Here is a 123,501-nt window from a genome sequence, read left to right on the forward strand (position 1 = left end):
GTATAGATTATCTGGCCTGGCCCAGGGCTCCAGGTGAACAAAGATGTCTTATCTGGCAGGACATTCCAAGGGTAAAGACCAGATCTCTGTTTGGGTAAGTTTAATCCTTAGATGCATGGACTAGAAAAATCCCCAGGACTAAAGAGAAAAACAGGGCTCAGATAGAAGGGTATAAAATAAGGGAAACTCACTCATAGGCCCATCCTGGTGCAATATCAGTGCCACAGGGATGACAAGAAAGCCTGTCTGCCCATTACACATAACGAAGGTCTCCAAACTGTTGAGGAATATGGTTTTGTCTTTTGTTTTTTTGTGTGTTTTTTTTTCTATAAGATTTTATGTATTTATTGGATAGAGAGAGTGAGCACAAGTGGGAGAGCAGCACAGAGAGAGGCAGAGGCATGCTGTCCACCGAGCAGGAAGCCTGAGGCTGGTATCAGGACCTGAGCCTAAGGCACGTGCGTAACCCACTGAGCCCCCCAGCCCCCCAGGAGTATGATTTTTGAACTGGTAATTCTGACCTAAAAACTATCATCTAGTCCAGTGCGAACGTGGAAAAAATTATTTCAAATATGCAAAGATTCAAGCACCCTTTCTGAGAAAGGTACTTAGGGAGAGACTTCAGCCAACCTAGGATGGAATTCCAGCAAGAGTCGGTTCATCAAGAGGAGGAACAGTGTGAAGGAGAGCAATGTGAAGACAGGATGAGAGGATGGCCCCTCCGCAGCCCAGAAAATAGCTCACGGGTCTATAGCTGACTATTCAGTAAAGAGAATGCCGGGGGCGGGGAGAGGGAGAGAGAATAGGAGCAAAGAGCTGGATGGTCTTGATCACATGGTCAGCTAGGCATTGGTGGGTCATATCTGGCATTTGTGGTGAGAAACCAGTCTAGGGAAAACTAAAAGCTTCATATGGTAAAATAAAACTCTGAATATGAGAAGACTAGGCATCTGCTTGGCTCAGTCAGAAGAGCATGCAACTCTTAATCTCAGGGTCGTGAGTTCAAGCCCCATATTGGGCATGGAGTCTACATAAACAAACAAATAAATAAAAATAAGTATGAGGGACACCTGGGTGGCTCAGTCAGTTAAGCCACTGCCTTTGGCTCAGGTCATGATCCTAGGGTCCTGGGATCGAGTCCCTCATCAGGCTCCTTGCTCAGCAGGGAGCCTGCTTCTCTCTCTGCCTCTGCCTGCCACTCTGCCTGCTTGTGCGTGCACTCTCTGACAAATAAATACATAAAATCTTTAAAAAATAAAAAGGAAAAAAAAAAGAAAAAATATATAACAAATAACTATGAAAAGACTAAAAATGTGACAAGACACGTAGCAATGTTTAGAGCCACCGATTAATGTTACTGCTTCAGAATGCAGAAACAAAATTACATCTACATTATGGGTTTCCAGTGATTAGTATTTACATAACCTTAATTATATACATGCCCTATATTTTCATTTTCAGACTCAGTCTGTGGACCAAGCACTGAAGACTTATTTTTTTTTTTAAGATTTTATTTATTTATTTGACAGAGAGAGATGACAAGCAGGCAGAGAGGCAGGCAGAGAGAGAGGAGGAAGCAGGTTCCCCGCTGAGCAAAGAGCCCGATGCGGGGCTCGATCCCAGGACCCTGAGATCATGACCTGAGCTGAAGGCAGCGGCTTAACCCACTGAGCCACCCAGGCGCCCCAAGACTTATTTTAACCTTAGAAAGACACTATGGCGGGACACCTCGGTGGCTCAGTCAGTTAAGCGGCTTGCTTTTGACCTAGGTGGTGGTGATCTTGGAGTCCTGGGATCGAGCGCCAGGATGGGCTCCTGGCTCGATGGGCAGTCTGCTTCTTTTTCTCCCTCTGTGCTCACACTCTCTCTCTCTCAAATAAAGATAGACAGACAGACACGGTGGCAATGTAACAGTAATAGTATGGGAGACTGACCATAGAAGGGGGGAGATTGGGGGTCAGGGTAGGGCAGTTAATATACTTATGGGTACACTTGGCGGGAAGTTCAGGCAATAGGCATATTATCTACAGTGACAAAGATTACCCATAAACAATAAAAAAAAAGTAGCTTAAATTTAACTCACTTGTGAAAGTTGAGAGTGGGGGAAGGAGAGGATACAGAATTGGTGATAAAGTCACGTAAGGGGTGGGTCAGAGCAGAACAATCAAAACAATATTTTTTTAAAAATTCAACTTAGTAAATCAAGAAATGGAGGTATAAGCTTGTTATTTGGCATCGTGGTGATAAGCTGGAAGGAATCAATGCAGAAAGGAACAAAAGTGGTGGGAGTGGGAGGAGGACTGAAGCTGGAGGTAGGAAGGTGGGCTTGGGTTTTTCAGTCTAGCCCCTTGAGTGTGGTCTAAATCATTCCCCCCACGTGCATGTGTTACTCTTCTACCTAAAAGGAAGGAAAGGCAATCATGTCAGGCTGGTTGCGGTGGCAGGGGAGAAGAAGAAGACGTTTTCCGTAAGTTCCTTCCTTAATGAGCCCGAGGACCCGTATTTTCTCGGTCAGCAACTACTTGTCTGTGGATGATATTAATGATTCCTGGATTGACTCGGGTTTCAGCATCTATGTTGTGCTTATGTTGTGTTTATGGACGATGACCATGCTCCCAGCCCTTATTCACCTGAATAAGTGATGAGGTAAAGAAGTTAGCACAGCCCAAACCCCCGCTGCGGACACGGGTCTAGAGATTGCGAGTGTCAGCGCCACCTTCAGGGGAGGAGGGGAGGAGCCTGGTGGGCCCTCGAGCGCGCTGGGGAAGGAGCTGAAGCAGCAAGTTTTACACCTGCCGGTGATCTGTGACCCCCCACCCCGACCCCCGAGGTGCGGCCCCCACTCAGGACCTCCCCTACAGAGCAGCAATTTTCATGCCTGGCTGCTCGCCAGAATCTTCTAGACGCTTTCAAAAGATGCCCTCCGGGCCACCCCGGGCCAGATGACGGCCTCCGCCCCCAAGCCGGTCCTCTTGAAGGCGCCTACTCCCTAACGCCGGCGATTCTGGCTGCCGTGTGCCCATTGCTCCGGCCTGGACACCGAGGCGTCGAGGGGCGGGGATTGTCGCGGCTCCCGCGCCAAAGATCCCTTACCCCTCTTCCTCCGCAGTGTACCACTGGGCGGAGATGCGCACCAAGATGCGCCTCATGGGCTTCAGTATGCAAGCCGTCAAGCCGCTGAACGAGAACGCGGCCGCGGAGCTGGGCGCCGAGCTGCTGGGCGAGGCCACCATCTTCATGGTGGCCTGCGGCTGCCTGGTGCTGGAGTACTGGCGCCACCAGGCGCAGCAGCGGCGTAAGGAGACGGACCGGCACGCCGCCTGGAGCACGATGCGGGACGAGGTGGACCACCTGGCGCTAGCGCTGGAGGCCCTGCAGGATCGCGTGCAGGCGACGCCGCTGCAGAGCGCCGTGGACGAGCTGCGGGCGCAGATGCAGGAGGTGCGCGCCCAGCTCTGCACCCGGGACCCCCCGGCCGCGCCCGAGGCACCGCCCAAGGAATAGGGTCCGCGTGCGGGACCTTGGTCTTCGATGTGGCTGTGATGTCTCCGACCTGACCCCTTCCTGTCCACACTGTCCCTTCCTGAACCGGCCCAGCTAATACCACCCAGTCCTTTTAGGGGCATAAGGGAGGCTGGAGGGGGGCTGGGGCCACCGGGCTTTTTGGTCACGTCCCGACTAACCTGCTCGGTAGTACTTTCCACAGGGACTTCACCCACTAGTGGGTGTAAAGTTCCAGCAGTACCCCTGCCTTCCCAGTCCACTGATTCAGCACTGTGTCATGAAAAGACATTGTCTTCCACTGGATCCCACCCACCCACTACTAGATGGGCCAGCAGGACACATGGACCTAGCTAACTCATTCTGTCACTCATACTTCCACTCATGTGAGTGGCTTCCCGCCCCCCATCCATTACACCAGAACACCCTCTCCCCCTTCTTCATTGGCAAAGACCATTGTAAGGAAAATGCAAACTCCCAAGCGACTTGCAGACCCCTTCATTTTCCATCTACCTCACTTGGAGGGGGCAGACAAGGATCCATCTTGGGACTGTCTTAGGTTGAGTCCCCCCTATGGACTGTACCACCATCCATTGGTACCTCAAGTGGTCATCCCAACAGATACCCCCTCCCTTTAGTCTGTGCCATAACACACGGAGCTGTGCAGGACCCCCCTCCACCCCCATTCCCACCTCAACCTTCTGTGGTCTGTCCCACTGGAGTTGGTCCTCTGGGGTAGAAAAATTGGTGGTGCCTAGGGATGAACCATTCTGTGTTTTGGTCTTAGCTTTGTTTACCGGTCTCAAGTTCTGGACCTACTGTTGTCCTTGTCCACTGTCCTCTGCTGGCCCCTCATAGGAATCCCCCACCTGTTCCCATACCTCATGGGGCACCTGTCACACCCCATCTCCCATCCAAACCTGCTCTTGAGTACTCAGGGATTCCTTCTTCCTTCTTGCCTTCAGACCGATCGCCCAGCTCACCCTCACCTTCCTTCCTACAAAGGCTTCCTCCAGTGGGACAACCTGCCCCACAGTCCTGAAGTTCCCCACCCCCATCCAAATGGAAAATTCCAACCAGGCAAGGTTAGCTACCCAACCTATGACCTGCCAACCCACTGAACCACCAAAGGGGGTGTGTATGAGCGCTGTCATTTCTGAATTCTGATTTTTTAAAACTGTAAGTTTCACAATTAAAGGCACTCTGGGGAAAAGAAGTCATCTGTAAGAATGTGTCTGAGAAGCATGGCGTAGATCTGCAAAATGGGTACAAGGCTCACTGGTTTCAGCAGAGAGGCTGGGAGGATTCCCAGAGGGAACTGGGCAGAGTCATCCTATAAGCTGTTTCCCAGATGAGGAAACTGAGGCCTAGGGGTAGCAAAAGGACTTGCCCAATGCCACACAGCGAGGGACTGTCCTTAGCTTTCTCAGGGTGGTAGATCTGGGAACTGGAACAGGTACAGGGTGGGAAGGAGGAAAAGGAGGGGAAGGTGGATTACTGTGGGAGGGGCAGCCCCCATCCTCATCAGAGCAGCCCTTTGAATCAATCCAGCAATCTTCACATTTATAAAAAACTGGCAGATTTATTCCGTTGGGGTCCATTTTCAAGAAGCTAAAGGTGGGAGAGGAGAAGTTTCCTCCCCTTTTCCTTTCTCCCTCATCTTATTTTCCCCAGGGGGTAAAAATGGCCTGGACCCCAAAACCTACCCAAATAAAAAACCAAAAAACTGAGGTTCCAAAAAGTTATAGCATCTTAATTCCTCATAGAAAAGGGGAAGGAGCCAAAGGGAAGGGAGCTCCCTGGGGTGAGGGTAGGGGAGGTGCCCCCAGCCTGGTAGGACATCCCCCCACTTATATATCTGCCCCAAATGGGACAAGCCTGGGGTATAGCATTTAAAAAAAAATTCCCCACACCCCAATTTTATCAAAACCAAAGAGAAACAAATTTTCCCTTCCCCCCAACCTAAATATATATATATATACTTTTTTTTCTTAAAAAAACAAAAATTCGAAGGCATTAAGCGTTAAAGTGAATCTAGAACAAGGGAATGTGAAATTCCCTCTTTCCTTCCCCCTTACTGTGGGGTTAATTGGTACATCCCCAACAGAGGAACCAGCCCCAAGGGGATGGCGGAGGGGAAGGACCAAAGGGAGCAAAGGGCGGGGGCCTCCCCAGCCAATCAGCAGCCAGTATGGGTGTGGGCATGGGGGGGAAACCAAGGAAGCCACACCCCTTTGGAATTTTCCAAGTAGGAAGGGGAGTGGGGAAGATGCGTTCCTTTGTAGTCTTCAGCCAATTCCAAGTCAAGTTGAGGCAGGGAAAGCGGGGTAACAGGCCGGTGTGCAGAAAGGAGATATGGGATCTTCTGGGGCCCTGTGGTCAGGGAGATCCCCGCTTCCTCAGCTCCTGGACAAACGCTGGAAGGAAACAAGGGCCAGAGATCAGGGGCAGAGCCTCTTCCTTCTTCCCTTCCAACACTGGGCCCTTCCAGGAGGCGCAATGCCTCCAAAATATATGCTTAAAATAAAAAACAACCTCACCTTCAATGATTTCCTCTTTTACTTTCTGTAGTTCCTTCCTCACCTCTTCCAGAAGCTCCTGGAAATAATGGGGTATAACCAATCAGAAAGGGCTCCTGGACTGCAGAAATGAAGCTGTCCCGTCTTAATGACCAAAGGGCCAGAGGTAGAAGGTTCAAGATCCCCCCCCCACACACACACACCAAACACAAACAGTGACATCACTGAGAAGGCCACAGAGTAACTAGAAAATTCTAGGGGGAAATTCTGGATCCTTGAAGCCAGTTGAAAAGGACTGGAGAGCATCCAGTACCAGGGCTGGGAAATACAATCCAGTCTCCTGCCAGTTCCAGTTGGTGCTGGCTGTCTGGGTCTAGTGTGCTGGAAAGGACTCTGGGTGCTCATCCGGAATGAGTGCAGTAGTAGATCAGTAAGGTCTGTCCCCAGCACAGGAAAAGGAGTTATGGTCTGTGAGTCCTCCCTGCTCTGATTCAATCTCTCCCTTTCTCAGGTGGGAAAACTCAGGTTTCTGAGGCCTTTTCATAGAATCCCAGGGCAGGTTGGTGTTAAGAGTTTGGACCCAGATCTCCTTTCTTCCTATGGCTCCTTTCTGGCCCCCAAACTTCACCTCGGGGCCCCTCCCCAAGCTACCTGTTTCACTCTCTCCAGGTCTGACTCATCACTGGAGCTGGGTGTAGAGGGATGGGCCTCAGAAGCGGTCACAGAAGAAGAGGACTTCATCCTAGGAGAGTCGGTGTGATTTGGAACAAAAATGAGATTAGAGAGAGGGGTCAGGATCTCCTGCTTCCCGGTCCGGGGGTCCCATTGTGCTCCTTCCTACAAGGAAAGGTACACAAATTTTGCAAATCCCTCCTATTTATAGGGGGGTGGGGCCCCAGCATGGATGGCCCACCTCGGCAAGGTTGTGCTGTTCTTCTCCCAAGGTCTCCGCACAGGTTCTGGGGGAAAGGCGACGAATCAGGAAGATCAGGGACAAGGAATGCCCCGCCTGCATCTTTCCCCCCAGCCCCATCAGTCCCTATTCCAAGAACCTTCTTAGGAGACTCGAATTCCCATCGCTGTTTGCACAGACTCCCCCCATCAGGGGGCATTCCCTGTGAGAATAGGGCACCCTGAGACTCATAGTTTCTGCAGGGGTAGACTGGCTCACTCACCGCTCTGGGCTGGGACTCTGGCCTCTGGCTCCTCCTGCTGGTGGGAAATAAAACTGTCATGAGACGGAGGGCTCATTCTCCTCCTCCTGCTTCAAACCCCGCCCATTCCTAGCGCACCCCCGGCCCTCCCCAGTCGCCCTGCCCAAATGGTATGGCCTAAGGTGCGGATGGCAGGAAGAGCCCCTAACTCACATTAGCGGATTCATCCTTGGGGGGTTTCTCCCCAACTTGTGTGGCTTTCCTTCTGCAGGAGGGACAGGCAAAAACAGATGACTTCAGCCCTCCCTCAGCCACTCAGTAATTCTTACCAGGGTTCTAGAAAGGTGGAGTCTAAGGTGTAGAGTTCTGGAATTCTCCAAGGCTAAGGAAACTGGAGTTTTAGAAGTCACCGAAGAGTGCCGCTCTCCAACTAGGGTTTACGATTCTTGCATTTAGGAATCACAGATTTCTAAGGGTGGAAGTCTCTGTCTCAGGCAGCTGGGATTCTGGGGTTCGGAGTTTCCAAGATTCTGAGGCAGGCTCTCCTAAGGGGAGACCTCCTGAGGTCCTAGAATTCTGGGTTTCAGAACATTCTGGAGGCAATCCTGGAGGAACTCGGTGGTTCCAAACCTCAGCCATCTCAGGAGAATGGAATCTCCAGCATTACACCCAAATCTGCCTGTCAAAGAGGGAACTTTCACCCAAAGAAACAGACCAAGCCGGAATCTGAGCCCTCCCCCGACCTCGCCCTACTGAACTGGAATCTCCAGGTGCTAACTGCGGGTCTGAGGGGTTTCTCTCCATAGCTTTCCAAGGCACTGATGGCTCCAGGCTCAGGCTCACCTCCGGGCCAGCATGGCGTTCATCTCTTCCATGAGCCCCCCACCCGTGCTCCGAGTGCTCTCTGTTTTGGGGGCTGAGGGCCCCCCTGAGGCCTCCTCCTGCTGGAGAAATTACAAAGAGGAGGGGACTTTATGGGTGGGCTTCTTGGCCCCCTCCAGCCCTCCTGTGATGTACCCCATCCCCAGCAACTCTGGCCTCATCCCATTATTCCATCAGAGCCGTCACCCCACATCCTGCCCGGCGTGGCCCCCTCACCTTGCTGACTTTCCTGAGTTTGGCTCCAGCGATGGCTGCCGCAAGGCCGGGGGCCCCTGTTCCCCCACCACTGGGGCCTTGTGCTGTGGGGAGAGGGGGTGCAGGAGGCGGGCCTCCCCCTGCTCCATGCCCTGGGGCCGAGACCCCTGAGGGGGCACCAGGGGGTGGGGGGGGACCAGGAGGAGGAGGAGGTCCTGGCGGTGGGGGTGGTCCCCCAGCTGGAGGAGCAGGTGGGCCTCCTGGAAGAAACACAGAAAAGGAGGATGTTAAGAAAGGAGCCTTACTCCTCATTATCCAGCTGGCGCACCCCTCCTCAGGGAGCCCCCCCAACCCCGGGTCCCCGTCCCCTCCCCATCCCCCTCCATCCCCCCCAAGGCCACTGAGCAATCATCACCTGCATTGGAGACTCGGCGCTCCATGTGCTCTGGTGGGCCCGGCTGCTGCCTGAGAAGGGGTGACGGAACAGCCATCACTCAAGGCTCCAAGGATAACCAGCAACCTCCCAGCTTCTCTCCCAGGTCTCCAGGGAGGCGGACTGCCAATCCCCTCCCTTGCCTTCCTCCCCCAGGGTCCCAGGAAAGAGATGGGGGGAAGGGCAGGGACAGGGTGGAACCCAGATGTGACCATTCCAGTCATTAGACGGTCAGGAACATGGGAATTACAAAATGCCCCAGATCTTTTAAACAACCAACTTTTGGACTCGGGGTATGTGGGAAACCAGGGCTTGAGGGGGTCAGAAGGCTCTGCAACTCTGAGTAGGGGAGTTTCTCAGACTCCTGGAGGTGGGGTTTTCTGAAAGCCCTTCATTTCTAGCTCCCCAGGGAGCAGTAGGAACATTGTGGAAAGTGAACGCTGGAGCGTTCTCCACTCTGGGAGCCGGGGGTTCTGGAATATCCTAGAACGCGGGTGCTGGTACGGTTCTCCACCCAGGGGCCGGCCCCACCTTTTCTGCTGCTCCACCTCCTCTGGGGTGGGACCGTTCTGGACAGACCAGGTGGAAGGTGCCGCAGGTGGTGGGGGTGGCGGGGGCCCCCCTCCTGGAAGGCAAGAGTAGAAAAGCATGGTGAGTCAACCCCAGAACGCTGCCTCACCCTGTGACACTGTCCCTCAGCTCTCCCAGGAATCCCTCCCAGAGGCGCTCGCTTCCTCCTTCCTCCAGGACCCTGACCCTGGGGCTGCAGTGTGGGACACAGGTCAGGCCTGGGTGTGGGATGAAGGAGGGCACTAACCTCCCTTGTCTGTGCAGAAATGAGGCTGGTGCTGTGATGACTCCCAGCAGAAGCCCACAGTCACCCGCCGCACGCCTTGCAGACCAGAGCTTGCATGAACAAGACCAATTCAGGCTGATCTCTAGCATCAGGGGTCTTAAGCACTGTCTCCACCACTCAGACCCCAGCCCAAGAATGCTCGAAAGGTTGGGAGTGTCTTCCTCCCCCCACAACCTGAACCACCCACCCTACCCTTCCGTACTCCCAGCTGAGCAAGCCCTTCCCCACTGGCGAGGAGCTTGCCCCAAAAAGCAAATGACTCTGCCATTGGGGGGATGAGAAGTCGGACAGCAGCCCCCCTCCAAGACCCTGGATGCCCCACGGTCTCCTAAAGCCTCGCCCTTCGGAGTCTGGACGGACAGCCTTATGACCAGGGCCCGGGTTACAGATGCAGAGGCTTGGGCCGCACCTGGGGCCCAACCGAACCAGAATGCCTATGCGTGCTCACATTTAAGAAATCCCAACACTGATGATCTCTTTCTCAAGAGTGAGGCCAGAAAACTAACCCATGACCCATCACTACAACAGCGACCTAGTGAAAGGGCGCAGGGGCCTTCCGGGAGCTGGAAGGATCTGGATTCAGATCTGGATTGGGGAGGTGGGCCCCTGGGAGTGTGTGTGTGTGTGTGTGTGTGTGTGTGTGTGTGTGTGTGTGTGTAGACACATCCCTTCAGGAATCGTGCATTTTATGCCGGGTGCACGAGGGGCACACAGGAGCCTTGACAAAGTTCTCACTGGATTTCTCCAGGGGAGCAGTGCAGAAGCAATTAAAGAGAACAAGGGGTGATTTGGGGGTGGTAAAGTGGCAGCCCCCAGGCAGGGCTCTGGAGCTCCCCCCCACTCACCTTCCAATGCCTCTAGGGCACTGGCCATGGCTGCCGCGAACTGTGCTGCATCCTCCTTGCTCCCGAAGTTGAGGCCCCAGACCTGGCGGGCGTCACGCCACTGGTGGAAGCTGGGGGTGGCCTGGTTATACTTGATACCCCGGACGATGGCACAGTTGATGACCACCTTGGCAGGAGGGGAAAGATGGGTGAGGATGCAGGGTTGCAGGGGTGGGGGCCGGGGGCCACAGAGGGAGAGGGAGAGGGAGAGGGGGGCAGAGTCTTCACCTGCTGTTCCGGCTGCATCTTCCAGCCAACCACCCGGAAGGAATTGGCTGTGGGGTTGTGGTAGATCTGGACGCGGCTGAAAGCCTGGGGGCCCGTGCCTGCCGGCAGCCATCGCTTGTTGCTGTCATCGTAAAGCATGACAGTGGCCCAGCTGGAGCAGATAACCGTCTCACTGAGGGGAGAGGAGCAGGGCCAAGGTCAGGTTAGCAGAGGGGAGCACGGCCCCCACCCTCCAAGGGGCTCATCACCTGCATCTGGGTCTCCCAGGGACACTCAGGGCTTCCCGGCATGTGAGGGGGGAGACAGGCACCCTGAGAGGGGAGAAGGTCAGAGACAGGCGGATGGGGAGACCAAGCAGAACCTGGGAGAGAGAAGCTGACAGGTCGGACAGGGGCAGACTGGAAGGGAGACAGAGACACAAGCGAACTGGGAACATGAGGGAGAGGAAGCGTCAGACAGACAGACGGGAAGAGACAAACATATGAACAAATGGATGTGGGGAGAGAGGGGAGAAGGGACAGACAGAGACAGACAGACAGACCGGGAACAAATCGGAAAGGCAGGGCCTGGAGAGACTGACAAGCACGGAAGGGAGTCAGACAGACAGACAGATGGAGGAAGACAGAGTGGGGAGATGGACAGACGGATGCAGAGGAGCACAGGTGAGCTAGCTGGATGAGGGGACTCAGAAGTGGGACAGTGGGGACCCAGCAGGAGCTCAGGGCAGCACTGGGGACTCGCCTGGTGCTCTCAGACTCGGTTTCCCTGTCTCTGCCAGGGTGCTTGACCCGTTCCCAGCCCCCACTCCCTGCTCAGGTCAGAAGAGGAAGCCAAGGCTCCGGGAGGGGAAGGGTGAGGTCTGCAGGACGCTGGGCATGGATGCTAGATCCCAGGCTCTTCCGCCCCATCCATCCGGCTCCCCCCGGGGCACCAGCGGCCATCAGCAGACACTCCCTGCTCTGTCAAGCCGAGGTCTTGGGCAATGATCCAGACAGCCCCGGCCCCGCCCTCCAGGGCAGGAGACGCTCCTGTCCCCAGATGGTGCCAACCCAAGGCCAGGGCTGGGGTGCCCAGAAGGAGCACCTGCCCTGGCCTGGGGTCAGGGAGGCCTTCCTGGAGAAAGCGTCATCTGACTCAGGCTTGGCGGGGAAGGGTCAGGAAACTGGTTCAGAGTTTAGGATCTCACATCGACAGACCTGGGTTCAAATCCTCACTGAGAGGCCTACTCCATGTGACTCAGGGAATCCACCCTCCCACCCAGGTAACTCTTCTTCCCGGCCAGCAAAGTGGGGGTCTTCCAGCCGATTCGCAGGGCAGTGGGAGGGAAAAGTGGAGTCTGGGTACAGAAAGCTCTTGGCACAGTGCCTGGCACGTACCGAGTGCTTAGTAACTGTCAGCATCCCTTTCAGGGCACCCAGAACACAACCCGCCGGGGAGCCCCCACCAGTCCTTCTGGGCTGGTTCCAAGCCCCCTCCCCCAATGAGGAAACTCAGGCTTCCAGATGGGAAGTGACTTGCCCAAGGTCACACACAGACCAGGGGGAAGCACTAGTCCCCACCCCACCCCACCCCCCGCAGACTTTTTCCTGAAAAGAGGAAGTTGGTGGTCAGGGGTTTCCGGGGAGATAAATTATACCCGGCACAGGCAGTGGCTCTGTCTCCACCGGCGCTGGGGGCTGGGGTGTGACGCTAGCCTTGTTAAAGGCAGGACAGGAAAAGCCCCTTGGCAGACCCAGCTCCTGGTTCCTAGGCCAGGAAGCTGAGCACCGCCCCCCGCTCCCGCCCCCCCCCCCCCGCCCTGTTTCTCCCCCTAAGTTTATACAATTGATGCACCTCCCTCTTACTGGGCTAGTCAGGCGGCGCTCTAAGTCCTTTCCAGAGACACTCATTTTATTCTCACTGCAGGCCTCCAAGCTGGGCCCTATTTCATCTTTGTTTTGCAAGTGAGGACTGTAACTGGAGGCCCAGAGAGGTCAAGTGACTTGGCCAGGATCACACAGCTGGTAAGCAGCAGAGTGAGCATTTGAACCCGGGCCACCTGGCTCTCAGGTCCCCAGTCTTAACCGCCAGAGACTGCGCGGGCCCTACCCCAATTTCAGGTGCTGTTTCCAGACAAGTGTAGCCGCAGGGACTGTTTCTGGCTCCCAGTGCCCCTGGCAGGGCAAGGTTAGGACCTCACCCACACCTGCCACCCACACCCAGGGCAGACTCTGGCCAGGAGCCCGGGGCTGGAGTTGCTACCCCACCCTGGCTGCACTTTGCTCTCCCAAGCACACTTGCCCTGCTGAGTGTCTGGCCTGGCTGGAGAACTGGGCGTCTGCTGAGTGACCCCAGGCTAGTCCTGCCCCTCTCCAGGCCACAGTGTCCCCATTACAGTACAAGGAGCCTGTTAGAACACAAGTCAGACCGTGTCCCTCCTCTTCTCGGAAAGCTCCCGTGGCTCCCCGCAGAATAAAAGCCAAGTTCTCTCTGTGGTCTGCGTGAGCTGTGTGATCTCTGATCTCATCCCTTCCCTCCCTCAAGCTTGCTGTTCCAGCCCCACAGTCCTCTCTGTTCCAGCCCCACTGGCCTCCATGCTACTTCTTCAGCACTGCCAGACAGATTACCCCCTCAGGCCTGTGCATTTTTCTTCCTCAACCTGTATTCTCACCTCCTTCAGGTCTCCACTTACATGCTACCTCTTCTGAGAAGCCCTCCCTGACTACTCTATCTGGAAAAACCCCTCCTTCTGGTCCTGGTCCATAAGTCACAGGAGGGATCCTGCCCATCGGATCCCTGTTTCCCCTACCAAACTGTCAGGGCAGAGACTGCTTTTCTTTCTGTTCCCAGCTATGTCCCCACAAACCAGAAGGCTGCCCGGCACACAGCAGATACGCCTTCGCCACTTAGTTGTTCATGGTTAAAAGGAAAAACTCTCCACGAAGGCGCTGACGTTTATGGGTTAGCTTTGCGTCCCAGACACTGCTTTAGGCTCCGGGCCCCCCTCTGCCCGTGACCTCACGGCGTGGGCTCTGATGCTCACCCTTTTCACAGAGGAGCAGCCGTGGGCACAGAGAGGTGAAGACGCTTGTCCCATGTCATCCAGCAAGAATGAAGAGGGGCTCAAATCTGAACCCTGGTCTACCCAAGTTCTTAACCTCATTTAAAGATGAGGGAACAGGGGCGCCTGGGTGGCTCAGTGGGTTAAGCCTCTGCCTTCGGCTCAGGTCATGATCTCAGGGTCTTGGGATTGAGTCCCGAATCGGGCTCTCTGCTAGGCAGGGAGCCTGCTTCCTCCCCTCTCTCTCTCTCTGCCTATTTGTGATCTCTCTCTCTCTCTCTCTCTCTCTCTGTCAAATAAATAAATAAATAATCTTAAAAAAAAAAAAAAGATGCGGGAACAGCTAAGCTGAATTTTTTAAGAGGCGAGGTAGAAACTGGTGTGGATAAGAGGTTTAAAAAAAAAGGTGAGGGGATATAAATACATCTGCACGCAGGTGGGGGGTTGTTGGGGGAGGTGAGGTGACTTAGGCAGAGGTTGCTTCTCAGGAGGCTACCCGCTGCTGCCTCAGAGGAGGGCCCCCGCCCACCACTGGGCTGCCTGAGAAAGGAGGGAGGAAATGGATGTTTTGTGCTGTTTACCCTTTTGAATTGCTTATTTCTTTTCTCTTTTTCAACCAAGGGGCAGGTATTACCTAGAAAACACTAATTCATTACTTAGGTTCAAAAATACAACTCTAAACCAGGCAAAAGCTTGAATGGAAAAATCCCACAGCCCAGGAAGCAGGGAGCGGGTCCGAACCAGGGGTACGCCTGATTCCCATGGGCTCCCCTCGATTTGACAGGAGAGAGCCGTCACTCCCAGCCAACCCAGGACCCACACCTCCCCCAGAAGTCCCTACGTTCTGGAAAACTCGCAAACATGTGGCGGATGACAAAGGGCGCAAGTTACTCCCTTGCTACGTGGCTTCACGTCTCTGAGCTGCAGTTTCCAGCCCTGGAAACCAAAACTCACTGGGTTTGCTGTAAGGATATAGAGCGATAAGAAAAACCCCAAGCTCAGAACCTGGAACTTGGCACAGACTCTGCTCTGGCGGCTAACCGTCAAAACAGGAGGAAGAGGGTTTCTCATCACTGGAGGCAATCAAGCCTAGTCACTCTGGTTTACTCAAGCCTTCCAGATTAGAGGCTTGCCCTTCCCTCACCCTTTCATTCCCCCTCCTCGGGATTTAGCCCACAGCCTCTTTAGCCTATCAAACTTGTAATTCACCCCACAACTCCAACCCTTCCAGACTGCAAGTCTTTGCAACAAGCCTAGGTAAGGAACCAGATCTAGGGTATTTGGTTTTCTGTGGCTTCACTCTTGTCCCTCCTCCAGAATAAGCCTCAGTTTCCCACAAACGAACAGGAAGCTAAAGGGTTCTTTTTGCTTATCTGCAGTATCTTAAGTGTTCATATAGAGAAAACCATGTTACATGTAGTTTTATTTTCCTTTTTCTGTCACAGCATAATAGTCTGGAGACTGCCCTAAATTCAAATCCAGAGTTGCCTACTTCCAAACTGAGTTTAATAGGTGATTTACTTAATTTCTCTGTGCCTCAGTTGTCCCATGCGCGGGTGGGGTGTGGGGACACAGTCATAATAATACAGTGCCTGGCACAGAGTATATGTTTGATCAAATGGTCTCTTATTGTTCTTAAAAAAAAAAAATTTAAGGTAACAATAATTACCAATACTGGAAGAGGAAAGAAATGGACCCAAATACTTCCTGAGTCCCTTCTACTCTGAGACTCTCAGACCTCTGCCCCCTTTCTCAGCCTTCCCAGAATCCCAGCTGAGTCCCGCACACAGCAGACACTCAACAAATATTTGTCAAACTGGGAGAAAAAGAACGATATCTTGTAATTTTCCATTTTAACATCCTGTCTTCCAACTGCCCCCAAGGCTGTCCCTGGCCAAACCCGACAGAAATCAGAGGATCCCAGTCCCCTCCCCTCCCTCAAAACTGCCTGTGAACTGCTGAGGGATCCTGGGCAGACCTTTCTCTCTTTGAGACTCAGTTTCCCCAGGTGTCCTCATACAGGGGCATGGGTCTTTTGAATCCTAGCTGTCCTGGAAGAGGGGGCACAGCCCAGCAAGTTGGGTGTGGCCATCGGCGGGGAAGACCCCTCCAGGAGGTGAAAGTAACCCCCTGGTGGGATTCCTGCCCACCCTCCAGGAGGTGGGAGGTTTGGCCTCATCCAGCAGTAGGGGGGCCCTGTGGGAGGGCCAAGGCCTCCGGGACTGGGGGAGGGGGGGGCGGGAGGCCGGCCCAGACACTGCTCCTGCCCTTTTACGGTCTCACAGTGAGTGAGGCAGCACTAACTCGGACATCCGCCATCCGCCTTCCACGGTGCCTGGGACCGGAAACGCGAGGGGGGGGGGCGAGGGGCGGGGCTGGGGAGCAGTGGGAGAGGAGAGTCCCCTGGGAAGAGGGTGAGGGAAGTGAGCCTCGCTCCCGAAAAATGCCCCCTCTCCAGGGCAGGCCTTGAAGAGATGTTGCTATAATGGGGATAGGCAGGAGACCTTGAGGGTGTCTGTGGCTGCCTCCTGGCTCCAGATTTTCCAACACTTTCACATCAGGAGGAACGCATGAGGAGGGGACTGTTTAATGGTCATAAAAAGCAGTGCCACTCTTGATGTCAGAGGGCAGAGGCATGAGAACGAAAGGGGAAAGAGGGAGAACGTGGTCACCAGGGGGTTAACCCCAGTCCTCCTCGGGGGCCTCCCCCTCAAGCTGGGGGCTTTGGGGGCAGGAAGTCCCCGAGAGAGTGGAGGAAGGGAGATAGTATTGTCAGGCTCAGTCCCCGGGGGAGAGATTATGGGGGGGGCTGGGGGAGGGGAGAATGGGGGAGGGTATACTCCAGCCCCCCAGCCCACAATGGCCCCGCCCTCAGGTAAGCCCAGGAGTTCCGAGGGAGGAAGGGGTAAGACAAAACCCCTTTGGGCTCCCCACCCCCAGGATTAAATTCCTGGGAAGATAGCTGGAACTGTCTTGGAAGCCTGAGTCCCAGGGGGAGAGGGCTATGACCTTGAAGCTTTACAGCGCCTCTCCCAACCCCACAGCTCCCGATGGCCAGGAAGGGGGTTGGTGGTGAGAGGAGGGGGAGGCGCGTGGTGGGGAAAGCAGCCGGCCCACAGCGCTCCTTGCCCGCTCCCCCACACCAGCTGTCTCGACAGGTGAGTCAGGAAGACAAAGGCCCCTCTTCCCCCAGCTGCCGCGCCCCCTCCCTCTCCAGGACCGCGCAGGTGGGGGCGAGGGGCCGCCCTTCTGGCCCCGGGCCGGGGAGCCGCCCACCGCGCTGAGCGCAGGAGCTCGGTCCTAGGCACCGCTTGTTTTAAGCAGAATGTAGGTGGGGAGCAGCGGGGGAGGGGAGTACCAACCAGACCCTCTAGGCTGCGTCTGGTTCCGTGGGTCCATCCGCACCAACCACCACAGGAGGACGAGAGCCCCCCCAAATTTAGGGGGTTAAGTACCCGAAGTTAAGAAGCGAGGTCCCACTTGGTAAGGCTTTTTCCAACGCCACGTAAAGGGAGACCCAGCAAACCAAGGTCTATGTCTCAAATCTCTCTTCCAGGTCCCAGGGACCCCCAAACCGATCCCCCCATCCCTCCCAGACCCTAAGTTAAGACTTGGGGGGAGTCTGAGCCCTGAGTAAATCCTGGCTTCTATGCAGGGAGTATCTGCCAACTTGGAGGTTCTCTAAAAAGTCTTTAAGAAATCCGGGAGTCCTCAGAGCGCCCCTAAATTTGTGGGCTCCCAGGAGAACCTCCCAGGCACCACCCCCAGCCTTAGGAGTCATGGCGAGGTGGTCAGTATTTGGAACTGGTCCAAGGGGGCTCGGCCTCAAATCAGAGGCCCCCAGTGTCCTGTCCCCAAATTCCAGCCCGGAGCAAGCTGGGGGAGGGGGGACAAAGGCGGGGCGGGGAGCCCGCGCTGAGAGCGGAAGGGTTTGGAGACAGTTCGAGGCTCACCTCATGGCTGCTCAGCAGGAGAGCGGCGCACCCACGGGTGGGTGCTCCCAGGGCGCCCCTGGCTCAAGGTTCAGGGGTTCGGGGCTGGCTCCAGATTCTGCTCAGTCTCCCCCAGGGTCCCGCCCCATAGAGTCCGGCTTCCTGGGGGGAACGTGGACCGGGCGGGGGCGGGTCCTCAGGCACCTCCTCCCTCTGGAGGTTTGATCCGGGGTCCCTGCGGCAGAAAGGGGGTGCGGCGTCCCGTCCGCGGCGCGCCCCCTCGGCCGGCGGCGGGTACAATGTTACTCTTACTACTGTACTTCTCTTCGCTACATTTCGTTCCAAAATTCCACTCCCCGCACCCACAATGCTCTGCGCCTTAAAGGGGCCGCGGACACCTCAGGACAGTGGCGGGGGGGCGGTGAAGGGCGCTTAAAAGGGCAACGCGGAACCCTAGACTTCCGCTATCTACCTCTACCCCAACATTATTGCATAGGGATGCACGCCGAGGGTCACCCGCAAATTAGGGGGCAAATTTGGTTGAGGGTAAGGGATTCTTCCTGATTCCTCGTTCTCTTCCACGATGGAAATTCTTAGGATGATCTTAATGGGGACACAATTTCTTCCCCCTCTCCCCAACGATTTCTCCACTTCTTCACATTCTATTCAATTTGAAGGGGCGAGGGGGGCGCCAAGAGGATCCTCTGGTGAAGCATAGGTTCTCTCAAATTTTGTCCCTTAAATGCTATCTTCAGACCCGCAACGTCTCTCTTCTGCGCCAATTTATGAAGGGTTATTAAGGGGTGAACCCTCCGTTCCCCAGCACAGGAGGGGGATGGGCGGGGAGGGCCTGATCCTTCTCACCGCCCCCCGCCCGCCAGGGGAAGGTGAGGAGGAAGTGGGCCGAGGGGGCGCGGCCGGCCGCTGACTCACAGCGGAGGGGTGGGGGTGGGGGTGGGGTGCAGCGCTGGACCTGGGTGGGGATGGGACTCCCAGGTTCCCGTGTGAATAAAGCCCCTAGACCTCTCCCCACGCACGCCCCGCCGTGACTCAGTTTCGCCCGCAGAGGATGGCGGGATCATCCAGAAATAGGAGGGCGCGGAGGCAGGGGCACCCACCCCAGTGCTGGCTCCTGGGAACCCCCTCCCCCATGCGGCAGCTTGGGGCTCGGCCCCAGCACCCTCCCAGCCTTCTGCAGCGGGTCCCGCAGGCCCCGCCCCATGTGACGCCGCTAGTGGCCACTCCCCTCCGGTAGAGCGCCACCTGGCCCAGGTCCGGAGCCCGAGGCTTGGCCTGGATGCCTGGGAAATCATCAGTGCAACGTGCCCAAATGGGTAAACTGAGGTCTGTAGGTAAGGAATAAATCTGGGCCGTAGCCCTCTTGCCTGACGGCTCAGAATCACAGTGGTGCCTGGGTGCGAGGCAGGAGTGTAAAACCAACAACAGGGCCCAGTTGACCAGGTAAGGGAATCACATTTCCCACTCCTTATTCAAGCGTAGCCACCTACCTGGGTGCTGTTCTGACCTCCTTCACCTCATCCTTCGAGGCCATGCTCTGACATTAATTTTTCTCTAAAGAACTGAGTAATATCCCCTTCTCTCGCCTGCTCTGGGACATCTTGAACACTAATTCACCTAGGTTATGATTATTTCCCACTGTGTCTCCTCAGCTGTGAGTTCTTTGGGTACAGGGGTAGACGTGATCAGTTTTTATACCTCACTCAATCCAGCAGAATGAGAACCCCAGTTCTGGGTAACCTCGGGCAACTTTTTTCTCCTCTCTGTTGCTCAGCTTTCCCATCTGTGAAATGGGAGAGCTAGTGCTTCCGTGTGCCACCTTGGCACTTTGGGCAGCAAAGTTTCCTTTCTTTTTTCTTTATGATTTTATTTACTTATTTATCAGAGAAAGAGAGCACAAGCAGGGGGAGCAGCAGGCAGAGGGAGAAGCAGGCTCCTTGCAGAGCAAGGAGGCTGATGCAAGGCTGGATGCCAGGATCCTGAGATCATGACCTGAGATGAAAGCAGACGCTTAAATGACTGAGCCCCCCAGGCGTCCCAGCAAAATTTTCTATAAAGGTCCAAATAGTAAGTATTTGGGGCATATCAGACATAGTGTCTTTCACAAATTCCCTTTTCCCCCCCATCCTTTTGTAAAAACCATTCTTAGCTCAGGTGCCATACAAAACAGGTGGCAAGGGACACCTGGGTAGCTCAGTCATTAAGCCTCTGCCTTCCGCTCAGGTCACGATCACGGGATCCTGGTATCGAGTCCCACATTGGGCTCCCTGCTCCGTGGGAAGCCTGCTTTTCCCTCTCTACTCCTGCTGCTTGTGCCCCCCCTCACTGTCTCTCTGTGTCAAATAAACAAATTAAATCTTAAAAAACAAACAAACAAACAGGTGGCAGGACCCCTACCTAGAGAGACTGACCTATGTACACAAGAAGATTGATCAAGGATCAAGCAGCTCCGATGTCAAAGCAAGAAATTGAAAATAGTTTAAATGTCCATCAAAGGTGGCTCAGTCGGTTAAGTGTCTGCCTTTGACCCAGGTCATGATCTTGGGGTCCAGGGATCAAGTTTCATGTGGGGCTCTCTGCTCTACAGGATCGGCTTCTCCCTCTCCTTCTGTCCCTCCCTCCTGTTTATTATCTCTCTCTCTCTCATATAAAGAAATAAAATCTTAAAAAAAAAAAAATGTCCATCGGGGCACCTAGGTGGCTCAGTGGGTTAAGCCTCTGCCTTTGGCTCAGGTCATGATCTCAGGGTCCTGGGATCAAGCCCTGCATCAGGCTCTCTGCTTAGCAGGGAGCCTGCTTCCCCCTCTCTCTGCCTGCCTCTCTGCCTACTTGTGATCTCTCTCTCTGTCAAATAAGTAAATAAAATCTTTTTTTAAAAATGTCCATCAGGGGACGCCTGGGTGGCTCAGTTGGTTAAGCAGCTGCCTTCGGCTCAGGTCATGATCCCAGCGTCCTGGGATAGAGTCCCACATCGGGCTCCTTGCTCCGCAGGGAGCCTGCTTCTCCCTCTGACTCTGCCTGCCACTCTGTCTGCCTGTGCTTGCTCTCTCTCCTTCTCTCTCCCTGACAAATAAATAAATAAAATCTTTAAAAAAAAAAAATGTCCATCAGGGCGCCTGGATGGCTCAGTGGGTTAAGCGTCTGCCTTCGGCTCAGGTCATGATCCCAGGGTCCTGGGATGGAGCCCCACATCAGGATTTCTGCTCAGCAGGGAGCCTGCTTCCCTCCCTCTCTCTCTGCCTGCCTCTGCCTACTTGTGATCTCTGTCAAATAAATAAATAAAATCTTAAAAAAAAAAGTCAATCAAGAAGAGGATGGATAGTGAAAAACATTGTAGATCCCCTTATCTACAGTGCTGGGCAGCAGTGAAGAAAAAAATGAGGTGTTTGTAAATAGCGTGAAACTAGTCTCCAAGGTATCACTGAGGGAAAAAATAAAAATAACTAAAGTGATCTACAGTATGAAAATAATTAAGAAAACACCAAAGTTCCCACATACATGTGTGTACACGCAGAGTAAAAGGTCTGAAAAGAGCCACGCCAAACTCAGTACAGTGGTTACCAATAGGATAGAGAATGGGCATTTGATGGTCATAGACATGTCAAGACATCCCAAGCCTCATCTTGAAAATGCCACGTTCCATCCAGCCTCTAGGCTTTTGCACTGGCTGTGCCTTGGGAATCGCTTCCCTGGGATATTTGCATGGCTGGCCCCTTCTCAGAGAGCTTCCCTGTTTAAAACCCCAGGTGGAAAACTGAGTGGCTGAGGGGTAGGGGGGATAAAGACTTTTCTTTTCTTTTTTAAGATTTTATTTATTTAACAGAGAGAGAGAGAGAGAGAGAGCACAAGCAGGGGGAGCTGCAGAGGGAGAGGGAGAAGCAGGCTCCCCACTGAGCAGGAAGCCAATCTAGACTCAATCCCAGGACCCTGGGATCATGACTTGAGCTGAAGGCAGATGCTTAATCAACTGAGCAACCCGATGCTTCCTTTTTCTTCTTCTTTTTAAGAATTTATTTATGTGAGAGAGAGAGAGCACAAGCAGGCAGAGTGAGAGGGAGAAGCAGGCTCTCCAAACAGACCGATGTGGGGCTCCATCCCAGGATCCTGGGATCATGACCTGAGCAGAAGGCAGATGCTTAACTGACTGAGCCACCCTGGTGCCCCAAGACATCTCTTTTTTTTTTTTTAAGATTTTATTTATTTATTTGTCAGAGACAGAGGGAGAGAGAGCAAGTGAGCACAGGCAGACAGAGGCAGAGGGAGAAGGAGGCTCCCTGCCGAGCAAGGAGCCTGATGTGGGACTTGATCCTAGGACCCTGGGATCATGACCTGAGCTGAAGGCAGCTGCTTAACCAACTGAGCCACCCAGGTGTCCCAAGACATCTCATTTTTGTACACCATTTTGCACTCTGAAATTGGAACCAGGTGAACTTTTCCCCCAATCAAAACAAAAAAACAAAAAAACCAAAACCAACAAAGTAGCCCCCCTAGACATCTTATCACCCTCTCCTGTTTTATTTTCCTTGAGACACTTACCAGTATCTGAGATACTATCAGTTACCTTGTTCAGTGTTTCCCCACAAAGGAGGAGGTGGCCTTTCCCCCAGCCCCCCGCTGTGGGAGGGGAAGGGGCGGGATCTCAGTGGTTCTGTCTGGCTGAGAGCAGCCCCTCCCCCTCCGCACACAGCAGGTGCCTCAGTACGCATCTGCCAAATGACTAGACAATGTCTGGGTTGTTTTTGTTTTCTACAAGAGAAATTTATTTTGAGTTCTATATCATTAAAATTTAATGATCAATACTCTTCTGTAACTCCTCCCAAAACATGAAAAATTGGAAGGAAGAGAAGGTTATTGAACTGGGTGATCATGTAAGGGTCCATTTAGCTCAAAATATTTCAAAAACACTTGATTTGATTTGGGGTGGGTTTTTTTTTTCTTTCTTTCTTTCCTCCTTTTCTTTCTTTCTTTTTTTTTTTCTTTCTTTTTTTTTTTTTTTTTTCTTCAGTTCAGAGGGTGGTTGGAATTTCCCCTCTCTTAAGACTTTCTGTGAGAGGGAAGTAGGAGAAGGGGAAATAAGCATTCTGGGGTTCCTCCCTCCGTTTGTCTTCCTTCCGCTGGTCTGTGTAGCTGGGGAAGGAGAGTTTTCTTCCTTAGTTCCTTTGAGGCCCCAGCTGGGCAGAGGGTCCCCAAAGGGCAACAGCTGTCAAGCCTCCGAGTCCAAGGAGGAGTCCGAAAGGGTGCCAGTGGGCTTTCCTGCCCCATGTGGGCCCTTCTGGAACAAAGAAGGTGGGAAATGGCTACTAAGAATCTCCTCTTCGTTCTCAGTATCTGCTCCCCTCTATTCTGGAATCACCACTCCTATTTTCCTATCTCCCCATCTCCCAATCCATCAGGTTTGGGTGGAGTGGATCTCAGCCCCAAGCGCTACGCGTCCCCATCCGGCCCAGCCTGGCCAGTCAGAGCCGATGGGGTGACTGGTCAGACAGGTGATCCGGGGTGGCCAATGAGAACCAGCTGCAGAACCAGAGCTTCTGCTACTAGGAACCTGGTGAGCTTTCTTCTTCTCTGGGGATGTTGGGCTCCTGGCACTTAGGAGGCTAGAACTGCAACTCTCTGCTACCTCCTGCAGAGATCCTGCCTGCAAATGATGTCAGAGATGAGAAAGTAAAACTAAGAGGTGGTTCCTGATAACATCATCTGACAGCTGGAGTAGTCCTACCTTCGGTCCTTGAAGTCTTCAATTACATGACCCAGTAAGTTCCCTGTTTTGCCTTCCCAGGTGAAATTGGGTTTGTGTTCATTGCAAATCAAACAATCTTGACAAACACCTCCACTGCTGCTGAGGAATTATCATCAATCACTCCCAGGTGGGGGTTATTTACCTGAACTCCTTTTTCTACCTTGCGAAGGACTGGGGGCTTGAGCCCTGGCTCCCTCCCTCCCATTTCCTCCCTGGCTTCCATCCCCTGCCTTAGTTTAGTTTAGTTAGGTAGTGGCTCTACCCACCACCTCTTCCCAAAGCTCCAAGCTCTCTCTGAGCCCAGTTCACCACTTATCTAAGACCCAGACCATCCTCAGAGATGTCCCCGGATGGTCTCTGTAGCACATTCAGGGCTTGAGATTAGTTGTAAACATTCCTGGAATTTTTCTGCCTTATTTATGGACGGAAGCGGTGATGCTTGGGATGATGGGGCTTTACAGAGTAATGCAGGGGACACATTTCTCAAGAAGAGGAGCAGTCTCTTCTCTGCTTCTGCTTTCCTCCCTCCCCTGCCCCCATCATGTCTAGCACAATGCTTTAGGACTAGGAGTGAGAATTTATTAATATATCAGGCAAGTCCCTTGTCTAATCTGGCCTTGAATTTCCCCAATACTAAAGGAAGTAGGAGGGCTGGGTTACAGGCTTCCAAGAGCAATATTCAAGAACATGGGGTCCTTACCTGCCAGCGGCGTCCTGAGGCTTGGTGGAGCTGAGAATAAGCTTCAGCAATGACCGTGGCCCTGGAGAGCAGAGAGAGGCCCTTAGGAGGGGACCCTCCTTCTACCACCTTTCCCCCCATCCCACCTCACAGCCCCCCCCCCCACTCACTTGCAGTACAGCCCTCCCCCAGGAGGTAAGTCTGGGATGTCCTCTGAGGCTAGAGTCCAGAAAACCGTGTTCAGGCTGGGGGGCTCCTGAGCAGACGAACACAGCTCTGAGAGGGAGGCAGGATTACGGGGGTGTCCTTGCCTGCTGCCACCCCTCCCGCTAGGCTCCTGGAGCCTGCTCACCGGCGACCCTGCGGCCCAGGGCTGCGTCCAGCGCTAGCTCCTTCCTGATCGCCTCCTCACAAGGCCTCGGGGCCCCAGGGAAGCAGACCAGGATGCAGGTCATGTTGTCCAGGCTGCCCTGGAGAAAGTGGAGAAAAGGGAGCCTGGTGGGACACAGCTGAATGCCCCAGCACAGGGCTTCCTGTCCTTGGAATTGGAGCTTCCCAACAATCTCAGCGTTCTAGCGCCCTCCTCCCGTCTGATTAGGCCCATTGCTCTCAAGTCTCACCCATCTACCAGTCTAAACCAAGTCCTCGGACCGGAACCAGTCACCTAGACCACGCCCCCCTCACTGTCCTAGCCTCACTCTATCACGGAACCCTGCCCCTCCGCTGAAGCTCCTCCCACTCCGCCACCCTGTTGCTTTTCTTTCTGGCACTAATCATACCTCAGGACCCACTCCTAAAACCCAGGGAAGTCCCGTTCCGAAAGGCCTCGCCCTTTCTGTTAAGTCCCTCCCTCTTACCTATCCAGCACCACAGGGCTCTCCCACCTCGCTTCAAGACAGCCCTCAGTCTCCGCCCCCTCCATATTTTGGCCCTGCCCACTCCGGCAGGCCACGCCCTATGGTGGACCCTTACCCGTCCTCTAGTTTGAGGGACCCTCTTCCTCAAAATCCTTTTTCCCTAGATCCTTTAAACTCTAACCCTCAGTGACTCCATGCCCCGCCCCCAGGACCTTGCACAGACACGTGTCCAATAGCTGCGCGCAGAGAAGCTCCGGGGCCAGGCCTAAGCAGAGGCGCGACGCCACCAGTCCCGCCAGGGCAGCGCCAGACATCGCGTCCCACACACCGTCGGAGGCCAACAGCACGAACTCGTCCTCAGCCTGGCGAGCCAGGGCGGTCACCTCAGGCTCCGCGGAAACGAGCTGCAACTCAGGGGGCCTTCCCGGAGCCTCTTTGTAAGCAAAGTCGCCCAGCGCTCGGGATACTGCCAGAGAGCCTTCTAGACGCCGGCGGCAGATGGTGCCTCCCGCGTTGTGGATGCGCTCCCGTTCCCGGGGCCGGAGGGGCCGATGGTCCTCGGTGCTGAAGGCCATGGCGCCGGCGCGACTCAGCATCGCTCGGGAGTCACCGCAGTGCGCCAGGTACAGAAAACGCGGGGAGACGAGCAACGCCAAGGCGGTGGAGCCCCCCGGCTCGCCCCGAGGCCAGAGCGCACGCAGCCGTTCGTCTGCGCTCAGGAAGGCTTGGCGTAGCGCTCCGCGCACTCCCTCGGGTTCGCCAGGCGCCGGGCCCAGTGCCTGGAGCACGTGGTCCGGCAAGTGGCGCGCGCCGAAGAGGGCAGCTCGCGCCCCGCCGTGGCCGTCGAGGACCGCAAAGAATGCCCAGCCTGGCGGTAGCCCGGGCAGCGCGAGCCAAACGCAGTGCGCATCCTCCATGTGCGCGCGCCAGCCTTGCACAGCGCTCGCCCCGAAGCTCAGGCCGCAAGACGCGGCCGCACCCCCGTGCGGCCGCTGGACGCATCGCGGCGCGTCCAGGAGCGACTGAGGCCCGTGGTGAGTCCTGTGCCCCTCCTCCTCTTCCTCTTCTGACTCCTGTTTTTTAGAGGCTGGCCAGAGGAGACGCTTCAACAGGCGGGCGAAGGCAGCCATCCTTCAGCCCTGGGATCAGGAAGCCTCCACCCTCTGCACCTGGAACCCACCCCCCCACTCCATTAATCCCCTCCACGTTGAGATTTTAAACCACCTAAATCTCCTTCCTGTGCCCTTGACCTGCACTCAAGTCGAGTTACTAGAAGAGACTGGACTCCTGGGTGTCCTCTTGCATCTTCAAAGTGATGTTTGGGATCTGGGTCACAGGAAAATAATAGTAGTAAACAGCACTTACCATGTGCTATCACTATTTACATAATCTCTGATTTAACAAAAAGGAAACTGAGTCGTAAAAGAAACTGTGGCAGAAAAACGAACTCTAGAAATGTTCTCTACACTCTTAGCTTTGGGTCCCAGCTTTGGTCCCTCTAAGATCCTCCTACCTCAGTGGTCCCGCCCCCAGTTTCAAAATCTTTAAGTCCTTTATTTATTCTGTTCGAACCCTGCACTTCTGGGTCTTGCCCCGGGACTTCAGTTGCGTCTGTTCCAGGTCCTACCCATCCATTCAAGCACACAGCCTCAGACGCTACTAATTTCCGCAGTTTTAGCTCCTCTTAACTACAGTCCCCGTCTCCACATTCTGGAGAGCCTGGTCCCCTCTCGGTAGGTTACGTCTACCTTCTGGGCCGCGCCCCCTCCCCAGCCTGTAATTTCTTATTTTTTCTAGGCCCTGCCTCTACCTTCTTGGTCTTTGACATCGCCTAACTACCTGCATAATTCTAAATTAACTTAAGCCCCACTCATATCTGAGCCCCTCCCCTTGTCTCAAACTTTCTGAGTAGTTTCACCTGCCCGCTATCCCACTCACTCTGAGGATCTCAGCTCCGACCGTACCTCGGAGCGGTAGTCTTTACACCCTCTCCTGAATGCCTCCCCTGGCTCCGCCCCAACCCACTCTGAGATCCTCGCTCTTATTCTAGGCACCTTCAACCTTTCTCCCCTGGAGCCCCTTCCCCTGCCCTAGCCTAGGCTCCTCCTCTCTTCCGCTAGGGGCCGCGCCTCCTTCCATCAGGCCCCGCCCTTCAAACCCCCTTCCGCGCCTTTTCCTCCCAGTAGTATAACCTTGCTCCGCCCCTTTCGTAGAAAAGCCACGCCCCCTCCCTTGCCCCTCTGTGTTTACCCGCCCCCCTGCCGCCCTTAGGTTCCGCCCCGCTGGTCCACTGGCCCCGCCCCCGGCCCAGCGCTGCAGTGCTTTCTCAGCCGCGGCCCCGCCCGCCCCCGCCGAGCGGAGTAGAGGGCGGCGGCGGCCGCGGCTGCTGCTGCTGTAGCTGCTGCTGCTGTAGCGGCCCGGGAGGAGGAGGCGGCGAGGATGGCAGCGGCGTCGTGGGCGCGGCGGAGATGAGCGCCGGCGGCCCCAGGCCCAGGGCGGCGTGGCCGGAGTGGGCGGGGGTCCCGATGCAGGCCGAAGGAGGGCCATGGGGCAGGTCCTGCCGGTCTTCGCCCACTGCAGTGAGTAGGGGGAGCCTCAGGCCTGGTGTGGGGCCCAGAGGCCCGGGTGGGCTCCTTCCCAGTAACCCCTCCGTGCAGGGTCGCGGGAGAATTGGGATGGGGGAGGAGGCAAAAGAGACAAAGGAAGCGCTCCCCTCCCCCCCGCAGTCCAGCGCCGATGGGGGCGACTTGACCTGGAGGACCTGAGTGAGTCAAGACGGAGGTGGGGGCACTGAGATAGCTAACGGGGGTCGCGCCCGACTCTGGGATATGGCGCCGGACCCCACCCAGAGATGAGTACGCTCTCCGGGAGCTGTCCCTTCGCCCTGGTGCTAGCCGCAGCCAGCGGGGAGGGGAGTTGAATGGAGGGGTAGAAACAGGATAGAGAAGAGGGATTTAACCACGAGCCTCCATCATCCATCTTCGCATCCCACCTCCGTTTTCTGCCCAGACTCAGGCTGCCCCAACCTCGCCCAAATTGTCCGACATCCTGCCCCTTGGAAACAGCCATCCCTGGGTTGGGGCCAGGACTCCTGGGTCCTTACTGAGCTTTACCACTAGTAGCAATCCTGGAAGACACCCATTCTACTCGGGGCCTCCGATTCCCCAGCTGCCAAAACGAGGTGGGGGGCGGAAAGGGCATCTGATTTCAGTTTCCAAACAGTATTGAGCATCTCATGTAGGAAAAAGCCCCAAGCTAGCTCTGAGGGGCTAAGCTCCACAATTGAAAATACCTTATCTGATCCTCGTGATCTCTGAGACCAGGGCTCTAACAGTCCTCGTCTAACATTTTCTGTCTCACACCCCTGTAGTTCCCGCAGCTAAGAATTTCAGCACTCTCGGGTCTGGCCACTTGCATGTCCTAGGAGTCCAGATGCCAAAATTCTAAGCATTTGTTATTTCAACATTATAGCGTTATCATCCCAACATTCTAAAAATCTTGTCCTTACCTGGGCTTGCAAAGGAAAGCCCTACCTGATCCCTAACACCACCACCTCTGCCCTCCTCTCCCACCCTTCTCCCTCCCAGTCACTCTGTTCCAATCATTTCTTCTCCCCTCTCTGTTGCTCTGATTTGCCAGGGATAGTGCCTGCCTCAGGGCCTTTGCACTAGGCTTTTTTCTCTGCCTGGAAGACTCTTTCCTAGACATCTGTATGGCTCCCTCACTTCATTCAAGGCTCTATTCAAATGTAATCTTACCAAAGAAGTCTTCCTGACCACACTGTCTGAAAATAGCACCCTCTCACTTTCTCTTCCCTCACCGTGCTCTATTTTTCCCCACACACATAGCACCCAGCATCATATATGTGTGTATTGTCTTTCTCCCCAGGAGAACATAAGCCCCAGGAGGGCAGGGATTTTGTCTGTTTTGTTCACATTTGTATTCTCAGTCTAAAACAGTGCTTGGTACAATGTAGGTGTTCAATAAATGGTTTTTGAAAGAGTGAACTAATTGAAACCTCCTAAAATTCCTAATTTGAAAATTCCTGAGATTAAGATTCCTTGATTTGAATTTATAAGGCTGAGCATCTGGTAGCACTATATAAGATTTTACAGTCTGTATGTAGAATGTTCTAAAAGTCCTGTGATTCAAATATTCTAAGATTCCTTAATTCGGACCATCCAAGTTTCCAGGACTGGCACACTTCTGTGATTCCGACAGTCTAAGCTTCTAAGAATCTTCGATTCTTTCCCTCTCGCAGAAGAAGCTCCGTCTACAGCGTCCTCTACCCCTGACTCCACAGAAGGTAGGGGGGGAGGTGAATGTGAGAGCGGGACTTAAAGGGGCTCACAGCTGGGAAGGGGAGTGAAGAGAGTAGGTCGGGGTCCCGCTTAGAGTAGCTCATACCCTCCTTTGCTCACTGCAGGAGGGAATGACGACTCAGATTTTCGGGAGCTTCACACAGCCCGAGAATTCTCAGAGGACGACGAAGAGGAGACCACGTCGCAGGACTGGGGCACCCCCCGGGAGCTGACCTTCTCCTACATCGCCTTCGACGGTGTGGTGGGCTCTGGAGCACGCCGGGATTCATCTGCACGCCGCCCCCGGCCCCAGGGCCGCTCCGTCTCAGAACCGCGAGACGCACTCCCTCAGCCCGGCCTGGGCGACAGCTTGGAGAGCATCCCCAGCCTGAGCCAATCCCCGGAACCTGGGCGCCGCGGTGACCCCGACACTGCCCCTCCAGCCGAACGCCCCCTGGAGGACCTAGGACTCCAGCTGGACCAGCTGGGTTGGGCAGCCCGGGGAGCGGGGTCCGGAGAAGACTCTGCCACCAGTAGCTCTACCCCACTAGAGGACGAGGAGCCTGACAGGCCGGAGGCTGGAGAGGCTGGGAAAGGTGAGATGTCAGAAGGTGCTGGGACCAAAGCCACAAGGGGTGGGTGGTCTCTCCTCAGGGCACCTCCAAGGTGAAAGCTCACAGCCTTCTCTTTCTAACACGCCAGAACTGGACCTAAAACTTGGACTCCCTCAGTCCTCACCGGTGCCTGAAGTCTTGACTCCGCAGCCCAGCCCCGGCTCTGGAACCCCCCAGGCCGGTACCCCGTCCCCACCCCAATCCCGGGATTCGAACTCTTGGCCTGATGAGCCCTCGCTGGACCAGAAGGAGGAAGAGCAGTGGGGGCATCTGGAGCGGGAGCCAATCACGGGGCGGTGCCTCGATAGCATGGACCAATCAGAATTCACATTGGAACCACTCCTTCTAGGTAAAATGCCTGAGTGAAGGTACTCCCTTGGACTATAGTTAAGGTGGGAGGGTTGGAATTTATTTTATTTTATTTTATTTTTTAAAAGATTTTATTTATTTATTTGACAGACAGAAATTACAACTAGGCAATGAGGCAGGCGGAGAGAGAGGAAGGGAAGCAGGCTCCCTGCCGAGCAGAGAGCCCAATCCCAGCACTCCCGGGATCATGACCTGAGCTGAAGGCAGAGGCTTTAACCCACTTGAGCCACCCAGGTGCCCCTGGAGGGTTGGAATTTAAAGGGACCAACCTCATGAAGGAAGTGAGAGTGGAGAAGAGGAGGTATTGCTATTGGCTAGACATAAGCTCCGCCCTTCAAAAAATATTTTCCCGTTTTCTAAGGTTGCCATTGGCTCTTTATGTAGTTCTCCCTCCCACTTGAGCTGTGAGTCCGCCTTTGAGCATTGGGATTGGCGGACGGCTAGAAAAAAAAAATCCCTCTTTTGGAGTGCTCCTCCTAGAGGCTGATTTTGGACAGGACAAATCCCTGAAAAAATAAGGCTGTCTTGTGGTTGTGGCCATGGGACATTTACTTACAAGTAAACTCTATGCCTTTTTAAAACGCTCCTCTTCCCTGACTGCATCCATTGGCCAGCTGCAAATATAGCCCGCCTTCCTCTAAAATACACTTACCCTCCGCGAACAGCCGTTGTGATTGTAGACATCATTGCTTTTGGGTGTTTACAAAGAGAGCCACCCCTTTTTGGAACTGTCCCCACCTCTATGGAGAGCCATTGGCTGGGTACAGAGGGGCCCCGCCCCTTACTCCCTCCCTCCGGGTTCCACTGAAGTGGGCAAAATCCCCGAGAAGTAGCAGTGTCCTGTCTTCAGCCTCTCACTTGGAGCAGAGATGGGGAGTAAAGGTGGGCTTGCGGAGCGGGCGGGTGGGACCCGGGTTGGGGGATGGAGCAAACGGGTCCAGATTTTCTCTCATCTCCCTCAAATCTGCGGGTATGTTTCCTATTGGTCCCCGATTCCCCAGAGCTGCAGGCTGAAGCTGGGGGGTTGTGGGGGTGTCTAGAGAGGGAGTGGAGTGAGCGTGGGGTCCCCTTTCCCCTGAGCCGAGGCTTTGGGGCCCAAGAGCAGGGAGGGCCCCCTCCCCCAGTCTCAGGCCCAGGCGGCGCTGTCACTCAGGACCCGGACAGGCCAGCACAGCTGCGGGCCAGGCACCCCCCCTCCCCCCAGCGTGCCTAAACTTAGCCCCCGCCTCAGGCGACCCGGCCCCTCCCCCTCCCACTGGCACAGGCCTTGGGGAGGCTACTAGAGAAGGCCCTGCGTGGTGGGTAGGGGGAGGCCTGCCCTAGTTAGAGGTGGATGGGATGGTGTGTGTTAGAACAATACAGAAGTGGGGAGATTCAGACCCTGACGAGGACCAGTCAGGACAGGTCAGAATTTGAGCAGAGTGAGGGTGGGGGGGTGTGGAGGGTATGGAAGGATATTGGGCTCCTAGCTCAGAGCTGAGAGGGGATCACATTATTGTCAAGCTGTTACCATTTAGATGGGCAAAATGAAACATTGGAGGGGCACCCAGCTGGCTCAGGGGGTAGAGCCTGCGACTCTTGATCTCTACTCTTGATCCTGGGTCCTGAGTTCAAGCTCCACATTGGGCACAGAGCCCATTTGGGGGGTGGGGGAGAAGAAGAAGAAACATTGGAGTCCAGAGGTCAGGGCTCAGGTTGGGTTTGTGAGGTGAATTTAGCATCTCAGAAAGGGGTCAGAAATTTGAATCAGGATGTTGTTATTAATATATGTAGGACTTAGAAAAGAGCATGTGGTTGGGAGTATCAAGAAGATACCACTTTATACTTGTCAAGTTGGTAAAAAAAAGAAAAAGAACAATAATACCCATTGCTGGGTAGGATGCTGGGAAAAGATCATGCTCAAGTTGCTCATGGAAATGAAGATTGTTAACAGGTTTACCAAACAATCTGATAGTATTTATGATGTTCAGAAACACAGAACTAGTCCACCCAGCCATTTCTCTCTGGGATTCTATCTCTGAAATAGACTCTCTCTGCAGGAAGATAAGAATATCTGTAGAGGGCTGGTTCTTGCAACACTGTTGAGGAATGGGGATTAAGAAACCAAGTGAATGACCCAGCAATAGATAAATGTTGAATGAAATGAAGGATGGCACAGCCACATGACAGAATATTGTGGAACCCTTATAAAGAATGAATCAAGAGCTCTTCCAACTGCCAAGGAGGGACTTCTAGGAGGGAAAAGAGGGGGTTGTGCATGAGGCAGAAAAGTGTATAAATGATTCCATTTTTCATAAGTAATGACCAAAAATTGTATCCACACATGATCTATACGCAGGACTTGCTAGATGGTTAACTTGGGTTTTCTAAGAGAAGACGGAAAGCAGCTGGGAAGAAAACAGGATAATCAGAAATGGGGAAATTGAGTTCAGGGGCAGGCCAGGTGTGTCCAGAGGTCAAGGTTCAGCCCTGAGACAGGAAATGGGAGGTTGAGATCAGCCAGGCCAGGTGCAAAGCCCAGCCTGAGTGCCCAGCTCCCTCTCCTTCCACAGTGGCAGACCTGCTGTACTGGAAGGACACAAGGACGTCAGGAGTGGTCTTCACCGGCCTCATGGTCTCCCTGCTCTGCCTCCTGCACTTTAGCATCGTGTCTGTGACCGCCCACGTGGCCCTGTTGCTGCTCTGTGGCACCATCTCTCTCAGGGTTTACCGAAAAGTGCTGCAGGCTGTGCACCGAGGGGACGGTGCCAACCCCTTCCAGTGAGAACCCCTGGCCCCTGACCTTGACCTCTGTCTAGACCTCTGTGTTGACCAAAGGGGTGGTCTGACCCTTGACCTCCAGTCAGGCACGACTCATGCTGACCCTGACCCTTCCTGTTCTTGTTTCTGTCCAACCTGACTCTGACCCTGACTTTCCAGCCCTAACCTCTGATCCTAACCTCTTAACCTTAATCCTTGATCCCATCTCTTGCCCCTGACCTTGGCCATAGCCCACTACATCTAGCCATCTCCTCAAACCCCTATTTCTTGCCCTTGTCCCAGCCACACCCCTCAGCCTGGGCTGGTCCACAGTTGACGTGTCTGACACCAATTTGTCCTCCCAGGGCCTATCTGGATGTGGACCTGACCCTGACTCGGGAGCAGATGGAACGTTTGTCCCAGCAGATTGCCTCCCGAGTGGTCTCTATGGCCATCCAGCTGCGGCATTTCTTCCTGGTAGAAGACCTCGTGGACTCCCTCAAGGTGCCCCTAAAACCCCAACTCCTTCCTGGGTTCCCGGCATTCACCTTGCTGCACCTGGGGGGTAGGAGGGCCATTGCTGGGAAAGTTCACAGGCCTGGGGAGGGCCCTGTAGACTCTGCTGACCCTGACCCTGACCCTCACCCCCAGCTGGCCCTTCTCTTCTACATCTTGACCTTCGTGGGTGCCGTCTTCAATGGTTTGACTCTTCTCATTCTGGGTGAGCTGGGAAGGCTGTGGGGGGCAGTGTGGGGAGGTGGGTCATTGGGGTTTGGTGGGAGACAGGATTCTAGATGGAACTCTTAATCCTTTGGGAGAACCCTGACACACCCCCTCCCCCCATTTCTGTGCCTACAGGAGTGATCTGTTTATTCACTGTCCCCTTGCTGTATCGGCAACACCAGGTGGGTGTGACAGGCTCTCAGTCGGCAGTGTCCTGGCCAAACACAGGTGGTCTGACTACTCCCTGCTTCCCCACCCCCCAGCCAGTGTCCTGCTGACAGATGTCTGAGCCAAAGACAGGAGGATCAACCAGTATTTCCCCCCCAGGAAGAGTCAGGCTCTGATTGACAGATGTCCCAGTCAGGCACAGGTGTGTCCCAGGTGGTCTGCTGTGGATCTTCCTCAGTGCAGCTAAAGTCTAACGAATATGTCAGCAGCCAGAGAGAAGTGTTTTGATCAGTGTCGCCTGTGCAGAGCCAGGATCCAACTAACATGCCCCAACCCAAGGCAGGTGGTCTAACCGATGCTTTCACCCCGAAACTGCCAAGGACGGTCAACACTGAGTGGAGCGGCTGTTGCCCAGAACACCAAGAGAACCGAGGCCAAGTGACATATATCCCACCCAGAGACTGGCAGATGGACTGACATTCCCTTCCCCCACACATCTGAGACCCAAACAATACACATGCCTACCAGAGAGTACGAACTCCCTCGTGTGCTGGAAGCCCCAAGACTCTCAGAGTTGGTCACACTGTGAATTAAACTCGTGTTTAAGTCAATCCACTCAGGGACTTGACAACAAACACCAATGGCCCACACTCTCACCTGACTCACACACAGACACATGCACGTACAACTCCCTCGAAGATTCATCGTCATGCTCAGGAAACAGAACTTACTGGCAAATTCCTGTGTGTCTGCCTGACGTCATTCCCCACACAGAACTTGGCCCAATGTACTGACACTTCAGCTTGAACTTCTGACTTCCAAGACTATTTTATCAGGCTTAGAGTTGAAGGTGGAGTAATGGATCGCTCTTCCCAATTTCTCATTTAGTGGGGAGGGGGGGGAGGAAGCAGCCTCCTGAATGAATCAGGGAGAAGAACCCCTCCAATCTCTCCTTCTTGGTCTCCCCAGGCCCAGATGGACCAGTATGTGGGATTGGTGAACAATCAGTTGAGCCACATCAAAGCTAAGTAAGGGCATGGGATGGAGATGGATGGGATGGGGACCGGGGAAGTTTAGGAACTTTTTTCCCAGATATTACCTGTCTCTAAATCTCTTGGGGAGGGCAGGGGCTGGGTTTGGCCATTCAGGTCCTCCATCCTGCCCCCTAGACCCCGCCCCCATCCAGATTTCCCCTTAGTTCTCTGATTCCTACGGGTCATTTGCCCTCCTCTGTGACTCCCACTTGTTTCTCCCTCAGGATCCGAGCTAAGATCCCAGGGTCCGGAGCCCTCGCCTCGGCAGCAGCCGCAGTCTCTGGAGCCAAAGCCAAAGCCGAATGAAAGGGGTGTCTCTGCCTTCCGGACACCTGCCCCCATCCCCCCGCAGCCCTCTGCCCAACTCCTTCTCCCTTCTATTCCCACCCTCCCTCTGCCTCCACCCCCGCCCGAGCCATTTCCCTGGCAGGTGTCTGGATCACCCGCACCAGGGAGTTTGTGGAAATTGCCTGAGCGACCAGGACTACATCTCCCAAGAGGCTCTGCTCTAGGAGTCCCGGAAAGGCGAAGCACTTTGGCTGCGGCGCCTGCTGGGACTTGTAGTTGCCTAGATAGGGCACCCGCCCTGCACTTCCGTGACCCCGCCGCTGGAGGCGCCGTGAGAGATTGGTGTCTCCTGGACGCCACTAGCCCCAAAGCCAGGGCTTTGCATGGGGCCCAGGGGAGGCCTGAGCTTGGATTTACACTGTAATAAAGACTCCTGTGGAAAACTCAAGGCCTCCTGTGCTTCCAGCCTCCTCCAGCTTTCACCTTCCTGCACCGACAAGCACCTAAGTGCTATTCAAGGAGGAACCTTACCCATCTATCCAGTAGGAGCTCTCTCATAATCTGTCTATATTATGAAATGATTGAGGGGAAGAGGCCGAGTGACCCTCCGTGCCAGAGCTAGCCAAGCCTTTGACCGCCGTTTTCTGTTCCTGTGCCCAAGTCAGACATCACTAGTCAATCCCCACACTCTGCCCACCCAGCAGCCCTCTCACTGGAGCCCCAGATCTGTGCCCAGGTGCCTTCTGGATGGCTCCCTCCACAAACACATCCAAACCTTTAATTGTCCTATCTCATTTCCAGCTCAGGGATGTCTGCTCTGCCACTTTGTCATCAGGCTAGAGACCTTGGTGTGGCCCTGGATTCCTACTTCCTCAGCCCCAACATCTAGTAAGTCAGGAGACAATGCGTATCCTCTCTCTCAAATGTCTCTCATCCCACCGCTTCTCTCTATCCACTTACCATGGGACGGAATAAAGGGCCTCGTGGCCTTTCTGGGCCTCAGGTTCCAAAACCTAGGAAGAAAGGAGGCAGGAGACTGGGTTCTTTTTTTTTTTTTTTTTTAATATTTTATTTTTATTTATTTGACAGAGATCACAAGTAGGCAGAGAGGAAGGTAAAGAGAGAGGGAGAAGCAGAGTCCCTGCTGAGCACAGGGCCTGTTGCAGGGCTTGACCCTAGGACCCTGAGATCATGACCCAAGTCAAACGCAGAGGCCCTAACCCACTGAGCCACCCAGGCCCCCCCTTTTTTAACACTTTATTTACTTGACAGCACAAGCAGGGGGAGCAGTGGGCAGAGGGAGAGGGAGAAGCAGGCTCCCCACTGAGCAGGGGGTCCAATGAGGGACTCAATCCTAGGACCCTGGGATCATGACCTGAGCAGACGCTCAACCAACTGAGCCACCCAGTCATCCAGGAGCCTGGGTTCTAATGACCCACAGAACTGGATTTGAATCCCGGCTTCACTACCTCTTGGCTGTGTGACTTTGAACAAGTGACTTCACCTCTCAAGGTCTCCGTTTCCTCAAATGGAAAACTGTTACCATAACCGGATAGATGTGGAAAGCCCTTGGCATAGGGCCTGGCATATACTAAATGCCCCGTAAACAGAGCCTGCTTGTGAGCTATGACATGGTTTCCCGAATCTTGGTCATCCCCACACGACCCTCAGGATCTTTCTGACCCTCATTCTGCTTTTCTTCTAATATTTCCCTTTAAATTGGTTAATTAAAAATAAAATAAATGTCTTTTAAAAAGAAATGTTACTTCACCAAGGAAGTCAGTATCACTTGCCAGAAATAGAAGGTAACAGTAAAAATAAACACAAAACTATTAACATTTAAACTGTTTGTTCGTGCATCACCTAAAATCATCACACTTGCCTCTAGCGACGCATGTCACATTTTAGGAGACAGATAATGATGTTGTAGGACTAGTAGTTACAGCCCGTCTTTCTGTGTGTAGGGGTTGCCTAGCAGCAGCTATGTAACAAAAAAGAAAAAAGAAAAAAAAAGCTCTTAAGGGGGCTTCTCTTGGATCTAGATCTGCCAAACAGGGACTATGTTTTCAATTTCCAAATTAAAAAATAGCGAAATTTCCAAAAGATGCTTTTATTCACACTTTCCATAAGATAGTGTTGCTTTGTAACGTAGAATGGAGGGGGACACCTGGCACGCTCAGGGGAGTGTTCCACTCCTCATCTTAGGATTCTGAGTTCGAGCCCCGCACTGGGAGTTGAGATTACATCAAAGTAAAATTAAACAAACAAACAAAAAACTATTTAAAAAAAGAAAAAAGGATGGAGGAAGAGGGACTGGTTGAAATTACAGGGCCAAGAATGGCTAAAGCCCCCAAGTCCGTCCTTGGCTTCTAGTGAGCCCACCCTCCTTAGAAGCTGGAAACAGTCTGGAGTTTGAAACAGCCTTTATTGAGCGCCTCCTCACACTTTTATATCCATCTGCTCACTGAGATTCCTCTAGTGAAATCAGCTGTACGAATCTTGTTTTCCAGATGGGGACCCCGGGGCTCAGAGAAGGATAATGTAATAATCTTATAGTCACCCTACAAACATTTACCAAGCATGTGCTAAGTTCTCAAGCAATCTAGGTGGTAGAGACTCAGAAATAAGCCAAAAACAAAGTCCATAGTTTCATGGAAGTGATAAGTCCAGTGGGAGTGGACAGAGGATAAGCAAACAGACGTGGCAGGTGGTGCCCAGAGGGATGGAGAGAAGCCCATCAGGGAAAGGGGATGGAGTAAGAGGACTTGTTGTTTTATCAGGGAAGACTTCACCAGGTGGTGGTATTTGAGCAGAGGCCAGAGTGAAGGGAGGCAGTGAGTCAGTGAACATGTGAGGGAAAGGAGTTTCAGGCAGGGGGATCAGCAAACACAATGACTCTGAGAAAGAAGCATTCCTGATCCTGGTGTGTGTAGCAGGAGCTCTGTATGCCAGAAGCCAAGTAAATGAGCAAAGCAAACTAGGAGATGGTGTCAGAGGAGGGAAAGAAGCTAGCATACAAGGATTTCTTTAAAAAAAAAAGAAAGATTTTATTTATTTGACAGAGAGGGAGAGAGAGAGCGCGCACAAGCAGGGGGAGCTGCAGGCAGAGGGAGAGAGAGAAGCAGGCTCCCTGCTCAGCAGAGATCCCAGTACTATGGAATCATAAAAAGGCAGACACTTAACCAACTGAGCCACCCAGGTATCCCAGTATACGGATTTTGTAGGGCTATGGTGAGAACTTTGACTTTTATTCTGAGATGGGAGCCCTGGGTAGGTTTCATGTGTTCTGGAACGATAGCGTTGTCAAAGGATCCCTGACTTAGATTATAGAAGGGTCACCTTTTTTCTAATGGCAGGATGGCACAGGTTTTATTCCCCTAGGTGTTTAGGCTGTGTGAACTGGGGTACGGTACGAGCCGTTTCTAAGCGTCGGTTTCCTTGGCTATAAAATATAGGCAGAAACTGATGATCCCTAGTGTCTTAAGCTCAACGGGGACAGAATTTCTGTCATGCCGCTGCCTAGAACAGTGTCTGGGGCTTTAGTAGGCGCTCAAATATTTGAATGAACCTAGGACTCTGGAGGTCGTTGAAGTTCCAAAAAGGAACAGCAGGTGTCGCACCAGCCCCATAACCGCCGACCCAGAATCTCCCGGGCTGGGCTAAATCAAACTTTAGCAGGAACTAGCTCACTCGAACTCGGATTTTTTCAGAGAAGGGGCTTCTGAAAGCCGACTTATGACTTTCTCCTCTTGAAAAACAAGCTTCTCACCTGGAAAAAAACCGGTTTCGGATACTTTTACATCTAGAACCCTAACCCTAACCCTAACCCTAACCCCGTCCTCGAACGCCGCTTCCCAGCATGCGCGGCGCTATGCAAATGAAGGCGGTTTCCAAAGAGAGGATGATTCATGCCCATGCAAGAAAAAGGTAACATTTTGGAAGGATATATGTCGTAGTTGGGGAGAATTTATAGATATCAGAGTCAACAATATTGCACACGCCCAAGATATGTGACCATAACTGAAAAAGATAACACTTTTTGAATTTTATATAGCTGTGTAGGAGGGAGTTTATCTTGCCCGGATGATCCTCAGTGGTCTGGGGTGCAGGCTTCAAACCTGTAGCTGTCTAGCGACAGAGTGGTTCAATTCCACCTTTCGGGCGGTGCCAACTTTCCTTTTTCGTACCTCCATGAGAATGGACTAATGTTAGGGAGAAGGTCCCTCCTGCCCGCGCCTATCAGCGCACCAATCAATCTCCGGCACGCGAGTCTCATTTCCCACGTGGATTATCACTTTTACTGGGATGGGAGTATCAGAGATGATTCCAAAAGATGATGAAAGTCATCCTGGATTTCTCCCCTTCACTTGCTTATTCTCCCATTCAATCATGTGCTCACTCACGTATTTAATCACGCATACACTTATTCATTGGTTAGATACTCATTCATTCATTCATTCATTCACTCATTCATGTACTCATTCAACAAGTATTTGCAGGGTGCCAGGGGCTGGGAATACAATGTTGATCACAGCCCCCGCCCTGGCCTCACGGTGTTCTCAGTCCAGGGAAGGAGATAAACATTCAACAATCATTAATTACATATTTAGTGAACAACTGCAAAGATGGTAACTACTGGGAAGGCAAGTATCGAACTTAGAGGCCATCTAATAAGGAGACCTGAGCCCAGGTCGGATGTCAGTGTTACATGTGGGCAGACACTTGAAGGATGAGAGGGGATGAACCAACAGAAAAGGGGAATATTCCAAGCCGGGGATCAAAGTGGCCCCAATAAGAGCAGTAAGGATAGTGATGACTGCACCTTCGCTCTGCAGTCGGCATGGGCATGAATGAGCTCCCTGACTCCTCATAGTCCCATTCTGCAGCTGAGAAAACTGAGGTTCACAGAAATGAAGCTTCTTGTCCAAGGTCACCCAGCTTTGGTAGGCTCTCAGACTACTGGCCCAAGCTATTTACTACTGCCCTGTGCTGTCTTTCTGAAACCAGCTTTTCACTAAGTCCTCTCTGTTCTACCTCCTACTATCTTTTCAATTCCCATCCTCCTCTCTGATTTCATAGCCCTGCCCCTGTTCCAGGCTTCCCCACCCTAGATCAGTGACCCCACCCTAGAACCTCCCTGGCCTCCTGCCCCAGTCTTGCCCCTTTCTCTGCCAGCTACCCTCAACTTAGTGGTTAAAGCTGTCTTTCTTTTTTTTTTTTTTAATAGATTTATTTATTTATTTGATAGACAGAGAGGGATCACAAGTAGGCAGAGAGGCAGGCAGAGAGAGAGGGGGAAACAGGCTCCCTGCTGAGCAGAGAACCCGATGTGGGGCTCGATCCCAGGACCCTGAGATCATGACCTGAGCTGAAGGCAGAGGCTTAAACCACTGAGCCACCCAGGCGCCCCAAAGCTGTCTTTCTAAAGCACAAGCCTGCCCCTACCTTTCTTGCACTCAAACCTGCTATGGCTCCCCAGTGCCCAAAAGAGATGATCTAAATTCCTAGTCTGGAATTTAAGCCTGCAGAATCTGGTCCTTGCTGAAAAATCTCTCCATACCTTTTGCTCTGTGAGTCTCTAGCTCCCTTACTATATCAAGCCCTCTCCCCACCAACCTCTTTGTGCTCACTGCATCATTTTCTATCCCCTTCTATGTCCTCTGTGTAGCCTCCAGGACTCAGCTCATCAGTCCCTCCTCAAGGAAGCCTTTCCTTGTCTCCCTGACCAGGTTACGTGCCCTCACTCGGCTCATGGATTCCCCCAACTCTGTGCCCTTGAGATCATCCCCAACAGATCTGGGTCCCTCTCTGTACTGTGAGCCCTAGGAGGGGGAGGGCCTGGAGGTGTCTCAGTCCATGCCTTGTCCCCAACACTGCCCAGCACTGGGGTGGGCACACAGTAGATACTTAGGAAATGTTTCCTATTGATTAATAAATTATATGAAACAGTATCTTTGGTTCAGCCCATTTTAGGTGGACCCCTATAAGTTCATAACCTAGAAAATATGATTGCCTGAAAAGCAAAAGGAAATTCATCTTCACTGTAAAGTGGTCCATGTTTTTTGTCTCATAAAACCCCAAGGACTGATAGGCGCTGTCTGAGCTTTGGTCCTGTGGGATGTGTGCTTCAAATTTCTCGATCTGTTCCACCTTCACTCAGGTCATCCCATATCCCACAGGGTCTGGGTGAGTTCCTCTATTGTCAAGAAACCCAAAAAAACACCCTTTGGCATTTCAGGACCTCTCACCCACTGTTCTGCCTCATCCCCTCAGAGAGGAGGCAGACCCTGTAGGAAGTCCTCTGACTCCCTACCCTTCTCTGTCCTGTTGTCCTGCTGTAGACTGATTCACAGGTGGGAGTCTCACAATGTGCTGTGTGTGGGCGAAGCCCCCTCATTGGGAACAGACCCTACAGCTTGGCAGACTCATATTTAAGAGCTTTTTATTGGCGACAGTGCAGAACCACGGCGGGAGGGTAGTGGCCCAGTGCCAGCCAGCCCCAGCCCCCCAGGGTCAGGTGCAAAATACAAAAAGAGAATCACAAATACAGCATGGGGCAAGGGGTTGGGATTCAATAAGTTGTGGTCCAGCAGGGGCAGCCCCCCCGCCCCCCACAGTCTCACACTCACACCCAGAATCCTTAAAAGATACAGACTGTAGAAGTCTATGATTCCTCAGGCTTCACTCACAAAAATAAAATCTCACGTCCCCAACAAAGCCAGAGTCAGGAGACAGCTGGAGGACCGGGGACAGTCAGCAAACAGACCCAAAACGACCAGGTGAAAACAGGGAGAGAAAAGACGGCCAGAGACTGCTCCGAACTACCGGAGGGGCCAAGACAATCCGGAGAGACAGCGAGAGACAGCCAGAGGAAAAGGAGCCTGAAACAGGCTGACTCGAAGTTTCCAGAAGCAGTGTTTCCGAGTCAACGGGGCGCTGCTTTGGAGGCCAACGTGACGCAGGCCGACGTTGCAGAAGCGCTCACACACTCACGCGCACGCACGCACGCTCACACCCATATATAATATATTTATTTATACATAATAGATATAAGTGCCTTTCGGAAACCAGGAAAGGGATAAATAGCCACGGGGCGGGGTGGGGGGCGCAGGACAGGGCACGTGGAATGTTTCCCATGCAGCACAGAAGGCGGCGTGGCCCACCAGAAGTTAAAAAAATATCAGTCCGCCTCAGGAGAGAGTTCTCGAGAGGTGAAGCACAAGGACAGGCGGGGCAGGGAAGCCCGAACCCAGAATCAGGGCTTGTGGGGGGCCTGGGGCAGGGAAGCTGGGACCGCAGGAGTCCAGCCCCTTCGAGTTTGCCAGTCCGAAAATACTGGGGCTTGGGGGGGGGGGCAAAGCCTCGGCCTTGAAGTCTTCTCCGGAAAAAATACTGGGGGTCCCCTGGCAACCTCTCATTGTTCCCTTTCTAGAAAGGATGTAGGGGTGCCACGGGGAGGGAGAAGTTGGCGTCCTAGGCCGGGGTAAGGGGACAGGACTTAAAGAAAAAGGCCAGGGCTTGGGGCTGGGGGTCCTGAGGACAGAGGCCACGCGGATGGAAAACTGTCACCCCCACTCTCGATCCTGTCACCCCTGGAGTCTAACTCACTGTTGAGGGGAGGAAGGAGGCAGCTGGGGCGAGGGGAGACCAAGGAAAGGATTTGAGGCGGGATGGGGGCACAATCCGCTCCCCACCAAGGGTTCTGTCCCATCGGGCTCCCCCCGCCCCCCACCCCCAATCCGGCCAACTCGGTTCACAGTATAAAGCACTCCAGCAGGACGGGCATCACAGCGCCCCCTGCTGCCTGAATCAGAGAGGCCCAGCAAGGAAGGCCGGGAGGGAAGGCTTGGGGTAACACTGTCATCAGAAAAGGAGGGCTGGGGGCCGACTTGGAATTGGGGGGGCGGTTCTTAGGAGGCCAAGAATTCAGATCAGAGCCACTTTTGCCGGGAGTGGGAAGGCTGGACAGCCAGGGAGCGAGGTTCACATTTCAGACTAAGTCGGTGGGAGGGAAGGAGATTATCATAAGGGGCATCAACTTCCCTTAAAGGGAGGCTCAATTCCGAGGAGGATCTAACCACGTGGAAATGTTGGATAAATAAGCTAGGGTCGGGGGAGCAGGGAGAACCAGCCTGGTCACCCCCTGAAGGGTGGGTGTGGGAGGCGGTGGGGCAGTGGTCTGTGGCATTTCCTTGTGGGGCCTCTCTGGAGCAGAGTTCAGCCCACCCCGCAGCCCACCACCAGCACCCCTTTCCCTCCGCCCAAAGCGAGGCGCCCCCCAACCCCGCACCCATCCCCAGAGGTTGGGTTGAGGTGAAAGGGCCAACAGGCAGCTGGGGGCGGGGTCCATTCCCTCCCCGCCCCCTGCCCCCAAAGTCACCAGCTTCCTGGCCTCGCCGGGCCACAGAAACAAGAGGCGGCACAAAACACAAGGAGGTCCTCCTGTCCGATGACAGTGATCGCAGAGAGTCAGACAGGAGAGGCAGGAAGGCCACACACCCGCTTTGTCTCTTCCCCTCTCTCTCTCTTCCTCCTCCTCTTCCAAATCGCTCCCCCTCGTGTGTTTGTTTGTTTTGTGTCTAAAGAGTTCACAGAGCAAGAAGGGAGGGCGAGTTCAGGGGGTCGGTGGGCTGGTCACTGCCGCTGGGGCGTTGGGCGCCGGTGAACGCGGAGACCTCCGGGCAGGTGAGGACAAACGAGGAAGTGTACGAAGGGTTAACAACGGGGAAGGGGTCGCCGAGGACTTGAACTTCACTGTGTGTAAAGAGAGAAGCTGTCAGGTTGGGGGATGCGTCTTGGCTGGTCTGGAAGGGCAGGGGCGGTGGTGGCGGGGGCGGCAGCAGCCAGCTGAAACCATCTTCCTTAGTGGATGCCGACCCCGGCAAATCTCTCACCTCCGCCATCGGGCCCGGCCCCGGCCCCTCTTCGTAGGGGATCTTGCAGCCCGGTTTGTGGGCCACCAGCACAAACTCCAGACGCTCCTTCTCCTTTTGGAGCTCAGCGATCTCCGACTCCAGCTCTGCCTTTTCTTCCTCCAACTGATCTGTCTCCTGGGGTCCAGTCACACGGAGGAGGGGGAAGAAGAAGAAAAAGGCCGTGAGTGACCGGACAAGGTGGGTCATGGCTGAAACATGTCCCTTACACCTGCTGCTGAGGCCCCGGGCTGGAAGGCAGCTTGGGGCTGAGTGGCGAGACCCCCTAATGTGGGGTCCGGATGTACTACAGGAGTCGGGGCAAGGGTCTCGCCTTCTGGGAGCCTGTCCCCATCCCCCACCCCGCCTCCCCCGCCATGTGTTCAGTGGGAACTGAGAAGGGCACAGGGGCACATGGAGGGCTCTAGTTGCCAGAGGCACTCAGAGGTTTGTTGAATGAATGAATGTTTGTTCCCTGTTTGTAATGCCACCTCTTCTCCACCTTTCCTCTTCCCCCTCTGTCTCCCAGGGAAGAGACCTGGCGGGAAAGGAGAGGATTTTCCCGATTTCCTTTAGGGGCAGCAGGTCACCCTGTAGGAATCAGTCCCAGACCAAGGTAAGTTGTAAAAAAGGGAAGGAGGCGTTGGCGCATGCCACCTGCCCCCACTCTGAGTGGTCTGGGTGCGTATGGTAAGAACTGACGTGGGATCAAAGCTTTTGGCTTCCTAGACTCCCCAGAATGTCAAAGCTAGAAGGAGCCTGGAAAATTCCAGGAGGGGTGGAAGAGATGGAGAAACCGAGGCAAAAATGGGCTATGGCTTGCCCAAGCCCAAAAGGGAGAAGAAAGGACAGGACTTCTGGGAATGGTCATAAAGTGGGAACGACATGGCCGGGTGTGTGGGAGGGTCTGTGTGTGCACCAGGGATTACCCCACCTGGCCACACCCATACCTAGTTCACGTGCAGAACCTCTGGCTCTCAGCCCAGGACCAGGGCACAGGTGGCAAGGGGCAGAGGATGGGGGAGAGCCCCCCTCCCATGTGCCCTCACCCCTCCCTCCCCAGGCCGCTGCTCACCGCCTGGAGTCGGTCAGTCAGCTCCCTCCGACGGTTCCTACACTTAGCTGCTGCCAATTTGTTGCGTTCCCGACGAACCCTTCTCTTCTCCTCCTCCTCCGGAGTAAGCTGAGTAGGGGAGACAGAGGCCATGAGGTCTGCGGACACGGTGCACTGCCTCCATCCGTCCCAACCCCCCTCTTCTTCCCCAGGGGCCACAGGAGGACCCTCTATTCCTCCCCATCTGTAGCAAGGATGCTAGGTTTTCTGTGGCACTAAGGCCTCAGTGATCCCTCACCCCACTGGTGAGAAAGTTCCCGCCTCTCTTGCTTCCTACTCCCAGGCCAAGTTGAGATGCCCCTTACTCACCGTCTCCTCTCGGGGTCTCCGAGGCCGGGCTCGGGCCGGGCGGGCAGGCCCAGGTCCACTGGTGGTTCCGCTGGTGGAAGGTCCACCACTGCCAGTAGCTCCGCCGCTGCTGTAGCCGCTCATGCCCGGCGTGGAGTAACTGGTTCCTGGCATGTCGTAGGGGTCGACAGCTGGGGGCTGGGAGGCCAGTGGTTGCCCCTGGGACTGGGCCATGGAAGAGATGAGGGTGGGTTGCACGAGCCACTGGAGGTCCTGGCTGGTTGTGATCGCGGTGACCGTGGGCACGAAGGAACCGGGCATTTCCCCGAGACCGGCGCACTCCTACGGGGTGACACATACACACACAGGCGTAGACACACAAACAGAGACACCAACACACACACACCCAACACACATACACACACCGACCCCGTGAGTGAGCACAGGGCGAGCGGGTGTGGATGTGTGTGTCACAGGCAAAAAGCCACAACACCCACCCTTCCACTACACCGTGACGCAGTGCTAATGAGAGGATTTCTGCTCAACTGGCTTCTACCTCCTCCTTCTTCTTCGGGGAAAGGTTGCACGGTTCCAGCGGGTGGTGAATCACACCCCGGGTTGGTGACTCTTAGGTGGGGGGGTGGGGAGGAGGCTGGACACAGCCGGGTGACAGAACCCCCGGGAAGGAGTCACAGCCACACACACAGCCACAACACCCCACCCCCACCCCAGAGGCAAGGGGAGGGAGAGAGAGAGGCCTTAGGCCAAGCCTTCCTCTACACTCACACCCGTACACACACCCCTCTGAGCGGGGGGGGGGGGGGGATGAGCGACTGGAAGGTCCATGAGACCTCCGTGCAGAGGCGGGGGGTCTTAGTTAAAAGGGTGTTGGGGGCCGGCCCTAGGAGTTTTGAACAACGTTTCAAGTAATTGTCTCTCTACAGAGTGAGACTGACAAAAGACAGATTACGGTGAGCGAAACAGGTAGAGAAAAGTGACGATCGGGCTCCCTCAGACTACCACGGAGGGAGAATGGTGTACGTCCTGCGCCCTGAGCCGGAGCAGCGCTCATCTACCCCCACCCCCAAATGGAACCCTAGGACTGCTCGGAAGGCTTAACTACTCTCCCAGGGGGCGTGGTGAGGGATGGGCTGGCCCGCTGGCCAATGAGAGTCCAGGAAGCCCAGAGGAGGCGGGGCTCCTGGAGACAACCTGGCTGATTCCCCTAGGGCTAGCGGTTCTAGTCCTGTCTTCCGACACAGCGAAGGGATCGGGTGGCCGGAGCAGGGGGACTGGGACTGTGTCTGTGTGTGCCCGGAGAAGAGAGTGACGGCCACCCATGTCTCCCAAAGAGACTCCGGCACACAGACGCTCTCGGCCCCTGAGATCGGAGGGCCCTGATCCCCGCGAGGTCCTCGCGAACCCATTGGATCGCAGAGAGTCGCTCCTGTCGCGACAGGAATCCCCTCTCTCTGCCTTCAGAGGCCCGTAAAAGAGACCCCAGCGCCGAGGAACCACGAGTTCCGGGGACGGAGCGGGGGGAAGGGAAATGCACCCTACAAATAGGAAGGGAAAGTTGATTGGCCGTAGCCTGCGCCGCGGCGACCAATCGGAACGCCGGGCTGCCCCCTCCCTTAGCAACGTGGCCCTGGCGTTCCAAAATAGAACGCTCCGGGACGTCAGGGGCGGGGCGGACGAAGGGGGCGCCGCGCGCCGTGCGTGCCCCGCGTCAGACGGAGGATTCCAGCGCGTCAGCCGTTACGCACGGGTCCCCCGTTACGTCTCCGCGCAGGAGGCGGAGGCAGAGCTTCCAAGCGAGGGTTCGAGGCCAGCTCGCTCGCGGGATCGAGGGCAACTCGATGCTGGATTAGGCGCTCCGATGGAGATGGAAAAGGGAAGAGGCTACTGGAAGCTTCCCCGGAATTTCCCCCACCTGCCTAACTGCGCTAGCTCCAGGTTGGGGACCTGAGTCGGGAGCAGTCCCGGAACAAGCTAAAAGTTCTCAGCCCTGCTACCGCATACACGTTGCACTGAACGGAGCATTCTCCCCACCCCCAAAGCTTTCCCTCCCAGCGATCCGCGCACACCACCAATTGCAAACACGTCCCGACTCTGCAGTTTGCCAAGTGCGCGGTGAGCCTATTCCCTCTCAGATCCCGAGTTTTGGTGCGTCTCTATTTGGGGTGGAGGGATTGCTCGATCCATTCCTGACTTTTAAAAAATAAAGCCCATAAAGCAGCACCCTAACCCTCTAGAACTTACCTGGGAGGCGGCGGCGGTGGGTGGACTGCCGAAGGAGTCCACTGAAGACAGATACTGAGACTCGGCGGAGGGTGAGGAGCTGCACCGGGAGCCGGAGTCGTAGTCTCCGGGGAAAGCTTGAAACATTTCCCTGGGCACAGGGGGGGCCCTGTGACCACGCTGAGGTCGCCGGGAAGCCAAGGCTATGGCCGGGTGGAAAAGAAAGCTGCGAGTCCGGGGTGAGCCGACTGCGTCCCCTAAGCGCGCTGTCCGAGGAAACTCAGGATGGGGGCAGCGTCCCGCTCCAACAATGGCAAAGTTTCTGTGCAATTCCTCTGCGGTGCCCAGGCCCCCACAAGATGCCGCTGTGCCTCCTGAAAGTCCAGGCTCCGCAGGACCCAGGGGCGTGGGGGGGGGATCGCTCCCCCAGAGGCGGAAAGCGCTGTCTTGCTGTACAGAATCGGCTTCGGGTGCGCTCTCCTCCACGCGTCCAGCGGGTCCCACGGGGGAAGGGAAGTAATAAAGAAGACAAAAAGAGTAAGTCGCTCCTCCAAAATAAAATGTAGAATTATCTAGAAGAATCCTCCCCAAAACTTTCTCGCCGGAAAAGAAAAGCCAAACTGAACTTCACAGCCCCCAAGAAAAACCACAACAATCAAGTCCCCAAGTTCCAGCTCCGCCTGTCCCTGCCGAGGCCGTAGCTCTCAGTCTTATGAATGAACCCCAAAGCCGCCAGCCTGTATTTATATGCCCGGGACCCGCCTCCCTGCTTACGTCACCCTACCACAGCTCCACAAACTTCCTAAAATCTCCGGCCCTGCTGAACTCAGCCCCGCGCCGTCCCGCAAGAGGTCTGCCCTAGCCTCGGTCTGTCCACCTGCATCACCCTCGCGACCCTGGGGGTCGTGGGGGCTGCATTCCAGAGCCCTCGGCGGGAGGGGATCCCGGCCCCGCCTCCCAGGAGTTCCTGTGACGCAATTAGCCATATAAGGAGCTCGGCCGGCGCGGCAGAGTGTTTGTTTGGTATCCTAGCAATTACGTCAGAGGGAATCCCTCGCTCGCTCGCGCGCTCACCCCGCGCGCCTGCGGAACCCGCCCGCACCTGCGCAGTGCCGCGCCGCCCCGGGGGCTGGTATTAATAGGCTCTGAATCTAGCCTGGGGAAGACCCGGGTAAGTGGGTACTTTTCACCTCCGGCAGCCCCCTCCCAGCCCTCCCGGTGGAGCAGCGCCCTCACTCAAGAAGGTCAGATCCCCAGAAAGAGACCCTGGCTGGTGTGGTGTAGCCACGTAGGCGGGGAAACTGAGTCCCGAGCGGAGTGGGAGGGACTGTGATGTTCCAGATGAAAGTGGAGGTGGGGGTGGAGTCCCGAGGCTTCTGGTAGCTTCGGTCCTGGTGGCCCTGACTTGGGGAAATGTTATTCCTTTCTGAGCTTCAGCTTCAGTTTTCCCGTCCGGACAAAGGATGTGTGTTTTGGACCCCCTGGCCCCGCACGCAGTCCGGCGTTTGGGAGGTACGCGGGTTTGGAGCGGGCAGAGAACGGAATTCAGCGTGAGAAGTCCCTGCTGATAGTGGTGGTAACCTCTCCTTCCCGCTTCATAATCCTGCCTTTAGACCTATGAAAAAATGTGTGTTGAACAAGAATTGATAATAATAATAGATGCCGTGTATTTAACTACGAGCAAATACCAGCCTCCTGTTGTAAGCCTTTCACCACGAGATCTGTAATCCTTAAACCAGCGTTTGAAGGTTAAGGGAGGAAAATCTTCACTTTATTAAAGAGGGAAAAAATACTCGAAGAGGTTAAGTGACTTGTCCAGGATCCCATGGCAAGAAATTCAAACCCAGAATGTTAAACTCCAGAGCTCCTACCATCTTCCTGATTTCTGAGAACTGCCTGGTTCAGCGGAACTCCCTGAAAACCCTGGGTCTTGGGATTGTTTAAAGGGTAACGGTGATTTCTGGGAAACCTAAGCCTTTCGAACCTACCTCCTGCTACCTTCTGCTGGTGGTGTGTACTGTTGTGACCCAGGCTTAGAGCCGTAGAGCTGCTTTCCTGAGGCCTCCCAGTTAGGAAACAGGGTTCAAGAATTTAATGAAGGTATTTGGGATGCCACAGCCCCCAACTCTTAAGCACCACTGGGAGGGGTCCCACCTGCTGCTTCGCAAATCTCAGAGATCTGGTACTTCCCTCCCAGTGCAGAGCGTGACCCAGTCCTGGCCATGGAGGGAGAAGTGCTTTGAGATTGTTGAAACCCAGAGAGGGGGAGGCCCTGGCTCAGGGTCACACAGCGGGTCTGAGGCTGAGCAGGAGGGGGTGAGTGGACCCTGATTCCCTGCAGAATCTTGCTTCCCTGCTTCCTGTAGATCGTGGGGAAGGGGAGGGAGACATGGAAGGCTGGAGGGACACAGGGGGCAAGATGGTGGGGGAGGTTGAGGTTTCCAGACAAAAGCACAGCCTCCAGCCTCCCCTCCACCTCTTTCCCCCAGGCCCCCTCTGTCTGCCACCAGTCTGGAAGTAGGGACAGGACCAGGAGATGACACAGCAACCACCAGCAGGCAGTGACTCGGCCTTGGCAGCAGACAGGAGTGACCCCTCATTCCCTGTCCTGTCCAAGCCCCTCATCCCTGCTACAGCATAAAGGAGATGACACAGGAGACACCCAGGCTGCCCAAAAGCCTTCACACCCCGACACAGATGGTGTACATATATATCCGTGGGCACGCGGTTATTCCAACCTTCACTTCCGATGGGCAACACACATGCCCCCACACACTGAAACACAGTCATGCGGTCCCCAGCATACGTGACCCGTACACCTTCACTGTGGTTGCACTCAGATACTCTTCATACCATCATTACAAGGGCTCATTCTTCTTGAGTGCTCATATTCATTTTCTTCCTTCTCACAATCCTCCTATGAGGTAGGAACTGTCATTCAGCCTACAAGGAAACAGAGGCCCAGAGAAGTGAAGTCACTTTCCTAGAGTCACACAGCACATGAGTGGCAAAGCCAGGATAAGAATGCAGCGCCTCAGCTTCAGAGCCCATGTTTCTATTTTATTTATTTATTTATTTATTTATTTATTTTTCAGATTTTATTCTTAAGTAATCTCTGCACCTAGCATGGGGCTCAAACTTCCAACCCCAAGATCAAGAGTCACATGGCCCACCTTCTGAGATGGCCAGGCCCCCGACCCTAAGCTTTTATTTCATGAGTTCACGTGTAGATGGCCATGCTTGTGCAAACACTGGATATTTATCCTCTTGACTGGCGGACCCAGAATCTAGGTGGCCCGGGCTTACATTCTTGTCCCACCACTTGGTGGTTGGGTGACCCTGAGTTATGCGGTCTGGAGCTTCTGTTTCCTGACCTAGGAAAGGGGGTCAGGAATCGTGCCCAGCTCATGGGGCTGGAGGGGGATTACATGAGGTGAAGATCAGGAAAGCTTCTGAAACAGGCCTGGCGCGTTGTAGGGATTTGTTTTACTATTAAAACAGAGCCAACCTGACCTTTGCAGATAGAGACCCTCCCAGAGATGTCAGCCAGCAGAGACACACAAGGTCACATTATAGCTCTCTTCTTTTTGAAAAGATTTTATATATTTATTTGACAGAGAGAGAGAGAGCGCACAAGTAGGCAAAGAGGCAGGCAGAGAGAGAGGGGGAAGCAGGCTCCCCGCTGAGCAGAGAGCCTGATGTGGGGCTAGATCCCAGGACCCTGAGATCATGACCTGAGCCGAAGGCAGAGGCCCAACCCACTGAGCCACACAGGTGCCCATCATTGCCTTCTACCTCCATAAAGACATCTTTGAAATTATATTTTATTGGGTGCCTGGGGGGCTCAGTTGACTGGGGGTCCTACTAGAGCCCCACACTCAGCAGGGAGTCTGCTCGAGATTCTCTCTTTCCCTCTCCCTCTGCCCCTCCCTTTCTCTCACCCTCAAATAAATAAATCTTTTAGAAAAATAATAAAATAGGATTATTATGTGGCACCTGGGTGGCTCAGTGGGTTAAAGCCTCTGCCTTCGGCTCAGGTCATGATCTCAGGGTCCTGGGATCGAGCCCCGCATGGGCCTCTCTGCTCAGCGGGGAGCCTGCTTCCTCCTCTCTCTGCCTGCCTTCTCTGCCTGCTTGTGATCTCTGTCTGTCAAATAAATAAATAAAATCTTTAAAAAAAATAGGATTATTATGACTACATTGGTGTAAAGGCAGATAATACTATATATTAGAACATTTTCTTTTACCTAGAAGTTCAGGATTTTTTTTTCCTTTCTGATTTTTTTTTAAAGATTGTATTTATTTACTTGAGAGAGAGAGACACACCGAGATATCGAGAGAGAGAGAGAGAGAGCATGAGTGGGGAGGAGAGGGAGAAGCAGGCTCCCTACTGAGCAGGGATCCCAATGCAGGGCTCAATCCCAGGACCCTGGGATCATGACCTGGACAGAAGGCAGACGTTTAACTGACTGAGCCACCCAGGCACCCCACCTTTTTTATTAAAGATTATTTATTTATTTATTTATTTGACCAGTGGGGAGGTGGTGGTGGGTGGATACAAGCCAGAGGGGAGGAAGAGGGAGAAGCAGGCTCCCGGCTGAGCAGGGAGCCTGAGGCAGGGCTGCATCCCAGGACCCAAAGGCAAATGCTTAATGACTGAGCTACAAAGGTGCCCCTTTTCTTCTGATCTTAAAAGAAATTACATTTTTGGTGAGCCTCTAAAATTATCATAGGCCCCAGTACTGTGCCATTTGTGCCTAAGGGAAAAGGTGGCCCTGGTGACCCCTGCCAAACATACACAAAGTCTCACACACACACACACACACACACACACACACGCATACCTTGTCCACAGAGCATGGGGTGGGCAAGGCAAGTCTTTCTTCAGAGGGCTCAACCCCAGGGAGCTTCCAGGAGGTGGAGGACTGGAATGTGGGGTAGAGGGCAAGACCTTCACTCCCCTACCCACCGCCCCACCAGAGCTCCGCAGGGCTTGGCTCTGCGTGGGGAGGGGGCAGGGGCAGCCCTCAGCCTTCTGGCCCCACAGGTGAGGGCTGGGGTGGCGGTGAAGCTCTAGCTTGCTCAGAGCATCCTGTAAACAGCCCTGGGGGCAATTCTGCCAAAGGCAGGTGTCAGCACATCCTTCCATCCTTCCGTGGGCAAAACTTATGCTACCCTGTGCCTCAGTTTCCCCACCCACAGAGCAAGAAGGTTGGATGGCGGTGGGCTCAGAGTTCTCTTTGGCTCCAAAATTTAGTAATGCAAAGGAGAAGAGGGGGGAGGAGGGAAGCAAGTACTTAGTAGGCTGTGCTTGGTGCTTCCACGCATGTTAGAGCGCCCACCCCATAAAGAGGTTGCGTTGTTATCTGCATTGTACAGAAAAGAAACGAAAGGAGGTGCAGACTTCTTCCTAGTTGTGTGATCGTGAATCCACTGGGGAATCTGGTTACACCGCAGATCTGGTGGAGCCTTTGGCATTTCCAGCAAGCCCCTGGGTCATGCTGGGGTTTCAGCTACAAGAGAAAGGTCTGTGGGTGTTTCTGCAGCATGGAGTGGGGTGTGCGTGTGTGTGTGTGTGTGTGTGCAGGTGTGTACCCTGCTGTTGTGACTGTCGCCTCCGTGACTGTAGGGCCAGGCCAGTTAGTGATTTGCAGGCTCCTTGATACCCAGCACTGATAGTGTTTCTGGCTAGCCAGGCCAGCTCCCCACTGAGCAGTCCTGGAGGCCTCCTGGAGGCAGTGTCTGTAGAGTTTCAGGGAAGCCAAGTGGTCCAGACTGAGGACTCCTAGCTTGACTTTCCCAGTACACTGGCATTTGGAATTCAAACTCCCCATTCACCATGGCCCACAAGGTCTGGCATAACCTGGCCTGTGCCAACTGTCCATGTTCTAGACGCTGCGGTCTCCCTCCAGGTCTCTGCATGTGCTCTGCCCTCTCCCTGGAGCGCTCTCCCTGTTGCTTCCTGAGTCTATAATCTCCTCCTCCAGGAAGCCCTCCCTGGGGCAACTCCTTCCCAGCTCTTCCTCTCCGGGTTCATCGTCCTTTGAGGACTGGAGCTCTTTTTCCCGCCAGGCTGTACTGTTATTGAGGCCTGCCTGGGCTTGGGCTGTCCTGGTCACTGCCATGTCCCCAGCACAGTGCCCGGCCCCCTGTAGGTGCTCAGTAAACATTTGTGGACTAAATGAATCTTCACTGTTCACTCATTGGTGCATTCAAACTCTGACAGATTGTCTCCGACAGAAACATATCTGGGCCTCTCTGTTCCTTTGCCATCACACTGTGGGAAGGGGGACGATGTTCTAGACCCGTTGACAGGCGGGAAGGCTGCCCGTGGGTGTTGGGGCCTGGCTCCAGATGTCGATGAACAGTCAGCCTCCTAGTACTTCATGCCTGTGTCCAAGGGGGAACTGAGCTGAGCTGGTGACCTTGGGTCTTTCCAGGGATGTTTTGGGGTGTGGCAGGGGAGACACATTTTTCAGGGCTGCGAAGAAGAAGGCTTGGTTTACAGAAGCCAAACGTGGAGACAGAGACATGCACACACCTTTCGCTTTTGTCTGCAAGGATACACAGATGCCGAAGCCACCGCACAATCACACGCACACAGCGAAGTACGCATTGTGGTGCAGACACATCACAAAGGCGCGCGGATGCCCAACCACGCAGACACGATGGGTATGCTCCTTTGTGTGTCTGCAGAGACGCACAACTCCACACGCACGAACTGGCTGAGGCCCCCAGAGCTGCAGACGCACAGAATTTCTTAGTTATCCACAGTCGTGCCAAAGGGCCTCTGTGGACTCGCTCAGAGTTGTATAAAAACCTATGGACCAAGGCACACAGATAATACGGAATCACACAGCCAGCTCCCATGACTCTGTCCGCTCTCTCCCACGCACACTCACACCACTCACACACACAGTTCCACGTATGTGGTCCTGTGAACAGAGCTAAGCGGAGGCCACTCTCAGCTGCTGGCTGGTCTCGGGTCCCGGCGCCAGGGGTGGTGTGGACCACTGTAAGGGCTCGCTTCTCATTCATCTGCAACCCAGACCCACCCAGCGCGATGGTGTATCACTGACTGTAATCACTCCAGGCAGGGGGAGGCAAGAGTGTTCAGTGAGGTTGGAGCAAGCTAGGAGAACTTCCTGGAGGAGGTGAGTCTGGACGATCACGACCAAGTCCTGAAAAGATTTAGATGAGGAGAGAGTCCCTCAGAGCACTCTCTCCCAACTGTGGATATGCAAGACCAAAGAAGAGGAAGCAGGAGAGACTGTGGGAAGCTAAGAGGAAGGACCAAACCAAGGTGGTGAGGGTGACTGTTTTGGAGAACTTTCCAACTGGACTTAGGATGAAAATAACATGAGTAATATTGATAATATGGCAGCAGTCGTTTAAGAAAACTGATCATGTGACAGGTATTATGTTGTACAGAACCACTGTATCTTCTGTTTTCTTTTTTTTTCTTTTAAGTAAGCTCCACGCCCAGTGTGGGGCTCGAACTCACAACCCCAAGATCAAGAGTTGCATGCTCCACTGAAGGACCCAGCCAGCATGCCCCCTCCTCCGCAATGATCTGCTGTATTTTCTTGTTTAACTCTCCTGTAACACTCTAAGGAGGTCGCTAGCTGTGTGACCCTGGGGAAGTAACTTAACTTCTCTGAGCCTTAATATCCTCATCTGTAAAGTGGGGAGAACAAGGGCACCTCCCTCCTAGCATTGTTCTTAGGAGTAAATGAGTTTATATGCAAAATGCTTAGAGCAGGGCCTGGCAGAAAGTATGTTCCCCGAAGAGGGTAGGCGCCCACAGGCGAAAAGTATTATTATGCCCATTCCCCAGATAAGGAAACTAAGGGCCGGAGACCTTAGGGAATTTGCTCGACTTGCAGGCTTGTGGGGAGGTGAGGCCCAGGTGGCAGCCCAGGCAGGGAGGCTCCCTTGCCCCAGGGTGGATGGCGCCAGGTCCTCCCCACCTGGGGTTCCGAGTGTGCTTGCCTGCAGGTGTGGGTGTGTGTGTGCGCACCTGTGTGTGTGTGTGAGTGCTTGCGTGAGCACATTGTGTGGCAAGTCCATTGTTCCCTGACCCCATGGTTCTCTGCGCAATCAGCCTGGCCCTCCCCACCCCAGCAGGTCATCCAGCCGCTGCCCACAAGCCACAGCCTTCCAGTCACACCCACACAGGCTTCCTCCTCCAGCTCTGGGGCCTCCCCGCTGCTCTCCGCCACTCTCCGACCCACACTCTCCCTCCTGCACCTTCAAGACACCGGTGGCCCCAGTGGTCCTTGCCGGTAGCCAGCCCGTCCGTGACTCAGGCCCCATGCCCCCTCACTGACCCCCAAGCAGCCTGCCAGCCCCCGCAGCCAGACGGCCATGCGGAGGTGTCTCGTGGGGGTCACAGCGGGCCACGTGCCCGCGCCCGCGGTGGCTGAATTCCGCCTGTGATTCAGTCCGCTTGTCTGGGCTGCCGGGGGTGCCCTGGCTGGATGATGTCAGTGGCCAGGTATGCGGCCCGGGGTTTCTCTGAGATGACTCAGGCGCCTGAGCTACCCTTTCCCTCCTGTAGTAGACACTCTGGGCAGCTGTCCAGGGCCAGCAACGGGCCGGTGGCTTGACACTCCCTTCCCGCCCCTTCCACGCCCTCAGAAGGCCTGAGCTGTGGGAGCAGTGGGGTGGGGGGTAGGCACTTGGCAGGGCACAGAGGCTCAGGGCCCCGTGCCAGCCCTGCCAGCCTAGCGGGCTTTCCCCACCTCCCCCCAAGACCCAGACTCACAGGTTGTTGTGGGATGAAATTCATTCATTCATATATTCATTCAATCAGCTGTTCAAACACATCTACTCAGGAGGTCCCCTGTGTCAGGCACTGGGGATCAGAGCTGGGGACAGAGCTGGGACCGAAACAGACAGAAATCCATCACAAAGCTCCTAGCAGGGTCTACACACTGTGCCTCGTAACCATTGCTAGTGTTACCCCCTCCCCAAATTCTGTTCCCCCAGCCTTCAAGACTCAGGCTGGTGTCTCCTCCTTCTAGGCAGCTCTCCAGACAGTTCTATCTTCTTTTAATCCTTAGTTCCTAACAGTCCTTGGAAGAAGTCCTTTCTGGAATCTGACCGTCCACCAGCCTGCCTCAGCAAATTCTCTTTCTTCTCTTCAACTGCCTGCATGTCCCATCCCCTTGAAGGATTTGCACCTCTACTCTTCCTACCCCCAAACTCCACCCCTTCTCTGCCTTCTCCAGAACCTGAACTTGGCAGTGATGATGCGATCGGGCCTTATAGACCCCGACTGCTCACTGTGTACCTACCCCAGAGCTGTGACTTATGGACACAGCTTCCTTTGGCCACAGTAACTTCTCGGAAGGTCTGTCATCATGCCTATTTTATGGGAAGGAAACAGAGACTCAGAAGTACTTTGGTACCCACTGGCTCAGGACCACACAGCCAACACCCGAGTCTGGATATGTGCATCTGGGGCCATGCAAAGAGGAAGGAATAATACCACAGATAATCCAAAGTGGTATTTTGGTAAAAGTTTATTTTGTGCCAGGCACTTTCTAAATGCTCTCTAGATGAACTCCTTCACTCCTCACAACAGTTTCATGAGTGGGCTGATTATTATCCCCATTTGACAGATGAGAAAACTGAGGTATGTAGAGGTCCTAATGCTAAAACAGAGAGAACTGCACAGTTCAAGTCCACAGATATTGACAGTTAGGTCCTCCTATGGATCCCACAGTGTGGCGGGTGCTGAAAATTGGAACTGCACAGCCAGACGCATGCCCCTCCTGCGATCCAAACCACACACAGGAGACCACCACCTCAAAGCACAGAACCAGCCACACAGTTACACTGACACTTGACATGGACACACATGAATCACTGATTCATTTACTCAGTGAATAATTACTGAGTACCTACTGTGTGCAGGGCAGTGCTGGGGACCCAGCAGTGACCACGACAGCTCTGGGCCCCACCTTCATGGGGCACACAGTCCAGTGCGGGAGACAGACGGTAGACAAACAAAGGTATAACTAGAAATTGTGGTAAATGCTGTAGAGAGAACCCGAGATAAACTGCTCGCAAAAACAGCATATAGTTAAACATACAGATGGCGTATACAAGACCCACAATGACACACTCACAGGGAACCAGAAATGAAAACCAGAGGCAAAACCATACACATGCACAGGTACGCACACACTTACTGTTTCACGTGTGACCACACGCAGAGACACAACTACACACACATACACCACACCACACTTTCCACAGTTAGCAGGGCTCCAAACACCCATATATCCAGATACACAAATGTAAGCTGGGGAAACTCTCAGTCCCGTAGTCAAAGGAAACCCTCATGATAGTGCTTTCACACAGGAAATACCCGACGTACACATTGTCACCGGCCAAGTCATGCACCTCCAGTCATATCCATTCACACTGTCACACACCCAGTTTTTTCTTTCTGCTTGGAGATTCGCCCCAGCCCTGGTCACATGAAGCTATTGACTGTGGGGTGTTGGGGGGGGGCGTGAGTTGGCGATGAGTTATTAGACCCTCCCAGCTGTGGACAGCATCGCGGACACAGGATGGAAGGACCGCGGGGCTGCCTGTCCGATGAAAGAAGCTCAAGAAGGACAGGCAAGAGAACAGAACCCGAGGGGACCGGGGAAAGGAACGGGAGGGAGCTCTCGGGCTGTGGCTCCGTGTGTGCAAGTACTGGTTGGGACCTCCATAACAACAGTTCACCCAGAAACCCGGGAGTCTGAGGCAAAACTTTGTGTCTATTTTGGCTGTTATTGTTTGGGGTAATATGAGACAGCCAGGGCGCAGGAGACGCTGGACAAACAGACATGCCGAGGAGGAGGGGGCCCAGACGAACAGATACCCAAGCGGAGGCGGTCCTGGGTCAGACAGGAGGAGCGGGCGACAAGCAGAGGGCGGCTATCTAAAGGGAAACCGGCAATTTGGGGACCCGGTTCTCCCCCGCTCCCATCACCGCAGGGCGCTCCCCCACCCCCACCCCGCCCCAGGCTCCCGGTCCGCCAGTCTGTCCGCCCGGGCCGGTGCAGGTTGCGCCCTGTGCGGCCGCGCAGCCGGGCCGGGACAAACAGCCTTCACGTTGCTAGGCGACGGCGTTCCACAGTCCGTCGCGTCACCGCGTCTGCGCGGGCGGGGGAGGGGGGGCGCGCGGAGACGGCGCCCGAGTCGTTTGTTGACGTTGCCTGGCAACCACGTTGGTGCTGCTGGGCAACGCGGGCCGACTGTTCGCTCTCTTAAAGGGGCAGGAACATTTTACAGGCGCCAACTCGGCGGCGACACTGAGGCCCTGCAAGGAGAGGAGAGGTTCCTCCCCAGACGTCGGGGAGGTGGAGGGGAATGGAGGCCGGGTTAGGTCCTCCGGAGCAGAGAAAGAATACGAGGCGGGAGCACTGAACTCAAGTGTTTGATATGTTAGTGTTCGATGTTAGACTGATTGCACGTGTGCATAGGCGCGCTGTGGGCACGTCCAGGGGGAATGGGTGGTAGTGATAACGGACCAGACAGACCTGGGTGCAAATACCCGCTCTGTGACCTTAGCCTGTGACTTCCTTTCTCTGAGCCTTTTTCCTTCCTGAAATGTATGTGATAGCATCACTCGTCTCCAGAACTGAGACTTTGTGAAGTCCCGTTAAGCACTTAGTACTTAGTAAGTGGTCCATCCATAACGAGTACAATTATGCTATTTAATAGCCGGGTTCTGTTCTACCTCACCGGGTTTTGGAATAAATGACATGGTGTTTTTAAAGCACTGCAGCACAATACACTCAATACAGGGGTGGAAGTGGGCGTTTCTTATTACTAGTGTTTGTATTTCTTCTCCTCTGTAAAGAAACGCATCAGAGGGCATTGACTGTCGTTGTCCTTCCCGGTGCCTTGGGGTACAAAGGCTATGGAATCAGGCAGATATGGTTGGAATTCCTGTGCTGCTGGTTGCTGTCTTTGTGACCCAGAGCAAGTGCCTTGCCCTCCTCTAGTCCTCTGCTTCCTTCTCAGTGAAACGCGTGATCGCTCACATCTCGCAGAGTCACTTGCAGATACTGGTCCTGGGTGAAGGGGTCCCCTCTCGCTGGGTGTGTCGGGTCAGTGCCCCATGTCTGCAGCATGACTCACAGGGCTATGTTATGTAAAGCTCCTAGACTGTGCACAGAGGGCAGGTTATATAAATGTATTTAATGTGCATCCTACATACCAGGGCTGGGGAGGAGACCTGGCTTGGTAAGTTTGCAATTGCCCAACCATGGCCCAGGCTGCTTCTAGGAAGGAGGACCTATAAAACAGGACCATGTGTATACTGTCTCAATGAAAAGGTTCCCTTCTTAGGGTATCTCTAGCCCCCTTAAATGGCTGTCTTAATCCCTGCCTCTTTATGTGTGTGTCTCTCTCTGCATCTTTCTGACCCCTATCTCTCTGTCTTTCACTATCTCTGTGCATCTCTGTTACTGTCTCTGTTCCCTCTAAGTCCCTTTCTAGGTCTGTGCCTACCTCTGGTAGTCCCTCTTTTCCTGCATCTCTATATTCTGAGTCTCTGCCCATTTCTGGGTCTCTCTCTCTCCGTCTAATTCTATTTTATTTTATTTTATTATTTAACTCTGAAACTTGTTCTCAAAGGGAGTCCACCAATTCCAGGCAGCACCGGGCCTCTCACAGCGGGCTGCTGTGTGATGTTGGGATGGAGCTTCTGGTCTTTGAACCTCTGCTCTTCCTTGGGTGCAAAATTAGGCAGAGTAACTAGCACAGGCCAACGGGGGTTCCAGTCATCTAGGGAGCTTTTTAAAGGTGGCTTTCTCCAGTCCTGCACCCAGAAGCTGTGGGTCAGAGTCTCAGAGAAGGAGGTGACAGTTATAACCTGTGAGATCCAGCCTGGGTGGTTCTGATCAGCTGGCCAGAACTGCTGACCCAGAGCCTCCGACCCACCTGTCTGGGCTCCATCTTCTGATGCCACCTGATAGGTGAGCTTCTATGGAGACAGGTGGCCAGGGATGAGAGTGATTCCCACTGCAGGTAGAGGGTCCTGAGTGTGGAGATTCAAATGACGAAGACAGAGTGGGAGTGAGGGTGCGGTCAGAGAGAGAAAGAGAGAGACAGCAAGACAGAGACTGACAGAGAGAGAGACGGGATAGAGCCAAAAGGAGAGGAAGAAAGAGAAACATCAAGAGATGGCAAGAGACAGAAATTCGGTGTTTTTGGGCACACTGCCCCGGAAATGCACCTCCGTGGCAGAGGGCCATATCCCTGTCTGCGTGCGAGTGTGGGACCGTTAGCAGGTTGCTGCAGGTAGGGCTGGGGTGTGCCCGGACCCCTGCTAGGATTAAGTGTGGGAGGCAGATGCCTGGCGGGGAGGTTCTGGGCGGACCCCCTCTGCGTGTACCTGCCTGCCTCCAAGCCAGTGTCCCGGGCCAGCATAGGTGACTCGCTGACAACTTGAGCACCACTTGGGCGGTATTCTCCTACTGGGTCACCCTTCTCAAGGCCAGCGGGTGGGGCCGAGGACTCTTTTGCTCCCGCGGTCCTGGGGCTCACGTGGCGGAGTCAGAGGATAGGTCTGGATGCTCAAGGTGTTGGGAATTTGACAACAGTACCATCTTTGGAGCCTGACTGAGCTGTGAGTCCTGAGGCAAGCTGAGTGACCTCTCTGGGGATCAGTTTCCGCATCTGTGAAACGGGGGTGATAAGAGCTTCTTTGGAGATGGGTGGTGAGCACCAGCTAACATAATGGTGACTACTGCCATCTACTGAGGGCTTGCTGTGAGTGTGCTTGTCAGCAAATTCTGCAGCTCCAAGTTCAGACACCTCCAGAATCAGATCCCTGGGATCCCAGTCCAAGTCAGCTTCGCCTGTTACCTGAACCATTGCCTGGGGTTCCTCCCAGGTCTCCCTGCCTCCCCCTTAGCCTCCCAAGTCTATTCCCCATATACAGACCCAGGGATGCTGTTCAAGTCAAAGTCAGGTCGTGCCCCTCTTTTTGCTCAAAACTCTCTCATGGCTCCTGCCTCACTCCGAGTAAAAGTCAAAGGCTTCACTATGGCCCATGAAGCCATCCACATCTGACCTTACTCCCTCTCCCTGTCTCTGCCACTCCCCTCCCCTTGTTCTTTCCGCTGCAGCCATGCACTGACCTGCCTGTTCCTCCAGCGCACCAGACATGTTCCCACCTAAAGGCCTTTGCACTTGCTGGTCAGGGGACTGCTATCCTCTTAGCAGGGAGCCTGCATGACAGTCCCCTACCCCCTCTGGGGTCTTTGCTGATACCACCTTCCCCAACCACCCTACTTAAAATACAAAGCTGCCTTTCTCCCCTCTCCCCCAGCACTCAGTACTTCCCAGTGCGCTGCTGTCTGCAAATACACTGTTCACCACCTCCCTTCTCGTCCCCAAAGCAAGTGCTCCTTCGAGGACCAAAACCTTTGTCTCCTTCACTGTTCCAGACCCAGCACTTAAAACTGCGCCCGGCGCATAACAGGTGCTCGATACATAGCGGTTGCATGAATGAATGATAGACGGAATGGGCCAGAACTGTGCTACGAGCTCTCAGTCGGTGAATTAGCTGAATCGTCACCACACCTCTACAGGCTAAGTGCTACCCATTTTACGGACGTGGAAACTGAGAAACAGAGAGGGGAAGTCCCCGTGACAGAAGTGCAAAGGCCCTGAGATCTGAGCTAGATTATCCTGCCTTCAGAGGCGTCCCTGCGGACCTGGGTTTGTGTGTGTTTATCTTGGCTAACTCTGTGTTCATTCCCCGCCCCCCCCTCCCCATCCTTGTGTCTCCTGGTCTCTCTCCATCACTGCGTCCCGGAGCGCACCCCGTGGCTTTGGCCTCCACGAATTTCTCCGAGCTTCTTGCTCCGGGGTGCCGAATCTCCAGGACCGTGTTGTTGGCTCTCGGTCACCGGATCTCTGAGCCCTGCAGGCCTCTGGGGCCGAGGGCCCCGGGCTCCAGTCTGGCCCCACCACCTCCGGCCACCCGGCCCCGGAGCGGCCCGACTAGCTCGGGCAGCCCCAGGGCGGGCGGGGCCTGTTGCCCGGAGACCAATGTTTTGCCGCCGCAAACTGGGTCTCTGGGCCACCGCGGGGGGGCGGCCTGGGAACCCGCGCCGGGCGTGGGAGCGGGCCGGGGAGGGGCGCCGGCCGGCCTGGGGGCGGGGAGCGGCGGGGAGGGAGGGGCGGCTGGCTGGAGGGAAAGGGTTGGGGGGGAAAAGACTAGGGTGGGCAATGAGGTTGGGATATCCGGGCAGTTTCGGGACAGCAAAAGGGGACTGGGGACTGATACTCGGGGCAAGAAAGAGGATTAGGGGTCAGTTTGAGTGTGGTGGAGGGGGTGTTTGGGGAAGATTGAGATTCTGGGGCAAGCTCGGCGGGGAACGGGGGCGGGGGGTGGCTAGGGAGGAGATTCGGAGGGCGGGGTAGGAAGGTGGAGGAGGAGTTTGAGGGAGCCGGAAGAGGAGCCCCGGGATGGGTGAAAGAAGGCGGGCATGGGAATCTGGAAGTTTCGAGAATCACAGCGGCGGGAGTGAGAGCCGGGAGCTGGCGGGGGAGGAGGAGTGCAGAGGACAGATAATTTGGTGGGGTCAAAAAGCTGAGTTACAGGGGTACCTCGCATTGAGGATAGAGACTTTGGGGGGCGTTAAGGATCCCTGAGGATTTGGAGGATAGAGCGGTCCGGAAACTAGGGTGAATCAGAGGAGGGGGCACCCCTGCCACTTCGGGCTCCTGGCGGGAGGGGCACTCCCCGCCCATTGTCCCCGGACCGTCAGGACGTCCGGCGACATCCCTGGGGATGAAACGTCGGGTTGTGTAACACGGCCAGGCCCGGGGGAGGGGCCGGACTTGACTCCCGGTTCCTTTCCACGCCCCATCCCAAGGGAGTGACTAGGGTCGGGATCCCCTTGCGGTTTGTGACATCACAAGTGGGCGGAGTCCACCGGAGGCTTGAACTCCTTTTCTTTGGTCTTCGCTCCGCGCCACTGGAGAAGCAAGGTCTGGGGTCCGAAATCCTTGGTGGGGAGCTGTATCACAATGGACGCCTTTGGCTGAGGGGCCCTGAGGGCCACAGGTTTTAGGGAAGAGGGTAAACTGAGTCCCAGAGAACAATGACCCCTTTCATCTGATTCCGTCATTCGGTAAAGATGTATATTGAGAGAGCAGCGTCCCGGATACCATCCTAGGTGACTGGGACACAACAGTGAACAAAACAAGAGTCCCAAATCCCAGCAGCCTTGGGCTCACGGGTGATTCTGAGCCCAGACCAATTCCACCCCAGCCCACCTCCTTGAAGCCAGAGGTCCCTCGCTAGACACAGCCCCAAAAAGATGGATCCTCACATCCAGCCTCTGGGCGGCCCTTCCCTAGTGCCAGGGGCAGAACACATCTTTCAGCTCCTGAGTCCCTGGTCTTTGCATGACTGTGTCCCTGTCACCCCACCCCTATCCCATGGCCTGTCATTTCCTCCCATCCTCATCCCCCCCACAGGGCATGACTAGAGATGCTGGTCGTAACAGGCAGCTGGCGAATCACTCAGACGTCATAACAGCCCGCTGTGCTGTCACTGTGTTCCTGAAATGTCATCGTGTAGCCCCAGTTTCCTATAAACACCTCTGGGGTCCAGTGGGCCTGAGGAGGGGGCACTGCTCTGCTTCCAGTGGTAACTCAGTTGCCTCCCCAGAGGAAGTGATTTCATTCCATCAGACTCCTCCTCAGAAGTCTCTGGAAGCCACCTTTCTGGCTACTCTCACTCCTCCTCCAGGCAGCCTTCCTTGAACTCTCCACTGGATTTTCTCTTCTCTCCCTCCTCCCCTTATGGTTTCTGTTTCTGGGCTCTAGGCTCTGGCCCTACTCTGGACCTTCCCTCTCTGACCTCACCAGTTTCCATGCCTCCAATTTTGAAAAGCTGTCAGACCCAGGCAGGGGAAAGGACTTCCGTGCACCTCCCCAGGCCACAGTTTTCACTTCTCTAAGACAGGTACAGCACTGGTGCCAGGCCCACACACCGAGTGGTGATCAGAGTGAGGGCATTCCTGCACTGGGTTTAGCACAGGCCAGGAAGGACAGTGAGAGCTTTGACTCCTGTTCAGTCTTTGAGTCCTGTTAGACGATGTACACAAGAAATAGTTGACAGAGGTGAGGATCAGAGGGAGGAGGGAAATGTACTTTTTCAAGGTATGACCTTGGTTTTGCCAAGACATTTTCCAAAAATTTAAAAAAGAACAACACCTTATTATTTAAAATTTACCATCTTTGGACTGACTTTGGAACTTATCTCCACCCACACCTGCCCCTTCCTCCTCCAAGGCCCCATCTCAGGGGGATCCCCACCATCCACCCCAACACCCAGGTGAGGGCCTGAGCCTCCTCCCCGGGCCTCCCCTCTCTCCACAGTCTCTTGGCCACCAAATCTGGTCCTTCCTGCCTGTCTCTCATATCTGTCCTGTCCTCCCCCTTCCCTCCTCAGCCTACCTCCACAAGGCTGGAAAGATCTGACTAAAGCCTTAAATCTACCTTGTCTCTCCCCTGCTCAGAACATGCCATGGCTCCCCAGTGCCCTTGGGGGAGTGGTCCAGGCTTCTCAGCGTGGCTCACAGGACCCAGTTTGGGCTGGGCCTTGCAGATTTTTCCAGATTTTTTTTTTTTAAGATTTTATTTGACACAGAGAGAGAGAATGAGAGAGAGCACAAGCAGGCGGAGCGGCAGGCAGTGGGAGAGAGAGAAGCAGGCTCCCTGCTGAGCAGGGACCTCCCCCCCACCAACGTGAGGCTCCATCCCAGGACCCTGCGATCATGACCTGAGCCAATGGCAGACACCCAAACAACTGAGCCAGCCAGGTGCCCCACTTTACCAGCTTAATTCCTTGATCCCAAACACACGGTTCTTCATGCCTTAAAGACCTCCCAGTTCAATCCCTTTCCTTGGTGGTGAGATCCCCCAGCCATCCAGATAACAAAACAAGCAGGCACCTGGCTGAACCTTGGTGTCCTTTTAGTGACAGGGACCTTACCACCGCTTGAGGCCTTCCATCCACAGCCAAGCAGTTCTGCCCAAACCAGCACCTGTCTGCTACACCCTGCTTCCTGGTGCCACACAGGATAGGCAGTCCCTCCGTCCCGTGATGTGTCAGAGGCTAGATGTTGGTGTTGCCTTTGAACCTTTGGAAAATGTGGTGTAAGATTTCTTGAGGCTGATCCTTGGATTAAGTCACAAGACATCAGCACCATCCAAGTGCAAAGGGGACACTTAGGCCTAGAGAAAGCAGGGTTCAGGCTATGCCCGCTGCCTGTCCCTAGGCCCGGAACTGTTGTGTCCAATCACTGACTTGCAAGGGAGGAAAGAACTGTAGTGGATTTAGGATTGGGAACAAAACAGTGAGTGCTGGGCTGTGCCCTGACTCTGAGGACACAGAGACCCCAATATTGGTGAGGGAAGACCTGTGCCTCGGCCCCAGCCTGAATCCTGACGCTGGGCATCGGGTAAGGAAATTGACCCAGACCCAAACGTACCGGGTCCACTGTAGAAATAAACCAAGAAGTCAGAGCCTCACCCCCAACCGTCAGTTTGTTTGACTTCCTGTGATCGCCCCATCTCCCCCCGCAACCCACCCCTGCCCATCAGAAGTTGGGCTGAGAACTGGGACGGGGAAGGAGCAGAAGCAGGTTCAGAAAGGCAACAGAGCCGGTGCGGTGGCTGGGGGAGAGTAGGGCCAGGGTTCCGGGATGGGTAGGTTGAGAGCTGGGGATGAATACCCGTTAGGGACACGGCCGCAGGGCAGGGCTGGGACTGAAGAGTAGGAGAGGGCAGGGGAGAGGAGGGCCAGTGGTCAGGGATTAGGAATGGAGGGGACGCTGAAGGTGGATGGGGACAGGGATGGGCAACGAAGGGGGCAGCGGGGAGGGTGAAGCCAGGCTAGGGACAGGCTGAGGGCAGCGCGGTGGCCGGGGGGCGGGGGTTGGGGGGGTACCGGCCGGGACTGCGCGGCGAGGCCCCCCGGAGCCCGGCACCATCCTCCGTCCCCCGCTGCCTCCCCTTCCGCTCCCCGGAAGCGCTGAGTCGTCCTGCCTTATCTGGGGGCCGCTATTTCGGGCTCGGCTCGGAGCTCGGCAACTATTTTTAGCTGCGCTCGGGTAAAAATGGACTCGGCGCCGCGCGGGTTCCCGAGGCCGTGCGCGCCCCCTCGCGAGAACTGGGGGCCGGGGACGCGCGCCTGAGTCACCTCCCTCCCGGCCGCCCCCCTGCGCGGCGAGGAGCGCGGCCCGCCGGCTCCGGTCGCCTGCATCCGCTCGAGCCTCCCGGGTTCCGCTCGCCGGGGCTCAGAACATTCCAGGAACGTCGGGACGCGTCCACCGGGGCTCGGGCTGCCGCGGGCGGGCTTTGGGCCGAGGCTCCGCGCCCCCTGGCGGCCCCCGCGGGGATCGTAGGCAGGGGCTGGGCCAGGGGTCCCTCAGTCCGCGGACCCATTTGATTAATGAGGAAACTGAGGCTGGAGAGGACCCGGGTTGGGGCCTTGCAGCATGAATTGCGAGGTACGATCCCTCTGCTTCAGCCTAGATACCTCTCTCTCTCCATTTTTTTTTCTAGATACCCCTCTTAATGGGAGACTCACTACCTCTCAGAAGTGGTATTTATCTCGTCGTTCAACGGTTGTTTATCAAGGGTGGGCCGTGTGCCAGGCGCGGTGGCGGGTGACCTGGACAGATCAGTGAACAAGACAAACAGAGATTCCTGCCCTCATGAGGGCTAACGTTCTAATGGGGAGACTGAAAGTAAATAAGATGTTTTCGGATTGTGATAAGTGCTATAAGGGATGATACATTAAAAAAGGGGGGAGATAGGGGCGCCTGGCTGGCTCAGTCGTGGTACAGCATGTGACTCTTGACCTCGGAGTCGTGAGTTTGAGCCCCACACTGGGTATAGAGATGCCCTGTATGAATGAATGGATGAATGGGGATATGTTGGCAAGAGTAGTCAGGAAAGGCCTTTTCCTGAGGAGGTGATGCGGCGGCATCTGATGAGAAGGGGCATCTGAAACGACCTTGTGTTTTATTTTTTTTTTTACCATTTTATTTTTAAAAAAATATTTATTCGTCAGAGAGAGAGAGCAAAGGAGAGAGCACAAGCAGGGGAGCAGCAGGCAGAGGGAGAAGCAGGCTCCCGCTGAGCAAGGAGTCCCATTCAGGACTTCATTCCAGGCCCGACCGAGCCCCCCCACCTTGTGTTTTGACTCAACCCCCTCATCCCGTTTCACAGATCTGGAGGCAGAAGCCTGGAGAGAGGGCTCCTGGGGGGCTCAGTCCGTTAAGCAGCTGCCTTCAGCTCAGATCATGATCTCTGGGTCCTGTGATGGAGCCCCAAATGTTGATTCCTGCTCAGCAGGGAGTCTGCTGCTCTCTCCCGCTCCCTCTGACCCTCCCCACCACTCGTTCTCTCTCTTTCTCAAATAAATAAATAAATATCTTTGTTTAAAAACAAACAAACAAACAAACAAAAACAAAGAAAAACCAAAAAACAGCCTGGAGAGAAACCAGCTGGGCCTTGAGCTTGCACAGTGTAGACTGCATGACCTCCCCATGTGTGCTTGTTCAACTTCAGGTCTCATCCCGTGCCTGGGAGCTTATTACCTCCGAGGTTATAGAGATCGTCCATCCTCAGCGGTGGTGGTAATATTGATGAATGTTTTAAAAATAATAGTCGCAGGGGCACCTGGCTGGCTCCCTGGAGCGTGTGACTCTTGATCTCAAGGTATAAGTTCCAGCCCCACGTTGGGTATAGAGATTACTTAAAATCTTAAAAAAGAAAAAAAAAATAGGGGTGCCTGGGTGGCTCAGTGGGTTAAGCCTCTGCCTTCGGCTCGGATCGTGATCTCAGGGTCCTGGGATTGAGCCCCACATCGGGCTCTCTGCTGAGCGGGGAGTCTGCTTCCCCCTCCCTCTCTGCCTGTCTGTATGCCTACTTGTGATCTCTCTGTCAGGTAAATAAATAAAATCTTTTTTTTTTTTTAAATTTTATTTATTTATTTGTCAGAGAGAAATCACAAGTAGATGGAGAGGCAGGCAGAGAGAGAGAGAGGGAAGCAGGCTCCCTGCTGAGCAGAGAGCCCGATGCGGGACTCGATCCCAGGACCCTGAGATCATGACCCGAGCCGAAGGCAGCGGCTTAACCCACTGAGCCACCCAGGCGCCCCAATAAATAAAATCTTTAAACAACAACAATAACAACAACAACAACAAAAAAACCCATCAGCACATACACATTAAAAAAAAAAGAAAGAAAAGAAAAAATAGGTGCTGCTTATTCAGCACCTAGCCTCTGCTAAATGCCTCACCTGCGTTATTTCACTGAATCCTCTCCCTAGACCTAGGAGATAAGGTGCTATCGCCATCCTCCATTAATAGGTGAGGAAGCTGTTTCCCCACCTCCCATTTCTCCCAGCCTCATGGACATCTGTAGCTTTGCCAGCCTTCTGCCTTCTGCTTGTCCTCTGGGAAACCACCCCTTTCTAAATTTCAGTGCACCTGTTTATCTCACCCCACTCTCCCCTTCTGGGGAAGGGAAAATGATCTGGACCCAGCCAATCAGAGCATTCCAGTTCTTCTGCCTTCTGATGACAGCACTGGTTTCAAGGGTGAATGTGGGGTCCAATCCAGTTTGTGTGTGATGGAACCAGTGGGCAGGAGACCTTTCTTCCCTTTGGGGTCACTAAGCTGCTGGGACCACGTTTACTACTTCAAGGGAAGTCCTCTGGACAAAAAAAAAAAAACCCGAAAGATATGGAAACTAGAGATTGGACAGTGACTTCATATCATATTTGAGCTCCTGGATCAAGCTGTGTCTGAAGCTGGTATGACCCCTTGACCTTTTTTTTTTTTTTGTGAGACAATCCATTTCCCTAAACATGTTTGCACTTGAAGCTGAGAGACTTCTGATTAATTCACTTTCCCTCTCCAAGCCCTTTCCTGGAACTGGTCCTGATGCTTCCACTGTCCCTAGTCCTTGGGAGAGATTTCTGTACTTCCTAGAGCCTGCATTCATCACACGCTCCCACCATGGAGACATGGACTGCTTATGTGCGTCTAGGCTCTTCCACTGATTGGGCACTCCTGTGGGGCTCTGGATCTGTCCATCTCCATGTCCTTAGGCGTAGACCATCATGAGAACCTGGGGAATGAGGCTGCTTTCCTGGGCCAGGCCATTTCGCACAGTCCTGAATAGCCGATGTGAGGTTACCCTGCTGCACCTTCCACCTTCTCCACTGTCAGGACTTCAGCCCTGTCTGATCTCTGACAGCCTCCTGGTCGCAGTCCTGCCATCTCTTCTGCCTTCTAGACCCAAGTGTCTGGCAGCTCTTGCATGACCTCAGCAGCTCTTCTCCAGGATCCCCAGCCCAGGCATAGGCCCACCATTGACTCCGTCTCCTGGACCAGAGGTCTGCCCTCATTCTGGTTGTCTTCTTTCTCTTCCCCCCATAGCTTGTCCCTTCTCTTCATTCTATCTTTTTTTTTTTTTAGATTATTTATTTATTTGACAGAGAGAGAGAGAGAGATCGATCACAAGTAGGCAGAGAGGCAGGCAGAGGGGGAGGGGAAAGCTCTCTGCTCAGCAGGGAGCCTGATGTGGATGCTGGGCTCAATCCCAGGACCCTGAGATCATGACCTGAGCCGAAGGCAGAGGCTTAATCCACTGAGCCACCCAGGCGCCCCACTATCCCTTTTTATTTTTAATTTTTTTTTTAAGATTTTGTTTATTTATTTGACAGACAGAGAGATCACAAGTAGGCAGAGAGAGAGGGAGAAGCAGGCTCCCTGCTAAGCAGAGAGCTTGATGTGGGGCTCCATCCCACGACCCTGGGATCACGACCTGGGCCGAAGGCAGAGGCTTTAACCTACTTAGCCACCCAGGTGCCCTATCCTTTATTTTTTAAAAAAATATTTTATTTATTTGAGAGAGATGCTGAGAAAGCACATGAGCGGGAAGGAGGGGGAGATGCAGACTCCCTGCTGAGCCGGGAGCCTGATGCAGGGCTCAATCCCAGGACCCTGGGATCATGACCTTAACCGGCTGAGCCATCCAGGCAACCCGTCATTCTGTCTTTTAAAGATTTCATATGTTCTGCCTCTTCCCCCTTTCTGCTTGATCCCTTGTTCATACTTCATTCTGCCCTATACTCCTCCCTGTTCTCCTACCCCATTTCTTTTTTTTTTTTTTTTTAAGATTTTATTTTATTTATTTGAGAGAGAGAGACAGTGAGAGAGCATGAGTGAGGAGAAGGTCAGAGAGCGAAGCAGACTCCCCATGGAGCTGGGAGCCTGATGTGGGACTCGATCCCGGGACTCCAGGATCACGCCCTGAGCTGAAGGCAGTCGTCCAACCAACTGCGCCACCCAGGCGTCCCTCCTACCCCATTTCTATCTCCCCTCCCATCCAGAAGGATCTTGCTAAAATACAAACTTGCTCCTGTCATGTTTTTCTCCTGCTTAGAGCCTGCTATGGCTCCCCAGTGCTCCAGTCCAAACCTACAAGACCCTCTGTGGCCTGAATGCTGCTGCTTCTTCGTCCTCATCCCTTGCCCTCTGTTTCCCCCAACACATATTCATTCTGCCCTCAGTCATACCCAAGCTGCTTGCCTCTTCCTGAACATGCTATGCTCCCTCATGCCACGTGAACTTGAACTTCTGTTCCTTCTGCCTGGAAGACCTTTCCCGTCTTTGGTCCACCTAGTTAATATTTCTCCATCCTTCAAGGGCCAATTCAACCATCCCTTCTGCTCAGAAACTAGCATGGATCCCTCTACCTAAGCCAGGTCCCCAGCCCTACAAAAACTGGTCAGCGGCTGGAGCTCATTCTCTGCTGGGCAGTGTGCTGGGCCTTTGCACGTTCTTCTTCTTCTTTTTTTTTTTAATGAGATTTTATTTATTTATTTGACAGAGAGAGACAAGAGCACAAGCAGGGGGAGCAGCGGGCAGAGGGAGAAGAAGAAGCAGGCTCCCTGATGAGAGAGAGCCCGATGCGGCACTCAGTCCCAGGACCCTGAGATCATGAGATCATGACCTGAGCCCAAGGCAGATGCTTAACCCAGTGAGCCACCCAGGTGCCCCATCCCCCTCCTTTGCACATTCTGCCTTCAGGAGTTCCCTCAATAACCCTCAGGGCCAGGAACAAACATTCCCACTTTCTGGATGAAGGAACCGGGCCCCAGGGAGAACAAGTGACTTACCAAAGGAATCACAGCCAGGGAAGGGACGGAGTTAAGACTTGAACTCTCGGGTGCCTGGGTGGCTCAGTGGGTTAAGCCGCTGCCTTCAGCTCAGGTCATGATCCCAGGGTCCTGGGATCGAGTCCCACATCGGGCTCTCTGCTCAGCGGGGAGCCTGCTTCCTCCTCTCTCTGCCTGCCTGCCTCTCTGCCTGCTTGTGATCTCTGTCTGTCAAATAAATAAATAAAATCTTTAAAAAAAAAAAAAAAAGAGACTTGAACTCTCAACCTTGAGGAAGCCTGGCTTGTCCAGTTATGCTGAGTATTTATCTGGGCTTTGTAAATGTTCATTTTGTAGCATTCTCAGGAGAGCACGCACTTACATAATTGCCGAACAAAAAATAAACTCTCTACACACAGTGGCCGCATCTGCACCTGGTGGCGGCAACGATTTCAGACCATCCTTTAGCGGCCATGGTTTGACACAAGTATCAGTCACACCACTTCAATGTGCTTCTGGCATGGATTATTCGAGCACATCACAAGAAATCCTGAGGTTCGGTGTCCTCAGATGGAGAACGTGCTGAGGACAATTCCCACAGACCAGAGCTGCCCATGGAAAATACGACGCAAGCCACGTGTTGATCTGAATGTTCTAGTAGCCGCCCTAAAAAAAAAAGCAAAAAGAAACAGGTGAAAATAATTCTGTTTGTGTGTATTATTTAACCGGATATATGCAAAACATTATATCAACATGTACTTAATATCCGCAATTTTTTAAGTTTTTTTTTTTTTAAGATTTTATTTATTTATTTGACAGAGAGAAATCACAAGTAGATGGAGAGGCAGGCAGAGAGAGAGAGGGAAGCAGGCTCCCCACTGAGCAGAGAGCCCGATGCGGGACTCGATCCCAGGACCCTGAGATCATGACCTGAGCCGAAGGCAGCGGCTTAACCCACTGAGCCACCCAGGCGCCCCTTAAGTTTTTTTTTTTAATAGTCCCTACAGGGACATGGAGCTCAAACTCACAACCCCAAGATCAAAAGTCACAATACCTTCTGAATGAGCCAGCCAGGCACCCCTCTCTGTCAGCATTTTTAAAAAATATTCTTCTTGGGGCGCCTGGGAGGCTCAGTGGGTTAAAGACTCTGCCTTCGGCTCGGGTCGTAGTCCCAGGGTCCTGGGATTGAGCCCCACATCGGGCTCTCTGCTCAGCCAGGAGCCTGTTCCCCCTCTCTTTCCGCCTGCCTCTCTGCCTACTTGTGATCTCTGTCTGTCAAATAAATAAATAAAAATCTTAAAAAATAATTCTTCTGTTTTTTCAATTAACACATAGTTAATATTATTTGCCCCAGGGGAACAGGTCTGTGAATCGTCAGGGTTACACAATTCACAGCACTCATCATAGCACATACCCTCCCCAGTGTCCATCACCCAGCCACCCTATCCCTCCTCTCCCCTATCTCCAGCAGCCCTCAGTTTGTTTCATGAGATTAAGAGTCTCTTATGGTTTGTCTGCTTCCTTGGTCCCATCTTGTTTCATTTTTTCGCTACTCCCCATGACTACCCCCATGACTACCCACCCTGCCTCTCGAATTCCTCATATCAGAGAGATCATATAATAGTCTTTCTCTGATTGACTTATTTCGCTCAGCATAATACCCTCTAGTTCTGTCCACGTCCTTGCAAATGGCAAGATTTTGTTTCTTTTGATAGGCTGCATAGTATTCCATTGTATCTATATGCCATGTCTTTTTTTTTTATTAAATATTTTTATTTATTTATTTATTTGACAGGCAGAGATCACAAGTAGGCAGAGAGGCAGGCAAGAGAGGGGGCGGGAAGCAGGCTCCCTGCTGAGCAGAGAGCCCAATGCTGGGCTCAATCCCAGGACCCTGAGATCATGACCTGAGCCGAAGGCAGAGGCTTTAAACCACTGAGCTACCCAGGCGCCCCTCTTTTTTTTTTTTTTTTAACCACATCTTCTTTATCCATTCATCTGTTGACAGACATCTGGGTTCTTTCCATAATTTGGCTATTGTGCATATTGCTGCTATCAGCAATTTTTAATGAGCTACAGTACATGTTTTTTGTTGCACTCAGTCTTGGAATCCCAGTGTGGATTTCATACTCAGGGCTCCTCTTGTTTTGGACCTGCCAAGTTTCAAGCACTGGAGAGCGCCGCCATTCAGCCAGTGGCTGCCGTAACTGATGAAGTCACCAGATGGATTGCCTGACCCCAGATCTAGGAGTGGGGCTTCCTCAAAGTCAAGATTTTTTTTTTTAAAGATTTTATTTATTTATTTGACAGACAGAGATCACAAGTAGGCAAAGAGGCAGGCAGAGAGAGAGAAGGAAGCAGGTTCCCTGCTGAGCAGAGAGCCTGATGCGGGGCTTGATCCCAGGACCCTGGGATCATCACCTGAGCCGAAGGCAGAGGCCTTAACCCACTGAGCTACCCAGGTGCCCCAAGTCAAGATTTAAAAAAATATATTTATTTATTTATTTATTTCAGAGAGAGAGGGTGAGAAAGAGAGAGCAGGGGAGGGGCAAAAGGAGAGGGAGAAAAAATCTCAAGCCGACTGTGCACTGAACACAGAGCCCCACGCGGGGCTCGATTTCATGACTGTGAGATCATGACCTGAGCTGCAAGCAAGGGCTGGCCACTTCACTGACCGAGGTGCCTCCCTCAAAGTCCGGATTTAACATGTGACAGTGTGCCCCCAGGAGACAGTGTCTTGGCTTTCAGTCCAGACCCGAGACTCTAGAGTCCCTGGAAGGCTCAGTCCATTAAGCCTCTGCCTTCAGCTCAGGTCATGATCCCGGGGTCCTGGGATTGAGCTCCGCATCGGGCTCCCTGCTCAGCGGGGAGTCTGCTCCCTCTCCTCTGCTCATTTGTGTGTGCTCTCTCTCTCTCAAAGAAATAAATAAAATCTTTTTTAAAAAAAAAAGACCCTAGACTCTGAAGCCAGACGGGGGGCTTCCAATATTAGTTCTGTAACTCCAACGTCTTGGTACCTCAGTTTACTCTTCTATAAAAGGACCTTAGGGGTTCTGTGGGGATTAAGTGAGTTAATAGATATTAAACACTCAGAATGGAGCCCGGCGTAATTAAATGCTGTGTGAGTGTTGGCTTTTATTATTGTTTAGAATTTTTGTGTAAGAGAAGGTCCCTCAACCCCACATTAACAGTAGAAGAATGGGGGCTCAGTCGGTTAAGTGACCGGCTCTTGGTTTCTGCTCAGGTCATGATCTCAGGGTTGTGAGATAGAGCCCCACATGGGACTCTGCTCTTAGCACAGAGTCTGCTTGTCCTTCTCCATCTGCTCTTCCCTCGTGCCGCCTCCCATCTCTCTCTCTCAAATAAATAAATAAAATATTTAAAAACAGCTGAAGAAGGAAAACTCCCTTCAAGACTTCCCATCCTCAGAGTGGAGGCTGTCCAGAATTTGTCGGCAGCACACACCACCTCTAACAGCCTCATGGAGGGCGTACAGGTCACTTGGGTTCTCAAGGGAGGGTTCTCCACCATTCCACGCTGGAACGGACGTGTGCAGTCATGGAGCTCTGGACACCTCCCAGTCCAAACTCTGCCATGTACTTCCCTGTTCTCAGTTTTCTCGTTCCATCTGTGTAATGGGTTGAATGATGCACCCCTCCCCCACCCAAGACTTGTCCACCTGAGCCCTGGGGACGGGAGGTGCTTTGGACAAAGGGTGTAATTAATTAATTACAGGTGTAATTAAGGTAAGGCTCTCCGGATGAGATCATTTTGGATTATCCAAGCAGCCCCTCAACCCAACGGCACGTGTCCTCACAAGACAAAGGCAGGGGGCTATGGGACCCAGATAGTAGAGGAGAAGCTTTGTGAAGACCCACAGAGAGACTGGTATGATCAGACCACAAGCCCCAGGAGTGCCTGGAGCCACCAGAAGCTGGAAAAGGCAAGGAAGGAACTCCCCAGATCCTTTGTGGGGGGGGCGTAGGGGATGGGAAGCGTGGGTCTGCTGCTGACACCTGGGTTTAGGATTTCCGGCTTCTAGAATGGTGGAAGAACAAAATTCTGTTGTTTTAAGCCACCAAGCAGTACCCAAGTTTGTGGTACTTTGTTAGGCAGCCACAGGAAATGAATACAATGTATTTGGGGGCCTGTCTCTGCCACTCGGAAGGCAGACTTTCTGTGGCTTTCAGATACCATCTCTTCCAACCTCTGTCAACAAGAGGAAACTGAGTCTAGGCAAGGGGGCAGAGCCAGACCCAGACCTCAGCCCACCCTCCCCTCCTTCGTAATTCAAGATTCAGAGGTCCCTGTGGAAACTTGCAGGGTATTGCCTGTTGAAAAAAAATATATAGAATATTTACTGAATTTCCTCTTAAGGCCGTGATTGAAAACACAAGCTTTGGTTGGAATCCTGGATTGACTGTTTATTTGCCATGTGGTCTTGGGCAACAGAATAACTTCTCTGGGTCTCAGTTTCTCCCTCTATAAAATGGGGATAATAAGTCATCTTAGAGGGTTGTGATGTGCAGTGCATGAGAATTGATCAACCTTGCCATTTGACACAGTCCTGGAAGTCTTTGCAAATGCTATAAGACAAGAAAAATAAATGAGATGGAAAGATCGGGAAGCAAGAAAGAAAACTGCCCTTTGGATCATTTTCAAGGAAAAACGGAAAGACTCAGCAAACTATTTTGGTATGAGAATTTGGCCAGGGGGTGGCTGGGTGGCTCAGTCATTAAGTGTCAGCCTCTAAGTAAGGTCATGATCCCAGGGTTCTGGGATCAGGCTCCCTGCTCTGCGGGAAGCCTGCCTCTCCCTCTCCCACTCCCCCTGCTTGTGTTCCCTCTCTGGCTATGTCTCTCTCTGTCAAATAAAAAAATAAGATCTTAAAAAAAAAAAAAAGAATTTGGCCAGATGGCCTGTTAGAAGGCCAACTACCAAATATTTGTGTTAATGAAATTTTATCTGTTATTAAAAATACAAAGATAGGGATGCCTGGCTCAGTCGGTTGAGCATCTGCCTTCTGCTCTGGTCATGAATCCAGTGTCCTGGGATTGAGTCCCATGTCTGGCTCCTTCAGTGGGGAGCCTGCTTCTCCCTCTGCTTGTTCTCTCGGTCTGACAAATAAATAAATAAAATCTTAAAAAAAAAAAAAAAAACAAAGATAGTTGGAAACCTTTTGTTTGCTTGAAGATTTTTTTTTTTTAATGTTCAATGGGGATCAGAGAAGTGTTTTGGTTTCTTTTTGCTTTTTGTTTTTTAGATTATTTATTTATTTATTTGACAGAGAAAGAGATCACAAGTAGGCAGAAAGGCAGGCAGGCTCCCCGATGAGGAGAGAGTCCGACGTGGGGCTTGAGGATCCTGAGATCATGACCTGAGCCGAAGACAGAGGCTTAACCCACTGTGTCAACCAGGCGCCCCTTGTTTGAAGATTTTTTTTTTTAAAGATTTTATTTATTTATTTGACACACAGAGAGAGATCACGTGTAGATGAGAGGCAGGCAGAAGGGGAGGGGGAAGCAGGCTCCTTGCTGATCAGAGAGCCCGATGCGGGGCTCGATCCCAGGACCCTGAGATCATGACCCAAGCCGAAGGCAGAGGCTTAACCCACTGAGCCACCCAGGCACCCCTTGTTTGAAGATTTTTAAGTAAACTCTGCATCCAGGGTGGGACTCAAACTCACAACCCCTAGTTTAATAGTTGCATGTTCTTCTGACTGAGCCAGCCAGGGGCCTAACAGTTGTAGGTCTTTAACCAATAATGTTTAATAGCAGTAATCAGCTAGAAATTATAATAAAAATAAGGAGTTAAACTAGAGAAATACCACCTGCATGTACACTGGTGACTCTCTCTTTTTTTTTTTTTTGGGGGGTTTATTTTTTTTATTTGAGAGAGAGAGAGAGCACAAGCAGGGGAAGGAGCAGAAAGAAGAGAGGGAGAAGCTAGCTCCCTGCTGAGCAGAGCTTGATCCCAGGACCCTGAGCCGAAGGCAGACGCTTAACCAGCTGAGCCACCCAGGCATCCCGATGTTCCACATTCTTGTCCTTTATATAACACTTAACGGGTATATGATTATTAGTTCAGTGATTTGTAAACTTTTTGGTCTCAGGTCCGCTTATGCTCTTAAAAATGATTTCAGACTCCAGGGGTGCCTGGGTGGCTCAGTGGGTTGAGCCACTGCCTTCGGCTCAAGTTGGGATCCTGGAGTCCTGGGATCGAGTCCTGAAATCAAGTCCTGTATCAGGCTCCCATTGGGAGTCTCTTTCTCCCTCTGACCTTCTCCCCTCTCATGCTCTCTCTTAGTCTTTCTCTCTCCCTCAAATAGATAAATAAAATCCTTAAAAAAAAAGTTATTGAGGACCCCAAGGAGTGGGATTTTTTTTTCGAAGAGTTTTTTAATTTGCATTATATCTCTCAATATTTACTGCATTAAAAATTAAAACTGAGGAATTTAAAAAACATTTGATTCGCTTAAAAAAATTTTGGGGCGCCTCGGTGGCTCAGTGGGTTAAAGCCTCTGCCTTCAGCTCAGGTCATGATCTCAGAGTCCTGGGGTGGAGCCCAGCCTAATCGGGCTCTCTGCTCAGCGGGGAGCCTGCTTCCCCCCCCCCACTTGTGATCTCTGCCTGTCAAATGAATTAAAAAAAAATCTTTAAAAAAATAAACAATTTCATGTTAACATAAAATAATATATTTTTAATTAAAATAACCATAGACTCCAAAACAAGAGAAAATTTAATGAGAAGAGGAACATCGTTTTATAATTTTTGCAGGTCACTTTTATGTCTGGCCTCAAGAGTAGAGAGCTGTGTGTCCTCGTATCTGCAGCCGTGTTTAGTGTATTGTGATATTATACAGGCTACACTGTGCACTTGTGAGACGGTGATTATGAAAAAGGCAGGTAAGTGTCTTAATATTACTATAAACATCTTAGCCTCTTGAATCCCTTGAAAGAGGGCTGAGGAACCCCCTCCAGGGTTCCGTGGACTGCACTTTGAGAATCATTCCTTAGCTTCGGGTTTGATAGAGCTTAAAGACAGTATTCTGGGAAACTGAACACCTTTGGGGACCAGGTGACCTGGTTCAAGAGACAGCTCTGCCTACAAGCCAGAGGAGCTTGTATGTTTTCTGACCCGAGATACTCTCTGAGCTCAGATACTCTTTGAGCGGGGGTTTCTTCATCTCTAACATGGGGATAGGAGTCATTAAAATGGTAAAAGCACCTCTTCCTACGAAGGTTGTAGTGAGACCCAGAGGAGATGACTCTCCGATGCCTGTCTGGCATGGAGCATACAATAAACATTTGCTGTTATAATTTGGGAAACGTCATTTTATTACCAACACTTTTTGTGCATGTAGTTAATTTCTCTGGAGCCCTGTCTTGGGCTGGGCGGTGCTAGGGACCTGGTGATGACTGAGACAGGCTTGGCCCTATCCCTGGGGCGCTCCAAGTCCAGTGGGTCACAGCGTTTTCATTTGTGGGGGATTGTCCTTAGCACCGGGTCCCTAACAGACATGAGTTCTTAAAAATGGGGAAACAGGGAAGGGCATTCTAGGCAGTGGAAGGATCACCCAAAGAGCCCTGGAGAGGGGGACAGCTCTGGTCTCGGGACTGACTGGCTAGGTTATTGTGTTCGTCTGTCTCCAAGATCCTTCAATCCTGGGGTGCCTGGGTGGCTCAGTCCTTAAGCATCTGCCTTCAGCTGGGGTCCCTGATCCCAGGGTCCTGGGTTTGAGCCCCTCATCAGGCTCCCTGCTCTGCGGGAAGCCTGCTTCTCCCTCTTCCACTCCCCCTGCTTGTGTTCCCTCTCTCCCTGTGTCTTTCTCTGTCAAATAGATAAAATCTTTTAAAAGAAAAAAATGCTTCGATCCTTTTGCTGGTGGGAAATAGGTGTGCATATCTAGGTGTTTTGTTTTGTTTTGTTTTTAAAATCTCCCTTTCTTCCCAACCTCTTTTTGTATAAAGTTAGCTTCTGGAGGGGGCCCCTGGCTGGCTCAGTCGGTAAAGCATGCGACTCTGGATCTCAGGGTCGTGAGCTCAAGCCCCGCATTAGGCAGAAAAAATAAATAAGCAAACAAAGTTAGTTCCTTGGTTCTGGGGCGGGGGAAGTCCCACCTCCGATCTAACCTCAGTCTTTCGTGCTGCAGATCCTCCGTTTTGCTGCATATCCAACCCCAGCGACCGGTGCAGACTTGGGACGGCCGGGCAGAAGAGGTGCCAGGGATGGCGCGGGGTCGGGGCCGGGCGCCTCCACTGTCCCCCATCCGGGGGCCGCCGCTTGGGGCCGGGTGAGTCAGTCCCCGGCGGCTCCCGCGTCATGCAGGCCGCTCCGCTCCGCGCTATTTCGGGCTCCGGGCGCTATAAATAGAGGCTCACGGAGCGGAGCCGCCCCCCTCCGCTCTGGCCCCCCTGCGTCCCCAGCCTCGCCGCGCGATCGCCGGGCCGCGCGTCACTGCGGCTAAGTTTAGAGGCGGGTGGGGACGCCGGCCTGGTCACTGCGCCCCTCGGCCGCACCCCCGCTTCCAGAGCCTTCGGATGGCGGCTCTGTGCCCCCCGCCCAGAGTTCCTCTGGCGGAATTAGGGGCAGGGGTCCCCATATTCTCCGTCTCCGTTCCAATATCTCCGAGGCGCAGAGGAAACGCAAAGTTAGGATTAGGGGAAGGTTTGGGGACTGGAACAAGGGTCTGGTTCGAGAAGCCACCCGGGGAACTGGAATTGCGGCTGGGGTTTGAACTTGGAGCGTTTGGAAGGAGGGCGCGGAATCAGAGCGGGAACAGGTGCGACATTCGAGCTCGCCACTCTGGGAGTCGGGAAGCTTCGAAAGCAGGATCCGAAAGTTCTGTTAGGCAATCGAGTAGAAATCAAACTCGGAAATGATGTAGAACCGAGGGCAACTTTTCCGCACGCTAATGCCAACAGGCTCGGCGTTACAGTAACCGCAAGCGGCCGGGCCTTTGCCACATTTCTGCCCCCAAAGAATCGAGTCGGAAGTAGCGAAGAGGCGTCCTGCGCGGGGTCTCGTCCCAGGGCGCGGGGCGCGGAGACTCTGGCAGAGCTGCTCCCCGCGCCCCTACACCCCAAATCCTCTTGCGGGGCGACATCGCCTCCTGGCGGAAAAGGCCCGAGTTGCAGGTTGGTTTGGCAATTCCATTCCCACAAAGGAGAAACTAAGTCCCACCCAGGCTGGTCTCTTTCTAGAATACAATCTTTTGCCCTTGGATTCAGGGACACATTTCCATGGTCCTACTCTGTGTCGCTGGGGACTCAGTTCCCTCATATGTCAAATGACCTGTCGATACTTAAGGGGAAGATTATCGTGAGGCCTTTAGCTCATAGTAAGTGCTCAACCTATTTTGATGGGACTCTGGTTGGTGGCAATATTTTTATTATTTATAGAGCTCCTCACCCTGTGACAGTGTGAGACCTCCTCCCGCATCACCTGCCTCACAGCGCCATGCTTTTTCTTCTTCATAGCACAGGTGGCCCTCTGAAACTCTCTGATTTGCTACCTTCTCGTGGCCTGTCTCCTCCATGAGACCATCGGCCCCACAGGGCAGGGACGTGGACTGACTTGTTCACCACTGTGTCCCCGGTGCCTGGCACATAGTAGGTGCTCAGTATGCAGGGATTCAAGGGATGGGTGAACTGTCCATCTTGATACAGTTCCCTGTGGTCTTACTGAATCCTCAGCAGTTATAGATGGGGAAACTGAGACCCCCAGCAGTACAGTTGCTTGCTGTAGTGCTTGGCCTCTGCTCTCTGCTCATTCACACAATACCCTGTTTGGTAGCCCCTTCTGGTTGCCAGGCTCTGGGGGATGGAGCGTGGCAGTTGGGGAGTGTGTGAGTGGGGAGGGGTGAGGGAGGTGGGAGGTAGGGTGAGGTGGGCAGGGACACGGTGATACAGCAGTGGCCACAACAGCTCCAGCCACTGCTGTCCAGGATTTGGTTAGGGCTATTTTATTTTTATGACAAACTCAAATCAAATATAGCACCTGCTGTGTGCCAAGTGTAGTTTTAGGCTTGTGACACGTAACTCATTCCATTCTCGTAACACATCTACTATTGTTATTCCCATCTTATTTATTTTTAAGATTTTTAAAAAAATTTATTTGTCAGAGAGAAAGAGAGGAAGAGAGAACACACAAGCAGGCAGAGGGAGAAGCAGGCTCCCCACCGAGCAAGGAACTGGATGTGGGACTTGATCCCAGGACTCCAGGATCATGACGTGAGCCGAAGGCAGATGCTTAATGTACTGAGCCACCCAGGCAGGTGCCCCCCCCCATCTTATTTATTTTTAAAGTTTATTTTATTTATTTATTTATTTTTTAAAGATTTTATTTATTTATTTGACAGAGAGAAATCACAAGTAGACAGAGAGGCAGGCAGATAGAGAGAGAGGGAAGCAGGCTCCCTGCTGAGCAGAGAGCCCAATGCGGGACTCGATCCCAGGACCCTGAGATCATGACCTGAGCCGAAGGCAGCGGCTTAACCCACTGAGCCACCCAGGTGCCCTATTTATTTATTTTTAAGTAATTTCTACACCCAACATGGGGCTCAAACTCACCACCCAGAGACTGAGAGTCACTCATCAGCCAGGCACCCCATCCCCATTTTAGAGATGAGCAAACTGATTCGCACAGAGAAGCTGAGTGGCTGGCAAAAGGTCACACAGCTAGTAGATGACCTTGGGGGAGAATTACACCCAGTGATGAGCTTGCATAGATAGGAGGGAGAATCATAGGGACAGTACGCTTCCTATCAGCCATGCAGGAGCCAGAAAGATAGGACGGGTATCTTCTAACTTTGCAAGAAAAATAACTAGGAACCCAGAATCAGAGATTCCAATTGTGAGGACAAAATGAAGTTACCTTTGAGATGAGCCAGACTCAGAACATGACTATCCAGAAAGCTCTCTGAAAGCATTAGAAGTGAATGGACTCAAGCAAATGGTAAAATGAATTCTGAAGAAAGAAGGTTATAAAAAGTAACAGAATTGTTATGGGTTGACGCTTGTCCTCCAAAAAAGATGTATTGGAGTCCTAACCCCCGGTACTTCAGAATGTGACCTTATTTGGAAATAAGGTCTTTACAGAGATAATCAAGTTAAAATGAGGTCATTAGCATGGGCCTTAATCCAGTTTGACTGGTGTCTTTTAAACAGGGGAGTTTAGGCACAGAGACAGACACACGCACAGAAAAGACCCTGACGCAGAGAGAAGATGGCATCTACAAGCCAAGAAACTCCTGAAGCTACCAGCAGTTGGGAGAAAGGCCTGGAACAGATCCTTTCCTGATCCTTTTCCTTGCGCACTAGGAGGGGACACAGCCCCGCCAACACCTTGACTTTGGACCTGTAGCCTCCAGAACCGTGAGACAATTCATTTCTGTCACTTAAGCCACCCAGTTTTGGGTACTTTGTTACAGTTCTCGTAGGAGACTAATAAAAAATATATTTATGAATCAATTGTACAAATAAAAGTTATTTATAAAAAACTTTTATAGTAGGCTCCTAACAAAAGCTGGAATCGTTGGAGAGATAGAGACAATCAGTATATTCAGGTATATGAAAAAGATAGATGTCTTTTAATTAACCCATCAGTTGAGGCCCCTAGGATGGCTCAGTTAGTTAAGGGTCTGCCTTTGGCTCAGGTCATGATCCCAGGATGCTGGGATCAACCCTCCTGTGTCTGGCTCCCTGCTCAGCCCAGAGTCTGCTTCTCTCTCTGCCCCTCCCCTTTGCTTGTGCACTCTCTCACACTCTCTCTGTCTCAAATAAATAAATAAAATCTTTGAAAAAATGAAACCGTCAATTCATTGAAATTCCAAGCTGCTAAAATCCATCTAGAAGAGAAAAGGTGTAAGAACAGTAAAGACAGATTTGAAACTGAACTGGAGGGGGACTTGCCTGATGTGATCACAAAATGTATTAAAATAAAATCATTAGGGTTGCCTGAGTGGCTCAGTGGGTTGAAGCCTCTGCCTTTGGCTCAGGTCATGATCTCAGGGTCCTGGGATCGAGCCCCAAATCGGGTTCTCTGCTCCGTGGGAAGCCTGTTCCCCCCTCCCCGCCTGCCTCTCTTCCTACTTGTGATCTCTCTCTCAAAGAAATAAAATCTTTAAAAAAAAAAAATGGTATTGGGACAGTTGGCTACATTCATCATAAATTCCTGCCATAGTGCATCTTCAAAATTAAGTCTTATATGGATTAAAGACAGAAACAAAATCAAGACTCTGAAAGTATTAAAAGTAATTACAGGATACTTTTATGACCTTGGGGGTATGGCAGTTCTCTTAAACAACACACCAAAACCGAAAGTCAGCACCGAACAGACTGATAAACAGTTCTGAATAAACACTAAGAATTCTCTGACATAAATAAATAGTTAAAATACAAAGTACAAACTAGGAGGGGATACTTGGAATACACATAACTAAGAATTAGAATCAGAATCCATAAAGTACTCCTACAAATTAAGACTAATTAAAAAAAAAAGGCATACAATCCCATTAAAAAAAAATGGCAAAGGATATGAGCAAGCAATCCACAGAAGACAAACTACATAAGACCAATAAACTCAACAAAAAGATGTTCTCTCTCCTTAGTAACCGGAGAGCAGCAAGTTAGAACAGTGTGATGCTGTTCTTTCAGGAAATGACTAATTCTAACTCATCAACCAGGTCTCTGCTCAGATGTCTCTTCCTCCAGGAAGCCCTTCCCTACCCTGGGGCACGGTTCTGCGGCCCCTTCTCGCCCCTCCGCTCCCGCTGGGGGTCCCGGGTCTCCCATCCCAGCCTTGCCCACTCCGGGCCGTCACTGGGAACTCAAGTGTGTCTCGCCCACTGGAGTGGGAGCTCCAGGAGGACAGGAGGGAGGTGTGGTTGTCAGTGGTCACTGCTGAGTCGCTAGCACTGCCCCGCCCAGGGCCAGGAACAGAGGAGGCGCTCGGGAGTACGCGTGGAATGAACGAATAAATGAATGTGGAAACCGAGGCCAAGTCAATGGCCCAGAGCTGGGATGTGAGCCCAAGTCTGGACTGAGAGGAGGAACCTAGGTTTTTTTTTTTAAAGGTTTTATTTATTTATTTAACAAAGAGAGAAATCACAAGCAGGCAGAGAGCGGGGCGGGTGAAGCAGGCTCCTCGCTGAGCAGAGAGCCCGATGCGGGGCTCCATCACAGCACCCTGAGATCATGACCTGAGCCGAAGGCAGAGGCTTAACCCACTGAGCCACCCAAATGCCCCGGGGAGAACCTAATTTGATCTCCCGCCATTCCCCCGCCTCCACCCCCCCACCCCCCGGAGTGAATCCTGTCCGGAGCTCGAGCACAAGGAGGTGCCTCATAACGGCACCGAAACTGAACTTCTCGGCAACCGGAAATGTCCAGGTGGCTAGGTCAACCGCTCTCTCCAACCCAAACCTCCGCAGTCCTCCAGGACCATAGAGAGCTGCGCGGCGACCGCCCCTCTCGAAGCTCTACCCCTTTGGGGAACGGTGAGAGCGGGATCGAAGGCTAGAGAGGCCGGAAGTGCGGCGAGCCGGGGGACGCGCTGGCCGCGTCGGCGGTGGGAAGCCTCGGTTCCTCTCCGGTTTTTCACTCGCGGCTCGGAGACAAGGGTGAGTCCTCGCGGCGCTCCGACCGCCTGCCGGGTCGAGAGGGGGCGGGGGGAGGAGGAGGCGATTGGCAGCCACAGGAGCCAATCAGTCGTTGTAGTGTTTCAGAAAAGGACAAGATGCAGCCAGGGGAGGGTATCAGGTGCGAGCCCTGTGGGCGGGAAGGAGGGGACAGAGGCTGGACTGGACCAACCGAGGGTGGGGCGAATAGAAAGTGGGGACCGTGAGGGGCGGGGCTAATGGAACGCCTAGACCGGTGAGGGGCGGGGCGAGCTGAAGGTGGAGGCTCCCTGTGGGCGGGGCTTTAAAGAATCCGGGGCACTGGGTGTTTGGAACTGGTCGCTGCGGAGCGCCGGGATTTTTGGGGTGGGGTGGCTGTGAGCTGGTGTTCCTGCTTGGAGGATGGGAATGCAGGCCCTGGTGTCTCCCTCGCCCCCGCCGCCATGTCTTCATTTCCAGGCCCCTGAAGAACCTTGGGATGGACGAAGAGGGAGTGCGGCAGCCCTCTGGGCCACCCACGAGGAAGAAATTCTTCATACCGCTGGAGGAGGATGAGGCTCCTCCTGCAGGGGTAGGACGAGGATATGGGGAGAAGGCTGGGAGGCTGGGCGGGCGATTGAGAGGAAGGAGGACAGGAACGGTCCTGTGGCCACCCGTGTGGATTAGGAAATGGGACCTGGGTCACCTTGGGAAAACACCTCTGCTTCGCAAGTCTGTTTCCCTTTCTGTAAAATGTCATGGTGATTCCAAGAGAGGGCTCCAGGCAGGGACAGCGAACCGGCAAGCCCTGTTTTATGTGGCCGGCACCCTGGTTTGCAAAGACTTTGCAATTAAAAAGAAAGTCTGCGCTTTTTGGCACGTTTTGGTAAATGGAAGGAGCTGACAACACTGAGATTGCATTCCTATGGGAAAACAATTGGCTGGTACTGAGGACCGGCTAATCACTAGGGGCTAGGAAGAAAAACAAAGTGGGCCAAGGGTATAAGGGGGTGATGGGGGAAAGGTGCTACCTTACTTGAAGGGACTGCTTCTCTGAGGAGGTGACATCTCGCTGTGATCTGAACGAGGTGAGGGAGTGAGCTATGTGAAAACATCTGGAGGCAGAAGGGACAGCCAGCGCAAAGGCCCAGGGAGTTCGAGGACAGCAAGAAGGCCATTGGGGCTAGACTAGAGAGAGCAAAGGGAAAGAGGTGAGAGGTGAGACCCTCCTGAGGCAAGGGGGCAGGGACAGATCGTCCAGAGTCTTGTGGGCTGTGGTGACAGCTTTGGCTTTTGCTCTGAGATGGGAGCCACCGAGGTCTCCAAACAGAGGGTCATGAAATGACAGTGAAGAGACTGTGGGGAGTAAGGGTGTCGGCAGGGAGCTGGTGAGGAGGTGACTGTATGGGTCCAAGGGAGAGAAGACGGTTGCCGGGACCAGTGCAGAGGCTGAGGAGTGGGGAGAAGGGGCTGGATTTTGACTTTGACACTCCCCTCCCCTGCACAGGTCAAGCCCTTATTCAAATCCACCCGGAGCCTGCCCACCATGGAGACCTTGCCTCAGGCAGCCCCTCAGACATATGCTGAGTATGCCATCTCGGGACCTCCAGGAGGGGCCGGAGCGCCACAACCCCCGGGGCCTGAGCCCCTGGCAGGAGAGACTGCTAATCAGGCCCCCAAACCAGGGGCGAAGTCCAGCAGCATCATTGTGAGCCCCCGCCAGGTAAGGAGGGGATGGAGAAGTGGGGGAAACTTGGGTTATGGGGCGGGGAGTTCTGGTGGGTAGTGGAAGGGAGGCTGAGCTCTGGCCACTGTGCTCTGGGCTGGGCCCCTCTTTCATTCATCTATTCAAGTACCACGTATGAGCTGAGGTTGCCCCGTGTCCTGTTGTTTGTTATGACAAAAATACCAGCAGACATTTATTTCTCAGAGTTCTGGAGCCTGGGAAGTCCAAGATCAAGGCCCTGGCAGATTCAGTGTCCAGGAAGGACCCTGGTTCATAGACTGCTGTCTTCTCACTGTGTCCTTACACAGCAGAAGGGGCGAGGGAACACTCTGGGGTCCCTTTTATGAAGGCCTTAATCCCCTTCATGAGGGTTCCACCTTCATGACCAAATCGCCTCTCCTCACTTCCTAATACCATCACATCATGGGTTAGGATTTCCACATGTGAATTTGGGGGGAGGGCACAAAAGTTTAGTCTGTAACACTCTGACTCTTCTTTTTGGGGGTGCGACCACGTTAGTGCAACTAAATTTCCTGTCCCCCGGGTTTGTTCATTCATTCAAAAACTGTTTCTTTTCTTTTCTTTTTAAGATTTTATTTATTTATTTGACAGACAGAGATCATAGGTAGGCAGAGAGGCAGGCAGAGAGAGAGGAAGGAAAGCAGGCTCCATGCTGAGCAGAGCCCGATGTGGGTCTCGATCCCAGGACCCTGGGATCAAGACACGAGCCGAAGGCAGAGGCTTTAACACTGAGCCACCCAGGCGCCCCCAAAAAATGTTTCTTTTTTTTTTTTTTTTAAAGATTTTATTTATTTATTTGACAGAGAGAGAGATCACAAGTAGGCAGAGAGGCAGGCAGAAAGAGGGGGAAGCAGGCTCCCCACTGAGCAGAGAGCCCGATGCGGGGCTTGATCCCAGGACTCTGAGATCATGAACTGAGCCGAAGGCAGAGGCTTAACCCACTGAGCCACCCAGGTGCTCCACCAAAAACTGTTTCTCGAACGCAGGCTTGAGTTCGCATCCTTCTCTGGCACACAGTAGCTGTGTGATCTTGAGTGACTTAACTCATCTGTGCCTTTGAAACGAGGTTTCGCCTGCCTGCAGTCGGCAGATATGTTCAGAGGTCGCCAGGTGCTCTGCCGTTGGCGGAGGTCCCGTTCTGCAGAGGAGGGGCCACTTACAGAGATACTGGTAGGACCTGAGAATGTGAAAAGATGCGCAATATTGTCTGCTGCCAAGGACATGCAAATCAAGATCACAGTGGGGTAGCAGCTTATGCCCATGAGGATGGCTCTCATCAAGGGGCCATAGAGAGGGTCTCGAGGCCATGGAGGAACTGGAGCCCACATGGGCTGCTGGTGGGAATGCACAACGGTGCAGCCACCTTGGAATGCAGTTTGGCAGTTCCTCAAACACTTAAGCATAGAGTTAGTGGGTCGCCTGGCTGTCTCAGTTGGTGGACCTCAGGGTTGTAGGTTCGAGCCCCATGTTAAGTTTAATTACTTAGAAATAAATATAATTTTTTTTAAAGATTTCATTTATCTATTTGACAGATCACAAGTAGGCAGAAAGGCAGGCAAGAGAGAGGGGGAAGCAGGTTCCCCAGAGAGGGGGAAGCAGGTTCCCCGCTGAGCAGAGAGCCCGACGAAGGTCTCGATCCCAGGACCCTGAGATCATGACCTGAGCCGAAAACAAGAGTCAGATGCTTAACCAGCTGAGCCCACCCAGACGCCTCCCACAAAAATAAAATCTTGAAAAAATAAGAGTTACTGTATGACCCAGGAAGTCTGCTTCTAGGTAGATGTTCCAGAGAAAAGACAACATACATCCGTACAAAATCAGGGGCACGAGTGGTCCCCGCAGGTTTGTTTCGAATAGCCAAAAAGTGCAGACCGCCCACATGGCTGTCGGCTGTCGTCTGGCTCCTTTCACCTGGCATAAGGCTTTCAGGTTCCTCCACAAGGAAGCGAGAGTTCATGCTTCCTTCCTTCCCTTTCGTGGGCCCGAGGGTATCCCGGTGTGTGGGGGCGCCGGGCCGGGGTTCTCCTCCCTCCACTGTTGGTACTCATTGGTTATTCTGAAGATGTTGCCCTGAACATTTGCGTTCGGGTTTTTTGGTAGATGTGGGTTTTCGGTTCTCTGGGAAATTTATGCAGGCGTGGACTTGCTGGGTCATGGGGCAGCTCTAGAGTGAGCTTTTTTAGGAACTGCCAAACCATCTTCTCCAACGCGGCATCGGTTTAGGTTCCCGCCAGCAGTGGGCGGGCATTCCAGTTTGCCCAGATCCTCACCGCCTTCCCTTGTCTGACTTTTTTGACCGTTTCGGCCATTCTTGTGGGTGTGAAGGGGACAAGGTGATCCAATTATTTATTTATTTATTTGAGAGAGAGAGAGAGAGAGTGAGAGTTAGAGAGAGCATGAGAGGGGAGAAGGTTAGAGGGAGAAGCAGACTCCCCAAGGAGCAGAGAGCCCAAGGCGGGACTCTATCCCAGAACTCTGGGATCACCACTGGAGCCGAAGGCAGTGGCTTAGCCCACTGAGCCACCCAGGTTTCCAGTAATCTTTTTTAAAAAAGTATTTTGTTTATTTGAGAGAGAGAGAGATCATGAGCAGCGGGGAGGGGTAGAGGGAGCCGGGAGCCCGATGGAGGGCTCCATCCCAGGACCCTGGGATCATGACCTGAGCCCAAGGCAGATGCTTAACTGACTGAGCCACCCAGATGCCCCAAAATAATCCTTTAAAAATGGAAATGGGATTCTGTCTCAGGTAGACATCCTAACTGGAGGAGGAGGGGGAGAGGGACATGTCCATGACCAGGCTCGGGTCTCTGGATGGTGGGGCTGTCCCCGAAGTGGGGCCTGTTGGAGGGGCAGGTGTGAGGGCTGATGCTGAGGGCATGGGGAGGCAGTGAGGCAGACCTCCTGGAGGAAGTGCCCCACAACCCCAGGACACACTCGTGGGGCCAGGGGAGAGGGCTGAGCTAGAGCGACTCAGGGATCCTTTAGTTAAGGCTCAGGGCTGGGGGGAGGGGCCTAGGTCAGAGCCCAAGCACCAAGGACATTTCAGGCTGAGGAGGTAGACTCTGGAGAGGAGGACTACAGGCACAGGCAGGAAGAGGTGGGGAGGTGTTGACAGTGGTGGGGAATGGGGCCCTGGGGTGGCAGTAGTCCCAGGGCTATTCCAGGTAATGGCTTTGGCCCTTCCTCCCTCCCCAGAGGGGCAACCCCGTGCTGAAGTTTGTGCGTAATGTGCCCTGGGAGTTTGGTGATGTGCTTCCCGACTACGTGCTGGGCCAGAGCACCTGTGCCCTGTTCCTCAGGTGAGCTCTGAGGGGCTGCCCCACCTTCCAGGGAGGCCTGGGAGGGTACGCCCCAGTGTTTTGGATCCTTCACCGGGAGACGTTTGCATGTGGCCCTGTTGGCTTGGGGCCTCCATGGGACCTTGTATGGAAGGAAGAGGTCTTAGCCTGGAGGTGCCCAGAGTCAGAAGAGCTGCAGGCCCAGACTGTGGGTCTGAGGGAAGAGGGCCTGGGGGCACAGGCTCCTCAGTCTGAGGGAAGACAGGACTGGGGGGGTCTTAGGCTCCTGGTTCCGAGGGAGGAGGGGTTGGGGGCTTGGGCTCCTGGGTCTGAGGGAGGAGGGGAGTGATGGCCTGGATTTCTGAGTCTGAGGGAGGAGGGGCTGGGGGTATGGACTCCTGGGTCTGAGGGAGGAGGGGAGTGATGGCCTGGATTTCTGAGTCTGAGGGAGGAAGGGGTCAGGTCACTCATGTCCCAGACATCCAGGACGAGTTGATGAGAATGAGGATTTCTCTACCCTCTGCCCCTATGAAGCCCATTCCCTCTCTACTCCCTGGGGTTCCTCTCCAATCAGAGCTCGAGGGGGAAGTGAAAAATCTCAGTTCCTGTCCTCCCTGCAAGGTGGGAGAGCTGGTGGCTGCTGGGCAGAGATGTCCCCTAGTTCCCTGGGTGGAAAAGCCACCCCTTCCCACTGCCAGCCCCTTTTGAGGCCAAAGCAGACAATCCCTGGGATGGGCCTGCCTCCCAAGATCGGCTGCACAGTGTCCCCCAGTCCACGCTCTCTGAGCCCTGGTTTCCTGTCCTCTGCCCAAAGCCCAAGTCTCTTCCCTGCCTCCTTGAGGAACCTGGGGTCTGTTCCTCCAGGGAGCCAGAGCCAGGCAGCCCTTGCTGTGAACCCCACTGTGCCCCTGCCTTGCTGAGTGAGCTGGGCCACGTCACTTCACGTCTCTGAGCTCCAGATCTCTGTGTTGCCCATGCCCTCTGCCTGCCAGTGAGAGTGAAGAAGGGCTCCTGGGATCTCGGGGAGACTGAGGCCTCCCAATCCCTCCCTCTCCCCTGCCCCCCAGCCTCCGCTACCACAACCTCCACCCAGACTACATCCACGAGCGGCTGCAGAGCCTGGGGAAGAGCTTCGCCCTGCGGGTCCTGCTCGTCCAGGTGGACGTGGTAAGCAGCGGTCACTTCCCTACTGGCCTCATTGGCCCCATCTGTGAAATGGGGCGCATTGGGCCTCATGGCTGCCAAGTGGACTGTTGAATCCTGAGGGAAGATGCAAGCTGAAACCTCAGTGAGGAACCACCTCTAACCTCGGGGCTTGACACCCTGTATTGGCAAGGGGGGTCGGAGGGTAATATCATCTGTCTTCTCCTTCCCCATCTCACTTCGGCCAAGCCCAGCCCTCTGCCGCCTGAACATGTCTTGAATCTGTGTCATCCTCTCTACCCACCCAGCCTGGTCCTCAGGGGGCTTGGCTCCAGCCTCTTCCCTTGTCTCATGGCCTCCAACCTCAGTGCCTCCCCTCCATACTGCAGCCAGAGGAGTTTCCCTACAGGACTAGATCTGTCTAGATCTCACCGTGGCTCTCCAGTGTCCTCTGTGGCCCGTGAGGCCCTGTGTGCCCGCCCCCTATGCCCCATGCTCTGGGTTCATTTCTTTTCTTTTCTTTTCTTTCTTTTTTTTTTTTTTAAAGATTTTATTTACTTATTTGACAGAGAAAGAGATCACAAGTAGGCAGAGAGGCAGGCAGAGAGAGATGGGGAAGCAGGCTCCCTGCTGAGCAGAGAGCCCGAAGCGGGGCTCAATCCCAGGACCCTGAGATCATGACCTGAGCCGAAGGCAGAGGCTTAACCTCCTGAGCCACCCAGGCGCCCCTCTGGGTTCATTTCTAAGCTTCCGTGTGGTCACCCTTTTACATTATTCTCACATGAGGAATCATAACTCCTCAAGCCCTCTTTCCCTTCTCATCCTTTGGACAAGCTGTTCTCTGTGGAATTCCATTTTTGCTCTTTTTTGCCTCCTTCGCACCTCTTCATTCTCCTTTAGGTCTCAGCTCAGATGTCCCTTCCTCCAGGAAGCTCTCCCTGATCCCCTGGGCAGGTCAGATGCTCCTACTCTCCCATCCCAGTCCTGGCCACTGTGGCTCATCCCTGTGAGGGGACACTTTATCTGCCTCATCAGACTGTGAGCCTGAGAGGGCAGAGCCTGGGCTGTCTGGGTTGTTGCGGGGTCGCGGCACTGCCCAGCACAGGCGGCACTGCCCAGCCCGGTCAGAACTTAGCGCGTGTCAGTCGAGTGGAAGGTGCTTGGCATCCTAACCTACTGTGTTTTCAAGATTGTAATTCCTGCTTTCTACCAGATTTCTCATTTCTTTTCCACCCAGAAAGATCCTCAGCAGGCCCTCAAGGAGCTGGCCAAGATGTGCATCCTGGCTGACTGCACCCTAGTCCTTGCCTGGAGGTGAGACTGAGGCCCCCCGCCCAGGTCAGGCTCCATCCCGAGAGTCAGTCCCCCACCCCCAGACCTTTCCTTCTCCTGCCATGAACTCCCCATATGAGCCTGGTCCAGGCTGCCTCCCTCTGTTCCTCAGTGTCTTCATCTTTGAAATAGGATCTTAATATCTTAGAGGACCATGGTCACAAAAACAGGTGACCTAGATCAGATTGCCAGAACCATACTAGGCACTGATGAGTTAGACATAAAGTCTGAATAACTAATTCCACATCTGGGTTTCTAAAGACTATTTAGATCGGCTAATTTCTTTCTTTCTTTCTTTTTTTTTTTTTAAAGCTTTTATTTATTTATTTGACAGACAGAGATCACAAATAGGCAGAGAGACAGGCAAAGAGAGAGAAGGAAGCAGGCTCCCCGCCGAGCAGAGAGCCCAATGCAGGGCTCAATCCCAGGACCCTGAGATCATGACCTGAGCCAGAGGCAGAGGCGTTAGCCCACTGAGCCACCCAGGTGCCCCTAGATTTGCTAATTTCTAATTGGGAAAAAGATATCCCTTCCTCACACCATAAAGAAAAATTAAATCCTGACAAATTACAGACATTTAAAAAAAAACAAGGTGTTAGAAGAAATCTTACAGGAGAATGATTTTTGTAATCTTGGGGTAGGAAAAGTTTTGGGTCTAAGCAAGACCCAAAACCCCAAAGCCATAAAGGAAAAGGTTTGGCTGATTTGAGAATATTAAAACTTTAAAACTTCTGGATAGTAAGAGACTGTAAGTAAAGTTAAAAGCCAAGTGACAAATTACAAAAAAGTACTTGATGTGCACTTGATGTGTATATATATATATATATATATATATACATGTATATAGTATGTATATATGTCTGTAAAATAAAGATTTAACATCTCTAATGTATGTATCTACATATGTTATATTTATAGTGTTAATACACTTAAATATTTATACTTACATGCATATATTTAAACATTTATTATATATTTGTATGTGGAAAGAAATTTCCAGAAGTCAGTAAGAGCCCAAATAAGCATCTAATTCAGGTTGCCAAAACACATGAAAAAAAAATCAACTTTATTTTTTATCAGGAAAAAAATAAATTTAATTTTTTCTATTCTTTTTTTTTTTTTTTTAAAGATTGTATTTATTTATTTGACAGGCAGAGATCACAAGTAGGCAGGGAGGCAGGCAGAGAGAGAGGAGGAAGCAGGCTCCCTGCAGAGCAGAGAGCCCGATATGGGGCTCGATCCCAGGACCCTGGGATCATGACCTGAGCCGAAGGCAGAGGCTTTAACCCACTGAGTCACCCAGGCGCCCCAATTTTATTCTATTCTTTAAAGATTTTATTTGAGAGAGAGAGAGAGGGAGCACGCATGGTGGGGGAGGGGCAGAGGCAGAGGAAGAAGCAGACCCCCTGCTGAGCAGGGAGCCCCATGTGGGGCTAGATCCCAGGACCCTGGGATTATGACCTGAGCCTAATAAGGCAGATGCTCAACCAACTGAGCCACCCAGGCGCCTGAGAAAAAAGCTAACTTTTAAAAATGAGGTGCCATTTTCCTCCCTTAAATCTGGTGAAAACATCTCAGACAGATAGCATGAAACGGGCACCTGTACTTTTGGTTGGGGGAGACTTGATTGGCTATTAACACGAAACAGACACCACTTTTCAACACAGACATTCCCGCACCAGGATGAGCCCTGCTCGTGTGTGCAAACGTGTGTGTGCAAACGTGCGTCTGCGATGACATGGGCCATCAGTGCAGCTTCGGTGGTGAGAACCAGACAGCACCGTATTTTTATTTATGGGCAGAAGGAAGGAAAGGGAGCCATGTTTTGGAACATACTTGTATGTGGACAAACTAGAAAGGCCTACGATGGGCTCCAGGCCTTGGACAGCGTTGACTTCCGGGGAGGGGATCCCAGAGTTCTGGGATCGAGCCCCCACATCGGGCTCCTTGCTCCGCGGAGAGCCTGCTTCTCCCTGTCCCCCTCCCCCAGTTGTTTTCTCTCTCAAATAAATAAAATCTTTAAAAAACATAGAACAAAGATGCTCCTTGTGCTTTTTTTTTTTTTTTTTAAGATTTTATTTATTTGAGAGAGATCACAAGTAAGCTGAGAGGCAGGCATAGAGAGGAGGAAGCAGGCTCCCTGCTGAGGAGGGAGCCCGATGCAGGGCTCGATCCCAGGACCCTGAGATCATGACCTGAGCCAAAGACGGAGGCTTTAACCCACTGAGCCACCCAGGTGCCCCATCCTTGTGCTCTTTTCTCTGAGGAAGGTACAGGGGTCTCCTGAGCTCTGTGCCGGAAATCAGGGTGCAGAGACCGTAGAAGTTCCCTCTTACCTCACAGAAGCCTTTCCAGATTGGCTTCTCTCACTTAGCAATACCCTTCTAAGGTTCCTCCATGCCTTCTTGTGATTTGGAAGCTCACTTCTTTTTTTTTTTTTTTTTTTTAAATTTATCAGAGAGAGGGGGAGAGAGCGAGCAAAGGCAGACAGAATGGCAGGCAGAGGCAGAGGGAGAAGCAGGCTCCCCGCTGAGCAAGGAGCCCTATGCGGGACTCGATCCCAGTACGCTGGGATCACGACCTGAGCCGAAGGCAGCTGCTTAACCAACTGAGCCACCCAGGCGTCCCTGGAAGCTCACTTCTTACTGTTGAATAATATCCCATTGTCTGATGCACATTCTTTCCCAGCTGTGTCATGTTCTGCCAGGCAGATAGGCCAGGTCACCACCTTGAACTCACAACCCCAAGAGATCAAGAGTCGCATACTCTACCGACTGAGCCAGGCGGGAGCCCCCAAGTTAGTTGTATATTAAAAGCAATTGTAAACATTACTCTATTTTGTGGGAAGTAGCGTCATGTCATATAAAAGTTAAAGGTGCTGTTTCTCTCAGCCAGCTGTGTCATTTTGGGCAAGTAACCCCCCCCCCACCCCGCTGCTGGTCCATGTTTCCTCCTCTGTATAAAAATATTAAGTGCCGTATAGGAGCTTTGGGGTGGGGGTGGGGGTTTCTGGAAACTTCTGACCATAATGAGTTAGAGCGGCGCCTGGCATGCATCTAGACTCCCATGATGGCGAATGTTTCCTATGTCTTTACATGCAAATCATGGAACATTTTGCAGCCATTAAATAAAAGAGGCCAAGCTCCTGCTGACAGGGGAAGACATCCTGCTTATATTGCAGAGTGCGAAAAAGAAAGCAAATTCTAGGACCTGACACAGCGTGGTAACCTGAGGGTCCCAAACAAATTATTAAGGACTGTAACAGGAGGGGCGCCTGGGTGGCTCAGTGGGTTAAAGCCTCCGTCTTTGGCTTAGGTCATGATCTCAGCGTCCTGGGATTGAGCCTGCTTCCCCCTCTCTCTGCCTGCCTCTCTGCCTACTTGTGATCCATGTCTATCAAATAATAAATAAAAATCTTAAAAAAAAAAAGATCTGTAACAGGGTCGCCTGGGTGGCTTAGTGGGTTGAGCCTCTGCCTTTGGCTCAGGTCATGATCTCTGGGTCCTAAGATCGAGCCCCGAGTTGGGCTCTCTGCTTGGTGGGGAGCCTGCTTCCCCTTCTCTCTCTGCCTGCCTCTCTGCCTACTTGTGATTTCTCTCTGTCAAATAAATAAATAAAATATTTAAAAAAAAAGAACCGTTAACAATAATCCTGCTGAAGAGAAAAGCTGCAACGCCCGTCTAATGGGAAAAAAAGAATTAGAAAAATGAATGTTTCTTTTGAGAATATGAACCATCACTTAATTAAAAAAAAAAAAATCAAAAAAAAAACATTGCTCTTTACCTTTCCTAAGGCCTTGACCCTGAATCCTTTATTTACTTCCACTCAACTCACTCTTCGCAAACTCCCCGAACAAAAAAGACCAGCTTCCCAGAGCCGATAAACTTGAGTTACTTTCTTCTGCACACAGATAGAGTCTTGTGAAGATTTGGTTAGGTCGCCTACCTTTGAAGCAGTTGGCTACAGGTCAGAGGAACCCGTGCCTGATGTGAAAATTGGGATTCTCAGGTCATGTTAACGGTTCTAGTAAGATTCAGCCATCAGCTCGCCCGCAGCCTTTCGCTTGAAGGCATGCTACATTAAAAACTGGCAGAGGGGACTGAATGCCTCCTGAATTGGTCTTCCTGGGGCTGGGAAGAGAGTAACAGTGTTTCTGGTTTTTTCTTCCTTTCAAACTCCACATACCCGCTTCCCTTCCAGAATAGCTCATGTTTCTTAAACAGGTCTCTGAGCGCGTGAAGCCGTGGCTCCTATAATTGTTGGAATTCTGCCATCCACTCCACTTTACAGATGAGGAGACTGAGGCCCAGAGAGAGAAAATCACTGGCCCCAGGGTCACTCAAGTGGGCAGGAGCAACCTGAATCCAGCGGGTCGGGCTCCCAGGCTCAGCACCTTAGCCAGCAAAGATGTGCCTGGCCGGGGTTGTCGCCAGGGAACATTTAATTAGCATCATAATGAACCTAAAACATGCCCCCCTCCCTCTGGCTGACCCGAATGTTCTCACCCCAGCCCCGAGGAGGCGGGGCGCTACCTGGAGACCTACAAGGCCTATGAGCAGAAGCCGGCAGACCTCCTGATGGAGAAGCTGGAGCAGGACTTCGTCTCCCGGGTGAGGCCACGGCACCTCCCTTCCCGGTCCTCCCCCAGCTCCGTCCTGGGACTTGAACCTTACCTCTTCTCTCCATCCCACTCTCAGCTCCTTCTCCCTTTTCTCACTCACAGAGCGGCTAGATGGGTCTTCCTTAAGCACAAACTTGATTCTGCCTTCCCCAGCTCAAAACCCTCCCCAGTGCCTTCAGGGAAAACCTGGCCTCTTCACCACACTCTACCAAGGCCCTGCCTATAACGCTTAGCAGCCCCATCTGTCCCTGGTGTCGCATTCTGTCACTTCTTCCAGATGTGGCTCACTCCTCTAAGCTTGTGACCTTCTGTTCCCTCTGCCTGCCTCCCTGCCTAATCCCATCTTTCCCGTCTCAGCTTTGATGCCTCCTCCTCCAGGAAGCCCTCCCTGATCCCTAGGCCAGGTCAAGTGCCCCTGTTGGGGTCTCCCCCCCCCCAGCCCTCCCTGTGTGGGTCACCACTGTCAGGAGCTGCTGTGTCTCCCACACTGGACTGGGAGCCCCAGGAGGGCCAGGCTGGCTTGGTCTCTGCTGTGTCCCCGGCACACGCAGTACTCAGTGGGTGCTCAGGGTGTACTGGCTGAATGAATTATTTAACCTGGGCTCCAGTGACTGAATAATGGTGGACATCCACTGCTACTTAATCTTAGGGGCCCCCACTTGCCTGAAAAGAGGCCCAGAGGGGTCAATTCCCATGCGCAGTCCTCACAGGGAGCAAGCAGTGGGCTGTGGTTTTGAACTCACATGGGACTTCAGAGCCTGCAGTCTTCCCCTGGACAGAACAAACTCAAGAGAAATGGTTATTTATCTTCTTGTGATGGGACTGACACCCTCTCACCTGGGCGGGGACCACTCTGAGATTAACTTATATTTTTAACATTTTAAAAATTTTATTATTTTTTTAAAGATTTTATTTGTGAGAGCATGGCTTGGGGGGTGAGGGGAGGAGGAGCAGAGGCAGAAGGAGAGGGAAGCAGGCCCTGCACTGAGCAGGGGGGCCCGACACAGCGCTCGATGCCAGGACCCTGAGCTGAAGGCAGACAAGTAACAGACTGAGCTCCCAGGTAACCCACTGAGATGAACTTTTAAAAAAGATATTTATTTATTTATTTATTTCATAGACAGAGATCAAAGTAGACAGAGAGGCAGGCAGAGAGAGAGAGGAGGATGCAGGCTCCCCGCTGAGCAGAGAGCCCGACATGGGGCTCGATCCCAGGATCCTGAGACCATGACCTGAGCCGAAGGCAGCGGCTTAACCCACTGAGCCACCCAGGCGCCCCTGAGATGAACTTTTTAATCAAAGAAAAAGGCATTCATTTGAATGCCTCCTGCATGCAGGGTATCTGGGGACAGAGTGGTGAACCCAGCACTGCCTCCCACAGACTCCCTCTTGCGATCATTTCTTCTTGCGATTCATCTGTGCCTCTTTCCCTTCCAGGTCACTGAATGTCTGACCACTGTGAAGTCAGTCAATAAAACAGACAGCCAAACCCTCCTAACTACTTTTGGGGTAAGGAATGACTCCCTCGTCCCAATGGGCATTTTGACCCCTTTGCCTTTTCAAGGACCCCCCCACACCACAACTCTTTCCTTCCACTGCTCTGCCCCCTTCTTCCCATCCTTCCTGCCTCCCCTGCCCTCGCACAGGACCTCAGCTCCTTCCTGGGATCTCTGAGACCCCCGATCAGCAGGTACAGGGTAGTCTCATGCTCCCCATTTCTGACCCTTCGCTCCCATCTTCCTCAGTCTCTGGAACAGCTCATGGCTGCATCGCGGGAAGATCTGGCTTTATGCCCGGGCCTGGGACCCCAGAAGGTAAGAGCTGTGGGAATGGGCTTGAGAGGCTGCTGACGCAGGAGACAGCTCCAAATTAAAGGGACCTCAGATCCCAAAGCTCTAAGATTTCAGAGGGCTCACAGTGCTTCTCCTATAGCTGGGGAAAACGGAGGCCCAGAGAGGGTGGGGACCAGCCCAAACTCACATAGCCAGTCTGGGACAGACTCAAGATCTGGCTTTCTCTCCTAGTCCCCAGAGTCCCCTTGGCTGAGAGGGAAAGAAGCAAAGCCCACTCCAGATGCAGCAAACAAATGGCTCATTTAATGACGGGCTCCTCGTTTCTTTCTTGCTCTCACCCAGGCCCGGAGGCTGTTTGACGTCCTACATGAGCCCTTCCTGAAAGTGCCCCGATGACCACAGCTTTGAAGAAACATTTTGGTGTAACAATAAAGCATTTTCCTGGCCCAGGCTGCTGCTGGTGTGCTGGGGCAGTCACCCAGGGCGGGGAGGCGGCCAGGGACCTCTGTGCTTGCTCTCTGCTGGTCCAGGTGGTCACCTCCAGCTTTTCTTAAGGGCAGTCCTCAGTTTCCTGGCAGGAGACTACATGGGATCCTGCTGTAGCTTCTTCTGCTTCTTCTCCCGTCCTGTGGGAGCCACCTCCCCGGACTCTGGATGCAGCAGCGGTCCAGGCATCTCCTCCTGGGCCGCTGTCTCTGGCACCCCACTTTTCCAGCCCCGCTTTTTCCTCTTCTTGGTGGATGCTGGATCTGCCCTGGCCTCGGGCTCCCCCTCGCCCGTCAGCCCCAGCTCCAAAACCTCAGCCTGTGGGGCGCTCATCTCGGCCCTTGGCTCCGTCGCTTTGTGGCTACGTTCTTTCTTCTTCTTTTTGGTGGCTGCTAGGGCTGCTTGCAGCTCGAGGTCCCCAGGCGGCTCAGGCTCCAGCTGAGAATCCCCTGGCTCCCCCATCATGTTTGGCCATTTTTCTTTCTTCCTCCTCTTTCTGGTGGACGCCAGAGCAGCCTCAGACTCAGGCTCAACTTCATGTGGTAGTTCGGGCTTCGTTATCTCCCCTGGGAGCACCAGAGGGCCCATCTCCAGCTCTGTCGCCTCGGTTGCAGGCTCCATTATGACTTTGTACCCCTTTTCTTTTTTCTTCTTCTTCGAGGAGGGCAGTGGGATGGCTTCCTCCTGGAGCTCCACCTTCAGCGGTAGCAGTGCCTCGGCTGGCATCCCTTCCCCTGGCTCCCAGCCTTCCGTCCCCTTCTGCCTCTTCCTCTTCCTGGTGGGAGACAAGACCGTCTCTTCCAGAGGCTCCTTTTTAATTGTGCGTTCCAGCTCTGCTGTCTTTTCTTCAGGCACTGGCGTCTGCTCTTCTGGTTCATCTGTTTCTGCCCCTTGGGGCTTCTTTTTCTTCTTCTTGGTGGTGGTGGACGGGAACGGTGCTCCCGGGGGCTCCGATGTCTCAGCCGTGGGTTCTGCTGCCAAGGGCTCCATCACCACTGGTTTTCTCAGCTCTTGATTTTTTTTCTTCTTCCCCACATCCCCATCTGGAGACCCTAAAACTGTGTCCACCTCCAGGGCCCCAAGCCCATTAACCGCCTCCTGGGGAACTAAGGTTTCTGGTGTATGTCTCTTCTTCTTCCTCTTTCTTGAGGCTGCTGACTTCAGTGCCAGGACGGACCCAGGCCCTGTTACTGGTAGGCTGCCTCCAAAGGCACAGAACCGAGGCCTCAGGCCAGGGGGTATCTGTGGCGGGGGGCTTGCTGGGATGGGCTGCAGCAGGGTCCCAGGTGGGGATTCTTGGGGACCGTCAAAGATCCTTAGGCTGCCCTGGGGGGCTGGGGCACAGGTGAGTACCCCTCCAGCCTCCCTTGAGGGAGCCAGCAGGATTGCTTCTCCAGCCTGGGGGCCGCTGCTTCTGAGGACCCGGTAGCGGTGCCGCTTGCCCGCCAACTTGCCCTTCACAATCTGGGAGCCTGAGAGAGGCACCAGCCGGCCATTGAGGCTGAAAGGAGAAAGGGGAAGGCAGAAGCTTTATCAGATTGTTTTGGTGAAAGGGAGGAAAGGAGCTGAGAAACAGCACTTAAAAAAAAAAAAAAAAAAAAAAAAATTCATTTGAGAGAGGAAGCACCAGCATGGGAGAGGGAGAAGCCAACTCCCAGAGCGATGCACGGCTTGATCCCATGACCCTGAGATCATGACCTGAGCCAAAATCAGATACTTAACCAACTGAACCACGCAGGCGCCCTGAGTGCCTTTGGAAAGCCCCTCTAAACTTCTCCCAAGTTCAGTCACTGGGGAGGGGGGTGGGTATTCCCAGGAGGTAGCCTGGGACCACTCACCAGTCTGGGGCGAAGTCTACAGGAGCCTGGATAAGCCACAGTTCCGTATCTGGGTCCCTTAACACCTCCAGTGAGAAACGAGTGGGCTCTGAAGCTGGGGATGTCGCGATAAAGTTGGGGGGACAGGAGAACGGAGCAGCACCTGCAGAAGAGGAAACGGGGGTCTGCTGTCACTTCCCCGTGGATCCAATCTTCCAGGGTGTCCACTGGCCATTGGGTCCCAGCCTCCTGAGCGTCTCAATCCCCCCACCCGGTCTCTTCTCTCCTGCCTGTCCCCCAGAGGCACCCCTGTCTCCACCGAGCCAATTCCTGGAGGCGCCCTTCGCTACACCGGTAGGTTCCCCCACCCCATACCCTCCCTCAGTCCGAAATATCTCCCGAAATCCGGGAGATACTCTCTCCGGAGGTCCTGTTCCTGGGATGTTCCTTTTTCCGTCCGGGCGCCCCTCTCTCCTCCCGGCAGCCAGCTCTGCACCCCGCCAGCCCGTCCTGATGCAACTCACCGCGGGACGTGGTACCCGCCATCCCGGGACCCGTGCCTTCCGCAGACCCAGCCGCCAAGAGCCACCCCCGTGGCGCAGCTGACCACGTGGAACCAGGGGGCGGGGCTTCACCCGGGAGCGCCCATGCGGTGCGGGAGCGCGGGGGTATCGCTCGGGGCCCGCTCGCTCTACGAGCAGAATGGGAGGAGTTTCCGCTTGTGCACAGCAGACAACAGAGGAAGAGGTCTTTCCCCGAAAACTTTCTCCCCCAAGGAGCTGATTAGCTGCTTGGCGGGTGTTTGCGCCTCTCCGGGTCCCTACGGGTATTCCCCCCAATCTCTCATATTATTTGCTCCAACGTCGTCTTAAAGGGGCCGGCCCGTTGGTAGCTCCTAATTCTTAAAGGGATAGGAAGCTCGATTGGTGTGAGGTTCTGAAAGAGACAGGTAAGAGTCTAGGTTGGCAGGGCCGTGCTTTTAGTTTTACAGCCCCTTCCTGGGAGGCTCAGATGCCTGCGAAATTCGAAATTTGGGTGGGACAAGTGGGAAAATGGAGAAACGGGATAATTCCTCGGGAGGGCATGAAGTACTAGCTTAGGGGCGGGGCTTCTGAACTCCTATGGAGCGGGAAACGTAGAGGGAGGAGCCTGTGCGCCTCGGGGCGGGGCCTCTAGACTCCTAAGCTAAACACGCGTGGGGCGGTGCGGGCTAGGGGGCGGGCTTCGTGGACCAAATGAGACATATAGATGCTACCGAGGACTTAGTCTAGTGTGTGGGGGACATTCCCGAAGACTTTGGGAAGATGGGAGAGGGAATAGAAGGCTTGATTATCGCTGTTTCTTCGCCGGGGGTGGGGGCGGGGAGGCGCGTGTAAACAGCGGCACGTGGACACAGATTTGGGGGTCGCGTCCACGCCCCTTTCCTCAGAGACCGCACCGCTTGGGGCGGTGGGCGGAGCCGCGGGACGGCGGCTAGACAGGGTGACCCGACTGCATTCCTGGCCGGTGTGTCAGCGCCACTTCCCGCCCCCTCTGCTGTGATTTCGGATCCTATTCGAAAATTGGGGCGTCTCCCTTTCTCGGGGTGTGAGCGGCTTCCCAGGACGGAAGGAAGGTCAGGGGAAGGGGACGCGTACCCTCAGCCGGGGATCACCAGGCGGTTCACCAGTGTAGGCGAGACACCCGGGCGCCGCCCCTGAGGGCTCCAAACTACAATTCCCAGAGGACGCGAGGAGGGGAGTCGCCCGACGTCCATCGCGGAAGCTGCTGGGGATTGTAGTCCCAGCTTACGACTTTGGACTCCGTTGCTGGGAAAATCTGTAAAGATCCAACCCATCCTTTTTATCGACGGGGAGATTGAGGCTCAGAGACTAGAGGGGCTACTGATTTTTCGAGGCTCTTTTCTCGCCTTAGGGACGGGGCATCCGTCCCTAACCTCCCCCATCCTCTAACCTTCTACCCCTTTGGTGGCGTCCACATCTTTTTGTACAAGGGGAAACCCAAACCTAGAGGGGTGGGGCAGGGATTCAGGAGGCTGCCTCCCTCAGTCACGGCGTGGTTAAAGTCGATTCTATCTACGTGGTCAGGTCGCCCTCGGCTTCCGGACCTCGCCCTTTCTGTCTGTGAAATGGATTTTCGCTGATTCCCAAAGGGAACGTCTCAGGCTGCGTACTGCCCCCCTCCAGGACTACAAGTCCCAAGGTGCTCGAGGCGACCCCTACTCCCCCTCTCCTCCGGGACCCGCCTCCCAACAGCCGGAGTCACGTCGTCTAACCTGTTCCCGGCGCCTGCCCCGCCCCGTTCTCCGCTCCCCGCAGCCGGAGCCGGAGCCGGAGCCGGAGGAAGTCCCCCGGTGCCAGGATTTGCCCCGGATCCGTGAGTTCCACTCCACTGGGGTCCAGCGGCTCTGGAGGAGGCCGACACCGTATCCCTGGGAGGACTGGGAGGGGACTCGGACGCCGAGTCCCAGGGCGGATTTGGGGGTGCGCAGATGCCAGGGTCCTTCGAAGGAAAGAACTCCTTTTTACTAGGCAAAAGGAAAGGGGACTCTGATGCCTGAGTTCTTGGGGTCGAGGGCTCGGACGCCATGGTCCTGGGGAGACGCTGGAGCTGGGACCCCTGAGTCCCACGAATTGGGCACTCTCAGAAGTCTGAGGCTTTGAGTAGAATTGGGGTATTGGATCCCTGAGTCCTGGGCAGAAATGACAAGAGTCAGACTGACGGGGTTCTGGAAAGGGCGGTCATTCCTGACGCCCTCCAGCTGCTTTCTCCACCGAACCTCTAGGTCTCGAGACAGAATTCGGAGTGGGATGGGGATAGTGGAACTCGGGGCCCAGAAATGTAGCAGGACAAGCCCCCGAGGTCCCTCTGGAGGCTGGGTTCCGGCGCTCCCTACACTTTCCGGCTCTGGTGTGGGGGCCAGTGGGGGGGACCGGGGCAGTTCTCCAACCTGCGTGCGGCTGCGAGATCCCCAACATATCATTAACTGGCGCGTCAGACCTGCCTAACCAGAGGAGGGATCGCCACCCCAGGGCGCCCCCTCGTGGGGGCGGGAGCCTCCCCTTACCCCTTGGAGGTGGGAAATACTTGGGGTTTGCCGAGGGGGTTCTAGAACCCAGGATAGAATTCCAGAAGGTGGGATTGGATTCCGGAAGGCTTGCATGGCTGGGCACTACACAGGCATGAGACTGAGAGGACAATGGTAAACTGAGGCTAAGAGGTCACACAGGTAGAGTTGATTGGACTATGTGGCCCCTTCTGAGCTGCTGTCTCAGATAGCACAGCTGCTTAGTTTATAACTTCTTCTGCAGCTGCCTGGGGGACGGGATTCCATCCTTCCCACCAGATTTTCTGACTAACCTTCCTCCTCCTAGGGCTCCTTGCCCTGACCCTGAGGTGAGAAATGTCACCTCCACCCCCATCTGTCTGACCTGAGGTAGTGTGGGAGATAAGCGAGGGATAGAGGCTAATTCTGGAGGTGTGTGTCTGTCCTTGAAGCTGGGGGAGGGCAGGCATGGGCACCTCCCTCTGTCTGTCTCTCTTTCCTCTCCACCCCTACGTGTCACGTGAGGGGATTGAACAGGGGGTGGGGGAGGCAGGGGGTTCTGATGAGAGAGGGAAGAACTTCCGAATGTCTGGGCTTGAAGGGCATTCGGTTATAGCCTGAGATGAAATTAAAAATAATAACCAACCGTGGCTGCCAAGACAGAGCTCACAGCGCGCCAGGCTCAGCACTGGTAGGTAGGATGGCGTGGTTCCCACAGTCTACAGAGGTCTCAGGCACTGCCCGCAGGTGGTTTGCTGACTCCACCCCAGGCAATGATTTCTCTCTACTCCACTGGGGAAACTAAAGCTGGAGAGCAGGCACAGCCCACACCCTGGGCTTTTGCCACCTTCTCTCTGGAATCTTCCAGGGCATCCCATGCCCCTCCACCTGAATTTTTGGGGATGACCACAAGTCAGAACTCACTAATGTACAAGGAGAATTTAGGATTTAGGAAGTTGAGACTACAGGGGTCAAAACCCAGGGCTTTTAGACTCTCAGGAAGAGTCAAAAGGCCTCTTTTGTGTAAAAAACGAAATTCCTCTGGGTCTTGACCCCTCATTGTGTGTTAGATCCTGTGTTATCTTAATGAACAGCCCTAGGAAGGTCCATGATTAAGAATCCTCTATGTGTGAACTTTATTTGGTGCCCTGCGTTGTTCTAAACGCTGTCCAAAAATTAGGTCACTCAAACCTTACACCCTTTTGAGGAGAGGGTATAAATTCCCCCATTATACACACGAGGAAACTGAGGCACAGAGAAACGAGTCCAGGGTAGAGACTTCAAGAAGGGAAGGCCCTAGCCTCTTCCACAGAAGAGGAACACCAAGTTCCGGAGAGGGTGGGGTCTCTTCCAGCGTCTGTCTGTCTGGACAGAAATGTAGGTTTCCAACCAGAGTATTCCCAGCCTAGCCTGGCACTCTGTGGCGGTTCCCACTGAGGATGATGATTCCTCCAGGAAGCTCCCCCGGGATCCTTAACCCCGAAGAACTTGCTTGGCCTGGCCGCGTGCATGAGACCCTGGGAACAGAGAGTTAGGGGGTGGAGGGGAAGGGGACAAGTGAGACCTGGGATTAGAGGGTACCCAGGGGTGGACTAGAGCCCGCAGGAGGGGGAGCGGGGAGCTGGAAGTGCAGGGCAGGGGCCTGGGAACAGAGGCGCGGTGCGCGCCGCCCTCGCGCCCCTCCCGGCCCCCGCTCCCCTGCCGCAGGAGGTGAGGCACCTGCCCAGGCCCGCAGCGCATTCCCAGGGTCTGAGCTCAGGCGCTGTCCGCGTGACCCGGAGCGCCCCCTGGTGGCCCCCGGCAGCCCCTTTGCCCACACCAGTGCTGGGAGGGCCCCACGCCCAGCCTTGGCATTTCCTTAGAGCCAGAGGATGTCAGCATGGGATCTGAGAGTCTTAGAAATTCCGGAATCCTGAAATCCCCCGAAAGAACATCTCGCTGCCAGAATGCTGGCACTGGAGGCTGCATAGAACTGTTTGTTTTTATATTTTAGCAGACACAGAGTGTTTCCTGTGTATCTGAGGTTCTAAAAGCCCCAAGTTCTGATTCCTGTAGTTTCTACTTTCTGAAGCCTGAGTTCTCAGAGCCTCATTCCTCTTGCACCTTCTGGCCAGTTGGATCCTCACTATAGTCCTCCACGATGGATTGCTATATATCTTCGTTGTACAGATCAGGAGGCATTTTTGTCAGGGTCATTGGTTCCCCAGGAGTTGAACCCCAGAAATCTGGCTCCTTACTCGTGATCTTACTCACTCCCCTAACCGTGCACTCAGCTAGACTTTTAGGGCAGCCTGGGATAGATAGAACATGGTGCGGGAAGATGGAGAAATCTGAGCTGGCAAAACTGGAGAATTCTAGAATGTTCCAAAGATGGACTCTCGGACTAAGAACGTTTGGACAAGAGACTCCCAAGCTGAGAGTTTTAGACTCTATAGAGCTTTAATTACAACCTCAAGGTCCTTACAGTTTCTAGGGCTCTGAGACATTGAAGAGGCCTCTTAGAATAGCTCCTTTGCCTCCTCCTTTCACTGTTGGGGAAACTGAGGCCTCAGGAGTGGATGGGACTTGTTGCCCAAGGTCACACGCTCCCAACACACCCAAATGAACCACCAGCCCCAACAGGTTCTGTGCCAAGGCTTCCCAGACAGAGGCCAGAATCAGCATGCCCCAGCCTGCCCCACCGCCCACACCTGTACCTCCAAACCTAAGGGGCTGGTGCAGCCCGGGGAGGTGGCAGGGCTGGCGGGCGTGGTGGCTACCATGGGGATGGAGATGGTGCTGGCCTGACCGGTTCCTTGTGGCCTAGCTCTTTCCCACTGAGCCGGTGACCACAGAAGCCCAGCCATCCCCAGCCACTTCCCTGTTCTTCTTGTGAATGCTGGGTCTCCATGAGCAAGGTCAACTCTGGGGAGGGGAAGCTGAGTGGTCCCTGTCCTCTGGGACTCTGCCAAGTCTGGTCATGGCGCCCCAGACTAACAAGTTAGATCCAGGTGTGAAACCTAATACCACCAACTCCTTGCAAGGTGATCTTGAGCAGAGGGTTCTGAGCCCCACTTTTTTTGCCTGCTGCTGTGATTTTGACCATCGCATGTGGTATTGGGTGCAAGCCCTTGGCACAGTTCTAGGAGGTAGTGGCCCTTCAGTTAATAGTTGTTATTGTTATATGCCCTCAAGCAACTCTCACAGGTACATGGTAGACAGCACAATTATTATTTTTTTTTAAATCCCTAGTGGGGCGCCTGGGTGGCTCAGTCAGTTTTAAGTGGCTGCCTTTGACTCAGGTCATGATCCTAGGGGTCCTGGGATCGAGCCTGCATCGGGCTCCCTGCTCGGCAGCCTGCTTTTCTTTTCTTTTCTTTTTTTTTTAAACGAAGTTACCCCTACATGGAGTAAACTCCAGCTCTCTTTCTCTTTCTTTTTCTTTTTTTAAGATTTTATTTATTCATTTATTCGACAGACAGAGATCACAAGTAGGCAGAGAGGCAGGCAGAGAGAGTAGGAAGCAGGCTCCCTGCTGAGCAGAGAGCCCGATGCGGGGCTGGATCCCAGGACCCTGGGATCATGACCCCAGCAGAAGGCAGAGGCTTTAACCCACTGAGCCACCCAGGCGCCCCTCAGCAGCCTCCTTTTCCCTCTGCCCCTCCCCCTGCTTGCGCTCGAGCTTTCTCTCTCGAGTAAATAAAAATCTTTAAAAAAATAAAAATAAAAAGATCCCTAGCATAAAAAATATATATATCCCTGGCATCTAGTGTTGTGTCTTCCAGTCCTAGTAGGCACTCGGTAATTGATGGTTACTTTTGCATTCTTTGTTCCCTCACATGCCTGGCGCACGGTAGATAATGAGTGGCTAATTGTTGAAGGAGTCATTCAAGTCTTATTAGGAGTGACCTAGAAAGTTGGACAAGGAGCTACATAAAAGAGGGAATTGTCCAGAGCCATCCGGGAATTTGAAGGAGTTGGCATTTCCCATCCAGGGAAGTGGCTGGGCATAGCGGTTCCAGTGGAAGGACCTAGGAGAGTAAAGGCTCTGTCTGGCTTTTCTAGGACCCCTGGTTCCCTGCGGGCGGGATCTGAGAAGGCTTCCCTTCCCCCGCCCCCCCCAACACCACACCTCAGCAGGCGCCCCGCTTTGGCCGGCACCATGGACAGCGAGGCATTCCAGAGCACGAGGGACCTTCTGGACCTGAACTTCCAGTGTGAGCTGGGGTAGGGGGCGGGGCTTGCCCCGGAGGGGCCCTCAAGGGTAGAGGCGGGGCGCTGCCCGGGGAGGTCCCGGTCCTGACCGCTACTCCCACCTGCCCAGCTCTGGCCATGAAGCACATGGACCTGAAGCAGATGGAGCTGGACACGGCAGCGGCCAAGGTGGACGAGCTCACCAAACAGCTGGAGTCGCTGTGGTCAGACTCACCCACGCCTCCTGGCTCGCAGGCTGGAGCCCCCCCTAGGGTGAGCCTACTCGCCTCGGTCCCCACCTTGGCCCCAAAGCCAGCCTTTTTCTGCCTAAGGTTCTGTCCCATCGGGTTGTACAGGCTGTGGGCTATTTGAGGGCACTTGTAAAAGGGGACCAGTATGAATGGACTTCTAACAGGACCCTCGGGGAAAAGGGTCTTTTTCTTAGAGGCAGAAGGGCACCGTGTGGGCTAGCCTCAGTCCTTATTTCAGGGCTGTCTCGCCAGTACCTCTCACCAGGACTCCCTGTGCCTCACTCTCCAGCCCTGCTCCAACTCCCCTAGGTTAATTTCCGATGACTTCTTTTGGTCTCCTACTAACCCCTACATTAATATCTCCTTTGGCCCCTCAATGTCCTGGCTTCCGCACAGCCGTCCCGGTACAGCTCCAGCCCGGTCCCCGAGTCCTTCAGCATCCGCGGGTCTCCCCGGAAGGCGGCCACCGACGGTGCAGACACCCCATTCGGACGCTCCGAGAGTGCCCCGACTCTGCACCCCTACAGCCCGCTGTCTCCTAAAGGCCGGCCCTCATCACCGCGCACCCCGCTCTACCTGCAGCCAGATGCCTACGGCACCCTGGACCGAGCGCCCTCGCCCCGGCCCCGCGCCTTCGATGGCACAGGCAGCTCCCTCGGCCGTGCGCCCTCCCCGCGGCCGGGATCCGGCCCGCTCCGGCAGCAGGGCCCCCCTACGCCCTTTGACTTCCTGGGCCGCGCGGGTTCCCCGCGGGGCAGCCCCCTGGCGGAGGGACCCCAGGCCTTTTTCCCGGAGCGCGGGCCCTCGCCACGCCCCCAGACCTCAGCCTACGATGCGTCCGTGGCCTTTGGGAGCCCCCTACTGGGCGCGGGCGGTAGCGCTTTCGCTCCACCTCTGCGCGCTCAAGGTGAACCAGGGGGCCTCGTTTGTGGGGTGAGAGGGACGCTGGCATGGGACCAGCCTCCTGGTATATCCCGATCCGCCACCTCTCCCTAGACGACTTAACGCTGCGCCGGCGGCCCCCCAAAGCCTGGAATGAGTCTGACCTAGACGTGGCGTATGAAAAGAAGTCTTCGCAGACCGCCAGCTATGAACGTGAGTGGTGGGAGACCAGAGGAGGTGGGGAGCCCGGAGAGGCAGCCCCCAGACCCTAATGATTCGCGCCTTGCAGGCTTGGACGTCTTCTCACGGCCCGCTTCGCCTGGCCTGCAGCTGTTACCCTGGAGAGAGAGCAGCCTGGATGGGCTGGGGGCCACCAGCAAGGTGAGGGGGGCCTGCGGAGGGCGGGGCTGGGGGGCAGGGGCCGGAAGTGCAGCCAGGACCACCTCCCATTCCCGGCTGCACCCCCAGTCTCCCTGCCCTCCACCCCAGGCTCTTCCTTCTTTATCCTGGATTTCCATCCCCCCATCCCTAAATCCCTTTTCCCTCACTCCCTCTGGCGTCCCTCACCTTCTCTCCCTTCTTGACCTTTTGTCCTTACCTCCTTCCCCCCTCCTCCTTTATCATTCCCTCCCCCTAACTTCTTCCCACCTAGCCCCTTCTTTCCTCCTTCCCTCCTTCTCCCCAGGACAACCTCACCAGCGCCACTCTGCCCCGCAATTACAAGGTTTCCCCTCTGGCCAACGACCGGCGTTCTGATGTGGGCAGCTACCGCAGATCGCTGGGCTCCCCGGCGCCGTCAGGCACTTTGCCCCGCAGCTGGCAGCCTGTCAGCCGCATCCCCATGCCCCCTTCCAGCCCCCAGCCCCGCGGAGCCCCACGCCAGCGCCCCATCCCTCTCAGCATGATATTCAGGCTGCAGAATGCCTTCTGGGAGCATGGGGCCAGCAGGGCCATGCTCCCTGGTTCCCCCATCTTCTCCCGAGCACCCCCACCTAAGCTGCCTCCACAGCCCCAGGCACCCCCTCAGCCCCAGCCTCCATCCCCTCCCCAGCCCCAACCCCAACCCCAGCCTCAACCCCCTGTCCCAGCCCCGCAACCTCCCCAACAGATTTGGCCCTCTGTGAGCGAAGGTGAGTCAGCAGTGGGGGACCCAGAAGGCTGGTTAAAGGGAGGACAAATGGCTGGGGACCAGAACAGCTTGGGGAGCCATCACAGCCAGACACCCATTTCCAGACACTGTCCCCGCACAGAGTGAGGCTAGAGGAGGAGCTTGGGAATTCATTCAGGAGCTAGAGGGAGCACCGTGGTTAAGCATGGACCCTGGAATTAGACTGACTGGCTCCGTGCTGTGTGACCTTGGATAAGTCACTTAATCTCTCTGGACCTCAGTTTCTTTGAGTGTAGAAGGTGATAGAGCCCATCTTATTATGGTATTAGATTATTTAATCTATACAAAGTCATTAAAATAGAGCCTGATGTGGGAAGATTTCAATAGCTATTATATTAGTTATAATAATCATTAATATGTTTGTGTCTGTGAGACCAGCCCAGGGCCTAGAGTTAAAGCCAAATGGGTTTGGAGCCCCTCTCCCCTGCTGACTTGCTGTATGAGTCAGGATAAACTAGCTAACCTATCTGAACTTCTGCTTTGTCATCTGTGAATTGTGAAGGACATTATCAGGCACCAGGATTCTAGTCCCAGAATGAGTATTCTGCCTGAAAGGGTAGGTGAGGAAGTTCTTAGGATCTCAGCAAGTCAAGGCCATCGTGATGGTATTAGCACAAGATTCCAAAGTCAGAGGGACCAGTTGCAGCTAAGTGGCTTTGGGCAATTGACTTGCACTCCATGATGCTCAGCTTCCCTCCCTGTAATAAGGAAATGATAGCAGGTTCTACTTCACAAGGTCGTGGTGAGAATTCAGTAAGACAAGCACACAATCATATATTATTCATAGCCCAGAGAGATCAAGGAACTGCCCTGAGGTCACACAGCAAATCGGATGCTGGCTGCGGGTCCTGGAAGTTGTAGACTTGGAGATGGGAGTCATGGGATTCTCCCAGGCACCCATTCACTGATGGGCTTCTTGTTCCCTCTAGGCCCCCCCAAACCTCCCCCGGAGCTGGAGCCCGAGCCCGAGCTGGAGGGGCTGCTGGCACCAGTGCTGGAGGGCGGTGATGCAGATGAGGGCGCTGTAACTCGGCCCCTCAGCCCCACGAGGCTGCAGCCAGCCCTGCCCCCTGAGGCGCAGTCAGTGCCCGAGCTGGAGGAGGTGGCACGGGTGCTGGCAGAGATACCGCGCCCCCTCAAACGCAGGGGCTCCATGGAGCAGAGCCCCGCTGTAGCCCTGCCCCCCACCCACAAGAAGCAGTACCAGCAGCTCATCAGCCGCCTCTTCCATCGGCATGGCGGGCCTGGGGGTCCTGAACCCGAACTGTCCTCCATCAGTGAGGGATCCGAAGCGAGGGCAGGGCCCCCTGCTCCTGCCCCACCAGCTCCCATCCCACCCCCGGCCCTGCCTCAGGTCAGCCCACCAGAGCAGCTGCAGAGCATGGTAAGTAATACAGGAGGACACGGGGATCTATTAGCACCTGGACGTGCCCCTTCCCTTTTAGGACAGAACCTGGAAATGGCATGCCTCACATCTGCCTCTTCCAATTGGCCAGGGACCCGGGAAATTTAGTCTTTAATCTAGGAGTCACCTGTGTTGTGAAGACAGGGAGAATGTCTTGGGAGAGGCATTCACAAGCCTCGGCCACCCAGAGACTTTCTCTGCTCCTCTCCAATCACCTGCTTCCCCCCCCAACACCGCCACCCCAGGGGCATCTCTTCAGGAATCTTGGAATCTTACCACCTGGAAATGAGTGTGTCAGTGGGTTTATTCCAGGACCTGAAAAGCCTGCCTGAAGCAAGGTAGTCACCATGCTGCATGGTCTCTCGTGTCTGCCTTCTCTGGGAATTGATCTCTCCTCTCAGACCTCAGCACGCCTGTGCCATGGCTAGATATGGCGGCTCAGAACGGCCTCTCGCTTCCGGTGCATGGTGTCCTCTGATGCTTCTCAGAGGCGCTTTCATTCAGAATTGCGAGATTAAGTCTCTGGTATCCGAGGCTGTGGGTGTGGTGATTAAGGGCATCAACTGCAGAGCTAGGCTGCCAGGTTCAAATCCCGGCTCCATGCCACTTATCAGCTGTGCAACCTTGTGCAAGATGCTTAGCCTCTCTGGGCCTCAGTGTCTTCATCTGTAAAATGGGGATGAGAGAAACCATAGAGTTGCTTGGAGCATTAAATATATGAATATAGCGCTTAGAATAGTGCCTGGCTCTTAACTGTTAATCACTATTCTTATTGTTAGCATTTGACTAGGGGATGGTAGCCTTCAAAACTTGCTCTAGTCCCTGCATGTTGGCCAGGGTGTGGGTGGCGTGTATGGAACAGTCCTGTTCTCTCAGTGTGGATGGACAGAGTGAGGGGAGCGATTCCGAGAAAAGAAGCAGGGGCTCGGTTGACACCCCAAAATGCCTATTCCCTAGCCAGGAAAGGTTGAGATCCAGGATCTTGAGATCAAGAATGGAAGAATGAAAACACCTTATGGGATCACAAAGTCCTGGCCATAAAGAAACTCGAAAATTCACAGAATTCAAGAATTAAATCCTGTTTTCAGTCTCAGAACAGTGAACCTTCAGAATCCTAGAGTGCCGAAGTTTCAAATAACAGGATCTTAGAAATTAGAATTCAGTAACACTGGCCCTGGTTATTAACTGATTCGTGAAGTCACCAAACTGAAAATTAAAGGCTCTTCTCATTTGAGTCAGGAAATCACAGATTAGTGCACTAATATGTTGAAATATAGAATTCTGTTTTATTTTATTATTTTTAAAAGAGTATTTTTCAAAAAACTTTATTTATTTGCGATAGAGTATGGGGGGCAGAGGGAGAAGGAGAAGCAAACTCCCTGCTGAGCAGGGAGCCTTATGTAGGACTCGATCCCAGGACCTGAGCCAAAGGCTCAGGCTGAGATCATGACCTGAGCCGAAGGCAGACACTTCACCAACTGAGCCACCCAAGCGTCCCCAAACAGTATTTTTCAAAAGATATCTCTACACCCATCATGGGGCTTGAAGTCACAGCCCAAAGATAAAAAATCTCAGCTATACCAACCGAGCCAGCTGTGTACCCCCAGAATTATATTGTAAAGGAACATTTTCCACTAGAAAAGTAAATACACAAACACTGTAGTAAGTAGGAGGAAATAGAAAAAAAGAATAAAGAGGCCAAAAATCACAGCACTCAGAACTGTGATTAACATTCTAAGTATCTCCTTCCAATCTGTTGGAAGGAGATTCTAACCAAAAAATATTAAAGTTCCCATAGAATCTTGGGAATGCAACGACTTGGGTCTTCAGCAGTCGGAGATGGCGTAAATTAGCATTCCTGGACTTACAACATTTGAAACAGCTGAACCTCAGAGAATTTTGAAATCCATGGCTCTTGGGATCTCCAAATTCCAGGATCTTGAGATCATCGACATCAAAGACCAGAATCACAAAATGCTACATGCTCCCAATAAATGAAACTTGTAGGAGGACCTGTGGACATCAAAAATAAGAAAGCACAAGGAATAAGAGGCTAAATATTCTCATTCCGAACATCTGGAATTAACACTGGACAACAGTTTGTTATGTGGCTTTCATAGCATTTATGTTTTATAAAAGCACTAAGACTGAGGACAGGTTGAATACCTACTTGACTTCTACAGTCATCAACTTGGTGGTCTGCCAGCTTCCTTTCAGGTCTCAGGGGCCAAGATCCAGATTCCCTGACTATTGTAGGGAATCAAAAGCTATAGAACTAAGGCATCCCTTTCCCCATGGCCGGTGGGCTCTGTACCTCCCCGCCTTCCAGTCCCAGCCCCATCTCCGTCTAATTGGATGACGTGGGGCGGCTGCGGCCGGGTTCCTGAACCTCTGTTTTCCTCTCTAAGTAATGGGTATATTAATAATCCCCCCCAAGTCACCGGAGCCACCGCCCCTACCCATTTCCCCAGGAGATGCGCTCGGTGCTGCGGAAGGCCGGCTCCCCCCGCAAGGTTCGCCGCGCGCGCCTCAACCCGCTTGTGCTCCTGCTGGACGCAGCGCTGACCGGGGAGCTGGACGTGGTGCAGCAGGCAGTGAAGGAGGTGAGTGCTGCCCGAGCGCAAGGCAGGCGGGGTGGAAGCAGTGTTCAGGGGATGGTGCTGGGGACTGAGCCTCCGCCTCCGTGTCCCCCGCCCGCCCAGATGAATGACCCGAGCCAGCCCAATGAGGAGGGCATCACCGCCCTGCACAATGCCATCTGCGGCGCCAACTACCCCATCGTGGACTTCCTCATCGCGGCCGGTGCCAACGTCAACTCCCCAGACAGCCACGGCTGGTGAGCCCTGACCCTGACTCTTACGGGGCCGGCGCTGCGTGGGTGCGGGGCGGGACCACGCTGCTGGCCGGGGCACACGCGGGCAAATGCGCGGCGGCTCACGCACGCCTCCACACCTAGGACACCATTGCACTGCGCAGCGTCGTGCAACGACACGGCCATCTGCACAGCGCTGGTGCAGCACGGCGCAGCCATCTTCGCCACCACGCTCAGTGACGGAGCCACCGCCATCGAGAAGTGCGACCCCTACCGCGAGGGTTACGCTGACTGCGCCACTTACCTGGCAGGTGCGAGGCTTGCCTCTGGAGGAGGGAAGGAGGTGGTGGGGACCCAGGCCACCCAGCTGGTCACTGCGGAGGGGGAAGGGGCAAGATTGCTGGTCGTGGGAGAGAAGATGTGGGGACTGTACCAGCCAGGTGGCAGGATCACAAAGGAAAGGCGGTGGGATGGACCACCTGCGGGAGAGCTGGACTGGTCCTCCCACCTGGCAATTGCCCACAGGATGTGTGGGGTGAGGAGACTGCCAGCCTCATGGGCTGGGGGACGTGGGCACTGTGCCATGCAAACTGGACACCTATGGAAAGAAGGGGGGTCTTGGAGATTGCACTGTTCACCTGCTTTCTCACCTGAGGGCATGAGGGGGTTGGACATTCCAACAATACCATTTACCTAGCATAGGGCTGGGCAGGTGGGCTGTGCTACCTGTGGGAGACACAGGGCCACACCGTTGACAGGTGACGCTTCCCTTAGGGGGGGAAGGGCAGATCACCCAAGCAGGTCATAGGAGGAGGTAGGTAGCTTGGATCAAGGGAGTGTGTAGAGCGTCCCTATTACACACCTGACGTGGGTGGGCAGATTGTATCATAGGGCGGGATTAGGAACATCTCAGAGCTGAAGGAAGTCAGGCTCTAGGATCTGGGGGTGGGACAGTGTTTTTGAGAGGTGAGCCAACTAATGGCAGAAACTGGATGAGAGCCTTGGGGCTTGTGGGTGAGCATGGGTAGCCGGGGACTGCACCCCGGGGGCACGAAATAGACTAAGCTTCGGGGTGGGCCATTGGCCCTTACACGATGGTACAAGGAGGTGGAGCCTATGAGATGGGGCACTTGGACTGTTTTGCCTGTCTCGGACGTGGAGAGTTCTATGAGGGTCAAGTAGAGATTGGACACAAGACCTGGCAGGGAAGGAAGGCAGAACCGGAACCCAGTGGACTGAACCACTAGAAAGAGGGAGCAGCGTGGACTATACCATTTGGAAGGGGGGGATAAATTCTTGATGGAAATTTTACCACTTAACAGGGCCGGGAAGAGGGTGGGCTGTACCCTCTGGAGACGTTATTGCATCCTCTGGAGATTTTGCCACTTGGGGAGGGGGAAAGCAGTGTGGACTCACCATCTGGGAAGCGGGAGGTGGGACCACTTAGTGCGAGGCGGGGAAGGGCTGAACCATCGAAGGGGGCGTTGAGATTATGGAAACTGTATAGTGGGGTGGGGGCGGTATACATCAACCGCACCTCTGGGAGTGACACAGGGACTTGACGATGTCCAAGAGGGGATGGGGAGGGCGCCTGGGTGGCTCAGTGGGTTAAGCCACTGCCTTCGGCTCAGGTCATGATCTCAGGGTCCTGGGATCGAGTCCCGCATCGGGCTCTCTGCTCAGCAGGGAGCCTGCTTCCTCCTCTCTCTCTCTCTGCCTGCCTCTCTGCCTACTTGTGATCTCTCTCTGTCAAATAAATAAATAAAATCTTAAAAAAAAAAAAAAAAAGAGGGGATGGGGAGCATTGACCCTGCCTCGGGGCTTGGAGGCCCCAGTTTGATGCACCCTGATACCCTCGAATGTCAGAGACTGCCAGTTCCGGGCAGCTGACTCCAGCTTAGGCGCCCCTCTCCAGACGGGGTACCCGACTTTGCTGTGCGTGTGTGTGTTGGGGGGGTGCCACATCCCAGGGCCCGTCCCAGTCCTCAGCGTGTCTTGTGTCCCTGAGTGTTCTGAGGCCTCCAGCCCTCCATCCCCACCAGGTGCTCACAGCCCCTACGGGTTCGTGTTTCAGATGTGGAGCAGAGCATGGGCCTGATGCACAACGGGGCGGTGTACGCCCTCTGGGACTACAGCGCGGAGTTCGGAGACGAGCTGTCCTTCCGCGAGGGCGAGTCGGTCACCGTGCTGCGGAGGGACGGACCCGAGGAGACCGACTGGTGGTGGGCTGCGCTGCATGGGCAGGAGGGCTACGTACCTCGTAACTACTTTGGGGTGAGGAAAAAAAAAATCTCTTCTACAAAGAAGAGATATTGTATCCGAATCCTGGGGCTGTTTGGGGAAAAGGGTGATTCTGGGGGAAAAAATGAGCAAGAGGGACAGTCCATTATACTAGGGGCGAGGTAGGTCAGAAGAATCCATTACGGGTCCGTGGGGAATGAGGAAACCAATTATAATAACGCAAGGGAGGTGAGGGACAGTGCCCCTTATAGTTGGGAGAGAAAGTGCGCCTTCCCTGTGGTACTTTGTGGGGAACTCACTGCCTGACTAGTTATTTGGTTCATGCGCAATTTTTTTTTTTTAATCATCCTTAATTTTATTACTGGGAAGGCAAGGAAGAATGTATTTTAGCCAGGGGAAGCCATGAAAAATCTCATTTTAGGTACACAGGAGGGAAAGTTAAAAGAATTGTTTATTACTGGTGTAGTGGGGAGGAAGCTTTTGTTACACTGCAAGGGGGAGGGAGAGGAAGATTCCATTATTAAAAGGATGGTAGAATTGAGGGAGATTGTACTAGGTTAAGGGAAGAGACCAGAAGATCCCATTATATTCCTAGGAGAGAAAATTCTTGTAATTTGGGGGTGGGTGGAGGTAGGTCTGAAGGAGATAGCCACTGTGGTAGGGAGAGACAGGTGTTCGTTTCATGGCAGAACGGAAGCCTCAGAAAATTACATTTCATCAACTCTAGGCTCCATCTGGTGCTTGGTGGTGACAGGGGCCTTGGGGATTCTGGAGCAAATCCCCAAGGGGAAGGAGTCCGTTAGGAAGGGAGGGGAGGATGGAGACAGCCTATCTGTTTGGGGATGGATTAAGTGACTCCATTAAATTTGGGGGTAGGAGGAAGGAGGGAGAATTCCTGGTGTCTAAAGATTCTGCCTTCCCTCAGCTCTTCCCCAGGGTGAAGACTCAGAGGAATAAGGTCTAGCTGCACAGAAGGTCATTGCCAAGGGAGGCAGGAGCGGGCAGCCCTGCCTTTGCCCCAGACCTCTCCTCAGTAACTGCTGCATCTCCTTGGGCCCCAAGCCCTATAGGGGTGGGGTCCTCACCTCCAGCTCTCTGCTTCCCTGGAAGCCCAGGGGAGAAGGAGAACCTCAGCCTTAAGTTTAGAAGCTGCCTTAGCCTCGGGAGATCACCTTGGGCCTGGGAATCATCGGAGGCAAGAGACTTCCCCTCCTCCCCCAGCCTCCTCCATTTGCCAAATCAGATCCTGTCCAAAGTGCCTCTCGCTCCTGCTGCCAACCCCTCCCACCCCCTCCAAACAAGCCAACATATCATCCTAGGAGAGCCTGGGGTGTGTCACTTCCACCAGATTTTCCCGGGAGTCACCTCTGCCCTCATCTCTCCAGGGCTGGGCGAGACACACTGGTCCCCAGCTGTCCCCACTCAAGTGCCTTCACTCAGTGCCGGTTTTATAACCAAATAGGGACATTTTTCCTTATAAATAAAGGTAGTTTGCACAGAAATGGACTTCCCTCTCTTTAGATCCCCTTCTGACCTAATAAGTGCTCATCACCCTTACCGTGTTTGACAAACCAGTTTTAAGGAAGCCCCTTTCTAAGGGATTTCTGTCTTGAAAATCCAGTCCTTCCTCTTCCAAACACATCTGTTTTTTTGTGGGTTTTTTTGGCGAGGGGGAGGGAGGATTTTTGGTGTTTTTTTTTTGTTTTTGTTTTTGTTTTTTTGTAGTGTCTCAATCTTTTTTCTTATTTTGGATTCTTTATGTCTTTAAACATTTTAAGCTTATTTTATAGTATATGTATGATAATTCTACCATCTGAAGTATGGAGCCATCTACTTCCATCATCTGCGGTGTCTGCTGGTTCTCGCTCATGGTGGATTGTTCCCTCGAGTGTGTTGAAATTATGGTTTGGGAGACGGTCTTCGACAGGGCTTTATCTTCCCATAATCCATGTGGCCTTGTTGAGGGTATGACCCTGAAGAGGGACTTTCCTTTGCTCCTGCCTCACTTCTTTACTGTGTAAACTGATTTTGGGTAAAGCACAGGCATAGGTCTCCTCTGTGTATTTCTTGACAAATCCTAAGGCAACAGCATTGTTGTTGTCTGAGATGTCCAGTACATATAGCCACCAACCTCACGTGGCTGTTTAATTTCAATTAATTAAAATTAAATAAAAATTCAGGATCATTTCTCAGTCACTTTTCTTTTCTTTTTTTTTTTTTTTTTTAAGATTTTATTTATTTATTTGACAGACAGAGATCACAAGTAGGCAGAGAGGCAGGCAGAGAGAGAGGAAGGGAAGCAGGCTCCCTGCCGAACAGAGAGTCTGACTCGGGGCTCGATCCCAGGACCCCGGGATCATGACCCGGGCCAAAGGCAGAGGCCCAACCCACTGAACCACCCAGGTGCCCCTCTCAGTCACTTTTCTAGTGCTCGGTTGCCATGTGTGGCCAGTGGCTACCATTTGGGGCAGTGCAGATAGAGAACATTTTCATCATCTCAGAAAGTTCTACTGGGTAGAGCTGAAACACAACATTTCCAGTATATGGAAGCCTCTTCCCAGTCAACCACAGTTGTGATTTCTATCACTGTTGATTAGTTTTCATGAATATATTTTATTATTATTTTTAAAGGGCCTTTATTTATTGGGTGCCTTTAGTTCATTCATTTGAGACAGAGAGTGAGTGAGAGAGAAGGAGCAGGGGGAGTGGGAGAGGGAGAGGCAGACTCCCCGCTGAGCAGGGAGTCCACCACAGGACTCAATCCTAGGACCCTGAATCAGGACCAGAACCAAAGGAAGATGCTTTACCAACTGAGCCACCCAGGTGCCCCTGTGAATATACCTTAAAAACCAAATAGTACTAGGGCACCAGGCTGGCTCAGTCAAAAGTGGGGTCATGAGTTTGATTCCCACTTTGGGTGTAGAGACTACTGAAAAAAAAGAAAAAAAAAACAACCTATACTAAAACATTTATGAGAAAAAAGCAGTCCTCTGCGCCATCTCTCTCCACTCCCTTCTGCTCTCTAGAGACCCCTTTCAACGGCTTTATCTGTTTCTTTTAGTATTTTCTCCTATGTTTCTAAATATGCTGATACTGCTATTTCTCGATAGCCAATTTTAGACATTCTCTACCAGACTTCCTGTTACGGGGGGAGGCTTGCGTTCATGCTGATGCCACTTTCTCTTTTCCAGTGAAATCATGTCATCATTTTTATATCAATCATAGTTTTTACCATGTAATATGTAAATGTTTTCACTGCAAAGCCATGTAATATACTAGCATTTTCCTCCTCCTATAAACTTTAAGATTTTTGAGAATTAATGATTACCTTTGTCACATGCTTAATTTTATATGCAATTATACTTAACGTTTTTCAAATGGTCTCTGGGATTGTCCATACTCCTATCAGTTCACTCAGGACTTTTTTTTTCCTCCCTCCTGAAGTCCTCTCTCTTGCTTTCAGCTGAACTCGCTGCTCTCTAGGCCTGTGCTAAGCTCTGCTGGGACATCCCTGAGTTGGACCCTGTTTCCTGGGTCCCATATCTTTGTCTCACTTGATTGACTCTTCATTTGGTAGAGCACATCTTCTAGTTGTTCTCTCAAAAAGGTGAAAAAGAGGTTGATATTTTTGGGTTCTTAAAAACTAAATATAGCTTCATTCTACCCTCCCACTTTTTTATAGCTTGGGCTGGGTATAAAATTCTAGCTTGGAAATAGATGTATCCTCTTTCATTCAAATCTGTTTGCACTGTGACTTGAAATGCAAATTTGGAGACCAAGGGAAAGCTGTTTACCCCCCCTTAGATTTGTATCCATTCCCCCTTTCCTTTCCTTTGAACTTGTATTTGATTTTTTTTTTTTTTTAAGAGAGAGTTCCCCTGATAGTGGGTTGGGGAGGAGGGTCAGAGGGAGAGGGAGAATCTCAAGCAGATTCCATACCCAGCATGGAACCTGGTGCAGGTCTTGCTTTCACAACCTGGGCTAATACCAAGAGTCAGACAGAGCAAGCCACCCAGCTGCCTCTTAACTTTTTTTTTTTTTTCCTGGAAGCTTTTAGAATCTTTCCTCTTTCTCTGGTTCTGAAAATTCATTCATATGCCTTACTGTAGTCTTTATTCATTAATCATTCTGACCTTAAGTCTGTCCTTTCTATCTGGCGATTCATAGCCTTAGCTTCCAGGAAATTTTCTTATATATTCCTGTGCTGATTTCTTCTCCTTTCCCTTCTCTGGGTCCCACCCAGATAATCCAGGATGATCTCCCCATCTCAGGATCCTTGAACTTAATCATGTTTTTGTCCACATAAGGCAGCAAAAGAGAAGACGTAGACGAGGAGATGGGAATCCCTGCCCTCGGATTCAAACACTGTCTGGACCTTTGAAATTAATCAGTGATTACTACTTTTGTTGGAAGTGTGCTAAAGATAGAGTGGTTATGCTTTTATGGAGTCTCTACTTTTAGAGATTCATTCTGAAATACCTATCATAAAATGAGAGGGTGCCTGGGATTTGCTTCAAAATAGTTGACTGGTTTGGGTGTGGCTGAAGCAGGATCAGTCCTTGTTTGACATCTAATTATGTTTGGGGGATGTGGGTCTTCATACGGTTCTCTCGACTTTTGTGCCCATTTGAAATTGTCCCTAATAAACAGTTATAAAATGACCATGGCATTAGAGCCATTCCATAGAATGGAATGACAATAGAGCCATTCCATTCAAGTGGAAGAAGCAGACTATAAATAGAACAATAAGCCAAAAATAGCATCTCAGATACTGCTCGCTATTGGGGAAAAAGGGAGTTAGGTGAAGCAGATATATTCTTGCCCCTGACTGGGACAAATACTCAATTCCTGTGGCTGTTGTAACAAATGACTCTACACTCGGTGGCTTAAAACAACACATTTATTTTTGTACAGTTCTGAAGGTCAGAAGTCCAAAATCAGTTTCACCAGTTGAAATCCAGGTGTTAGCAGGGCTGTGCTCCCCAAGGCTCTGCAGGAGAATCCGTTTCCTCCCCTTTTTCAGTTTCTAGAGCTGTGTTCCTTGTATTCTTTGGCTCTGCACCTTTCTTCTGTCTTCAGACACTACAGTGTAGCATCTCGATCCTGTTACATTGCCTCTGTCTCTGTTCGCTGTGGATCTCCCCCCTTATAAAGGCATCAGTGGTTACACTTAGGCATGCCTGGATATCTCAAGTGCCTTAACTTCATCACACCCGCAAAGTCTCTCTTGCCATATAAAGGGATGTTCCAGAGATTGGGGCCTGGAGATCTCTGGGGTCGACTATTCAGCCTGCCCAGGGAGTGATGCAATTTAAATAGAACAGTCAGAAAGGTCTTGCTGAAGAATGGAACTTTACAGCAGGCTTGAGGGAGGTGAGGGAAGAAGCCACAGAGATCTGGGGGAAAAGCCTTCCAGATGGAGGGACCAGTGACCATGCTGTTCATGCCCTTGAGTAACCTCAAGGTTACTCTCCCCTTGACCATGGCTGGCTGTAGGGATGTATTCTTGGTGGTTTCTTTCTTTTTTTTTTTTTTTAAGATTTTAAAATTTTATTTTGAGAAAGAGCATACGTGGGGAGAGGGGCAGAGAGAGAATCTCAAGCAGACTCCATGCCAAGCTCCATCCCATGACCCTGAGACCCTGAACTTAGGACCCAAGCTGAAACCAAGAGTCAGTCACCCTGCTGAGCCACCCACGTGCCCTTGGATGGGTTCTAAGAAATGGAATACCGCAAAAGTGACGGGCTGTCACTTCCAACATCAGACTGGAAAAGACGATGACTTCTAT

At 53.2% G+C, this 123,501-nt stretch overlaps 8 protein-coding genes and 1 non-coding gene across 17 annotated transcripts; 5 read left to right on the forward strand and 4 right to left on the reverse strand.

The window, feature by feature from the left end:
• The first annotated feature begins 3,117 nt into the window (after positions 1–3,117).
• On the forward strand, positions 3,118–3,620 carry LOC122913365 (optic atrophy 3 protein homolog). The gene is given in 2 exon segments (XM_044260114.1): positions 3,118–3,505; positions 3,598–3,620. Coding segments are annotated over 2 exon segments (402 nt in total). The 5' UTR covers positions 3,118–3,126.
• A 1,443-nt stretch (positions 3,621–5,063) lies between these two features.
• On the reverse strand, positions 5,064–17,982 carry LOC122911938 (vasodilator stimulated phosphoprotein). Of its 3 annotated transcripts, none has more exons than XM_044257101.1 (13): positions 17,646–17,982; positions 10,653–10,824; positions 10,386–10,551; positions 9,216–9,309; positions 8,667–8,716; positions 8,273–8,511; positions 8,018–8,115; positions 7,388–7,439; positions 7,196–7,232; positions 6,934–6,979; positions 6,672–6,762; positions 6,042–6,099; positions 5,064–5,918 (listed from the first exon to the last, which is right to left on the reverse strand). In XM_044257101.1, exons 1-13 carry the CDS (start codon positions 17,648–17,650, stop codon positions 5,881–5,883), a joined length of 1,146 nt encoding a protein of 381 aa, XP_044113036.1. In that variant the 5' UTR covers positions 17,651–17,982; the 3' UTR covers positions 5,064–5,880. The 3 variants fall into 3 exon arrangements, with proteins under 3 accessions (XP_044113036.1, XP_044113037.1, XP_044113035.1); XM_044257102.1 differs by having other exon boundaries at positions 7,196–7,229; positions 8,018–8,118; positions 17,646–17,981; XM_044257100.1 differs by having other exon boundaries at positions 8,018–8,118; positions 17,646–17,980.
• Positions 17,983–22,384: 4,402 nt separating this feature from the next.
• PPM1N (protein phosphatase, Mg2+/Mn2+ dependent 1N (putative)) lies at positions 22,385–26,048 on the reverse strand. Its single transcript, XM_044257106.1, has 5 exons — positions 25,131–26,048; positions 24,414–24,531; positions 24,232–24,337; positions 24,083–24,143; positions 22,385–22,914 (listed from the first exon to the last, which is right to left on the reverse strand). The coding sequence occupies exons 1-5, from the start codon at positions 26,046–26,048 to the stop codon at positions 22,846–22,848; spliced, it is 1,272 nt and encodes a 423-aa protein (XP_044113041.1). The 3' UTR covers positions 22,385–22,845.
• A 1,316-nt stretch (positions 26,049–27,364) lies between these two features.
• RTN2 (reticulon 2) lies at positions 27,365–35,602 on the forward strand. Of its 2 annotated transcripts, XM_044257104.1 has the most exons (10): positions 27,365–27,497; positions 29,180–29,224; positions 29,345–29,815; positions 29,922–30,182; positions 32,755–32,962; positions 33,307–33,445; positions 33,593–33,662; positions 33,800–33,846; positions 34,802–34,860; positions 35,091–35,602. In XM_044257104.1, the coding sequence occupies exons 1-10, from the start codon at positions 27,464–27,466 to the stop codon at positions 35,170–35,172; spliced, it is 1,416 nt and encodes a 471-aa protein (XP_044113039.1). In that variant the 5' UTR covers positions 27,365–27,463; the 3' UTR covers positions 35,173–35,602. The 2 variants fall into 2 exon arrangements, with proteins under 2 accessions (XP_044113039.1, XP_044113040.1); XM_044257105.1 differs by lacking the exons at positions 27,365–27,497; positions 29,180–29,224; positions 29,345–29,815; positions 29,922–30,182 and adding an exon at positions 31,017–31,084.
• Positions 35,603–39,231: 3,629 nt separating this feature from the next.
• TRNASTOP-UCA lies at positions 39,232–39,318 on the forward strand. Its single transcript has one exon. It is a non-coding gene; the product is annotated as a tRNA-Sec (tRNA).
• Positions 39,319–41,579: 2,261 nt separating this feature from the next.
• On the reverse strand, positions 41,580–48,377 carry FOSB (FosB proto-oncogene, AP-1 transcription factor subunit). 2 transcript variants are annotated; one of them, XM_044257108.1, is made up of 4 exons: positions 47,731–48,377; positions 45,490–45,693; positions 45,142–45,249; positions 41,580–44,204 (listed from the first exon to the last, which is right to left on the reverse strand). In XM_044257108.1, exons 1-4 carry the CDS (start codon positions 47,854–47,856, stop codon positions 43,743–43,745), a joined length of 900 nt encoding a protein of 299 aa, XP_044113043.1. In that variant the 5' UTR covers positions 47,857–48,377; the 3' UTR covers positions 41,580–43,742. The 2 variants fall into 2 exon arrangements, with proteins under 2 accessions (XP_044113043.1, XP_044113042.1); XM_044257107.1 differs by having other exon boundaries at positions 45,490–45,810.
• A 36,728-nt stretch (positions 48,378–85,105) lies between these two features.
• On the forward strand, positions 85,106–99,882 carry ERCC1 (ERCC excision repair 1, endonuclease non-catalytic subunit). 5 transcript variants are annotated; one of them, XM_044257113.1, is made up of 10 exons: positions 85,648–85,682; positions 86,000–86,111; positions 87,027–87,242; positions 90,461–90,564; positions 91,611–91,710; positions 92,924–93,000; positions 97,529–97,628; positions 99,077–99,148; positions 99,385–99,453; positions 99,775–99,882. In XM_044257113.1, exons 1-10 carry the CDS (start codon positions 85,660–85,662, stop codon positions 99,826–99,828), a joined length of 927 nt encoding a protein of 308 aa, XP_044113048.1. In that variant the 5' UTR covers positions 85,648–85,659; the 3' UTR covers positions 99,829–99,882. The 5 variants fall into 5 exon arrangements, with proteins under 5 accessions (XP_044113049.1, XP_044113048.1, XP_044113045.1 ...); XM_044257114.1 differs by lacking the exons at positions 85,648–85,682; positions 99,385–99,453; positions 99,775–99,882 and adding an exon at positions 85,106–85,543 and having other exon boundaries at positions 99,077–99,363; XM_044257110.1 differs by lacking the exons at positions 99,385–99,453; positions 99,775–99,882 and having other exon boundaries at positions 99,077–99,363.
• POLR1G (RNA polymerase I subunit G) lies at positions 99,714–102,321 on the reverse strand. Its single transcript, XM_044257109.1, has 3 exons — positions 102,260–102,321; positions 101,757–101,898; positions 99,714–101,419 (listed from the first exon to the last, which is right to left on the reverse strand). Exons 1-3 carry the CDS (start codon positions 102,279–102,281, stop codon positions 100,015–100,017), a joined length of 1,569 nt encoding a protein of 522 aa, XP_044113044.1. The 5' UTR covers positions 102,282–102,321; the 3' UTR covers positions 99,714–100,014.
• A 988-nt stretch (positions 102,322–103,309) lies between these two features.
• On the forward strand, positions 103,310–119,215 carry PPP1R13L (protein phosphatase 1 regulatory subunit 13 like). The gene is made up of 13 exons (XM_044257116.1): positions 103,310–104,111; positions 108,826–108,977; positions 109,085–109,227; positions 109,602–110,112; positions 110,202–110,300; positions 110,377–110,468; positions 110,773–111,217; positions 112,185–112,639; positions 115,132–115,263; positions 115,363–115,496; positions 115,617–115,783; positions 117,547–117,746; positions 118,639–119,215. The coding sequence occupies exons 2-13, from the start codon at positions 108,923–108,925 to the stop codon at positions 118,675–118,677; spliced, it is 2,472 nt and encodes an 823-aa protein (XP_044113051.1). The 5' UTR covers positions 103,310–104,111; positions 108,826–108,922; the 3' UTR covers positions 118,678–119,215.
• The last annotated feature ends 4,286 nt before the right edge of the window (positions 119,216–123,501 follow it).

The sequence above is a fragment of the Neovison vison genome, chromosome 7, assembly GCF_020171115.1.
Source record: "Neovison vison isolate M4711 chromosome 7, ASM_NN_V1, whole genome shotgun sequence".
NCBI classification, from domain to species: Eukaryota; Metazoa; Chordata; class Mammalia; order Carnivora; family Mustelidae; genus Neogale; species Neogale vison.

What these genes read in the sequence shown, in the direction of transcription:
- PPM1N (XM_044257106.1), bottom strand. Translation starts at nt 26,048, where the DNA reads ATGGCTGCCTTCGCCCGCCTGTTGAAGCGTCTCCTCTGGCCAGCCTCT. An exon ending in CCTGGGCCGCAGGGTCGCCG is followed by an intron (nt 24,338 to 24,413) that starts GTGAGCAGGCTC and finishes CCTCCCTCTCAG; the next exon opens with AGCTGTGTTCGTCTGCTCAG. An exon ending in CCTCAGGACGCCGCTGGCAG is followed by an intron (nt 22,915 to 24,082) that starts GTAAGGACCCCA and finishes TCTTTGTTCCAG; the next exon opens with AAGGGCCCACATGGGGCAGG.
- POLR1G (XM_044257109.1), bottom strand. Translation starts at nt 102,281, where the DNA reads ATGGCGGGTACCACGTCCCGCG. An exon ending in GGCGGGTACCACGTCCCGCG is followed by an intron (nt 101,899 to 102,259) that starts GTGAGTTGCATC and finishes CCTCTTCTGCAG; the next exon opens with GTGCTGCTCCGTTCTCCTGT. An exon ending in GTAGACTTCGCCCCAGACTG is followed by an intron (nt 101,420 to 101,756) that starts GTGAGTGGTCCC and finishes TTCTCCTTTCAG; the next exon opens with CCTCAATGGCCGGCTGGTGC.
- FOSB (XM_044257107.1), bottom strand. Translation starts at nt 47,856, where the DNA reads ATGTTTCAAGCTTTCCCCGGAGACTACGACTCCGGCTCCCGGTGCAGC. An exon ending in CCACCGCCGCCGCCTCCCAG is followed by an intron (nt 45,811 to 47,730) that starts GTAAGTTCTAGA and finishes GTCACCCCGTAG; the next exon opens with GAGTGCGCCGGTCTCGGGGA. An exon ending in GGAGACCCCGAGAGGAGACG is followed by an intron (nt 45,250 to 45,489) that starts GTGAGTAAGGGG and finishes TCCCCTACTCAG; the next exon opens with CTTACTCCGGAGGAGGAGGA.
- PPP1R13L (XM_044257116.1), top strand. Translation starts at nt 108,923, where the DNA reads ATGGACAGCGAGGCATTCCAGAGCACGAGGGACCTTCTGGACCTGAAC. An exon ending in GCAGACCGCCAGCTATGAAC is followed by an intron (nt 110,301 to 110,376) that starts GTGAGTGGTGGG and finishes CGCGCCTTGCAG; the next exon opens with GCTTGGACGTCTTCTCACGG. An exon ending in TGCAGCAGGCAGTGAAGGAG is followed by an intron (nt 115,264 to 115,362) that starts GTGAGTGCTGCC and finishes CCGCCCGCCCAG; the next exon opens with ATGAATGACCCGAGCCAGCC.
- ERCC1 (XM_044257110.1), top strand. Translation starts at nt 85,660, where the DNA reads ATGCAGCCAGGGGAGGGTATCAG. An exon ending in ATGAGGCTCCTCCTGCAGGG is followed by an intron (nt 86,112 to 87,026) that starts GTAGGACGAGGA and finishes TCCCCTGCACAG; the next exon opens with GTCAAGCCCTTATTCAAATC. An exon ending in AGCAGGACTTCGTCTCCCGG is followed by an intron (nt 97,629 to 99,076) that starts GTGAGGCCACGG and finishes TTTCCCTTCCAG; the next exon opens with GTCACTGAATGTCTGACCAC.
- LOC122911938 (XM_044257100.1), bottom strand. An exon ending in AACGCCATGCTGGCCCGGAG is followed by an intron (nt 7,440 to 8,017) that starts GTGAGCCTGAGC and finishes TCCCTCCTGCAG; the next exon opens with AAGGAAAGCCACACAAGTTG. An exon ending in CAGAGTCCCAGCCCAGAGCG is followed by an intron (nt 6,980 to 7,195) that starts GTGAGTGAGCCA and finishes CCTTTCCCCCAG; the next exon opens with AACCTGTGCGGAGACCTTGG.
- RTN2 (XM_044257104.1), top strand. Translation starts at nt 27,464, where the DNA reads ATGGGGCAGGTCCTGCCGGTCTTCGCCCACTGCA. An exon ending in GGCTGGAGAGGCTGGGAAAG is followed by an intron (nt 29,816 to 29,921) that starts GTGAGATGTCAG and finishes CTAACACGCCAG; the next exon opens with AACTGGACCTAAAACTTGGA. An exon ending in TTGAGCCACATCAAAGCTAA is followed by an intron (nt 34,861 to 35,090) that starts GTAAGGGCATGG and finishes TTTCTCCCTCAG; the next exon opens with GATCCGAGCTAAGATCCCAG.